We start from the raw sequence: 144179 nt of genomic DNA on the forward strand, positions 1-144179 counted from the left end.
GCTCATAAACACCCAAAATACTTGTTTTTGGTAATGTTACTCTGAGTCTCAATGAAGAGGGTTTTACATCCGTTTTAGCGTTTTGTAGGTAAGTACCTCAAAAACATTGAAAAGGAACGTTTTTGATAATGTTTTGTTTTGCAATATAACGTGGTTTCCATACTTTTTCGCGTTTTGTTGTCTAACATGCACAAAAATAATTATAAGATACGTTTCTTGTAATGTCGTTTTATTTCAACATAGAGGGTGCTATGCTTGCATTTTGGCGTTTTTTTTTTTTTTCTAGCTATGTGAAAAACACTAAAAATATATATTTTTCGTAATGTTGTTCTGTTTCTCCACATAGTGCTATTTACACGTTTTAGCGTTTTGGTGCCTAAGAAGCTCAAAAACACTCAAAATATACGTCACTCGTAGTGTTCTTTTATAGCGGTTTCGTACGTAACAAGCTCATAAACACTGAAAATTCACGTTTTTGGTAAAGTTATTGTGTCCCTCTATAGAGGGTGTTTTGCAAAGCATCCTATAAAGGGTAATGATACATGATATCCAAAAAAAAAACAAAAAAACGTATCTTTTGAGTGATTATGAGCGTGTTGAAATGCTGAAATGCTGAAAAAAACATGAAAAATACCAAGAAAGTGTCTTTTTAGTTTTTTTTTTTTTTTTTTTTTTACGCCTTACATACCAAAAATGCTTAAATGCGTGTAAAACGCCCTTTATGAAAAAAAAAAGAATATTATTTCTGTTGAGATTGTTACATAGATAAACGCCAAAATGCATAGAAAGTACCTTAGATAGGGCAACGAAAACACATCACGAGAAACGTGTATTAAAAGTGTTTTAGAGCTTCTTAGGTATCAAAAGGTTAAAACGCATGAACAACACTCTATAAAAAGAAACAGAACATGACCAAAAAACGTGTTCCTAGCATGCATTTTTGCATTTTGATATCTAACAAAGTGAAATACACTTACATTACACGGTTCTGGTAATGTTCTGTTTTCCTTTTTATTATTTTTTTTACATATAGACTGTTACTCATGCGTTTTCGTGTTTTAGTACCTAAGAAGCTCAAAAACACTCATAATGGACGTTTCTTGTAATGTCTTTTCGGTTCCTCATATAGAAGTACGTTTTTGACGTTTTTGTACATAACAAGCTAAAAAAAAAAAAAAAAACATACAAAATACCTGTTTTTGGTAATGTTATTGTCTTACTCTATATAGAGTGATCGGCATGCGTTTTAGCTGTTTGGTACATAAGCAGTTCAAAAACACTGAAAATACACTATTTTGATAATTTTCTTTTTCTTTCCATATAGGGTGTTTTAGATGCTTTTTAGCGTTTTGGTGCCTTACACGCTTACACTCAAAAGACTCGTTTCTTGAAATCTAATTTCCTTTCCCCATAGAGGGTACTTTACATGCATTTTTTGCTTTTTAGTACCTAACAATGTTAAATACACTCAAAATACACGTGTTTGGTAAAGGTGTTCTGTTTCTCAATATAACATACTAACAAAAACTCTCATAGGAGTAATACGTGTTTCTCGTAATGTCTTTTTGTTTCCACATGTGGTACTTTGCATGCATTTTAGCGTTTCATAAAGTGTGTTTTGTATGCCATTTACGTTTTGGTACATAAGAAGTTAAAAAACTGAAAAATAAACACATTTTTTTCGCAATATTTTTTTTTTTTTTTTATGCAGGAAGGACACTGGCCAAGGGCAACAAAAATCTAAAAAAAAAACTTCCCACTGAAATGCCAGTCCCATAAAAGGGTCAAAGCAGTGGTCAAAAATTGATGAATAAGTGTCTTGAAACCTCCCTTTTGAACGAATTCAAGTCATAGGAAGGTGGAAATACAGAAGAAGGCAGGGAGTTCCAGAGTTTACAAGAGAAAGGAATGAATGATTGAGAATACTGGTTGGTGAGAATACTGGGGATGCATGCAGTTAGCAAGATCAGAAGAGCAGTTAGCATGAAAATAGCGGTAGAAGACAGCTAGAGATGCAACATTGCGGCGGTGAGAGAGAGGCTGAAGACAGTCAGTTAAAGGAGAGGAGTTGATGAGACGAAAAGCTTTTGATTCCACCCTGTCTAGAAAAGCAGTATGAATGGATCCCCCCCAGACATGTGAAGCATACTCCATACATGGATGGATAAGGCCCTTTTACAGAGTTAGCAGCTGGGAGGGGTGAGAAAAACTGGCGGAGACATCTCAGAGCACCTAACTTCATAAAAGCTGTTTTAGCTAGAGATGGGATGTGAAGTTTCCAGTTCAGATTATAAGTAAAGGACAGACCGAGGATGTTCAGTGTAGAAGAGGGGGACAGTTGAGTGTCATTGAAGAAGAGGGGATAGTTGTCTGGAGGGTTGTGTCGAATTGACAGATGGAGGAATTGAGTTTTTGAATCATTGAACAATACCAAGTTTGCTCTGCCCCAATCAGAAATTCTTGAAAGATCAGAAGTCAGGCGTTCTGTGGCTTCTCTGCGTGATATGTTTACCTCCTGAAGGGTTGGACGTCTATGAAAAGACGTGAAAAAGTGCAGGGTGGTATCATCAGCGTAGGAGTGGATAGGACAAGAAGTTTGGTATAGAAGATCATTAACGAATAATGAGAAGAGAGTGGGTGACAGGACAGAACCCTGAGGAACACCACTGTTAATAGATCTAGGAGAAGAACAGTGACCGTCTACCACAGCAGCAATAGAACAGTCAGAAAGGAAACTTGAAATGAAGTTACAGAGAGAAGGATAGAAACCGTAGGAGGGTAGTTTGGAAATCAAAGCTTTGTGCCAGACTCTATCAAAAGCTTTTGATATGTCCAATGCAACAGTAAAAGTTTCACCAAAATCTCTAAAAGAGGATGACCAATACTCAGTAAGGAAAGCCAGAAGATTACCAGTATGGGTTCCTTGACGGAACCCATACTGGCGATCAGATAGAAGGTTGTGAAGTGATAGATGTTTAAGAATCTTCCTGTTGAGGATAGATTCAAAAACTTTAGATAGGGAGGAAATTAAAGCAATAGGACGGTAGTTTGAGGGATTAGAACGGTCACCCTTTTTAGTAACAGGTTGAATGTAGTCAAACTTCCAGCAAAAAGGAAAGGTAGATGTTGACAGACAGAGCTGAAAGAGTTTGACTAAGCAAGGTGCAAGCACGCAGGTACAGTTTCGGAGAACAATAGGAGGGACCCCATCAGGTCCATAAGCCTTCCGAGGCTTTAGGCCAGCGAGGACATGGAAAACATCATTGCAAAGAATTTTAATAGGTGGAATGAAGTAGTCAGAGGGTGGAGGAGAGGGAGGAACAAGCCCAGAATCGTCCAAGATAAAGTTTTTAGCATAGGTTTGAGCAAAGAGTTCAGCTTTAGAAATAGATGTGATAGCAGTGGTGCCATCTGGTTGAAATAGAGTAGGGAAAGAAGAAGAAGCAAAGTTATTGGAGATATTTTTGGCTAGATGCCAGAAATCACGAGGGGAGTTAGATCTTGAAAGGGTTTGACATTTTCTGTTAATGAAGTAGTTCTTGGCTAGTTGGAGAACAGACTTGGCATGGTTCCGGGCAGAAATATAAAGTGCATGAGATTCTGGTGATGGAAGACTTAAGTACCTTTTGTGGGCCACCTCTCTATCATGTATAGCACGAGAACAGGCTGTGTTAAACCAAGGTTTAGAAGGTTTAGGATAAAAAAAAAAGAGTGAGGAATGTATGCCCCCATTCCAGACACTATCACCTCTGTACACAAACCTCAGCACACAAAAACGGGTCTCTGACACGGAACCAGTAGTCATTCCAATGAAAATCAGCAAAATACCTCCACACGTCCCCCCAACTAGCAGAGGCAAAACGCCAGAGGCACCTTCGCTTAGGGGGGATCATGTGGAGGGATTGGAGTGATAGCTCAATATAAAGATATGAGATTGTGTTCGGAGGAGCCCAACGGAGAAGAAAGGGTGACAGCATAAGCAGAAGGATCAGGAAGGGTGACAGCATAAGCATAAGGTCAGGAAAAGGTCAAGAATGTTGGGCGTATCTCCAAAACGGTCAGGAATACGAGTAGGGTGTTGCACCAATTGCTCTAGGTCATGGAGGATAGCAAAGTTGTAGGCTAGTTCACAAGGATGGTCAGTGAAGGGAGAGGAAAGCCAAAGATGGTGGTGAACATTGAAGTGTCCAAGAATGGATATCTCTGCAAGAGGGAAGAGGGTCAGAATGTGCTCCACTTTGGAAGTTATGTAGTCAAAGAATTTCTTATAGTCAGAGGAGTTAGGTGAGAGGTATTCAGCACAGATAAATTTAGTAAGAGAGTGACTCTGTAGTCGTAGCCAGATGGTGGAAAACTCGGAAGATTCAAGAGCGTGGGCACGAGAGCAGGTTAAGTCATTGCGCACAAAAACGCAACATCCAGCTTTGGATTGAAAATGAGGATAGAGAAAGTAGGAGGGAACAGAAAAGGGGCTACTCTCAGTTACCTCAGACACCTGAATTTCAGTGAGGAAAAGAAGATGAGGTTTTAGAAGAGGAGAGGTGGTGTTCTACAGATTGAAAATTAGATCTTAGACCGCGAATGTTGCAGAAGTTAATGAAGAAAAAGTTGAGAGGGGTGTCAAGACACTTAGGGTCGTCGACAGAAAGGCAGTCCGACCTAGGGACATTTATGGTCCCCAGATGGGGACTCCGAGGCTGGTGTAGGAGTCGCCATGATGATTTTAAAATTTTTGAGTGAAGGGTGTGTGTGTTATTAGGTGCTTATAGTTTTGTTTGGAGGAAGAGAGTTGTATTTAGAGGGCAGGCTGTGACTGCCCCCTTGTGTTGTGAGACACAAAGGGAAACGTTCAGTGAGGTCAAAGCTGGGTTTAATGATAAGTTCACAACACCCCCTGAACAGTGCTTTAGACCTCACTGGGAGTAATTATCGGCAGGTGTCTACTGCCCCCTCCTATACCCATATAGGATGAATTTCATGCTTTAAAGCTTTTTTTATGCCTAAAACTGAAAAAGACTCAAAAGACTTGTTTTTTGCATTGTCGCATCGTTTTCCCATAGAGGGGGTTTTACAAGCATTTTGGCGTTTTTTTGCTTAATAATGTGAAAAACATTTAAAATTCACGTTTTTGGTAATGCTCTGTTTCTCCATATAGAGAGCTATTCATACGTTTTAGCGTTTTGATTCCTAAGTTCAAAAACACTCACAGTACATGTTTCTCGTAATGTCTTTTCGTTTCTCCCTACAGCGTACCTTCCATGCATTTCGACGTTTTTCCACGTACGAAAATCTGAAACACTCAAAATATTTGTTTTGAGTAATATTTTTTTAAGTGTTTTCCATAAAAGGTGTTTTGCATGAATTTTAGCGTTCTGGTACATAAACAGCTTAAAAACACTGAAAAGGGACGTTTTTGGTAATGTTGTTTTGTTTTCCCACATAGGATGCTTTTCATGCTTTTTAGTGTTTTGGTGCCTAGTACGCTCATAAACACGAAAAAACACGTTCCTGGAAATCTCGTTTCCTCTGCACACATAAGGTGTTTTGGCATCTATCATTGCGAATTCACACAAAACACAAGTTTCTGGTAATGTTGTTTTTCTTTTATCGATATAGAGAGCTATTCATGAGTTTTAGGGGTTTGGTAATAAAAAAGCTCAAAAACACTTATAATATACTTTTCTTGTAATATGTTTTCGTTTATTCATATAGGGTATTTTGCATGCATTTTCGCGTTATTTTATTTATTTTTTTTTTTGCGTTTTGGTGGCTAACATGCATAAAAACACGCAAAAGATATGTTTCTTGGAATATCGTTTCGTTTCCCCCTATAAGTAGCTTCCATACATTATTCTAGGTAACATGCTCAAAAACTCTAGAAATACACGTTTTTTGTAAAGTTATGCTGTTTCTTCATGAATTTTTTTACATGGTTTACAGCGTTTTCGTACATATCTAGTTTAAAAACATTAAAAAGAGACGTTTTCGGTAATATTATTTTCTTTTACCATATACGATGCTTTCCATGATTTTTTTTTTTATCGTTTTGGTGCCTAGAAAGCTCATAAAACCCTCTAAAGACACGTTTCTGAAAATCTCGTTTGCTTTTCCCATACATGATCCTTTGTATACATTTTAGGGTCTTGATACCCGTGAAATATACTCAAAATGCACGTATTTGGTCATGGTATTGTGTTTCTCCATATAGAATGCTATAGGTTTCATTGTTTAGATACCTATGTAGCTCAAAAACACTTATAATACACGTTTCTCGTAATGTCTTTTCGTTTCCTCTTACAAGGTATTTTGGATGCATTTTGGAGTTTTTGTACGTAACAAGCCGAAACACACGCAAAAATACTTGTTTTTGGTATTGTTACTATGTTTCTCCATAAGGTGTGTTTTTGCATTCAAAAGACACTTTTTTGTAAAGTTGTTTGTTACTTCATTTCGTCGGCTTTGCAAGCATTTTTTCGTTTTGGTACGTAATAATGGGAAAACACTCAAAATACACGTTTTTGGTAATGTTATTGTTTCTCGATAGAAAATGCTATTCAAGCGTTTTACCATTTTGATAACTAAGAAGCTCAAAACTCTCAGAATACACGTTTCTCGTTCTCGTTTCACCATATAGAGTGGTTTTCATGCATTTTGTAATTTTTGCACGTAGCAAGCTCAAAAACATTGAAAATATATGTATTAGGTAAAGTTATAATGTTTCTCCATAAAAAGTTTTGCATGCTTTTCAGCGTTTTGGTACATAAGTAGGTTAGAATATTGTTTTGTTTTCCCATATGTGGTGTTTTCCATTTATTTATTTATTTGTTTATTTATTTTTACATCGCTTAGATGCCTAGCATGCTTATTAAAACTCAAAATACACGTTTCTGGAAATTCCGTTCCCTTTCCTCATATGGGGTGCTTTGCATGCATTTTAGTTTTTTGATACTTGACAATGTGAAATACACTCAAAGTTTACGTTTTTTGGTAATGCTCTTTTGTTTCTCTATATAGAGATTCATGCGTTTTAGTGTTTTAGTAACTAAAATCAAAAAAACGTTTTTGGTAATGTTATTCTGCTTCTCCATATAGAATTTTCATCGTTATCGTTTTGGTACCTATGAAGCTCAAAAACAATTATAATACATATTTCAACTAATGTCTTTTCGTTTCCCCATAGTTGGTAATTTCCGTGCATTTTGTCTTTTTTTTTTTTTTTTACGTAACAAGCACAAAAACCCTCGAAACCTTGTTTTTCGTTATTTTATTTCATTTTTGCATTAAGGGTGTTTTGCACGCATTTTTACGTTTTTCCGTAAGTAGCTCAAAAACATTAAAAAAACGAAACAATTTTGAAAAATGTTTTCTTTTTTCATGCACATTGCTTTCATGTTTTTCAGCGTTTTGGTGCCAGCACGCTCATAAACACACAAAAGAAGTTTTTTTTTTTTGTAAACCTTGTTTCCTTACTCTATATAGGGTGCTTTTTACTGATTTTGGCTTTTTGTTTCCTAACAATGTGAGATACACTAAAAAACACACGTTTTTGGTAATGTTGTTCTGATTCTCCATACAGAGTTTTCGAGTTTTAGTTTCTACAAAGGTTAAAAAGTCTCAAAATGTTTATTTTTTGTAATGTTATTGTGTTTCTCCATAAAAGTTTTTTTTTTTTTGCTTGCGTTTTAGTGTTTTGGTACGTAAGTAGCTGAAAAATACTTAAAAGACACGTTTTTAGTAATATTGTTTTCTTTTCCCATATAGGATGGTCTTCATGCTTTTTAGCGTTTTTGCTGCCCAACACACTCATAATCACTCAAAAAAAAAAACGTTTCTGGAAATATATATTTTTTTTCCCCATATAGGTTGCTTTTCATGCATTTTTGCGTTATATTACCAAACAATATGAAACAATTTCAAAATACACGTTATTGGTGATGTTTTTTTGCTCCATATAAGAGTGCTATTTATACGTTTTAGGGTTTCGGTTCCTAAGAAGCCCAAAAATAATCATAATACATGTTTCTTGTAATGTTTTCTCATTTCCCCATTTAGGGTACTTTGCAGGCATTTTGGCGTTCTTGTACGTAGAAAGCTGAAAAAACACTAAATATGTTTGTTTTTTGGTAATGTTATTCTATTTTCTCTACAAAGGGTGTTTTGCATCAGTTTTAGCGTTTTGGTAAGTAATAAGTTCAAAAACACTCAAAAGACATTTTTCTCGTAATGTTTTGTATTCCCATATGCGGCGATTTCTGTTTTTTTTTTCTTTTTTTTTTTAGGGTTTTGATGGCTACAACGCTGTAAAACAGTCAGAAGACACGTTTCTGGTAATGTTATTTCCTTTATCCATATAGGGAACTTTGCATGCTTTTTTTGTGAATTGATACATAAAAATGTGAAAAACACTCAAAATACACGTTTTTGTTAATGTTCTTCTGTTTCTCACTATGAAGTACATTAATATGTTTTAGCAATATAGCACCTAAGGAGCTAAAAAAAAAAAAAAACTCATAATACACGTTTCTAGTGTTTTTTTTTCGTTTTCCATATAGGGTTACTTGCATTCATTTTGGCGTTTTTTGTACGTAACTAGCTCAAAAATACTCAAAATACACGCTTCTTCTGAAGTTATACTGTTCTCCATAGAGTTTTTTTTTTTTTTTTACATTTTTGAAAACACTAAAAAGAGACGTTTTTTTGTAATACTGTTTTGTTTTCTCAAAGTGTGTACTCTCCATGCTTTTTATCGTGTTGTTGCCTAGCTCGCTCTTAAACACGTAAAAGACTCGTTTGTGGTAATGTCTTTTTATTTCCCCATATAGAAGGGTTTACAAGCATTTTGGCGTTTTGATTGTGAAGTTATACTGTTATATTTTATACTGTTATACTGAAATTTTTTATACTGTTATACTGTTATACTGAATTTTTTTTTTTTTTGCATACATTTTTGAAAACACTAAAAGGAGACGTTTTTGGTAATACTGTTATTTATTTATTTTTTTTTCAAAGAGTGTACCCTCCATGCTTTTTATCGTGTTGCCTAGCTCGCTCTTAAACACGTAAAAGACACGTTTGTGGTAATGTCTTTTCGTTTCCCCATATAGCAGGCCTTACAAGCATTTTGGTATTCTTTTTCTCGATATAGAGAGCTATTCATGTGTTGTAACTTTTTGGTACCTTAGAAGCTCAAAAAAAAAAAAAACACTCGTTATACACGTTTCTCATAATGTCCCTTCGTTTCTCCGTATAAGGTTGTTTGCGTGCAGTTTGTCGTTTTAGCATCTAATGTGCTATGGTTTGAATAATACGATGATTAAGTCTTGCACTTGTTATTTTAACGAACAGCTTGTGGAGTCATCCTCTTTGTTCAACTATCACGCCTTCATTAAAATATTTACAACAATCCCTCAGGATATAATTGACTCTATTGGTCGCGTCGCCTTCTACAATCGCGATTATGATGGATCAAAAGGCACAATCAATAAATTTGATGAAGACTATTTCACCGGGGAGAATAAAGTTGAGAAACAAATGATAAAAGATTGTAAAACGCACGGCCTTTCAATGACTTCGCCTTTGTTTTCGAATATATCAAGTCTGAACGCTTACCTGCTTGACTCTGTCGATGTGAGAATTCAATTAGAATTGGCTAACAAAACATGGATTCTTAATTCACACCAAGACGCCAACAGTTTCAAATTTAAGCTCGAGATGGCTAAGTTATGGGTTGACCACATCACGCTGCATCCACCCGCCTTAGAATCGTTAAATAACTCCTTGACTCTAAATCCAATGCAATACACTTTCAATAGGACACTCAGTAAGACGTATGTGTTAAACGCCAATCAAACATCTTTGATTGCCGAATTACCTTATGCGCAAATCATACCTCAAAATTTGACCATGGCAATAGTTGATATAAACAGCTTACAAGGCATAATTGATAAGAATGGTTTATATTTTTTATCACGCTGATCTGTCACATGTACATATCACTGTGAATGGGGAGACCATTTATAACGTTCGCAGCTCTTTCCCGCATCACGCGTCAAAATTATTTTACACGACCCTTGAGTCACTAGGATTGGACACGCGTAATTCCCTAGCATTTAATGCTTTTAATAAAGGTCGGACAGTATGTTTCCTTAACTTTGTGACAGAGGACGTGCACAATGCCATCCCTCTGGATAAATTAGGGAATCTAAGAATTAATCTGTCTTTTGCTAGGGCATGTAATCATAACCGCATCATCATGTTTTTCGCCGACACTACCGGTGTCATAGAAATTGATCATTATCGTCACGTTCACTGCATTGTCCACGCATAAGCTGTCATGAATGCACGTGAAATACAAGCCGGTCTAGCAGGCATCTTGGGCAATTGAGTTTATTTTTTAGGGTGTCACAACCAACACCATGTGAGAGAGCTGATAAATCTTGCCAGAAAACAGGAGAAGCCATGCGTTTTCATTCTAAATACATTGAGTGACTCGAAGACCATGGGCCACTGGATTACTGTTTATCTTAATTTTCAAAGTCAGACCATAGGCTATTACGATAGCTGTAACTTACATCCCAAATACAATTCCGCCGTCTTACATAATTTCATGCAAACTTGTCCACATATGAAAATTAGCACATTAAATTATCGACTTCAGGGGTTGAATTCCCTCGTGTGCGGCATTTATTGCATGTTCTTTTGCCTTATACTGAGTTGGCATACATTAAAACGTGCCATGTGCATTATTCACACCCGCTTCAAAAAGCATCAATATCTATATAATGACAAAAAAATTACTCGTATGGCTTACGTAATATTTCGTAAAATGCCACATTGCATGCCTACGTTTTGTCCGGCAGGCAACCGAGCGAGTTGTCATAATATCTGTAAAATGGTAATAAGGTAGATGAGGGAAAAGGGGCGGGGTGTGGGAAAGGGGTCAATATGGGGTAAATGCTGACGGATAAGTGTCACTTCGCCATCGCCTCTCAACCCAGTTGGACGTCGAGGACTCATCTCCAAGTATGGAGCAAGCTGACAAGCATTTCATCTTGAGAACCTTGGGTAAATATACCATTGCCTTGCATGCCATCACGCACCTTCGCCATTGTAAATTACATGAATAAGAAGAGGAGGGGAGAAAAACAAACTTTTCCATTGTCCTCATTTTTTTTTTTTCTGTTACAGAACGTATCTCTTTCCGCTTTGATATCTACCTGGGTGATGTTGGGGGTAAGCTAAGCCGCGCCAATCATGAGGATGTCAATGTGGAGAGAATGTCAGAGCCTGCAAAGAAGAAATTGATCTTTAGGTATAACGACATGTCACCGATGCCAGCAAGCCCACCTCCTGATGTCCCATCAGGACAGGAGTCGCAGCAGTCGCAGCAGCAGCCACAACCACAGTGGCAGCCGCTGCAGCAATCGTGACCGCTACCTCCGGAGTCGCTGATGGTGCTGCCTGTCGAAACACAGCCGCGGCAGTCAGATGAGTCAGCTGTAGGCGGCAATGAGGATCAGGAGGTGAAGAAGAAGTCGCAGGAAAACTGAAAAAAAATATATATATGCCCCCTAACATGCCAGAGGATGTCAGCACACCAAAACTCCTTAATGCCCCACCTGCCCCTTGTAAGAAGCTGATTCCTAGATTTATTAAAACTACGCCCCGTCATTGACAGCGATGATGATGATCTCTTTGCCTTCATTTTGCAACATGTTTTGAATGAATGAGATGTATTTGTCCTAATAAAAATAAAATGCCCCATCGATTCTGCATAACCTTTCTAATAATAATGATGATAGTAATAATAATAATGATAATAATAATAATAAGGTGACCATCCGTCATAAGTACTACGTCGGCGAAATCGCCCACACCATGGGCGGTCAGTGAAAGTGAAGGTGACAGCCGCCGTCCCCGCCGTCACAGATGCTTCGTCTAAGGTAAAGGGATCGTGGTAACGGAACCACGTGGGTAGTCACGACGACCTTGGCCATCTGGAAGGGGCAGGACATTGGAATGTACTGAGATGTCAGAGGGAACACTTGATGGCAAGACTCGCCACCCAGGCCGTCCAGGACCCGCGTGTGCGACTAGCGCATGGCAGCTGCGTGGTGGCGTTGCCACCCACTTTCCTGACGCATTCAGACCTCCCCCACCCTCTTCCCTTCCGTCAATCTTGACCATTGAGTGGTGGAGACATTGGAATGTACTGAGATATCGGAGGGAACATGTGATGGCAAGACTCAAACCACCCTAGCTGTCCAGGATCCACGCGAGTGAAAGGGAGGCCTCCATGGCAATGTCGTCAGAGTCTCCCAGATCACGCGTGTGATGGCGACCCTAACGTGTAGCTGTCAGTGATCCCAGCCGCATGCCATGCCTGATGAGTTCAGTCCCCCCACCCCCTTCCCATTCAATTATTTCCCACCCACCATCATTGATTGATTTAGTCATTCCATAGCCGCTGAAGGATAAGGACACACGCCCCCACCTCTCCCATCAACGCCGCAATCGCATTCCCGCCCCCCCCCCCTAAACATGGGCCCTGGTGACGTCGTCGTGAATGATCCGCTCCTTCCCCCCGCGTTAATTTACAGCCAGGGTCGCCATTCTGAAATGGATTGCCACTGAGGCCTCCGGAAAATTGTCATGGGAGTCACCCATCCTAATTTGGCATTGCCATGGGAGTCCCCATTCCATGGGGACTCCAATGGCATGCCAATTTAGGATGGGCAACTCCCATGGCAATTTCCCTACTACTTACTTTTTAGCGTTTTCATACATAATAAGCTCAAAAACACAAAACACCCAAAAATACACATTTTTTGTATTGTTCTTTTGTATCCCAGTATAGAGTGCTTTTTTATGTAATTTAGCGTTTTTGGTGCCTAAAACACTAAAAACAGATGAAGTACTATATACATATGAAGTGCTATTCACGCATTTTTAGCAATTTGTTACCTGAGAATGTCAAAAACACTTTTAATCCACGTTTCCGGTAATATTACTTTGTTTCACCACATCAAGTTCTTTAAATGCATTTTCCTGTTTTTGTACCTAACAAACTCAAAAACACTGGAAATGCATACTTTGGTAATATTATTTTGTTTCTACAGAAAGGTTGTTTTCCATGCGTTTAAGTGTTTTGGTACATACAAAACTGAAAAAAAAACACTCCAAAGACACGTTTTTCTTTATGTTTTTGTGGTCCAATATTGAGTGCTTTCCATGTATTTTAGCATTTTGGTCCCTAATAGGTTAAAAAAATTTCAAAAGACATGTTTCAGGTATTGTCATTTTGTTTCCCCATATAGAATTCTTTGCATACATATCGTTGCTTTGGTACATAACAATGTGAAAAAAAACACTCAAAATAAACGTTTTTCGTAATGTTGTTTTCTTCCTTCATATAAAGTGCTATTGACGCATTTTAGACTTTTGGTACTTAAGAAGCTCAAAAAACACTCACAATACATGTTCCTCGTCAGGTTCTTTCATTTCCCCATTTCATTTTGGCGGTTTGGTACATAACAATGTAAAAACCCTCAAAACAGACGTTTTTGGCAATGTTATTCTGTTTCTCCATATAAAGTGTTTTCAGATATTTTAACGCTTTGTTACCTAAGATGTTAAGAAACACACGTTTTTTGTACATGGTTTTCTTTTCAATATAGGATACTTTACATGCATTTTATCGTATTTTTTTCCGTAAGGAGCTCAAAACACTGAACATACACTTTTTTTTTTTTTTGTAAAGTTATTCTGTTTCTTCTTAATGGGTGTTTTGAAGCGTGTTAGCGTTTTGGTACATAATAACTCAAAAAATTAAAAAGGCAAGGTTTTTGGTAATGTTTTGTCTTCCAATATACAATTCTTTCCATCATTTTAGTGTTCTGATGCCTAAAACGCAGCAAATCAGTGAAAAAAGCACCTTTCAGGTAATCTTGTTTCCATTGTCTCTAAAAAGAGCTTAGCATGCATTATGGTATTTTGGTACCTAACACCAAAAAAACACTCAAAACACAAGTTTATATATATATATATATATATATATATATATATATATATATATATATATATATATATATATATATATATATATATATATATATATATATATATATATATATATATATATATATATATATATATATATATATATATATATATATATATATATATATATATATATATATATATATATATATATATATATATATATATATATATATATATATATTGATCAGTATCTACATATAGAGTGCTATTCACGCGTTTTTGCGTTTATTTACTTAAGGTCAATAACACTCATAAAACACGTTTCTGGCAATTAATATTTGTTTTACCAAATAGGGCACTCTGCATGCAGTTTGCCGTTATTGTACCTAACATGAGTGCTTTCATACATTTTGGCGTATTATCAAAATATACGTTTTTGGTGATGTTCTTTTTCTCCTTAAAGAGTGCTTCTCCACTTGTTTTTGCGATTTGGTAACGAAGAAGATGAAAAAAAAAATATTTATATATATATATATATATATATATATATATATATATATATATATATATATATATATATATATATATATATATATATATATATATATATATATATATATATATATATATATATATATATATATATATATATATATATATATATATATATACATATATCATGGCAACTCCTACACCAGCCTCGGAGTCCCCATCTGGGGAGGGGACCATAAATGTCCCCAGGTCGGACTGCCTTTCTGTCGACGACCCTAAGTGTTTTGACACCCCCCTCAACTTTTTCTTCATTAACTTCTGCAACATTCGCGATTTTAAGATCTAATTTTCAATCTGTAGAACACCACCTCTCCTCTTCTAAACCTTATCTTCTTTTCCTCACTGAAACTCAGGTGTCTGAAGCATCTGACAGTAGCCCCTTTTCTGTTCCCTCCTACTTTCTCTATCCTCATTTTCGATCCAAAGCTGGATGCTGCATTTATGTGCGCAATGACTTAACCTGTTCTCGTGCCCACGCTCTTGAATCTTCCGAGTTTTCCACCATCTGGCTACGACTACAGAATCATTCTCATACTAAATTTATCTGTGCTGTATACTTCTCTCCTAACTCCTCTGACTATAAGAAATTCTTTGACTACTTAACTTCCAAAGTGGAGCACATTCTGACCTTCTTCCCTTTTGCAGAGATCTCCATTCTTAGAGACTTCAATGTTCACCACCAGCTTTGGCTTTCCTCTCCCTTCACTGCCCATCCTGGTGAACAATTTACAACTTTGCTATCCTCCATGACCTAGAGCAATTGGTGCAACACCCTACTCATATTCCTGACCGTCTTGGAGATACGCCCAACATTCTTGACCTTTTCCTTACCTCTAATCCTTCTGTTTATGCTGTCACCCTTTTTTCTCCGTTGGGCTCCTCCGATCACAATCTCATATCTTTATCTTGTCCTATCACTCCAATCCCTCCTCAGGATCCCCCTAAGCGAAGGTGCCTTTGGCGTTTTGCCTCTGCTAGTTGGGGGGACCTGAGGAGGTATTTTGCTGATTTTCCTTGGAATGACTACTGCTTCCGTGTCAGAGACCCGTCTTTGTGTGTTGAGTGCATAAGAGAGGTGATAATGTCTGGCATGGAGTCGTACATTCCTCACTCTTTTTCTTGTCCTAAACCTTCTAAACCTTGGTTTAACACAGCTTGTTCTCGTGCTATACATGATAGAGAGGTGGCCCACAAGAGGTACTTAAGCCTTCCATCACCAGAATCTCATGCACTTTATATTTTTGCCCGTAACCATGCCAAGTCTGTTCTCCAACTAGCCAAAAACTCCTTCATTAACAGAAAATGTCAAAACCTTTCAAGATCTAACTCCCCTCGTGATTTCTGGCATCTAGCCAAAAATATCTCCAATAAATTTGCTTCTTCTTCTTTCCCTCCTCTACTTCAACCAGATGGCACAACTGCTATCACATCTATTTCTAAAGCTGAACTTTTTGCTCAAACCTTTGCTAAAAACTATACCTTGGACGATTCTGGGCTTGTTCCTCCCTCTCCTCCACCCTCTGACTACTTCATGGCACATATTAAAATTCTTCGCAATGATGTTTTCCATGCCCTCGCTGGCCTAAACCCTCGGAAGCCTTATGGACCTGATGGAGTCCCTCCTATTGTTCTCCGAAACTGTGCCTCCGTGCTTGCACCTTGCCTAGTCAAACTCTTTCAGCTCTGTCTGTCAACATCTACCTTTCCTTCTTGCTGGAAGTTTGCCTACATTCAACCTGTTCCTAAAAAGGGTGACCGCTCTAATCCCTCAAACTACCGTCCTATTGCTTTAATTTCCTGCTTATCTAAAATTTTTGAAACTATCCTCAACAGGAAGATTCTTAAACATCTATCACTTCACAACCTTCTATCTGATCGCCAGTATGGGTTCCGTCAAGGAACCCATACTGGTGATCTTCTGGCTTTCCTTACTGAGTCTTGGTCATCCTATTTTAGAGATTTTGGTGAAACTTTTCTGTTGCGTTGGACATATCAAAAGCCTTTGATAGAGTCTGGCACAAGGCTTTGACTTCCAAACTACCCTCTTACGGTTTCTATCCTTCTTTTTGTAACTTTATCTCAAGTTTCCTTTCTGACCGTTCTATTGCTGCTGTGGTAGACGGTCACTGTTCTTCTCCTAAATCTATTAACAGTGGTGTTCCTCAGGGTTCTGTCCTGTCACCCACTCTCTTCTTATTATTCATTAATGATCTTCTAAACCAAACTTCTTGTCCTATCCACTCCTACGCTGCTGATATCACCCTGAACTTTTTCACGTCTTTTCATAGACGTCCAACCCTTCAGGAGGTAAACATATCACACAGGGAAGCCAAAGAACGCCTGACTTCTGATCTTTCTAAAATTTCTGATTGGGGCAGAGCAAACTTGGTATTGTTCAACGCCTCAAAAACTCAATTCCTCCATCTATCAACTCGACATAACCTTCCAGACAACTATCCCCTCTTCTTCAATGACACTCAGCTGTACCCCTCTTCTACACTGAACATCCTCGGTCTGTTCTTTACTTATAATCTGAACTGGAAACTTCACATCTCATCTCTAGCTAAAACAGCTTCTTTGAAGTTAGGTGTTCTGAGACGTCTCCGCCTGTTTTTCTCACCCCCCCAGCTGCTAACTCTGTACAAGGGCCTTATCCCTCCATGTATGGAGTATGCTTCACATGTCTGGGGGTGTTCCACACATACTGCTCTTCTAGACAGGGTGGAATCAAAAGCTTTTCGTCTCATCAATTCCTCTCCTCTAACTGACTGTCTTCAGCCTCTCTCTCACCGCCGCAATGTTGCATATCTAGCTGTCTTCTACCGTTATTTTCATGCTAACTGCTCTTTTGATCTTGCTAACTGCATGGCTCCCCTTCTTCCACGGCGTCGCTGCGCAAGACTTTCTTCTTTCTCTCACCCCTATTCTGTCCACCTCTCTAACGCAAGAGTTAACCAGTATTCTCAATCATTCATCCCTATCTCTAGTAAACTCTGGAACTCCCTGCCTGCTTTTGTATTTCCACCTTCCTATGACTTGAATTCCTTCAAGAGGGAGGTTTCAAGACACTTATCCACCAATTTTTGACCACTACTTTGACCCCTTTATGGGACTGGCATTTCAGTGAGCATTTTTTTTTTATTAGATTTTTGTTGCCCTTGGCCAGTATCCTTCCTACATAATATATATATATATATATATATATATATATATATATATATATATATATATATATATATATATATATATATATATATATATATATATATATATATATATATATATATATATTATGTAGGAAGGATACTGGTCCCTGGCCAGTATCCTTCCTAGTATATAATATAAATAAATAAATAAATATATATATATATGTATATATATATATATATATATATATATATATATATATATATATATATATATATATATATATATATATATATATATATATATATATATATATATATATTTCCGTATAGTATGCTTTCCATGCTTTTTTTTTCAGCGTTTTGACGCCTAACACGCTTATAAATACTAAACAGACACTTTTCTGTAAATCTCGTTTCCTTTCCTCCATATAGGGTGCTTTGCCTGCATTTTGCCGTTTTGGTACCTAAGAAACTGAAATATATAATATAATATATAATATATATTATATAATATAGTAGATAATATAATATATAATATATAATGATGTTATATTTATCCATATAGAGTGCTATTCATGCGTTTTAGCGTTTTAATACCTAAGAATCTCAAAAATACTCAAAATACTAGTTTTTGGTAATTTTCTTTCTTCATAACGTGTGTTTTCCATTTATCTTAGCGTTTTAATACTTAAGTAGCTCAAAGGCATAGAAAAGACACGTTTTTTTGTAAAGTTCTTTTATTCTTATATAGGGTACTTTCCATGCGTTTTAGCGTTTTGGTACCTAACACGCTCATAAATACCCAAGACACTTATCTGGAAATGTCGTTTCTTTTCCTTATATAGGGTAATCTGCAGGGATTTTTTGCGTTTTCGTAGCTAGCAATGTGAAATAATCTGAAAATACACATTTTTTGTAATGTTATTATTTTTTTTTTTTTCTGTTTCTCCATATAGAGTGCTATTCATGCGTTTTAGGAATTTGGTACCTATGAACCTCAAAAAAAACTCATATTACACTTCTATTTACGTCTTTTTATTTCTGTATGGTGTATTTTCATGCATGCATTTTGGGATTTTTTCTACGTACCATGTAAAAAAAATAACTCTAAGTTTTTGTTTTTGGTAATATTACTTGTCTTCTTCATAAAAAAAAAAGGTGTTTTTGTTCATTTTCTCTCTGAAGTTTTTCTTTTTTTTTTAGCATCCGTTTACCGTTTTCGAACGTAGGAAGCTGAAAAAAAATACAAAAATACAAAAAACGAGTCTTTTACACGTTTTTTTTTTCTTTTTCGCATATAGAGTGCTTTTCATGTTTTTTTTTTTCTTTAGCGTTTTGGTGCCTGACACATCATAAACACTTAAAAGCTATGTTTCTGGAAATGTCGTTTGCATTTTAGGCGTTTTGATACCATTCAATACATTCAAGATACAAAATCTTGTATCTTAAAATACATTCAAGATACAAAGTTTTTGTATTTTTGTTATGTATCTCAATATAGAGTGCTCTTATTGGGTTTTAGCTGTTTCGGTAACTATGAAGCTCAAAAACACTCATGATACACGTTTCTCAATTTAATTTACTTTTCCCATGTAGGATATTTTCCATACATTTTGCTGTCTTTTTTTCATAGCAGGCTCAAAAACCCTCAAAATATTTGTTTTGATAATTTGATTCTGTTTCTCAATGTAGGGTGTTTTTTATGTTTTTTTTTTTTTTTTGGTACGGTAATTTTGTGTTCATTTCCCATATAAGGTGCTTTCCATGCACTGAAAACATATATTTTTTTGGAATGTCGTTTCGTTTCTCCATAAAGGAGGCTTTTTATGCAATTTGCCGTTTTGATACCTAACAATGTGAGGAAAACTCAAAGTACAAGTTTTTCCTTTTTTTTTTTTTTTCTCCATATAGAGTGGTATTGACCTGTTTTCGCGTTCAGTACCAAAAAAGATAAATAAAAAAAAAACACTTATAATTCACGTTTTTCTTAATGTGTTTTCGTTTCACCATATAGAGTTCTTTAATTGCATTTTGTCGTTTTCTACGTAACAATTAAAAACAAAAAACTAAAAGAGTTATCTTTAATAATGTTATTCTATATCACCATAAAGTTTGTTCTGGATACTTTTTAACGTTTTGGTACGTAAGAAATTGAAAAACACTCAAAACATACGGTTTTCGTAATATTTTTTTATTTATTTTTTTTTTCATATAAGGTGAATTCCATTCTTTTTAGCGTTTTAGTAGCTAACACGCTCAAAAACACTCAAAACAGATTTCTGGTAAAGTCGTTTTGTTTCCACATATAGGATGCTTTGTGTGAATTTTGGCATTTTTGTACCTAATAATGTGAAAACACTTAAAATACACGTTTATGGTAATGTTTTTATTTATTTTTTTTCCCATACCACGTGCTATTTATGCGTATAAACGTTTTGGTATCTAAGAAACTCAAAGATACTTAAAATACACACCTCTGGCAATGTCCTTTCTTTTGCATATATATATGGTAATTTTTTTTAATGCATTTTGGCGTTTTTGTATGTAACAAGCTCAAAAACACTTAAAAGACTTGTTTTTGATAATGTTAATCTGTTTTTCTACAAAGGGTGTTTTGCATGCGTTTTAGCGTTTTGGTAAGCAAGAAATTGAAAAACACTCAAAACACTCAAATGTAATGTTGTTTTGTTTTCCCATATAAGGAACTTTCCTTGCTTCTTATCGTTTTCGTGCCTTACACGCTCATAAACACTGAAAAGATTTTTTTTTTTTTTATCGTTTCCTTAACCCATATAAAGTGGTTCGCATGGATTTTGCGTTTTGGAATTTAATAATGTGAAAAACAGTCAAAATACAGGTTTTCGGTAATGTTCTGTCTTTCCACATAGAGTGCTATTCATGCGTTTTTAAGTTTTTGTACCTAATATATGGTGCTTCCTATGTATTTTAGCCTTTTAGGGAGTAAAAAAAAAAAAAAAATTTATTAATTAATTAAATTAAAAGACACTTTTTTGGTAAAGTAGTTTTGCTTCGCCATATGCTTTTTGGCGTTTTGGTACCTAACATTGTGAAAATACTCGAAATACAAAATTTTTGGTAATGTTCTTCACTACATATAGAACGCTATTCATACCCTTTAAAGTTTTGGTACCTAAGAAGCTCAAATACACGTAAAATGCTCATTTCTCGTAATGTCTTTTCGTTTCTCCATATTGGGTACCTTCCATGTATTTTTTTCGTTTTTTGTACGAAAGAAGCTGAAAACACTCATAATACTTGTTTTTGGTAAAGTTATTCTCTTTCTCCTTAAAGTATGTTTTTTTGCAAGAATGTTAGTGTTTTAGTACGGAAATAGGTCAAAAAACGTGTTTTGTAAATTTCTTTGTTTCCCCATATAGAGAGATTTCCATGCGTTTTGGTGCCTAACACGTTTATAAACACTCAAAAGACACATTTCTGGAACTGTCGTTTCTCTTCGCCATATAAGGTACTTTGCATGCAATTTGGCGTTTTGGTATCAAAAGATGTGAAATACGCTGAAAATAAACGTTTTTAATAATATTATTTTAGTGTTTTGGTACCTAAGAAACTTAAAAACACTCATAATACACGTCTCTGGTAATGTCCTTTCATTTTCCCATATTGCCTGCATTTTGCGTTTTTCTACGTTACATGCCAAAAAAAAATAAAAAAATAAAATAAATAAATAAATAAATAAATAAACAAATAAATAAACATTAAAAACACTTGTTTTCGTAATGTTTTTATTTTGTTTTTCGCCACAGAGTGGATGCACGCGTTTCAGCGTTTGGTTTATTCTAAGTTGAATAACGCTGAAATGAAAAGTAATGTTTCGTTTCCTCATATAGTGAGCTTTACATGGACTAATAATAATAATAATAATGTGAAAAAAATACACGTTTTTGGCAATGTTGTTCTGTTTCTCGATATAGATATGCTAGCCATGCGTTTTAGCATTTAGTATCTAGAGGCTCAAGACTGCCATAATACACTATTCTCGTAATGTCTTTTAGTTTCCATATATATTACTGTTTTGTTTTCCTTTATAGGGGGTTTTCCATGCGTTTTGCCTAACACGCTCATAACCAGTCAAAAAGACTCGTTTCTGGATATGTCGTTTTTTTTCCATATTTTTTTTTGTTATGTGGTTCTTTTTCTCCATATAGAGACATGTTAATGCGTTTTAGCGTCTGGGAACCTATAAAGTTGATAAACATTTATAGTAAAAGTGTCTCGTAATGACCTTTCCTTTCCTCATAGGATACTTTACATGAATATAGTTTTTTTTTCTTAACAAGTACTAAAACACTGATAATACTTATTTTTGGTAATGTTATTTTTTATTCATAAAGGTTTTTTTTTTCATGCGTTTTAGAGTTTTGGTACCAAAGCAGCTGAAAAACACTCAAAAGACACGTTTTTGGTAATGCTGTTTTCTATTCCCATAGAAGGTGCTTTTAATACTTTTTAGCGCTTTGGTGCCTAGCAAGCTCATAAACGCTCGAGATACGTTTCTGGAAATTTCATTCTCTTTTCCCATGGAAGGTGCATTGCATGCAAATACACATTTTTGGCAATATTATTTTGTTTCTCTATATAGAGTGCTATTCATGTGTTTTAACGTTTTGAAACCTAAAAAAAACACGAAAACACTCATAATACACGATTCATGTAATGTCTTTTCTTTTCCGCATTAAGTGTACTTTGCATGCTTTTTGACATTTTTCTACGTAAGAAGCTGAAAAATTATTATCTTGATTTTGGTAATATTATTTTGTTTCTCCATAACATATATTTTTGCATGCACTTTAGCATTTTGGAACATAAGAATTTCTAAAATACTCGATAGACACGTTTTGCGTAATGCCGTTTTATATTCCCATGAAGGGTGATTTCCATGCTTTTTACCGCTTTGGTGCCTAACAATATCGAGTATTTTGTATAATTTATAGTGTGTTGATGCCTATTACACTCATAAACACTCAAAAGACACATTTATTCTTTGGAAATCTTGTCTCCTTACCCCACATATGATGCTTTCACTGCATTTTGGCGTTTTGATAATGTTATTATATTTCTCCATATAGAGTGCTATTGATGAGTTTTAGGGTTTTGGTAGTTAAGAAGCTGAAATAAACTCATAATACACGTTTTTCGTTTTTTTTTTTTTTATTGATCATATAGGGTAGTTTGTAGTATTTGGGCGTATCTGTTCATAACAAGCTCAAAAGGCCTCAAAATACTTGTTTTTGCTAGTTATTCTCTTTCCCACATAGTTTACATGTGCTTTAGCGTTTTGTTAAGAAAGTAGCTCAAAACACCTGAAAAAAAGTTTTTGGTAATGTTTTTTTTTCCAGTATAGAGTGCTTTCCATGCTTTTTAGTGTTTTTGTGTCTAACAAGCTCATAAATACTCAAAAGAAACGTTTCTGTAAATTTCGTTTTGTTTCCCCATATTTTGGGCTCTACATGCATTTTGCCAATTTGGTACCTAACAATGTGAAAGACTCTCAAAATATTAATTTTTGGTAATGTTCATTCGTTTTCCAATATAGGTTGATTTCCATGCTTTTAAGCGTTTTGATAGCTAGAATGCTCATAAATTCCCAAAAAAATCAAGTTTCTGGAAATTTTGTTTCGTTTGCTCATATAGGGGATTTTACATGCGTTTTTAGCTTTTTGTTATCTAAGAATGTGAAAAAAACACTCAAAATACACGTTTTTGGTAATGTTCTTCTGTTCCTTAATATAGAGGGATATTTAGGCGTTTTCGCGTTTTTTTATATAAGAAGTTTAAAAGCACTCATAGAACACGTTTCTCGTAATGTTCTTTCGTTACCCCATACAGGTTATTTTGCATGCATTTTGTCGTTTTCCTACGTTACAAACTCAGAACACTAAAAATACTTTTTTTTTTTATAAGGGTATTTTGCATGCGTTTTATCGTTTTGGTACTGAAGAAGCTAAAAAAAAAAAAAACACACACACAAAAGACAAGTTTCTCGTAATGTAGTTTTGTATTCCATATAGGGTGATTTCCATGCTCTTTAGCGTTTTTGTGCCTAGCACTCATACAAACACTGAAAAGACACGTTTCTGGGAATCTCGTTTCCTTTTCAAATATATCGTTTCGATACATAAATCGCTTATAAACACTCAAAAGAAAGGTTTCTGGAAATTTCCTTTGGTTTCCCATTATGAAGGGCTTTTGCATGCATTTTGACATTTTGGTACCTAAGAATGGGAAATATACTGAAAAACACATTTTTGCTAATGTTCGTTTCTTCATACTGTATGGTATTTATGCGTTTTAACGTTTTTTGTGCCTAAGAAGCTTAAAAGCACTCATAATGTTTCTTGTAATGCTCTTTCGTTACCCCATATAGAGTATTTTCAATGCTTTTTGGCGTTTTGTGCATGAAAAGCTAAAAAAACAATGAAAATACTTGATTTTGGTAATGTTATTCTATATCTCCTTAAAGTGCGTTTTGTTTGCGTTTTAGAGTTTTGGTAGGTAAGGATATCAAAAACACTGAAAAGAGATGTTTTGTTTTCTTTTCCCATATAGAGTGTTTTCTTTTTCTCTTTTTGCATTTTCGTGCCTAACACGCTCATAAACGTTATGAGACACTTTTTTTTGTGGGTGGGGAAACCTCGTTTCCTTATCCCAGATAGAGTGCTTTGCATGCATTTTGTCGTTTTGGTACCTAACAATGTGAAATATACTCAATATATACGTTTTTGTTAATGTTGTTCTGTTTCTTCATATAGAGTGATATTTATGCGTTTTAGCATTTTGACACTAATGAAGCTCAAAAACGCTCATAATACAAGATTCTCGTAATGTCTTTTTATTTCCCCATACAGGGCACTTTCCAAGCATTTTGAGGTTTTTGTACGTAACAAGTATGGAAACACTCAATATACTTTTTTTTTGTAATGTTATTGTTTCTCTATTTGTGTGTTTTGCTTATGTGTTAGCGTTTTGATACGTAAATAGCTCCAAAAAACACTCAAATGACACATTTTTGGTAATATTGTGTTTTTTTTTCCAATATAGAATATTTTTCATGTGTTTTAGATTTTTTGTGCCTAACAACCTTACAAACAATCAAAAGGCACGCTACTGTAAATGCCGTTTTCTTTCATCTTATAGAGTGGTTTGCATGTATATTGGGTTATGGCAACTATGAATGTGAAATGCACTCAAAATGCACGTTTTCTGTTTTTTTTTTTTTTTTCGTAAGGAATTCTATTCATGTATTTTAGTGCTTTCGTACCTAATAATAAATATTTCTCGTAATATTTTTTTTTTTTCCGACATGTAAAGTTGTTCACATCATTTTACCTTTTTTTACATAACATGCTCAAAAACTCTCAAAATGCTTGTTTTATTGGTAGCTATTCTGCTTTCTATACAGGGTTGCATGCCTTTTACCATTTTGTTACGTAAGTAGCTCAAAACACTGAAAAGAGACGTTTTGAGTAATGTTTTTTTTTTCTTTTCCTCCATTTCCCATATAAGGTACTTTCCATGCTTTTTATCGTTTTCATGCCTAGCACGCTCACAAACATTCAAAAGACACATTTTTTGAAATCTCCTTTCGTTTCCTCATATAGAGAGCTTTGCATGCAGTTTCGTGTTATGGGAGCTAACAATGTGAAATACACCCAAAATACACATTTTTGGTAATATTGTTCTGTTTCTTCATGAAGAGTTTTAGCAACTTTGTACCTACGAAACTCCAAAGCACTCATACGACAAGTTTCTTATAATGGCGTTTTGTTTAGCAATATAGGGTATTTTGAATACTTTTTGGCGATTTTGTACATGATTTATTACCTAAGAAACAAAAAAAAAAGAAAAAAAAAACATTCATAATACACATTTCTCTTAATATGGTATCGCTTCCCTATATAGGGAACTTTGCATGCATTTTGGCTAATTTTTTTAAGTAACAAGCTCAAAAATACTCAAAATAATTGTTCGTGGTAATGTTATTCTGCTTCTCCATATAGAATGTTTTGCCTGCGTTTTAGCGTTTTGGTACGTAGGTAACCCAAAAACATATACGGTGCTTTCCATGTTTTTTTTTAGTGTTTTGATGCCTATCACTCTTATAAACACTAAAAAGACAAGTCTCTGGAAATTTCGTTTCCTTTCCCATATAGTGTGCTTTGCTTTGAATTTGGCGTTTTGGTACCTAACAATGTGAAATACACTCTAAATACATCCTCTTGGTAATATTGTTCTGTTTCTCCATATAGAGTGCTATTTATGCGTTTTAGCGTTTTAGAATTTAAGGAGCTCAAGACCACTGATAATACACATTTTTCGAAATTTTTTTTTTTTTTTCGTCTCCACATACAGGGTACTTTTTATGTATTTTTTGCGTTTATGTACGCAATGAGCATAAAAAAATATTCAAAATACTTGTTTTTTGGTAATGTTTTTCTGTTTCTCTATTATAGATGTTTTTGCATGTGATTTTGCGTTTTGGTGCGTAAGTAACTCAAAAACACTGAAAGGGGTATTGTAGAATCGTGTTAAATTGCTTATGTTTATGTCCCCCTTTTAGCGTTTTAGAACCTAGCACGCTCATAAAAACTAAAAAAACACGTTTATGGAAATCTCGCTTCCTTTCCCCCATAAAGGGTGCTTTGCGTTCAGTTTGGCGTTTTGGTACCTACCAAAGTGAAATACACTCAAAATACACATTCTTGTTAAAGTTGTACTGTTTCTTCATATTGAGTGGTATTTATGCGTGTTAGCGTTTTGGTATCCAAGAAGCTCAAAACCATTGCTAATACACGTTTCTGGTAACTTTTTTTTTTTTTTTCTCGTTTCTCCATAGAGGGTACTTTGCATGCATTTTGGCGTTTGTCTACGTAACAAGCTCAAGAAAAAAAAATCAAAACTCTTGTTTTTGATAATGTTATTTTGTTTTTACAAAAAAAAAAAAAAGGTGTTTTGCATGTGTTATAGCGTTTTGTTATGTAAGTAGGTCAAAAACACTCGAAAGAAACTAACAATGTGAAATACACGTAAAATACATGTTTTGGTAATATTTTTCTGTTTCTCCAAATGGAGAAACATGCATGCATATGAATGTTTGGTACCTAATAAGCTCAAAAACACTCGTAATGCGCGTTTTTCGTTTTTTTTTTTTTTTTCGTTTCCCCATTTAAAGTAGTTTGAAATATTTTGGCCTTTTGTAAGTAACATGCTCAAAAAAACTCAAAATAATTGTTTTTGGTATTTATTTTGTTTTCCATAGAGATACTCGTACATGCGTTTTAGCGTTTTCTTACGTAAATAACTAAAAATAACTCAAAAATAACTCAAAATAACTAAAAAAAAATGTTCTTTTGTTTTCCCATATAGGGTGCTTTCCATGCTTTTTAGCGTTTCAATGCCTAGCACGCTTGCTAACACTCAAAAGACACGTTTCTGGAAATCTCGTTTTCTTTCTCCATATGGGATGTTTTCTATGCATTTTGGCGTTTTGGTATCTAACAATGTGAAGCACATTCAAAACATACCTTTCTTTTTTTGTTGTTGCTCCTCCATGAAGAGTGCTATTCATGCTTTTTAGCGTTTTGGTACCTGAGAAGCTCAAAAGCTCTCTTAACACAAGTTTCTCGTAATGTCTTCTCCTTTCCCCATATAAAGTACTTTCCACGCATTTTTGGCATTTTTCTACATAACAAGCTCAAAAACACTCCAAATACACGTTTTTAGTAGAAATATACTGTTTTTCCATGAAGGGCGTTTTACATACGTTTTAGCGTTTTGATAAGTTGCCCAAAACACTTAAAAGAGACATTTTTGTTGAAGTTATTTTGTTTTTACTTATAAGGTGTTTTCCATGCTTTTTAGTATTTTAATTCCTAGCGCGTTCATAAACTCTCAAAAGAAATGTTTCTGGAAATCTCATTTAGTATCCCAATATAAGCTGTTTTGTATGCTTTTTGACGTTTTGGTACCTAACTAACAAAGTGAAAAACACTCAAAATACTTATTTTTGGGTTACGTTATAAAAGGTGTTTTGCATGCGTTTTAGCGTTTTCGTACATAAGTGATTCAAAAACACTCAAAAGACACGTTTTTCCTAATATTGCTTTATTTTTTTCCATACAGGGTAGTATCTATGCTTTTTAACATTTATCGTGTCTAACACACTTAATAAAATCACAAAAGACACGTTTCTGTTAATGCCGTTTCCTTTCCCCATGTAGGTGACTTTGCATGCATTTTTGAGTTTGGTAACTAACAATGGGAAAAACATTCAAAATACACGTGTTTGGTAATTAAGTTTTATTTCGCTATACAGAATGCTATTGATGCCTTTTAACGTTTTGGTACCTAAGAAGCTTAATAACTCTCATTACACACTTTTCTCTTAATATTTTTTTTTTTTCCCCATATAGAGTACTTTCCATGCATTTTAGAATTTTTGTATGTAACAAGCTCAAAACCTCTGAAAATACCGTTTTTTTTTTTGGTAAACTTATACTGTTTTTCCATAAAGGGTGTATTGCCTGCGTTTTAGCTTTTTGGTACGTAAGTAGCTTAAAAACATCGAAAAGAGAAGAATTTGTTAATGATGTAGTGTTCTTCCACATAGGATACTTTCAATGCTATCTAGCTTTTTGGTATCTAAACATACCATAATCACTCAACAAACACGTTTCTTAAAATGTCGTTTCCTTTCCCCATATTAGGTGCTTTACATACATTTTGTATACATGTTTTTTTTGGTAGTTTTACTCTATTTGTCCATGTAGAGAGCTATTCATACTTTTTAGCGTTTTGGTACTTGAGAAGCTCAAAAATATTCTTAATATACTTTTCTCGTAATGTCATTTTTGTCTCCCCATATAGGTTGTTTGCATGCATTTTGACGTTTATGTACGCAACAAGCTCAAAAACATTAAAAACACTTGTAATTTTTTCTTAAATAAAAATACTTGGTAATGTTATTTTGTGTCTCCACAAAGGGTGTTTTCCGTGCGTTTTAGTATTTTGGTACATATGCAGCTCCCCCCCCAAAAAAAAAAATCAAAAGACTTTTTTTTTGTTTTCCATATAGGATGCTTTCCAAGATTTTTAGAGTTTTGCTGTGTAACATACAAAAAATACTCAAAAGATACGTTTCACTTAATGTCGTTTCTTTTTCTCATATAGGGCACATTGCATGCATTTTGGCGTTTTGGTACTTAACAGTGTAAAAAAAAAAAAAAAAACACTCAAAAAAAAAAAACGTTTTTTTGGTAATATTGTTGTTTCTCTATATGAAAAATTATTCAATGCTGTTTTGCTTTTTTTTTTTTGTACTAAGAAGCTAAAAAACACTCAAACAAAAAACACTAAAACAAATTATTCGTAGGGTCCTCTTGTTTCCCCATTCTTCCCCTGTTTAATTTTTGTATTGTTATTCTGTTTCTCCGTATAGAGTGTTATTCGTGCGTTTCAGTGTTTTGGTACCTAAGAAGCTCAAAAATATTAAGAATACACGTTTCTCGTAATGTTCTTTAGTTTCGCGATGTAGTGTACTTTGCAAGCTGAAAACACTTAAAATACTTGTTTTTGGTAATGTTACTCTGTATCTCAATAAAGGGGTTTTGCATGCGTTTTAGGGTTTTGTTAGTTAAGTAGCCCAAAAACACTCAAAAGGAACGTTTTTTGGTAATGTTATTTTGTTTTCCCATATCGGGTGCTTTCGATGCTTTTTAGCGTTTTATTGTCAAACATGCACAAAAACACTTATAGGATACGTTTCCTGTAAAGTCGTTTCATTTCACCATAGAGGTTGCCTTGCATGCTTTTTGGCGTTTTGTTATCTAATGATGTTAAAAACACACAAAATACACTTTTTTTTCTGTATTCTTAATCTGTTTCTCCATATTGAGTGTTATTCATGTGTTTCAGCGTTTTGGTACATAGCTCAAAAAGAAGCTCAAAAACACTAAAAATACACGTCTCTCGTAATGTTCTTTATTTTCTTTTAATATATATTTGCGTTTTTTTACGTAACAAGCAAAAACCAAAAAACAAAAAACAGAAAATGCACGTTTTCATTAAAGTTGTTATTGTTTCCCTATAAAAGGTGTTTTGCAAGTGTTTTAGCGTTTCGGTACGTACCTAAAAAACACTCAAAAGACACGTTTTAGTATTTTTTTTTCCCATATTGAGTTTTTTCCATGCTTTTTAGTGTTTTCGTGCCTTCAAAGGACATTCAAAAAGACATGTTTATGTAAACAAAATTTCAGTTCACAATTGAGGGTGCTTTGCATGCTTTTCGGCGTTTCGGTATTTAAGAATGTTAAAAAAACATTTGATAATGTTGTTCTCTATCCGAGATAGAGTGCTATTCATGCGTTTTAGTACCTGAGACGATCCAAAGCACTCATAATACATATCTCTAGCAATGATTTTTTCATTACCTCAAATAGGGTTCTTCCCATGCATTTTATCGTTTTTGTACGTAACAAGCTAAAAAGGTTCAAATCACTTGTTTTTGGTAATGCTATTCTTTCTCCATAAAGTGTGTTTTGCATGCGTTTTAGCATTTCGCTACGTAAGAAGCTAAAAACACTCAAGGGATACGTTTTTTGTAAAATTGTTTGGTATTCCCATTCAGAGTGATTTATATGCATTTTAGCGTTTTGGTGCTTAACATGCTCATATACACTCAAAAGAGATGTTTCTGGAAATATCGTTTATTTTCCCCATATGGGGTGCTTTGCATGCATTTTGGCACTTTGGTACCTAACAATGCAAAAAACACTCAAAATACACGTTTTTTGGTAATGTTCTGATTTTTTCATATATAATGCTATTAAAGTGTTTTTGCGTTTTGGAACCTAAAAAGCTCAAAAGCTCTCATAATACACATATATATATATATATATATATATATATATATATATATATATATATATATATATATATATATATATATATATATATATATATATATATATATATATATATATATATATATATATATATATATATATATATATATATATATATATATATATATATATATATATATATATATATATATATATATATATATATATATATATATATATATATATATATATATATATATATATATATATATATATATATATATATTTTTTTTTTTCGTAATGCATTTCGTTATTCCATATGAGACACTTTGCATGAATTTTCGCGTTTTTGTACATACCAATGCTACTAACACTCATAACACACGTTTTTAGTAATGTTGTTCTGTTTCTACATATAGAGTGTTGTTGAGAATTTTGTTAGCTAAGGTTTAATAATTCATAATACGTGTGTATTAATAATGCAATATTATCGTAATTAATATTGTTATCTTTCATCATATAAGGTCCATTGCATGCATTTTGCTGTTTCTGTACCTAACAATCTGAAAAATCATCGTAATACACATTTTTGGTAATGGTATTCTGTTTCTCCATAATGAGTGTTATGCATGAATTTTACCGTTTTGGTACGTAAGAAGCTCAAAAACACACAAAAGACACCTTTTTGTAATGTTGTTTTGTAGGATACTTTCCAAGCATTTTTATTGTTTTGGTGCATAAAACGCTAAAAAAAAAAAAAAACACGTTTCTGGTAATGTCGCTTCGTTTTCTTATATAGAGTGCTTTGCATGCGTTTTGTCAATTTGGTATCTAACAATGTAAAAAACACTCAAAATACACGTTTTTGGTAATGTTCTAATTCTCCACATAGAGGGTTATTCAACGCATTCTCGCATTTTGGTACCGAAGAACCTCAAAAACACTGCTTATACACGTTTCTCGTAATGTTTTTTCGTTTTCCCATACCGGGTACTTTGCATGCATTTTAGCGTTTATGTACGTAATAAGATCATAAACACCCAAAATACTTGTTTTTGGTAATGTTACTCTGTGTCTCAATGAAGAGGGTTTTACATCCGTTTTAGCGTTTTGGTAGGTAAGTACCTCAAAAACATTGAAAAGGAACGTTTTTGATAATGTTTTGTTTTGCAATATAACGTGTTTTCCATACTTTTTCGCGTTTTGTTGTCTAACATGCAAAAAATAATTATAAGATACGTTTCTTGTAATGTCGTTTTCTTTCAACATAGAGGGTGTTATGCTTGCATTTTGGCGTTTTTTTTTTTTTCTAGCTATGTGAAAAACACTAAAAATACATATTTTTCGTAATGTTGTTCTGTTTCTCCACATAGTGCTATTTACACGTTTTAGGGTTTTGGTGCCTAAGAAGCTCAAAAACACTCAAAATACACGTCACTCGTAGTGTTCTTTTGTAGCAGTTTCGTACGTAACAAGCTCATAAACACTGAAAATACACGTTTTTGGTAAAGTTATTGTATCCCTCTTTAAAGGGTGTTTTGCAAAGCTTCTTATAAGGGGTAAGGATAAATGATATCCAAAAAAAAAAACGTATCTTTTGAGTGTTTATGAGCGTGTTGAAATGCTGAAATGCTGAAAAAAACATGGAAAACACCCAATATAGGGGAAAAAATACCAAGAAAGTGTCTCTTTAGTTTTTTTTTTTTAACGCCTTACATACCAAAATGCTAAAATGCGTGTAAAACGCCCTTTATGAAAAAAAAAGAATATTATTTCTGTTGAGATTGTTACATAGATAAACGCCAAAATGCATAGAAAGTACCTTAGATAGGGCAACGAAAACACATCACGTGAAACGTGTATTAAAAGTGTTTTAGAGCTTCTTAGGTATCAAAAGGCTAAAACGCATGAAGAACACTCTATAAAAAGAAACAGAACATGACCAAAAAACGTGTTCTTTGCATGCATTTTGGCATTTTGGTATCTAACAAAGTGAAATACACTTACATTACACGGTTCTGGTAATGTTCTGTTTTCCTTTTATTATTTTTTTCACATATAGACTGTTACTCATGCGTTTTCGTGTTTTAGTACCTAAGAAGCTCAAAAACACTCATAATGGACGTTTCTTGTAATGTCCTTTCGGTTCCTCATATAGAAGTACGTTTTTGACGTTTTTGTACATAACAAGCTAAAAAACAAAAACAAACATACAAAATACCTGTTTTTGGTAATGTTATTGTCTTACTCTATATACTCGTAGAGTGATCTGCATGCGTTTTAGCGGTTTGGTACGTAAGTAGTTCAAAAACACTGAAAATACACTATTTTGGTAATTTTCTTTTTCTTTCCATATAGGGTGTTTTAGATGCTTTTTAGCGTTTTGGTGCCTTACACGCTTACACTCAAAAGACTCGTTTTTTTTTAAATCTAGTTTTCTTTCCCCATAGAGGGTGCTTTGCATGCATTTTTTGCTTTTTAGTACCTAACAATGTTAAATACACTCAAAATACAGGTGTTTGGTAAAGTGGTTCTGTTTCTCAATATAACATACTAACAAAAACTCTCATAAGAGTAATACGTGTTTCTCGTAATGTCTTTTTGTTTCCACATGTGGTACTTTGCATGCATTTCAGCGTTTCATAAAGTGTGTTTTGTATGCAATTTACGTTTTGGTACATAAGAAGTTCAAAAACTGAAAAAAATAAACACATTTTTTTCGCAATATTGTTTTTTTTTTTTTTTTATGCAGGAAGGGCACTGGCCAAGGGCAACAAAAATCTAATAAAAAAAAATTGCCCACTGAAATGCCAGTCCCATAAAAGGGTCAAAGCAGTGGTCAAAAATTGATGAATAAGTGTCTTGAAACCTCCCTTTTGAACGAATTCAAGTCATAGGAAGGTGGAAATACAGAAGCAGGCAGAGAGTTCCAGAGTTTACCAGAGAAAGGGATGAATGATTGAGAATACTGGTTAACTCTTGCGTTAGAGAGGTGGACAGAATAGGGGTGAAAGAAAGAAGAAAGTCTTGTGCAGCGAGGCCGCGGGAGCAGAATATGGATGCAGTTAGCAAGATCAGAAGAGCAGTTAGCATGAAAATAGCGGTAGAAGACAGCTAGAGATGCAACATTGCGGCGGTGAGAGAGAGGCTGAAGACAGTCAGTTAGAGGAGAGGAGTTGATGAGACGAAAAGCTTTTGATTCCACCCTGTCTAGAAAAGCAGTATGAGTGGAAACCCCCCAGACATGTGAAGCATACTCCATACATGGATGGATAAGGCCCTTGTACAAAGTTAGCAGCTGGGGGGGTGAGAAAAACTGGCTGAGACGTTTCAGAGCACCTAACTTCAGAGATGAGATGAGATGTGAAGTTTCCAGTTCAGATTATAAGTAAAGGACAGACCGAGGATGTTCAGTGTAGAAGAGAAGGACAGTTGAGTGTCATTGAAGAAGAGGGGCTAGTTGTCTGGAAGGTGGTGTCGAATTAACAGATGGAGGAATTGAGTTTTTGAGGCATTGAACAATACCAAGTTTGCTCTGCCCCAATCAGAAATTCTTGAAAGATCAGAAGTCAGGCGTTCTGTGGCTTCCCTGCGTGATATGTTTACCTCCTGAAGGGTTGGACGTCTATGAAAAGACGTGGAAAAGTGCAGGGTGGTATCATCAGCGTAGGAGTGGATAGGACAAGAAGTTTGTTTTAGAAGATCATTAACGAATAATGAGATGAGAGTGGGTGACAGGACAGAACCCTGAGGAACACCACTGTTAATAGATCTAGGAGAAGAACAGTGACCGTCTACCACAGCAGCAATAGAACAGTCAGAAAGGAAACTTAAGATGAAGTTACATAGAAAAGGATAGAAACCTTAGGAGGGTAGTTTGGAAATCAAAGCTTTGTGCCAGACTCTATCAAAAGCTTTTAATATGTCCAAGGCAACAGCAAAAGTTTCACCAAAATCTCTAAAAGAGGATGACCAAGACTCAGTAAGGAAAGCCAGAAGATTACCAGCATGGGTTCCTTGACGGAACCCATACTGGCGATCAGATAGAAGGTTATGAAATGATAGATGTTTAAGAATCTTCCTGTTGAGGATAGATTCAAAAACTTTAGATAGGGAGGAAATTAAAGCAATAGGACGGTAGTTTGATGGATTAAAACGGTCACCCTTTTTAGTAACAGGTTGAATGTAGTCAAACTTCCAGCAAGAAGGAAAGGTAGATGTTGACAGACAGAGCTGAAAGAGTTTGACTAGGCAAGGTGCAAGCACGGAGGTACAGTTTCGGAGAACAATAGGAGGGACCCCATCAGGTCCATAAGCCTTCCGAGGGTTTAGGCCAGCGAGGGCATGGAAAACATCATTGCGAAGAATTTTAATAGGTGGTATGAAGTAGTCAGAGGGTGGAGGAGAGGGAGGAACAAGCCCAGAATCGTCCAAGATGGAGTTTTTAGCAAAGGTTTGAGCAAAGAGTTCAGCTTTAGAAATAGATGTGATAGCAGTGGTGCCATCTGACTGAAATAGAGTAGGGAAAGAAGAAGAAGCAAAGTTATTAGAGATATTTTTGGCTAGATGCCAGAAATCACGAGGGGATTTAGATCTTGAAAGATTTTGACATTTTCTGTTAATGAAAGAGTTTTTGGCTAGTTGGAGAACAGACTTGGCATGGTTCCGGGCAGAAATATAAAGTGCATGAGATTCTGGTGATGGAAGGTTTAAGTACCTTTTGTGGGCCACCTCTCTATCATGTATAGCACGAGAACAGGCTGTGTTAAACCAAGGTTTAGAAGGTTTAGGATGAGAAAAAGAGTGAGGAATGTATGCTTCCATGCCAGACACTATCAACTCTGTACACAAACCTCAACACACAAAAACGGGTCTCTGACACGGAAGCAGTAGTCATTCCAAGGAAAATCAGCAAAATACCTCCTCAGGGCCCCCTAAATAGCAGAGGCAAAACGCCAGAGGCACCTTCGCTTAGGGGGGATCCTGTGGAGGGATTGGAGTGATAGGACAATATAAAGATATGAGATTGTGTTCGGAGGAGCCTAACAGAGAAGAAAGGGTGACAGCATAAGCAGAAGGATCAGGGAGGGTGACAGCATAAGCATAAGGTCAGGAAAAGGTCAAAATTTTTTTGCGTATCTCCAAGACGGTCTGGAATACGAGTAGGGTGCTGCACCAATTGCTCTAGGTCATGGAGGATAGCAAAGTTGTAGGCTAGTTCACCAGGATGGTCAGTGAAGGGAGAGGAAAGCCAAAGCTGGTGGTGAACATTGAAGTCTCCAAGAATGGATATCTCTGCAAGAGGGAAGAGGGTCAGAATGTGCTCCACTTTGGAAGTTAAGTAGTCAAAGAATTTCTTATAGTCAGAGGAGTTAGGTGAGAGGTATACAGCACAGATAAATTTAGTATGAGAGTGGCTCTGTAGTCGTAGCCAGATGGTGGAAAACTCGGAAGATTGAAGAGCGTGGGCACGAGAGCAGGTTAAGTCATTGCGCACATAAACGCAGCATCCAGCTTTGGATTGAAAATGAGGATAGAGAAAGTAGGAGGGAATAGAAAAGGAGCTACTGTCAGTTGCCTCAGACACCTGAAATTCAGTGAGGAAAAGAATATGAGGTTTAGAATAGGAGAGGTGGTGTTCTACAGATTGAAAATTAGATCTTAGACCGCGAATGTTGCAGAAGTTAATGAAGAAAAAGTTGAGGGGGGTGTCAAGACACTTAGGGTCGTCGAAAGAGAGGCAGTCCGACCTAGGGACATTTATGGTCCCCTCCCCAGATAGGGACTCCGAGGTTGGTGTAGGAGTCGCCATGATGATTTTAAAATTTTTGAGTGAAGGGTGTGTGTGTTATTAGGTGCTTATAGTTTTGTTTGGAGGAAGAGAGTTGTCTTTAGAGGGCAATCTGTGACTGCCCCCTTGTGTTGTGAGACACAAAGGGAAACGTTCAGTGAGGTCACTGCTGGGTTTAATGATAAGTTCACAGCACCCCCTGAACAGTGCTTTAGACCTCACTGGGAGTAATTATCGTTTCGGCAGGTGTCTACTGTCCCCTCCTATACCCATATAGGATGAATTCCATGCTTTAAAGCTTTTTTTTTATGCCTAAGACTGAAAAACACTCAAAAGACTTGTTTTTTTGCATTGTCGCATCGTTTTTATCATAGAGGGGGTTTTACATGCATTTTGGCGTTTTTGTGCCTAATAATGTGAAAAACATTTAAAATTCACTTTTTTGGTAATGCTCTGTTTCTCCATATAGAGAGCTATTCATACGTTTTAGCGTTTTGATTCCTAAGTTCAAAACACTCACAGTACATGTTTCTCGTAATGTCTTTTCGTTTCTCCCTACAGCGTACCTTCCATGCATTTTGACGTTTTTCTACGTACGAAAATCTGAAACACTCAAAATATTTGTTTTGAGTAATGTTTTATAAGTTTTTTCCATAAAAGGTGTTTTGCATGAATTTTAGTGTTCTGGTACATAAACAGCTCAAAAACACTGAAAAGGGACGTTTTTGGTAATGTTGTTTTGTTTTCCCACATAGGATGCTTTTCATGCTTTCTAGTGTTTTGGTGCCTAGTACGCTCATAAACACGAAAAAGACACGTTCCTGGAAATCTCGTTTCCTCTGCACACATAAGGTGTTTTGTCATCTATCATTGCGAATTCACACAAAATACAAGTTTCTGGTAATGCTGTTTTTTTTTCTCCATATAGAGAGCTATTCATGAGTTTTAGGGGTTTGGTAATAAAAAAGCTCGAAAACACTTATAATATATTTTTCTTGTAATATGTTTTCGTTTACTCATATAGGGTATTTTGCATGCATTTTCGCGTTATTTTCTTTTTTTTTTTTGCGTTTTGGTGTCTAACATGCATAAAAACACGCAAAAGATATGTTTCTTGGAATATCGTTTCGTTTCCCCTTATAAGTAAGTAGCTTCATGAATTTTTTTACATGGTTTACAGCGTTTTGGTACATATCTAGTTGAAAAACATTAAAAAAGAGACGTTTTCGGTAATATTGATTTCTTTTACCATATACGATGCTTTCCATGATTTTTTTTTATCGTTTTGGTGCCTAGAACGCTCATAAAACCCTCTAAAGACACGTTTCTGAAAATCTCGTTTCCTTTTCCCATACAGGATCCTTTGTATGCATTTTAGGGTCTTGATACCCGTGAAATATACTCAAAATGCACGTATTTGGTCATGGTATTGTGTTTCTCCATATAGAATGCTATCGGTTTCATTGTTTAGATACCTATGTAGCTCAAAAACACTTATAATACACGTTTCTCGTAATGTCTTTTCGTTTCCTCTTAAAAGGTATTTTGGATGCATTTCGGAGTTTTTGTACATAACAAGCTGAAACACACGCAAATATACTTGTTTTTGGTATTGTTACCCCGTTTCTCCATAAAGTGTGTTTTTGCATTCAAAAGACACTTTTTTGTAAAGTTGTTTGTTACTTCATTTCGTCGGCTTTGCAAGCACTTTGGCGTTTTGGTACCTAATAATAGGAAATCACCCAAAATACACGTTTTTGGTAATGTTATTGTTTCTCGATATAAAGTGCTATTCAAGCGTTTTACCATTTTGATAACTAAGAAGCTCAAAACTCTCAGAATACACGTTTCTTGTTCTCGTTTCACCATATAGAGTGGTTTTCATGCATTTTGTAATTTTTGCACGTAGCAAGCTCAAAAACATTGAAAATATATGTATTTCGTAAAGTTATAATGTTTCTCCATAAAAAGTTTTGCATGCTTTTCAGCGTTTTGGTACATAAGTAGGTTAGAATATTGTTTTGTTTTCCCATATGGGGTGTTTTCCATTTATTTATTTATTTGTTTATTTATTTTTACATCGTTTAGATGCCTAGCATGCTTATTAAAACTCAAAATACACGTTTCTGGAAATTCCGTTTCCTTTTCTCATATGGGGTGCTTTGCATGCATTTTAGTTTTTTGGTACTTGACAATGTGAAATACACTCAAAGTTTACGTTCTTTGGTAATGCTCTTTTGTTTCTCTATATAAAGATTCATGCGTTTTAGCGTTTTAGTAACTAAGATCAAAAAAACGTTTTTGGTAATGTTATTCTGATTCTCCATATAGAGTTTTGGTACCTATGAAGCTCAAAAACAATTATAATACATATTTCAACTAATGTCTTTTCGTTTCCCCATAGTTGGTAATTTCCGTGTATTTTCTCTTTTTTTTTTTTTTTACGTAACAAGCACAAAAACCCTCAAAACCTTGTTTTTCGTTATTTTATTCCATTTTTGCATTAAGGGTGTTTTGCACGCGTTTTTACGTTTTTCCGTAAGTAGCTCAAAAACATTAAAATAACGAAACAATTTTGAAAAAATGTTTTCTTTTTTCATGCACATTGCTTTCCATGTTTTTCAGCATTTTGGTGCCAGCACGCTCATAAACACACAAAAGAAGTTTTTTTTATTTTTTGTAAACCTCGTTTCCTTACTCCATATAGGGTGCTTTTCACTGATTTTGGCTTTTTGTTTCCTAACAATGTGAGATACACTAAAAACACACGTTTTTGGTAATGTTGTTCTGATTCTCCATACAGAGTTTTCGAGTTTTAGTTTCTAAAAAGCTTAAAACGTCTCAAAATGTTTATTTTTTGTAATGTTATTGTGTTTCTCCATAAAAGTTTTTTTTTTTTTTGGCTTGTGTTTTAGTGTTTTAGTACGTAAGTAGCTGAAAAATACTTAAAAGACACGTTTTTAGTAATATTGTTTACTTTTTCCATATAGGATGGTTTTCATGTTTCTTGTAATGTTTTCTCATTTCCCCATTAAGGGTACTTTGCAGGCATTTTGGCGTTCTTGTACGTAGAAAGCTGAAAAAAACACTAAATATGCTTGCTTTTGGTAATGTTATTCTATTTTTTCTACAAAGGGGTGTTTTGCATCAGTTTTAGCGTTTTCGTAAGTAATAAGTTCAAAAATACTCCATTTTTCTCGTAATGTTTTGTATTCCCATATGCGGCGATTTCCATGTATTTTTTTTTTTTTTTTTTTTTTTTAGGGTTTTGATGGCTACAACGCTGTAAAACAGTCAAAAGACACGTTTCTGATAATGTTATTTCCTTTATCCATATAGGAAGCTCTCATGCTTTTTTGTGTATTGATACATAAAAATGTGAAAAACATTCAAAATACACGTTTTTGTTAATGTTCTTCTGTTTCTCGATATGAAGTACATTAATATGTTTTAGCAATATAGCACCTAAGGAGCTAAAAAAAAAAAAAATCATAATACACGTTTCTAGTGTTTTTTTTTTTTCGTTTTCCCGTATAGGGTTACTTGCATTCATTTTGGCGTTTTTGTACGTAACTAGCTCAAAAATACTCAAAATACACGCTTCTTCTGAAGTTATACTGTTTATCCATAGAGTTTTTTTTTTTTTTATTTTGTATACATTTTTTAAAACACTAAAAAGAGACGTTTTTTTTTTTGTAATACTGTTTTGTTTTCTCAAAGTGTGTACTCTCCATGCTTTTTATCGTGTTGTTGCCTAGCTCGTTCTTAAACACGTAAAAGACACGTTTGTGGTAATGTCTTTTCGTTTCCCCATATAGAAGGGTTTACAAGCATTTTGGCGTTTTGATAGTGAAGTTATACTGTTTCTACATCGAGATTTTTGTTTTTTTGCATACATTTTTGAAAACACTAAAAGGAGACGTTTTTGGTAGTACTGTTTTTTTTTTTTTTTCCAAAGAATGTACCCTCCATGCTTTTTATCGTGTTGCCTAGCGGGCTCTTAAACACGTATAAGACACGTTTGTGGTAATATTGTGGTAATTTTCGTTTCCCCATATAGGAGGCCTTACAAGCATTTTGGCGTTTTGATACCACAAAAAAAAAAAAAAACACACACACACACACACAAAATGTTTTTGGTGGTATTCTTTTTCTCGATATAGAGAGCTATTCATGTATTGTAACTTTTTGGTACCTAAGAAGCTTAAAAAAAAAAAAAAACACTCGTTATACACGTTTCTCATAATGTCCCTTCGTTTCCCGTATAATGTTGTTTGCGTGCATTTTGTCGTTTTAGTACCTAATGTGCTCAAACACACTCACAAGAGAAGTTTTTGGTAACTTTGTTCATTTTATTCAAACCACATTCTTTGTATGCATTTTGATGTGTTGGTACCGAGCAATGTGAAAAACACTTAAAACACAAGTCTTTGGCAATGTTTTTCTCCATATGGAGTGGTTTACACGCATTTTATAGTTTTGGTATGTATGTTTAAATATTAAGTTCAAAAACGCCTATTATATGTGAGCGGTGTTTTACATGCTTTTTAGCATTTTGCTACGTAGGAAGTCCATAAACACATAACACTCAAATTTTAATTTTCGTAATGTTCTTTTGCATTAGAATATATACACGTGTCTGGTAATTACGTTCTTTTCACCATATAGGGTACTATGCATGCATTTTGTCGCGTCTGTACATAATAAGCTGAAAACACTAAAAATAAACATTTTTGGTAATGTTATTTTGTTTTTCCATAAAGTGTTTTTAACATGCGTTTTAGCATTTTGATACGTAAGAAGCTTCTCGTCAATGAAAAGAAACTTTTTTGGAAATATTGTTTTGTATTCCAATATAGGGTGCTTTCCATGGATTTTAGTGTTTGCTGCCTAACACGCTAAAAAAAAAAAAAAAAAAAAAAAAAGCACTAAAAAGACACGTCTCTGGTAATGTCGTTTCGTTTTAACGTTTTGATTCTTAAAATTGTCAAAACAATAAAAAAAAAAAACTCAAAATGCATGGTTTTGGTAAAAGTGTTCTGTTTCTCCATATATAATATTATTCACGCGTTTTTTACTCTCGGTGCCTAAGAATCTCAAAAACACGTTTCTGATAATATCATTTATTTCATCATATAGAGTAATATCCACATATTTTGATGTTTCCCTACCTAATAAGCTCAAATATACTGGAAACATGCATTTTTACTGATGTTAATGTGTTTCCTCATAAAGGCTCTTTTGCATGCGTTTAGTGTTGCGATACGGAAGAAGCTAAAAAAAAAAAAAACTCAAAAAAAACGTTTTTGGTTATGTTTTCCATTTTAATGCAGGGTGCTTTACATATTTTTATGCATTTTTGTACCTAACATACTCAGAGATACTCAAAAGACACTTTTTTTGGTAATGTCATTTCGTTTCCTCAATATAGTGCTTTGCATGGATTTTGGCGTTTTGGTATCTAACAATTTGAAAAAAAAAAAAAATAAGATAAATGTTTTTGATGATGATGTGTTTCTCCATATAAAGTGCTATTCACGCATTTTACAGTTTTAATACCTAAAAAGTTCAAAAGCACTCATAATACACTCTTCTTGTAATGTCTTTTCTTTCCGTTTATAGGGTACTTTGCATGCATTTGGTGTTTTGGTACCTGGTAATTTTGTTCTGTTTTAGCGTTTTGGAACCAAAGAAGCTAAGAAACACTTATAATACACGTTTCTTATAATATCGGTTTATTTTGTATATAGGGTTGTTTGCATGCATATTGGCGTTTTTATACGTAACAAACTCAAAAACACTGAAAAGACACGTTTTTTGGTAATGCCGCATTGTTTACCTGTATAGAATGCTTCGCATGCTTTTTAACGTTTTGGTACTTAACAATGAGTAAAAAAAACACTCAAATTATACCTTTTTTGTAATGTTGCTCTGCTTTTATATATAGAGTAATATTCAAGCGTTTTTGTGTTTGGGTACCAAAGAAGCTCAGAACTCATTATGCACGTCTCTCATAATGTCTTTTCGTTTACCCATATGGAGTGGTTTGCATGCATTTTGACGTCTTAGTACCTAACGAGCTCAAACACACTTCCAATACACGTTTTTTTGGAAACTTTTTTTTTTGTGCTTCTTCAGATCAGTTGCTTTGTATGTAGTTTGGCGTTTTGTTAATTAATAAAGTGAAAAACACCCAAAACGCACGATTTTGGTAATGTTCTGTATCTCCCTATAGTTTTTTTTTTTTTTTTTACACGTTTTAGTGTTTTGGTACCTAAGCTCAGAAATACTCATTATACATGTTTCTGCTAATATCATTTTGTTCCCCAATACAGGCGTTTTTCTGTGTAAGTAGTAAAAAAAAAATAAATAAATAAACTCAATTCACGATTTCGGTAATGTTATTCCATTTGATCATAAAGGGTGTTTTGCATGCGTTTGAGTATTTTGGTATGGAAGAAGCTTAAAAACATATAAGCTACGTTTTTGTTATTCTTGATTTCTATTCCCATATAGGGTGCTTTCCATGCTTTGTAACGTTTTTGTGCCTAATATTTTCAAAAACACTCAAAAGACACGTTTCTGGTTTTCATTACCTCATATAGAGAGCTTTTGATGCATTTTGGAGTTTTGATTATTGACAATGTGAAATACTCTCAAAATGCAAGTTTTTCGTAATCTTCTGTTTCTCTACATTAAATGATATTCACGCGTTTTAGCATTTTGGTATCTAAGAATCAAAAAAGAAGCACTCATAAAGCACGTTTCTGATAATATCGTTTTGTTTCATCATAGAGGGTATTTTTCATGCATTTGGACGTTTGTGTTCCTAAGAAGTTAAAAATACTCAAAGTAAACATTTTTGGAAATGTTATTCCGTTTCTCCATTAGAATGTTTAGCATGCGTTTTAGTATTTTGGTACGTAAGAGGGTCTAAATACTCCAAAGAAACGTTTTTGGTAATGTTTTGTTACCATATAGGGTGGTTTCCATGCTTTTTTAATGTTCTGGTGTCTAACACGCTCAAAAACATTCAAACGACACATGTCATCTCGTTTCATCATATACAGCATGCATTTTGGCGTTTTAGTACCTAACGTAGTAAAAAAAAAAAAAAAAAAACTCAAAATAAACTTTTTTTACTAAAGTTCTATTTCTTCAGATGGTGTGTTATTCATGCGTTTTAGAGTTTTGGTACCTAAAAAAAAAAAAAAAATATATATATATATATATATATATATATATATATATATATATATATATATATATATATATATATATATATATATATATATATATATATATATATATATATATATATATAAAATCATAATACACGTTTCTCGTAATATTTTTTTTCGTTTTCCCCTATAAGGTGCTTTGTATATACATTTGTGTTTTGGTATCTAACAATGTAAAATGCGCTCAAAACAAACGTTTTTGGTAATTTTCTGTTTCTCAATATCAAGTGCTATTTACGCGTTTTAGCCTTTTGGTACTTGAGAAGCTCAAGAACATTAATAATAAACATTTCTTTTAATATCATTTAATTTCCGAAATAGATTATTTTTCATGCAATTTAGCATTTTTGTATGTAACAAGCTGAGAACACTGAAAATATACGTTTTTTGGAACCACAAATGTCCCCAGGGCGGACTGCTCTTCTGATAATGACCCTAAGTGTCTTGACACCCCCCTAAACTTTTTCTTCATTAACTTCTGCAACATTCGCGGTCTAAGATCTAATTTTCAATCAGTAGAACACCACCTCTCCTCTTATAAACCTCATCTTCTTTTCCTCACTGAAAATCAGGTATCTGAGGCAAGTGACAGTAGGCCCTTTTTCTGTTCCCTACTACTTTCTCTATCCTCATTTTCAATTCAAAGCTGGATGTTGCGTTTATGTGCGAAACGTCATAACCTGCTCTCGTGCCCACGCTCTTGAATCTTCTGAGTTTTCCACCATCTGGCTACGACTTCAGAGTCACTCTCAAACTAAATTCAGCTGTGCTGTATAAATCTCATCTAACTCCTCTGACTACAAGAAATTCTTTGACTACTTAACTTCCAAAGTGAAGCATATTCTGACTCTCTTCCCTTTTGCAGAGATCTCCATTCTTGGAGATATCAATGTTCACCACCAGCTTTGGCTTTCCTCTCCCTTCACTGACCATTCTGGTGAACTAGCCTTCAATTTGCTATCCTCCACGACCGAGAGCAATTGGTGCAACATCCTACTCGTATTCCGGACCGTTTTGGAGATACGCCTAACATTCTTGACCTTTTCCTCACATCTAATCCTTCTCCATATGCTGTCACCCTTTCTCTCCGTTGGGCTCCTCCGATCACAATCTCATATCTGTATCTTGTCCTATCGCTCCAATCTCTCCTCAGGATCCCCCTAAGCGAAGGTGCCTCCGGCTTTTTGCCTCTGCTAGTTGGGGAACCTGAGGAGGTATTTTGCTGATTTTCCTTGGAATGACTACTGCTTCCGTGTCAGAGACCCATCTTTGTGTGCCGAGCGCATAACAGAGGTGATAGTGTCTGTTAAGGAGGCATACTTTCCTCACTCTTTTTCTCGACCTAAAATTTCCAAACCTTGGAAAATTTCCAAACCTTGGAAAAACACAGCTTGTTCTCGTGCTATACTTGATAGATAGGTGGCCCACAAAAGGTACTTAAGCCTTCCATCACCAGAATCTCATGCACTTTATATTTCTGCCCGGAACCATGCCAAGTCTGTTCTCCAACTACCCAAAAATACTCCTTCATTAACAGAAAGTGTCAAAATCTTTCAAAATCTAACTCCCCTCGAGACTTCTGCCATCTAGCTCAAAATATCTCCAATAACTTTGCTTCTTCTTCTTTCCCTCCTTTATTTCAACCGGATGGCACCACTGCTATGGCATCTATCTCTAAAGCTGAACTCTTCGCTCAAACCTTTGCTAAAAACTATACCTTGGACGATTCATGGCTAGTTCCTCCCTTTCCTCCATCCTCTGACTACTTCATGTTTCACATTGAAAATCTTCGCAATGATGTTTTCCATGCTGGCCTAAACCTTTAGAAGCCCTATGGACCTGATGGGGTCCCTCCTATTGTTCTCCGAAACTGTGCCTCCGTGCTTTCCCCTTACCTAGTCAAACTCTATCAGCTCTGTCTGTCAACATCTACCCTTCCTTCTTGCTGGAAATTTGCCGACATTCAGCCTGTTCTTAAAAAGGGTGACCGTTCTAATCCCTCAAACTGCCGTCCTATTGTTTTAATTCCCTGCCTATCTAAAGTTTTTGAACAGGAAGATTCTTAAACAACCTTCTATCTGATCGCCAACATGGGTTCAGTCAAGACCGCTCTACTGGTGATCTAGCTTTCTTTACTGAGTCTTGGTTATCTTCTTTTAGAGATTTTGGTGAAACTCTTGCTGTTGCCTTGGATATATGAAAAGCTTTTGATAGAATTTGGCACAAAGCTTTTATTTCCAAACTATCCTTTTACGGCTTCTATCCTTCTCTCTGTAACTTCATCTCAAGTTTCCTTTCTGACCGTTCTATTGCTGCTGTGGTAGACGGTGACTGTTCTTCTCCTAAATCTATTAACAGTGGTGTTCCTCAGGGTTCTGTCCTATCACCCATTCTCTCCTTATTATTCATCAATGACCTTCTAAACCAAACTTCTTGTCCTATCCTCTCCTACGCTGATGATACCACCCTGCACTTTTCCACGTCTTTTCATAGACGTCCAACACTTCAGGACGTAAACATTTCACGCAGGGAAGCCACAGAACGCCTGGCTACTGATCTTTTTTAAAATTTCTGATTCGGACAGAACAAACTTGGTATTGCTCAATGCCTCTAAAACTAAATTCCTCCAATCAACTCAACACATCGTTTCAGACAACTATCCTCTCTTCTTCAGTGACACTTAACTGTCTCCCCTTCTACACTGAACATTCTCGGTCTGTCCTTTACTTATAATCTGAAGTGGAAACTTCACATCTCATATCTAGGTAAAACAGCTTCTATGAAGTTAGGTGTTCTGAAACGTCTCTGCCAGTTTTTTTTTTTTTTTCTTCCCCCCCAGCTGCTAGGGTGCTTTCTAAGCATTTTAGCGTTTTGTTGCCTAAAACATTTAAAGACACTTTTCTGGTAACGTTTCCTTTCCCCATATAAAGTGAAATCACTTTATATGGGGTATATAGGTATTTTGGCGTTTTGGTACCTAACATTGTGAAAAATACCTAAATACACGCTTTTGGTAATGTTGATCAGTTTCTACATATGGATTGTTATTTACGCGTTTTAGGATATTAGTACCTGAGAAGCTCAAAAACAATAATACACGTTTCAGGTAATGTCGTTTTGTTTCACCATATAAACACACATTTTTGGTAATGTTATTCTGTTTCTCCACAATGGATGTTTAGTATGTATTTTAGCGATCTGATACATAAGAAGCTCAAAACCACTCAAAAGGCACGCTTTTCGTCATGTGCTTTTGTATTCCAATATAGAGTGCTTTCCATGCATTATAGTATTTTGATGCCTAACGAGCTCATAAACACTCTAAAGAAATGTTTCTTGTAATGTCATTTCATTTCCCCATACAGAGGGCTTTAAATGCACTTTGTCCCTTTGGTACCTAACAATGTGAAAAAAAGAATAATTCAAAATAAGGGTTTTTGATAATGTAGTTTTGTTTCACCATATAGGGTACTATTAACACATTTTAGAGTTTTGGTAGTTAAATAGCTCAAAACACACGTTTCTCGTAATGCACTTTTGTTTTTCCATAAGGAGTGTTTTGCATCCATTTTGTCGTTTTGATACAAAACAACGTAAAGAATAAATAAATAAATAAAAAAGATATATTTGTCAATGTTGTTCTTTTCTAGTAAATAGAAAGTGCTATTCACGCGTTTTACCATTTTGGTACCTAAGAAATTCAGAAACACTTGTAATACATGTTTCTTGTAATATCGTATCGTTTCCCATACAGTGTATTTTTCATGCATTTTGCCGTTTTTGTTGTAGGTAAGAATCTCAAAAAGTCGTTTTTGGTAATGTTATTCTGCTTCGCAATATTTTTTTTTTTTTTTTGGCATTCGATTTAGCGTTTCAGTACGCAAAAAGCTCACAAACACTGAAAAGACACGTTTTTGGCAGTATTGTTTTGTATTCCAATATAAAATAGATTCCATCCTTTTTTAATAACAATAATAATAATAATAATAATAATAATAATAATAATAGTAAAAATAATAATAATAATAATAATAATAATAATAATAATAATAATAATAATAATAATAATAATAATAATAATAATAATAATAATAATAATAATAATAATAATAATAATAATAATAATATTAATAATAACAACAATAATAATAATAATAATAAACAATAATAATAATAATAATAATAATAATAATAATAATAAGAAGAAGAAGAAGAAGAAGAAGAAGAAGAAGAAGAAGAAGAAGAAGAAGAAGAAGAAGAAGAAGAGGAAAAAAAAAGAAGAAAAGAAAAGAAGAAAAAACTATATTAAGAATAATACCAATCATAATCATGATAAGATGTGGATGAAAAATATTAAAAATAATAATAGCCATGTTCTCTCTTTTTCACTGGAAGGAATTCAAACTACCTGAATTTCCATTTACTGTTAACGGAATAACATAATTACAATTACTATGTATGTATTTTCCTTACACAAGTCATCTCTACTTGCTGGAAACGTGTAAGACGATAAGTTGTGCCAGTGCGAAGCTAACTTAAAAAAAATAATAAATAATAAATAAATAAATAAAGTAAATAAATAAAGCTCTAGTAAGTAAGTCAAATGCGGAAAACACTTTCATGCCTATCTAATTCTCTCTCTCTCTCTCTCTCTCTCTCTCTCTCTCTCTCTCTCTCTCTCTCTCTCTCTCTCTCTCTCTCTCTCTCTCTCTCTCTCTCTCTCTCTCTCTCTCTCTCTCTCTCACTGTCTCTGTCTCTGTCTCTCTCTCTCTCTCTCTCTCTCTCTCTCTCTCTCTCTCTCTCTCTCTCTCTCTCTCTCTCTCTCTCTCTCTCTCTCTCTCTCTCTCTCTCTCTCTCTCTCGTCAAAACTCACCCTCATTATTGATTATGGGACCTCGAGACACACAGAGTACGGCACACTTCCTGCCGAGCAGTGCTCGCCACGGGGGCACGAAGAAGGGTCATTCAAGCCACATTCCCTGAAATAACGGGCGCAATACATGTCACGATTCAGTAGGGGACAGTTCCTCCTGCAACCAGTTATAAGAAACAGTCGTTTGTCGTTATAATTAATTTTCATGTTCTTTCATGCTTGTTATGTTATTACTATTATTATTATTATTATCATCATTATTATTATTATTATTATTATCATTATTATTATTATTATAATTATTATTATTATTATTATTATTATTATTATTATTATTATTATTATTATTATTATTATTATTATTATCATTATTAGTAGTAGTAGTAGTAGTAGTATTGTTGTTGTTCCTCTTGTTATTATTGTTATTATTATTATTATTATTATAGTTGTAATAACGATAATAATAATTTTAAATTACAATTTTAGTATAGTACATTATCGGCATTATTATTGTCATTATCATCATTAATATGTGTGTGTGTGTGTGTGTGCTATTTGATACGGATGATTTGATAATCGTTTCATTGCAAGAATTGTGTTGTGTTTCCAGTTTTTTTTTTCTTTTTACTCATGTTGTTATTGTCATTTTAAGTTTGTTGTTGTTTTCTTCGTTAACTAAGTTTTATCATTGATGATGAAAATGTAGTTGCTAATGATGACGTTCTTTGTTGATACTATTATTGTTGTTGTTGTTGTCGTTGTTGTTGTTATTGTTGTTGTTGTTGTCGTTGTTGTTGTTGTTGTCGTCGTCGTTGTTGTTGTTTTTGTTGTTGATGTCGTTGATGTTGTTTTTTTGTTTTATTTTGTTTTCTTTTTTTTTAAGTAAGAGTGACACTGGTCAAGGGCAATCAAAAATTCGAAAAAGGCCCACTTGAGTGCCAGTTCCCAAACCGAGGTCAAAAAGAATCATCCAAAATTGGAGGAGAGTGTCTTAAAGCCTACTTTGAAAGAGTTCAAGTCATAGGAGGAAGGAAATACATAAGCAGGCAGAAAGTCTCAGTGATGAATGACTGAGAATACTGGTAATCTTGCATTAGAGAGATGGACAGAATAGGGGTGAGAGAAAGTATAAAGTTTTGAACAGCAAGGACGCGGGAGGAGAGGAGGCATGCAGTCAGTAAGATCTTAATAGCATTTAGCGTGAAAATAGCATTAGAAGATATCAAGATATGCAACATTGCAGCGATAAGAGAAGGGCTGAAGACAATCAGTTAGAGAAATTGATAGGACGAAAAACTTTTTATTTCACCCTGTCTAATAGAGCGGTATGAGTGGAACCTATACATGGTTGGAACTTCTTACATGGATTGATAATGGCCCTCTATATGTACATGGTCAGCAGCTTATGATAGTATATATATATATATATATATATATATATATATATATATATATATATATATATATATATATATATATATATATATATATATATATATATATATATATATATATATATATATATATATATATATATATATATATATATATATATATATATATAAAGTTCTTTTTCTCTTCTTACATTATAACTATTGTAATTATTACATGTATTATTATTCATCACTTATTCATTTATTTATTTAGTTATTTATTTATTTGCTTACGGGACGTTACTCGTTTTTATTTTATTTGTGGGTCTCAGTTGGCGTCTTCCCTTGCGCGCCCACTCAGTCACAGCTTGACACCTGCCCACATCCCCTCCCCGCGGCCCAGTTGGTTACGTGGCTCTCTACTCTTCTGTACCATTATTAATATATATACAGTAGCTGTTCTACTTGTGTTTTCGTTCACTCCTGGGAACACATGGACAATACTACGCCCAAAAACAAGTTGTGGGAGGGGGGTGAGAAAAACTGGCGGGGACGACTCTGAATGCCTAACTTCATATAAGCTGTTTTAGCTAGAGAAGAGATGTGAAGTTTCCAGCTTAGATTATTAATGAAAGACAGACAGAGGAAGTTAAATGTAGCAGCAGGGGACAGCTGAGTGTCAATAAAAAAGAGGGGATAGTTATCTGGAACGCTCTGTTAAGTTGATATATGAAGGAATTGAGTTTTTCAGGCATTACTCTACCCCAAACAGAAATTTTAAAGAAATTAGAAGTCTGGCGTAGTGTGGCTTCCCGACGTGAGCTGTTTAGCTTCTAAAGGGTTTAACATCTACGAAAATACGTAGGAAAGTGCATAGTGGTATCAGCGTAGAAGTGGATAGGACAAGAATTTTGTCTTAGATCATTAATGAATAATAGGAACACCACTGTTAATACGTAGACTTAGGAGAAGAATAGTCTCCGCCTACAACAGCAACAATAAAACGGACAGAAAGGATATTTGAGGTGAAATTATAGAGAAAAGAATAGAAGGTAAGTAGGTAGGAAGGTAGTTTGGAAATTAAAGATCGTGCCATATTCTGTCAAAACCTTTTTGATATTTCTTAGGCAACAGCAAAAGTTTCACAAAATCCTTAAAAGAAGATGACCAAGACACAGTAAGGATGGCCAGTAGAGCGGCCATGACTGAACCCATACTGGCGATCACATGTATGGTCGTGAAATGATAGATGTTTAAGAATCTTCCTATTCAGGATATATTAAAAACTTCAGAGGGGCAGGAAATTAAAGCAATAGTGCAGTAGTTTAAGAGGTTAGAGCAGACACCCTTTTTACACTCTATTCTCGAACGTTAAAGACAACAGCCTCGCATGCAAAACACCGCTAAATAGAAACAGAAAAACATCCAAAATATGTATTTGAGTGTTTTTGAGCGTGTTAGATACCAAAACATCAAAATGCATTCTTAGCACCCTATATTGGGTAATGAAACAACATACCAGAAACGTGTCATTTGCGTGTTATTAGGCATATTACGCACAAAACTATATAAATATATAAATAAATAAATAAACATGGGAAAAAAAACCTATTTAAGAAAGTTAAACAATATTACAAAAATTGTGTCACTTTAATGTTTCTGAGCTTCTAACAAACCAAATCTATAAAATGCATATGAAACACCCTTTATGAAGCAACAGATCAACAATACCAAAAACGTGTGTTTTGAGCATTTTGCAGTTTACTAGGTAATAAAACAAAGTGGTTATTATTTGGAAATTAAATGATATTATGACAAACGTGTCTTATGAGTGTTTTTGGATTCTTAAGTGCTTAACGCAAAAACAGATTAATATAACTTTATATTGAAAAACAGAACATCATTAACAAAAACGTGTATTTTGAGTCTTATTCACCATATTAGGTGCCAAAACGCTAAAATATATAAAATGACAATATATGAAGAAACAACTACATTACTAAAATCCTGTATTATGACTTTTTAAACTTGTGAGGAAGCAAAACGTGAAACTGCATACAAAGTACACTATATTGGAAAATTAAACAACATTAACAAAAAACGGAGCTTTTGACTGTTTTCAATTTACGTAATAAAACAATAAAACGCATGCAAATCACCTTTTATGTAGAAACATAAATTATTTGAAAATAGTGTCTTTTGAGTATTTTTTAGCTTTTTAGGTTCCAAAATGTCAAAATGCATACAAAGCACCTTATATGGGACAATGCTATAACATTATCAGAAATGTGTCATTTGCGCGTTTTTTTAGTATATTAGGAACCAAAACGTTGGAAAGCATGTAAAAAAATCCTATAAAGGAAAAAAAATGGTATTACCAAAATCGTGTCTTATTAGTGTTTTTCAGCTTCTAATCTACCCAAACTCAAAAAAAGTATACAAAACACCTTTTCTTGAGCAAGAGAACAACATTACCAAAAAAGTGTGTTTTGAGCACTATTTTTTTTCAGTTTATTAGGTACCAAAACTCTAAAACACATCAAAAGTAGCCAATATAGGGAAAATGAAATATATCACCACAAACATGCCTTATGAGTGTTTAAAGATTCTGAGGGGCTGAAGCGCCAAAACATATTAATATTATTATTTTTATTTAATATTAATTGTTAGTAATATTAAACATCATCACCAAAAACGTGTATTATAAGTGTGATTCACCATATTAGGTACCAAAATATCAAAATACATACAAAGAACCCTATCTAAAGAAATAGAAAAACTTCAAAAACATTTTTTTTTTTTTTTTTGCAGTATGCTAGGTACCAAAATGCCAAAACACATGGAAATTAGCCAATATAGGAAAACGAAACGATAAAAATCACAAACATGTATTATGAGAGCTTAAAATGTTCTTAGGTATCAAAATGCTGAAACACGTGAATAGTACTCTATATTCAGAAACAACAATTTTACAGAAAAAAAAAAAAAAATGTGTATTGTGAGTCTTTCTCACCCCATTAGACATCAAAACGCTAAAATGCATAAAAAAAAAAAAAAAAACTTGTTTGGAAGAAAATAACTCTTTTACCAAAATCCTGTTTTTGAACTTGTTAAGTACCAAAACGTCAAAGTGCATGCAAAGCAAACTATATATGGAAAAAAAAAAAAACATCCCCATAAACGCAGCTTTTGAGTGCTTTTACGTACCAAAACGTTAAAACATATTCAAAACACCCGTTACTAAGAATGAAAAAGAACATCATCATAAAATGTATTTTGAGTATTTTTTAGGTTGTTACATACCAAAACGCCAAAATGCATGCAAAACACCCTATATAGGGTAATGAAACGACAATACAAGAAACGTTTCTTTTGCGTGTTTTTCATCATATTAGTCACTCAAACGGTAAAAAGCATAGAAAACTACCTCTATGAGAAATCTAAAAAAAAATCGTGTCGTTTGAGTGTTTTCATCATCTTACATAACATCTTATCTTACATAACAAAACTTTGAAAAGCTCTAAAACTCGTTCTGTAGAAGCAGAAAAGAATTATTAAAACGTGCGTTTTAGGTGCAAAGCAGCCTATACGGGGAAACTAATCGATATTACCACAAACATGTCTTATGAGTATTTAAGGTTCTTATAAGGTGAAACGCTAAAGCATATGAATATTACTGTATATTGAGGCAACATAACTTCATTATCAAAAAACGTGTATTGTGAGTGTCATTACCCATGTTAAATACCAAAACGTCATATAACAGTTTCTGGAGAAACAGAGCATTTAAAAAAAACGTGTTTTAGGTATTTTTTAGTTTGTTAGGTACCAAATTACCAAACACATGCAACGTAGCCTGTATAGTGAAACGTAACGATATAATCACAAACGTGTATTATAAGTGTTTTTTTTTTTTTTTTATGTTCTAAGGTATCAAAACACTAAAACACGTGAATTGCCCTCTATAGTGAGAAACAGTACAACTTTAACAAAAACGTGTATTGAGTTCTATTCACCATATTAGGTACCAAAAACGACAAAATATATGCAATGAAATATATATGAAGAAACACTTTTACATTACCAAAAATCTATATTAAGACTGAAATTGTTACATATCAAAACGCATCAGAGCATTTAAAGCACACTATAATAGAAAAGAATACATTACCAAAAACCTAACTCATGGTTTTTTTTTTTTCAGCTTCTTAAGAACCAAAACGGTAAAAAGCATGCAAAACACCCATTATACAGAAACAAAACAAATTCTTGAAAAAAGTGTATTTTGAGTGTTTTTTGAGCTTGTTAGGTACCAGAACGCCAAAATGTAAGCAAAGCATCCTATGTAGGGTAATAAAACGCTTTTACCAAAAACGTGTCATTTGCGTGTTTTTGAGCATATAGAACACAAAATTGCTAAAAATCATGGAAAACATCCAATATAGGAACCCTGTAAACAATATTACTAAAATCATGACTTTTGTGTTTTTGAGCTTCTTCCGTACCAAAATTCTAAAAATGCATACAAAACGCTCTTTGAAGAGGAAAATAACATTACCAGAAACGTGTGTTTTAGTGTTTTTTTTTTTTTCAGTTCATTAGGTGACAAAACGCCTAAACATATGCTAGTATGGGGAAACTAAAAAATATTACCGGAAACGTGTCTTATGAGTGCTTTTTTTAAGGTTCATAGGTGCTGAATCCCTAAAACATATGAATGTTTCTCTATCTTAAAAAGACGTGTATTATGAGAGTGTTCCATCATGTTAAGTATCAAAACACAAAAATACATAAAAAGAACCTTTTCTAGAGATAGAGAACAACATTTCTAAAAACGTGTGTTTAAAGTGTTATTTATTTGCTACCAAACCCCAAAACACATGTAAAGTACCCGAAAGAGGGAAACGAAACGATATAATCAAAAACGTAAATTATGAGTGTTTTTGATGTTCTTACCATCAGAATGCTAAAACACTTGAATAGTAACCTATATAAAAAAAAAATACAAAAAACATGTATTGTCTTATTTGCCATGTTAGGTACCAAAAGGCCAATACACATACAAAGAACCGTTTATTAAAAAAAAAATATATATATTTTCAAAAACCTGTATCATGCAAACCACACTATTTCGGAAAATAAAATCACTAAAAACATGGCTCTTTTTTTCACCTTCCTAAGTACCAAAACGGTAAAACGCATGTAAAACACCTATTATGGAAAAAAAGAACATCAAAAAAGTTTATTTTGAATTCTTTTTTCTTTATCTTGCTAGATACAAAAACTCCAAACAACATTTAAAGCACATTATTTCGGAAAAGAAAACATTACCAAAAAACGCGGCTTTTAAACTATTTTTTTGCTTATAACGTACGAAAACGCTAAAATGCACGTAAAACACCCTTTATGGAAAAAAAGAATTTCATCAAAAATGTGTGTTTTTTTTTTTAGGTAATAAAACGCCAAAATGCATGCAAAGCATGCATTATGGGTAATTAAATGACATTACCAGAAACGTGTCGTCTCCGTGTTTTTCAGAATAGTAGGCAGCAAACCGCTAAGAATCATGAACACCATATATTAGAAAACTAAACAACAATATCAGAATCTTGTCTTTTGAGTGTTATTGGACTTCTTACGTACCAAAACTCTAAGATACATGAAAACATCCTTACTGAAGGAACAAAAGGACATTATCAAAAACGTGTATTTTGAGTGTTTTTTTGAGTTTATTAGGTAGCAAAGCGCCATGGAAATATTGTAACATGGCAATTAGCCAATCTGGGGATCTTATGAATGTTTTTAAAGTTCTTTGGTGCTGAAATACTAAAAGATATGAATAATACTCAGTATTGGAAAAAAAAATAAATAAATAAATGAAAAATATGTCTATTATAAATGTGATTCACCGTGTTACGCATCGAAACGCCAAAATGCATACAATGAACACCTAATGGAGAGAAACATGAGAATATTTCCAAAAACGTTTTTTTTTTTTTCACTTTGTTGGGTACAAAAACGCCAAAACACAGGCAAAGTAGCCAATATAAAGAAAAGAAACGACATAGTCACCAACCTGTATAATTTATTTATTTTTTTACATTTTTTTTATTTTATTTATTTATTTTTATTTATTTATTTATTTACTTTTATTAATTTATTTATTTTTGTTAAATATCAAAACGCTAAAACACGAAAATAGTCCTCTATATTGAGGAACAAAACAAAATCAAGAAAAACATTCATTATGAATATTATTCACCTTGTTAGTTACGAAATCTGCAAAATGCATACAAAGAATCCTTTATTAAGAAACACATCCACATTACTAAACACCAGCATTATGACTGTTTTTTTTTTACTTGTTAGATAACAAAGCGCCAAAGCGCTTGCAAAGCATATTATATTGGAAAAGAAGACAACATTGTAAAAAACGTGGTTTCTGAATTTTCTTCAGCTTTTACGTAGCAAAATGCTAAAAGGCATGAAGAATACCCCTCATGGAGAAACAGAATAGCTTCACAAATAAACTGTTTATTGAGTGTTTTTGGGCTTCTTATGTACCAAAACATATTACTAAAAGCGTGCATTATGAGTCTCATTGACTATTTTAGGTACAAAAACGCCAAAATTTATACAAAAAACGTTTTCTGGAGAAACAGATAATTTTCATTAATTTATGTTTTAAGTGTTTTATAGTTTGTTAGGTCCAAGAACGCAAAAACTCATGTAAAGTAACCAACATAATAAAACGAAACGATACATTTAAAGCACTTTATATGGGGCGATGAAACGCCATTATCAGAAGTGTGTCATTTGCCTGTTTTGAGCATATTGGGCTTCAAAACGCTAAAAAAAAGCATGGAAAACACCTGATATGGTAAAACTAACATCATTATGATAATCGTATCTTTTGAGTGCTTTTGAGCTTCTTACATACTAAAACTCTAAAATGCATGAAAACTCCCTTTCCGGAGGGACAGAACAATATTGTTAAAAAATGAGTGTTTTAAATATTTTTCAATTCATTATATACCAAAACGCCTCAACATTTGTAAATTAAGCCGTTATGAGGAAACTAAACGGTATTTCCACAAGCATGTTTTATGAGGGTTCTTTATGAGGTTCTTAGGTGCTGAGACGCTAAAACAAATAAGTATTACTCTATATTGAAAAGCAAATCATTATTACTAAAAGCGTGTGTTATGAGTCCCATTGACTATTTTGGGTACAAAAACGCCAAAATGTATACAAAAAACATTTTCTGGGGAAACAGATTATTTCCAATAATGTATGTTTTAAATGTTTTATAGTTTGTTAGGTCCAAGAACGCAAAAACTCATGTAAAGTAACCAACATAATAAAACGAAACGATATAATCATAAACGGGCGTTATGAGTGTTTTTGTTTTTCTTAGGTATCAGGTAAACACGTAAATATTGAGGAAAAGTGCAAGATTACCAAAAACGTGTATTATGAGACTTATTCACCATTTTAAATATCAAAACGCCAAAAGGCATATAAAAATACTTATATGAAAAAACACAACTATATTACCAAAAATCTGTATTATAAATGATATTGATCTTCTTAAGTATCAAAATGCTAAATACCATGCAAAGCACACCATACTGGAAAAGAAAACAACATTACCCAAAAACTTTTCTTGTGAGTGTTTTTCAATACGCTAAAACAGATGGAAAGTATTCTTTATAGAGAAAGAGAAGAACTTCATCAAAAAAGAGTATTTTTGAGACACATGAAAAGTAGCCAGCATAGGAAAACGAAAACATAATCATAAACGTGAATTATGAGTGTTTTTAATGTTCTAAGCTATCAGAACGCTAAAACACGTAAATAGTACTCTATATTGAGGAAGAGAACATAACCAAAAACGTGTATTATGAGCCTTATACACCATGTTAGGTACCAAAACGCCAAAATGCTTACCAAGAAAATCCATATGAAAAACCACAACCACAATATCAAACACCTGTATTATATATATATATATATATATATATATATATATATATATATATATATATATATATATATATATATATATATATATATATATATATATATATATATATATATATATATATATATATATATATATATATATATATATATATATATATATATATATTTTTTTTTTTTTTTTTTTTTTCCTTACTTTTGAGGTACCAATATGGCAAAGTGCATAGAAAGCACACTATATTAGGAAGAAAAAAAAACTTTAAAAAGTGGCTTTTGTGTGTTTTTATCTTCTTACGTTCCAAAACGGTAAAAAGCATGCAAAACACAATTTATGGAGAAACAATAATTTCATAAAAAAGTTGATTTTGAGTGTTTTTGAGCATGTCATTAACCAGAACGCTTAGATGAATACAGAGAAACCTATATGAAGAAACAGAACAACATTACCAAAATATTTTTTTTTTAACCTGTTGGATAGCAAAAGACCAAACTGCATTCATAGCACACTATATTGGAAAAGAAAACTGCATTACCAAATATGTTTCCTTTCAGAGTTTTCCAGCTTCTTACGTACCAAAACGCTAAAATGCATGCAAAACACCCTTAAAGAAGATTTTTTTTTTTTTTTAGTTTGTTAGGTAGCAAAACGCCTAAATGCATGCATGCAAAGCTCCTTATATAGGATAATGAAACGACATTACCAAAAACGGGTGATTTGCGTTTTTTTTTTTTTTTTTCAGGATATCAGACACCAAAGCACACACACACACAAAAAAAAAAGAATAAATAAATAAATAAAGATATAAAAATAATATATTGAAAAACAAAACAATATTATTAAAATTATGTCTTTTCAGTGTTTTTAAGCTTGTTACGTACCAAAACTCTGAAATGCATTCAAATTAATCTTTCTGTAGGAGCCTAACAACATTATCAAAAACGTGCGTTTTTAGTAATTCTGAGTTCATTATATACAAAAATTCCTATACAAATGCAATGATGGGAAACGAAAAGATATTACCACAAACCTGTCTTATGAGTGATTTTAAGGTTCTTAGATGCTAAAACGTTGAAACAAATTAATAGATATTACACAATATTAAGAAATAGAACATAGTCATCAAAAACGTTTATTATGAGTGTGATTCAACATTTATGATATCAGAATGATAAAAATGGATACAAACAACCCTTCCTAGAGAAACAGAACAACATTTCCAAAAACCTGTGTTTTAATCCAAATCTTGATGTTGTTTTTATGTGCGCAGTGACTTAACCTGCTCTCGCGCCCACGCTATCGAATCTTCAGAGTTTTCTACTGTCTGGCTACGACTACAGAGTCACTCTCAAACTAAATTTATCTGTGCTGAATTCCTCTCACTTATCTCCTCTGGCAATAAGAAAATTTTTTGCCTGCTTTATTTTCAAAGTGGAACACATTATTTCTTCCCTTTTACAGAGATCACCATTATTTGAGACTTCAGTGTTAACTCCAGCTTTGGCTTTCTTCTCACTTGACTGACCATCCTGGTGAAGTAGCCTTCAATTATGCTCCATGACCTAGTGTAATTGGTGCAACATCCTACCTGTATTCCTCGCCGTCCTCGAGATACGCCAGGTATTCTTGACATTTTCATTACCTCTAATCCTTCTGCTTATGCTGTTACCACCTCTTCTCAATTGGGCTTCTCCGATCACAATCTCATATCTGTATCTTGTCCTCTCGCTCCAATCCTTCTTTTGGATCATCCTAAGCGGAGGTGCCTCTGGCGTTTTGCCTCTGTTAGTTGGAAGGACCTGAGGAGGTATTTTGCTGATTTTTCTTGGAAGGATTACTGCATCCGTGTCAGAGACCCGTATCTGTGTGCCGAGTGCATAACAGAGGAGATAGTGTCTGACATAGAGGCAGGCAAACATTCCTCACTCTTTTTCTCGACCTAAACCCTCCAAACCTTTGTTTAACACAGCCTGTTCTTATGCTGTATATAATTGAGAAGTGGCCCACAAAAAAGCACTTAAGCCTTCCAACACCATAATCTCATGAACTTTATATGTCTGCCCGGAACCATTCCAAGTCTGTTCTCTAAGTAGCCAAAACTTCCTTCATTAAAAGAAAGTGTCAAAATCTTTCAAGATCTAAGTCCCCTCGTGACTTCTGGCATCTATCCAAAAACATCTCAATAACTTTGCTTCTTTTTTTTATCTCCTTTATTTCAAACAGATGGCACCATTGCTATCACATCTATTTCTAAAACTGAACTCTTCGCTCAAACCTTTGCTATCCTGTCTCTCCTCCACCCTCTAACTACTTCTTTTAACCTATTAAAATTCTTCGTAATAAAGTTTCCCATGCCCTCGTTGGCCTAAAACCTCGGAAGGCTTATGAACATGATGGGGTCCCCCTTCTTCTACGAAACCGTGTCTCTCTGCTGGCACCTTGCCTAGTGAAACTCTTTCAACTCTGCCTCTCAATATCTACCTTTCCTTCTTGCTGGAAGTTTACTTACATTCAGCCTTTTCCTAAAAATGGTGGGCATTCTAATCCCTCAAACTACCGTCCTATTGCTTTAATTTCCTACCTATCTAAAGTTTTTGAATCTACCTTCAACAGGAAGATTATTAAACATATATCACTTGACAAACTTCTATCTAATCGCCAGTTTGGGTTCTGTCAAGGCCGCTCTACTGGTGATGTGGCTTTCCTTATTGAATCTCGGACATCCTCTTTGAAAGATTTTGGTAAAACTTTTGCTGTTGCCTTATATATATTATTTTCTTTTTTAATAGAGTCTGGCCTAAAACTTTGATTTCCAAACTACCCACCTACAGCTTCTATTCTTCTCTCTGTATCTTCATCACAAGTTTCCTTTCTGACCTTTCTATTGCTCCTGTGGTAGACGGTCACTGTTCTTCTAAATCTATTAACAGAGGTGTTCCTAAGTGTACTGTCCTGTCACCCACTGTCATCCCATTACTCATTAACGATCTTCTAAACCAAACATATTATCCTATCCAATCCAACGCTGATGATACCACCCTGTATTTTTCCACTTCTTTCTATAGACGTTCAACCCTTCCGGAAGTAAACAGTTCACGCAAGGATGCCTAACTTTCGATCTCTCTAAAATTTCTGATTAATTGTTTGCATTAATTGTTTAATGCCTTAAAAACTCAATTCCTCCACCAATCAACTCAACACAACCTTCCAGACAACTATCCTCTCTTGTATAAAGACAATCAATTGTTCATCCCTTCTACACTGAACATCTGTTTTTTTTTATTTATTTATTTTTTTTTTAACCTAAACTAGAAACTTCAAAACTCATCTCCAGCTAAAAACGCTTCATTGAAGTTAGGTGTTCTGAGACTTCTACGACAATATTTCTCATCCCCCCAGCTGCTAAGCCTATACAAGGTCCTTATCCGTCCATGCATGGAATATGCTTCACATGTTTGGGGGATTCCACTAATACGGCTATTTTAGACAGAGTGGAATCAAAAGATTTTCGTATCATCAACTCTCATCTAACTGACTGGCATCAGCTTCTTTCTCACCGACGCAATGTTAAATCTTTAGCTACGCTCTACCGCTATTTTAATGCTAACTGCTCTTCTGATCTTGCTAACTACATGCCTCCTCTCTGTCTGCGGCCTCTCTGCACAAGACTTTCTTCTTTCTCTCACCCCTATTCTGTCCACCTCTCTAATGCAAGAGTTAACCAGTATTCTCAATCATTAACTCCTTTCTCTGGTAAAGTTTGGAACTCCATGCCTGATTATGTGTTTCCACCTTCCTATAAATTGAATTCCTTCAAGACACTTATCATTTAAGACACTTATGCATTTTTGACTGCCGCTTCGGAACCTGTTCAGGGACCATTGTCTCAGCGGGTTATTTATTTATTTTTTTATTTATTTTGTATATATTTTTTTGTTGGTGGGTGATTTTTATTGCCCTTGGCCTGTGTCCCTAAATAAAAACGTGTTTTTAAGTTTATTAGCTACCAAAATGCAAAAAAAAAAAAAAAAAAACGTACAATGTAGAAAGAAACGAAAAGGCATCCATCACAAACTTGTAATATGAGTATTTTTGATGTCCTAAGGTATCAGAAAGCTAAAACACGATAATAGTACATTATACTGAGAAACAGACCAACATTACCAAAAACATTTACTATGAGTCTTATTCACCATTTTAAGTACCAAAACGCTAAAATGCATATAAAGAGACCTATGTTAAAGAACAAAACTACATTATCAAAGTGCATGCAAAACACACTATATTGGAAATGAAAACAACTTTACCAAAAACGAGGTTTTTGAGGTATCAAAACGCTAAAACGCAAGCACAACACCCTTTATGGAGAAACGGAAACAGTTTATAAAAAAAAATGTATTTTTGAGTGTTTTTGAGCTTTTTACGTACCCAAACACCCTTTCTGAAGAAACAAAACGACATTACCTAAAACATGTGTTTTGAGTTATTTTTATTTTATTTTATTAGGTAACAACACGTCAAAATAAATGCAAAGTAGACAGTATAAGGAAACTAAACGTTATTACCACAAATGTCTCCGATGTGTGTTTTTAAGGTTCTTAGTTGCTGAAACACTAAAACACATAAATATTACTCTGTATTTTAGAAACAATATCTTTATCAAAAATGTGTATTATGAGTGTGATTCACCATGTTAAATACCAAAATGCCAAAATGCATACAAGTAACCCTTTTTTGAAGAAACAGAGAAATATTTCCAAAAACGTGTGCTTTAAGTATTTTTCAGTTTCTCAGGTACCAAAATGCGGAAACACATGCAAAGTAGCCAATGTATGGAAATTAAATTATATAATCACAAAAGTGTCTTATCAGTGTTTTTAATGTTCTTATGTATCAGAACGCTAAAACACGTGAATAGTACTCTATATTGGGAGAGAGATTAATATTACCAAAAAAATCTGTATTATGAGTCTTATATTCACCATGTTAGATACCAAAACGCCAAAATGCATGAAAAAGAAATCTATATGAAGAACCTGAACTACTTTACCAAAAATATGTATTATAAGTGTTTTTGAATTTGCTAGGTACTAAAACGTCAAAATGCATGCAAAGCACACTATATTTGAAATTAAAATAACATTACCGAAAAACGTGGGTTTTGATGGTTTTCAACTGTTTACGTGCCGAAACGCTAAAACGCATTCAAAACATAAGACTCATTTATGGAGAAATCGAACAACTTCATTTTAAATGTATTTTTAGTGATTTTTAAGCTTGTTAGGTAACAAAACTCCAAAATGCAAGCAAAACACTCTATATACAATAATGAGATGACAGGTCCAGAAACATGTCATTTGCGTGTTTTTGAGCATATCAGCCACGAAAACACTAAAAAAAACATGGAAAATACCCGATATAAGAAAATTAAAGAATATTACCAAAATCGTGTATTTTGACGGTTATTAAGCTTGTAACATACCAAAACTCTAAAATGGAAGCAAAAATACACTTCCTGGTGAAAAAGAACATTACAAAAAACGGATGTTTTGAGTCTGTTTGAGTTTATCAAAACGCCAAAACACATGGAAATATGCTAATATGTGGATACAATGACAGTATTACAAACGTATTTTACAAATGTTTTTGAGGTTCACTGGTGCTGAAACGCTAAAACATGTTAATATTACTTTATGTTTAGTAACAGAATGTAATTAAGAAAAATGTGCATTATGAGTCTTATTTACCGTGTTAGGCACCAAAACGACAAAATGCATAAAAAGAAATCTATATGAAGAAACATAACTACAATATCAATAACCTGTATTATGAATGTTAGGTATCAAAACGCCAAAGTGCATAAAAAGCACACGGTTACAAAAAAAAATTTCACCAAAAAAGTGTCTTTTTATTGTTTACAAACTAGTTACGTACCAAAACACTAAAACGCACGCAAAAAAATAAATAAATAAAATAAATAAATAAATAAATAAAAAAATAAAATGGATAAAACAGAACAACTTCATCAAAAGAGTGTATTTTAAGTGTTTTTTTTTCGTCTTGTTAGATACCAAACCTACAAAATGCATAAAAAGCATCCTATAACGGGTAATGAAACAACATTACCAGAAACCAGAAACCAGAAAACATTTTCTTGTTTTGAGCATACAAGGCACCAAAAAGCTAAAAGCATGGAAAACATCTCATTTGGGAAAACTAAACATTACTAACAAATCATATATTTTAAATGTTTTTGAGCCTCTTACGTACCAAAACTCTAAAATACATGTAAAACATAATTTCTGGAGGAGCAGAACAACATTACCAAAAAACTTGTGTTTAGTGTGTTTTATTTATTTATTAGGTACCAAAACCGCAAATCAAATGCAAATTAGCTGATATGGGAAAATAAAACAATGTTACCACAAATATGTCTTATGAGTGTTTTTAAGGTTCTTAGGTGTTGAAATGCTAAAATTTATGAATATTTCCATATTGAGAAACATAACATCATTTCCAAAAAATGTACATTTTACATGTTTTTCAGTTTATTAGGTACAAAATCGCAAACTAGCCAATATAAAGAAAAGATAGTAATTGTATAATCAGAAACATTTGTTATGATTGTCTTTGATGTTCTTAGGTATCAGAACGCTAAAGCACATCAGTAGCTCTATACTAAAGAACAAAACAACAATAATTACTATCTTAGGTACGAAAAAGCTAAAATGCATAAAAACATATATATATATATATATATATATATATATATATATATATATATATATATATATATATATATATATATATATATATATATATATATATATATATATATATATATATATATATATATATATATATATATATATATATATATATATATATATATATATATATATATATATATATATATATATATATATATATATATATATATATATATATATATATATATATATATATATATATATATATATATATATATATATATATATATATATATATATATATATATATATATATATATATATATATATATATATATATATATATATATATATATATATATATATATATATATATATATATATATATATATATATATATATATATATATATATATATATATATATATATATATATATATATATATATATATATATATATATATATATATATATATATATATATATATATATATATATATATATATATATATATATATATATATATATAAGCTCTATGAAGAAACAAAACTACATTACTAAAATACCTGTATTATGAATGATTTTTTTTTTTTTGTTAGGTGCCAAAACGGCAAAGTGCATTCAAAGCACACTATATTGAAAAAGAACACATTACCAAAAAGTTTTTTTTGAGTATTTTCATCTTCCTACGTACCGAAAACTCTAAAACGCATGCTAAACGTCCTTTTAGGAGAAACTGAACAACTTCACCAAAAAAGTGTATTTTTAGTTTATTTGCGCCTGTTAATTACCAAAATGACGAAATGCATGGAAAGCACCCAATATGGGGATATGAAATGACATTATCAGAAACGTGTCATTTGCGTTTTTTTTAAGCATATTAGGCATAAAAACGCTAAAAACAAAGGAAAAAAAACCTTTATTGGAAAACTAAAACAATGTTATCAAAATTGTGTCTTTTACTTTTTTTAAGCTTTTTATGTACCAAAACTCTAAAATACATGGAACATTACCCAAAACGTGTCTTCGATGTTTGTCAGTTTCTTAGGTACTAAAACGGCAAAACACACGTTACAGAAGATCATTAATGAATAATAAGTAGAGAGTGGGTGACAGGACAGAACCCTGAGGAACACCACTGTTAATAGATTTAGGAGAACAGTGACCGTCTACCACAGCAGCAATAGAACGGTCAGAAAGGAAACTTAAGATGAAGTTACAGAGAGAAGGATAGAAGCTGTAGGAGGGTAGTTTGGAAATCAAAGTGCCAGACTCTATCAAAAAGCTTTTAATATGTCCAATGCAACAACAAAAGTTTCACCAAAATATCTAAAAGAGACTCAGTAAGGAAAGCCAGAAGATCACCAGTAGAGCGGCCTTGACGGAACCCATACTGGTGATTAGATGGAAGTTTGTGAAGTGATAGATGTTTAAGAATCTTTCTGTTGAGGATAGATTTAGAATCTTTAGATAGGCAGGAAATTAAAGCAATAGGACAGTAGTTTGAGGGATTAGAACGGTCACCCTTTTTAGGAACAGGTTAAATGTAGGCAAACTTCCAGCAAGAAGGAAAGGTAGATTTTGACAGACAGAGCTGAAAGAGTCTGACTAGGCAAAGTGCAAGCACAGAGGCACAGTTTCAGAGAACAATAGGAGGGACCCCATCAGGTCCATAAGCCTTCCGAAGGTTTAGGCCAGCAAGGGCATGGAAAACAACATTGCGAAGAATTTTAATAGGTAACATGAAGTAGTCAGAGGGTGGAGGAGAGGGAGGAACAAGCCCTGAATCGTCCAAGGTAGAGTTTTTAGCAAAAGTTTGAGCGAAGAGTTCAGCTTTAGAAATAGATGTGATAGCAGTGGTGCCATCTAGTTGAAATAAAGGAGGGAAAGAAGAAGAAGCAAAGTTATTGGAGATATTTTTGGATAGATGCCAGAAGTTACGAGAGGAGTTAGATCTTCTGATGGAAGGCTTAAGTACCTTATGTGGGCCACCTCTCTACCATGTATAGCACGAAAACAAGCTGTGTTAAACCAAGGTTTGGAAGGTTTAGGTCGAGAAAAAGAGTTAGGAATGTACGCCTCCATGCCAGACACTATAACCCCTGTTATGTGCTCAGCACACAAAGACGGGTCTCTGACACGGAAGCAGTAGTCATTCCAAGGAAAGTCAGAAAAGTACCTCCTTAGGTCCCCCCAACTAGCAGAGGCAAAACGCTAGAGGCACCTTCGCTTAAGGGGATCAATAGGACAAGATACAGATATGAGACTGTGATCGGAGGAGCCCAACGGAGAAGAAAGGGTGACAGCATAAGCAGAAGGATTAGAGGTCAGGAAAAGTTCAAGAATGTTGGGCGTATCTCCAAGACGGTCAGGAATACGAGTAGGATGTTGCACCAATTGCTCTAGGTCATGGAGTATAGCAAAGTTGAAGGCTAGTTCACCAGGATGGTCAGTGAAGGGAGAGGAAAGCCAAAGCTGGTGGTGAACATTGAAGTCTCCAAGAATGGAGATCTCTGCAAAAGGGAAGAGAGTCAGAATGTGCTCCACTTTGAAAGTTAAATGGTCAAAGAATTTTTTTATAGTTAGAGGAGTTAGGTGAGAAGTATACAGCACAGATAAATTTAGTTTGAGAGTGACTCTGTAGTCGTAGCCAGATGGTGGAAAACTCGGAAGATTCAAGAGTGTGGGCACGAGAGTAGGTTAAGTCACTGCGCACATAAACACAGCATCCAGCTTTGGATCGAAAATGAGGATAGAGAAAGTAGGAGGGAATAGAAAACGGGCTACTGTCAGTTGCCTCAGACACCTGAGTTTCAGTGAGGAAAAGAAGATGAGGTTAGAAGAGAGGTGGTGTTCTACAGACTGAAAATTAGATCTTAGACCGCGAATGTTGCAGAAGTTAATGAAGAAAAAGTTGAGGGGGGTGTCAAGACACTTAGGGTCGTCGACAGAAAGGCAGTCCGACCTAGGGACATTCATGGTCCCCTCCCCAGATGAGGACTCCGAGGATGGTGTAGGAGTCGCCATGATGATCTTAAAATTTTTGAGAAGGGTGTGTGTGTTATTAGGTGCTTGTAGTTTTGTGTGGATGAAGAGAGTTGTCTTTAGAGGGCAGGCTGTGACTGCCCCCTTGTGTTGTGAGACACAAAGGGAAACGTTCAGTGAGGTCACTGCTGGGTTTAATGATAAGTTCACAGCACCCCCTGAACTGTGCTTTAGACTTCACTGGGAGTAATTATCGTTTCGGCAGGTGCCTACTGCCTCCTCCTTTATTTTAGGTAATGTTTTTCCGTTTCTCCTTAAAGGGTGTTTTGCATGCGTTTTAGCTTTTTGCTATGTAAGTAGCTAAAAAAAAAAAAAAACACTAAAAAGAAAACTTTTTGGTAAAGTTGTTTTGTTTTCTCATATAAGGTGTTTCCATGCTTTTTAGGGTTATGGTGACTACCACGTACTCATAAATATTTAAAAGACATTTTTTTCTTTTTTTTAAAGTCGTTTCCTTTCCCCATATAGTTTGCTTTCCGTATATGCTGGCGGTTTGGTACCTAATAATGTGAAATACACTCAAAACACATATTTTTTTCGTAATTTTGTTCTCTTTCTCCATATTGAGTGCTATTCATGCTGATTCAAGTTTTAATACCAAGAAGATCAAAAACACTCATCACAAACGTTTCTCATAGTGTCCTTTTGTTTCCCTATGTAAGGTACTTTCCATGCATTTTTGCGTTTTTTGTCCATAACAAGGTTAAAAACACTCAAATAACTTGTTGTTGTTAATGTTATTGTGTTTTTTCAATAAAATATTTTTTTTTTTTTGCATTTTGGGCAAATGCAAAAAGTAAAAAAAATTCTAAGTAAAAATGCAAAAAGATTTTGGATTTTTACTTAGAAAAATGCATTTTGCATTATTCTAAGTAAAAAGTAAAAAAAAAACACTCGAAATACTTGTTTTTTGTAATGTTATTTTCATTCATAGAGATTTTTTTTTACATGGGCTCTAACATTTTGACTTGTAAGTAGATCATAGAAACGTGTTTCGTAATGTTTTGTTTTCCAATATTAGGTTCTTCCCATGCTTTTTTTTTTTTTTTAGCGTTATAGAAACTAGCACGTTCATAAATACGCAAAAGGCAGGTTTTTTTTAAATCTCGTTTCTTTTTCTCATAAAGGGTGTTTTGCGTGCATTTTGGCGTTTTGGTACATAAAAATGTGAATTACAGTCAAAATACGTGTTTTTGGTAATGTTATATTTCTCCATATAGAATGCCATTCATGCGTTTTCGAGTTATGCTACCTAAAAAGCTCAAAAAACATTCATACGACACGGTTTTTGTAAGGTCCTTTCCTTTCCCCATATAGTGTACTTCCATATATTTTGGCATTTATGTACGTAACAAGCTCAAAACACTTAAAAATACCCGTTTTTGGTAATGCTGTTGAGACGTCTCTGACACGTTTCTGGAAATGTCGTTTCTTTTCCTCATATATTGTGATTTGCATACATTTTAGCGTTATGGCATCTAAAAATGTGAAATACACTTTGTATATTCATATTTTGTAATATTGTTCTTTTCACCAGAGTGCTATCTCATAATGTCTTTTCGTTTCCCCATATTCTAAATTTTTCAACGTAACAACCTTAAAAAGCTAAAAATACTTGTTTTTTGGGTAATGTAATTCTCCTTAGCCATGCCTTTCAGCGTTTTGGTATGTAAGAAGTTAAAAAAAATTGTCCGAAGACATACTTTATGTTTTGTATTTGAGTTTTCCATGATTTTTAGCGTTTTTTGGTACCTAACACTAAAAAAAAAAAAAAAAAAAAACACTGAAAAGACACGTTTCTCGTAATGTCTCTTGGTTTCTCCATATAGGGGGCATTTAATGCTTTTTCCGTTTTGGTATCTATCAATGTGAAAAACTCTGAAAAAAAACACGTTTTTGGAAATGTCCTTTTTCTCCAAAATAGAGTGCTAATCGTGCGTTTTAACATTTTGGTACCTAAGAAGCTTAAAACTCTCATAATAAAAGTTTCTTGTAATGTGTTTTCGTTATTCCGTTTAGTGTATTTTACATGCATCTTGGCTTTTTACGTAATAAGCTAAAAAAAAAACCTTAAAATACACTTTTTTAGTAAAGTTATTGTGTTCCCCCCATAAAGGGTGTTTTGCATGAGTATTATTAGCTCAGTATGCACCTCAAAAACACTCAAAAGACAAGTTTTCGGTAATGTTGTTTTCCTTTCCCTTATAAGGTGTTTTCTATGCTTTTTAGCGTTTTAGTGTCTAGCACGCTCATAACCACTCAAAAGACACGTTTCTGAAAATTTTGTTTCCTTTCCCCATATAAGGTGCTATTTATGCATTTTCGCATTTTGGTACCTATCAATGTTAAAAACACTTAAAAATGCACGTTTTTGGTAATATTGTTTTGTTTCTACATATGGAATGCTATTCATCCGTTTAAAAGCTTTGATACCTAAAATATAGAGTGCTTTTCATACATTTTAGTGTTTAGATATCTAAGAAAAAAAATTATAATACATGTTTCTCGTAATGTCATTTCGTTTCCTTATACAGGATACTTTGGACGCATTTTGGGATTTTTCTACGTAACAAGCTCAAAAACTCAGATTACTAATATTTTTGTAATAGTTTGTTTTTCCTTATAAAGGGTGCTTTACAAACGTCTTAGCGTTTTGGCTCAAAAACTACTGACTTTTTTGGTAATGTTGGTTTGTTTTCCCATATAGTTTGCTTTCCATACTTTTTAGCGTTATGGTTCGTAGCACGCTCATAAATACTCAAAAGACATGTTTTTTTTTTTTCAAATCTCGTTGCCTTTCTCCATATAGTGCGTTTTGCGTGCATTTTGGCGTTTTCGTACCTAAGAATGAGAAACACGCTCAAAATAGACGTTTGCTGGAAATGTTCTCTTTCTCCTTATAGAGTGCTATTCAGGCATTTTAGCGTTTTTGGTGCCTAAGAAGCTCAAAACACTCAAAATACACGGTTCTCGTAATGTCCTTTCCTTTATGTTTTGGTGTTTTTGTACGTAAGTAGTTAAAAACGCACAAAATACTTGTTTTAAGTTAGGTTGTTTTCTGATTCCATATATGGTGCTTTCCATGCTGTTTAGCGTTTTGGTGCCTAATATCCAAGAAAACACTAAACAGATATGTTTCTTGTAATGTCTTTTCTTTTCCCCATGTAAGGGGATGCATTTCTACATACATTTCTGCATACATTTCTACGTTTTGGTACCTAACAATGTAAAACACAATAAAAATACACGTTTTTCGTAATGTTTTTTCCTTTTCTCCATATAGAATGCTATTAACAGTTTTTGCGTTTTCTTACCTATAATAATAATAATAATAATAATAATAATAATAATAATAATAATAATAATAATAATAATAATAATGCATAATTCTGATAATGTCTTTTCATTGCCCTATATGCAGTAGTTTGCATGCTTTTTGGTATTTCTCTACGTAACAAGCTGAAAAACACTCAAAATACACGATTTTGGTAAATTAATTCTATTATTGCACATAAGAGGTGTTTTCATTTGTTTCCTACGAAAGTAGCTGAAAAAAAATGAAAAGAATCGTTTTTGGTAATGATATTTTGCTTTCCCATATAGGGTGTTTTCCATGTTTTTATCATTTTGGTGCCTAGCACGCTCATAAACAGTCAAAAGACACGTTTGTGGAAATTTCTTTTCCTTTTCTTATATAAAGTGCTTTACATGCATTTTGGCGTTTTGATACCTAACAATGTGAAATGCCCTCAAAATACTCTTTTTTGTAGCGTTGTTCTTTTTTCTCCGTATAAAGTCCTACTCATACGTTTTAGCATTTTGTTACCTAAAAAGCCCAAAATTTCATAATACACTTTTCTCGAAATGTCTTTTCGTTTCCCCAAGTAGAGTATTTTGCATGCATTATGGCTTTTTCTACGTAACAAGCTAAAAAAATACACAAGGTATTGATTTTTAGTAATGTTATTCTGTTTCGCCATAAAAGGTTGTTTTCCATCCGTTTTAGCGTTCTGGTACATAAGTACCTCAAAAGACTGAAAAAAAAAAGTCGTTATTTGTAATGTTGTTTTCTTTTCCCATAGAGGTTCCTTTCCATGCTTTTTAGCGATATGGTGCTTAGCACACTCGTCAAAGATATATATATTTTTTTAAATCTCGTTTCCTTTCTCCAGTTAATGTGCTTTGTATGCATTTTGGTTGTATGATACCTAAAGATGTGATATACATTTAAAATACACGTTTTTGTTAATGTTCTATTTCTCCATATAGAGTGTCATGTGCTCTTGAGTTTTGGTATCTTAAAAAAAAACACTAATAATAAACGGTTCTCATAATGTCCTTTCGTTTCCCCATATAGGATACTTTCTACACATTTTTCGCGTTTTTTGTACGTAACATGAGGAAAAACACTCAAAATACTCTTTTTTTTTGGTAACGTTATTGTGTTTTCCCATAAGGGATGTTTTCTCTGCGTTTTATCGTTTTGGTACATTAATAGTTCAAAACATTCAAAAGACATGATTTTAGTAATTTTGTTTTATTTTCCCATATAAAATGTTTTCCATTTTTTTTTTTTTTTTTAGCGTTTTGCTGCCTAACACGCTCATGAACACTCGAAAGGCACTTTTCTGGAAATGTTGTTTCTTTTCGCCATATAGAGTGCTTTGTATGCATTTTGGCGTTTTGGTACCTAAATCATGTGAAATAAACTAAAATAAAAGTTTTAGTAATGTTCAGTTTATCCATTAAGAGTGCTATTCATGTTTTATCACGTTTTGTTACATAAGAAGGTAAAAAAACTCTCATAATAAACGTTTCTCATAATATTATTTCGTTTCCTCATATAGTGTACTTTCCATGTATTTTGCCGTTTTTGTACGTAACAAGCTCAAAACACTCAATTTTTTTTTATTTTGGTATTATTATTCTGTTTCTTCTTACAGGGTGTTTTGCATGCGTTTTAGCGTTTTGGTACGTAAGTAGCCGAGAAAGATAAGTTTTTGGTAAAGTTCTTTTCTATTCCCATATTGGGTGCTTTCCATACTTTTTGTCTTTTCTTAGGGTTTTGGAGCTTAACATGCACAAAAATACTCAAAATATGTTTCTAGTAATGTCATTTCATTTCTTAATATAATTGTCTTTGCAAGCATGTTTGCGTTTTTTGGTACCTAAAAAGAAAAAAACTTGAAATTCAAGTTTTTGGTTATGTTCTTTTTCTCGATATAGGGTGTTACTGATGCGATTTCGCGTTTTGGTACCTAAGAAGCTCAAAACTCTCATATCTGAAATGTCTCTTATCTGAATGTCTTTTGTTTCTCCATAAAGGGTTATTTTAGTTTTAGCGTTTTGATACTTAAATAGTTCAAAAACACACACAAAAAAAAAGTTTTTTGTCAATGGTGTTTCGTTTCTCCATATAGAGTGCTATTAACGTCTTTTCGCCTTTTTGTACCTAAGAAGTAAAAAAAATAAATAAATGCGCAAAATTCGCTTCTCTTAATGTCTTTTACTTTCCCATATAGGGTACTTTCTATGGATTTTGGGCTTGTACTTGGGGAAACAGAACAACATTTTTGAAAAATGTGTGCTTTAAGTATTTTCAGTTTGTTAGATACAACAAAAAAAAAATAAATAAATAGATAAATAAATAAATTTCCAAAAGCATGAGTTTTAATTGTTTCTCAACTTGTTAGGTACGAAATTGCCAAATACATGCAATACATATATATATATATATATATATATATATATATATATATATATATATATATATATATATATATATATATATATATATATATATATATATATATATATATATATATATATATATATATATATATTTTTTTAATGTTCTAAGGTATCAAAAAAGTTATGTTCCGGAGGAACATAACTTTATCAAAATCGTGTGTACTTAGTGTTTTTAAGTTCATTAGGTGCAAAAACGCCTAAACATATGCAATGTAGCACATATGAGGAACCTAACGATATTACCACAAACGTATCTTATGAGTGTTTTTTTTTAAGATTCTTCGGTGCTGAAACGCTAAAATTTATGAATATTCCTCTATATTGGGGGAAGAAAAATAGCATCATTACAAAAATGTGTATTATGAGTGTGATTCACCATGTTACGTACCAAAACGCCAAAATACAGAGAAAGAACCCTTTCTGGAGAAAAAAAAAAAATAAAAAAATCAGCATATAATATTAAAAAAGTGTGTTTTAAGTGTTTTTGTTAGATATCAAAATGCCAAAACCTATGCAAAGGTTCCAGTATACGGAAACAAAACGAAATAATCACAAACAAAAGCTATCAGGACGCTAAAACACAAAAATAGTACTCTATATTCAGAAACAGAACAACATTAAGACAAGCGTTATGAATTATGAACCTTATTCACTATGATAGGTGCGGAAACTTCAAAATGCTTATCTGTATGCATATATACCTATATACCTATATTAAGAAACACATCTATATTATTAAAAACTTGCATTATGACTGTTTTTTTTATTTAGTTAGATATCTTAAGATATCTTAAGATATCTTATTAGAAAATAAAACAACTGCTAAAAACATGTTTTTTTCAGGTTTTGCGTATCAAAACGCTAAAATTCATGAAAAACATCCCTTAAGTAGAAACAAAACAAGCTCAGAAATAAAATGTTTTTTGAGTGTTTTTTTTTTTTTTTGAGCTTCTTACGTACCAAAACTCTAAAATGCATGCAAAATTCTCTGTCCGGAGGAATATAACAACATTACCAATAATGTGTGTTTTAAGATTTTTTTTTTTTTCAGTTCATTATATACCAAAACGCCTAGACATTTACAAATCGGCCATTATGGGGAAACTAAGCGATATTTCCACACACGTGTCTTATGAGATTTTTTTTACGGTTTTTAGGTGATGAGACGCTAACACAAATAAATATTAATCTATATTCAGAAAGAAAACGTTATTACTAAAAGTGTGTGTTATGAGGCTCATTCACCATATTAAGTACAAAAACGCCAAAAATGTATACAAAGAACTTTTCTGGAGAAACAGAACATTTCCAAAAAAGTAAGTTTCTTTTTATGCATTTCATCGTTTTTGTACCTAACGTACAATAATAAGGCTCATAATACGTTTTTTTTTTTTTTATAAAGTTGTTTTGTTTGTCAGTATAGAGTATTATTCACGTGTTTTAGAGTTCTGATATCTAACAAAATCGAAAATAGTCATAATACACGGTTGTGATTATATCTTTTGGTATCCCTATATTGGCTACTTTGCATGTTTTTTTTGGCCTTTTAGTACTTATAAACTTGAAAAAATAAATAAATAAAACAAACGTTTTTTTTTTCTCCAAAAATTTAATATTTTGTACCTAATATGGTGTACCACTTTCATAATACACATTTTTATTAATGATATTCTGTTACTCAACTTTGAGTATTATTCATATGTTGTAGTGTTTTAACACCTAAGAACCTCAAAAACACTCATAAGATACGTCTTTGACAATATCATTTAGTTTCCCAATATTGGCTAATTTGCATGTGTTTTGGCGTACCTAATAAACTCAAAAGCACACCTTTTTGGTAATGTTTTTCTGTTTCTCGAGAATGGGTGTTTTGGATGCATATTAGAGTTTTGGTACCTAAAAAGCTCATAAACACTGGAAAGACACAATTTTGATAACATTGTTTAGTTGTCCATTTTAGGGTGTTTTCCATGCTTTTTAGCGTTTAGGTGACTAATATGTTTAGAAACAGGCAAATGACACGTTTCTGGTAATATTGTTACGTTATCCCATATAGGATGCTTTAGATGCATTTGGGGCTTTAATAACTAACTAGCTCAAAACGCTCAAAATATACCTTTTGATAAAGTTGTTCTGATTCTCCAAAAAGGGTGTTTAGCATGCGTTTTAGAGTTTTGGTTTGTAAGAATCCGAAAACACTTAAAAGAAACGTTTTTGGTAAAGTTGTTTTCTTTTCCAATATATTATACTTTTCATGCACTTTGGCGTTTTGGTATCTAACAACATAAAAAAAAAAAAATACATTGATCATACAGTTTTTTGGTAATGTAGTTCTGTTTTTTTTTTTTTTTTGCATGCATTTTGACGTTTTACTACCTAACATGGTGAAAAAATACTGTTCTGTTTCTTAATATAGGGTACTATTCACGTGTTTTAGCTTTCTGATACATTAGAACATCAAAAACACACGTAACACATGTTTGTGATTATATAATTCATTTTTCCCATATTGATATTTTGCAAGTGTTTTGGTGTTTTGGTACTTAACAAACTGAAAAAACACTTAAAACACACATTTTTGGAAATACTTTTTTTTTCAGAAATGTTTTTTTTATGCATTTTGCCGATTTAGGACCTAACATGATGAATAACATTCAAAATACAAGTTTTTAGTAATGATGTTCTCTTCCTCAATTTTGAATAATATTCAAATGCTTTAGCGTTTCAACATCTAAGAGCCTTAAAAACCACTCATATGACACGTTTGAGATAATTTGCATGTGTTTTGGTACCTAATAAACTAAAAAAAAACACCCAAAACACGTGTTTTTAGTAATGCTCTTCTGTTCCTCCACACAAGGTGTTTTGTATGTATTTTTAAAGATTTCTTATGTAAGAAGCTAAAAAAAAGCTCAAAAGACACAATTTGTTAAAGTTGTTTAGTTTTCTAAATAGAGTTTTTTCCATACTTTTTAGTATTTTGGTGCCTAATTTGCTAAACAAATAAAATAAAATAAACAAGCAAATGACACGTTTATAGTAATGTCGTCTCATTACCCTTAAACGATGCTTTGCAACCATTTTGGAGATTTGATACCTAACAAGCTCAAAAACTCTCAAGATACACTATTTTGATGAGGTTAATCTCTATAAAGGGTGTTTTGCATGAGTTTTATCGTTTTGGTATATAAGTAGCTGAAAACACTCAAAAGCCACGTTTTTGATAATGTATTCTTTTCCAAAATAGTGTGCTTTGCATGAATTTTGGCGGTTTGGTACCTAACAAGTTCAAGACATTCATAATACAGGTTTTTGGTAATGTAGTTAGGTTTCATACTAATCTAATTTTCAATCTGTAAAACACAAGCTTTTCTCTTTTAAACCTCATCTTCTTTTCCTCACTGAACTCAGGTGTCTGAGGCAACTGACAGTAGCCCCTTTTCTGTTCCCTCCTACTTTACCTACCCTCATTTTCAATCCAAAGCTGGATGTTGCGTGTATGTGCGCAACGACTCTCTTACCCACGCTCTTGAATCTTCCGAGTTTTCCACTATCTGGCTACGATAACAGAGTCACTCTCAAACTGAATTTATCTGTGCTGTATACCTCTCACCTAACTCCTCTGACAATAAGAAATTCTTTGACTAAACTTCCAAAGTGAGTGCATTCTGACTCTCTTCCCTTTTGCAGCGATCTCTATTCTTGGAGACTTCAATGTTCACCACCAGCTTGGGCTTTCCTCTCCTTTCACTGACCATCCTGGTGAACTAGCCTTCAACTTTGCTATCCTTCATGACCTAGAGCAATTGGTGCAACACCCTACTCGTATTTCTGACCGTCTTGGAGATACGCCTAACATTCTTGACCTTTACCTGACCTCTCATATCTGTATCTTGTCCTCTCGCTCCAATCCCTTCCCAGGATCCACCTAAGCGTAGATGCCTCTGTCGTTTTGCCTCTGATAGTTGGGGGACCTGACTATTTAGCTGATTTTCCTTGGAATGACTACTGCTTCCGTGCCAGAAACCCGTCTTAGTGTGCCGAGCCCATAGCAGAGATGATAGTGTCTGGCATAGAGGCGTACACTCTTCCCTCTTTTTCTCGACCTAAACCTTGCAAACCTTGGTTTAACACAGCTTGTTCTCGTGTTGTATATATGCTATATACGATAGAGAGGTGGCCCACCAAAGGTACTTAAGCCTTCCATCACCAGAATCTCATGCACTTTATATTTCTTCCCAGAACCATGCAAAGTCTGTTCTCCAACTAGCCAAAAACTCCTTCATTAACAGAAAGTGTCAAAATTTTTTTTTAAGATCTAACTCCCCTTGTGACTTCTGGCACCTAACCAAAAATATCTCCAATAACTTTGCTTCTTCTTCTTTCCCTCCTTTATTTCAACCAGATGGCACAACTGCTATCACATCTATCTCTAAAGCTCAACTCTTCGCTTAAACCTTTGCTAAAAACTCTACCTTGGACGATTCAAGGCTTGTTCCTCCCTCTCCTCCACCCTCTGACTACTTCATGCTACCTATTAAAATTCTTCGAAATGGTGCTTTCCATGCTGGCCTAAATGCTCTGAAGGCTTATGGACCTGATGGGGCCCCTCCTATTGTTCTCCAAAACTGTCCCTCCGTGCTTGCAGCCTGCTTATTCAAACTCTTTTAGCTCGGTCTATCAACATCTACCTTTCCTTCTTGCTGGAAGTTTGCCTACATTCAACCTGTTCCTAAAAAGGGTGACCGTTCTAATCCCTCAGACTACCGTCGTGCCTATCGAAAGATTTTGAATGTATCCTCAACAGGAAGAAACTTTTGCTGTTGCCTTGGATATATCAAAAGCTTTTGATAGAGTCTGGCACAAAGCTGTTCTTTTAAATCTATTAACAGTGGTGTTCTTCAGGATACTTTCCTGTCACCCACTCTTTTCTTATTATTCATCAATGACCTTCTAGACCAAACTTCTTGTCCTATTCACTTCTACGCTGATGATAACACCCTGCACTTTTTCACGTCTTTTCATAGACTTCAGAAGTAAACATTTCATGCAGGGAAGCCACAGAACGCCTGACTTCTGATTTTTCTAAAATCTCTGATTGGGGCAGAGCAAATTTGGTATTGTTTCGTGCCTCAAAAACCCAGTTCCTCCATTTATGAACTTGACACAACCTTCCAGACAACTATCCCCTCTTCCTCAATGACACTCAACTGTTCCCCTTTTCTACACTGACCATCCTCGGTCTGTCCTTTACTTATAATCTGAAGTGGAAACCTCACACCTCATCTCTAGCTAAAACAGCTTCTATAAAGTTAGGTGTTCTGAGACGTCTTCGCCAGTTTTTCTAACACCCCCACCCTGCTGTTAACTCTGTACAAGGGCCTTATCCGTCCATGTATGAAGTATGCTTCACATGTCTGGGAGGGTTCCACTCATACTGCTCTTCTAGACAGGGTGGAATCAAAAGCTTTTCGTCTCATTACCTCCCCTTCTCTAGCTGATTGTCTTTAGCCTCTCTCTCATCGCTGCAATGTTGCATCTCTAACTATCTTCTACCGGTATTTTTATGCTAACTGCTCTTCTGATCTTGCTAACGGCGTGCCTCCCCTCCTCCCGCGGCCTCACTGCACAAGACTTTCTTCTTTCTCCCACCCCAATTCTGTCCATCTTTCTAATGCAAGAGTTAATCAGCAATCTCAGTCATTCATCCCTTTTTCTGGTAAATTCTGGAACTCCCTGCCTGCTTCTACATTTCCATCTTCCTATGACGAATTCCTTCAAGGGTGAGGTTGAAGACACTTATCCTTTAGTTTTTGACTAATGCTCTAGACCCTTTTCTGGGACTAGCATCTCAGTTGGCTTTTTTTTTTATTATTATTTTTTTTTATTGGATTTTTGTTGCCCTCGGCCAGTGTCTCTCCTACATGAAAAAATAAATAAATAAATAAAATTAAAAATAAAAATACAGGTTTCTTTGTATGCATTTTGGCGTTTTGGTACTTAACATTGTGAAAGTCTCATAATACCCGTTTTTTGGTAATGGTGTTCTGTTTCTCAATTTAGAGTACTATTCACGTGTTTTAGCGTTTTCATACCTAGGAACTTCAAAAACACTCATAATACACTTTTGTGATTATATCGTTTCGTTTTTCTGTATTGGCAAATTTCCACGTCTTTTGTCGTTTTGGTACCAGACAAACTGAAAAAAAAAAAAAACTTAAAACACAAATTTTTGGAAATATTCTCTTATTCCAGAATGTGTTCTTTGTATGTATTTTGCATTTTGGTAACTAATATGGTGAATCATACTCATAATACACGTTTTTTGTTAATGATATTCTGTTACCTAACATAGATTAATATTCATATGTTTTAGCGTGTCTGCACCTAAGAATCTTAAAAAGACTCATAAGACACGTTTTTGGATTAGTTTCGTTATATTTTCTAATTTGTATGTGTTTTGCCGTTTTAGTACCTAAGAAACTGAAAAACATCGAAGACACGTTTTGGGTAATGTTCCATGTATTTTAGAGTTTTGGTACATAAAAAGCTTAAAAAAGTAAAAGACACAATTTTGATAACATTGTTTTAGTTTTCCAATACAAGTTTTTTTTTCCTTTGTTTTTAGCGTTTTTAAGCTTAATATGCTTAAAAAAAACGCAAATGACACGTTTCTGATAATGTCATTTCATATCCCCATATTGGGTGCTTTCCATGCATTTCGTCATTTTGGTAATTAACAGGCGCAAATAAACTAAAAATACACTTTTTTGGTGAAGTTGTTCAGTTTCTCCTAAAAGGACGTTTAGCATGCGTTTTAGAGTTTTTGGTACTTAGAAAGATGAAAACACTAAAAAATAACTTTTTGGTAATGTGTTATTTTTCAATATAGTGTGCTTTGAATGCACTTTGCCGTTTTGGCACCTAACAAATAAAAACAAAAAAATCATTCATAATACAGGTATTTTAGTAATGTAGTTCTGTTTCTTCATAGAGTTTATATATATATATATATATATATATATATATATATATATATATATATATATATATATATATATATATATATATATATATATATATATATATATATATATATATATATATATATATATATATATATATATATATATTTTTTTTTTATGCATTTTAGCTTTTTGGTACCTAAGATAGTAATTATTGTTGTTTTGTTCCTCAGTATAGAGCTATTTATGTGCTTTAGCGTTCTGATACCTAAGAACATCAAAAACAATCATAACAAATGTTTCTGATTATACAATTTCTTTCTTTTCTTTATATTGGCTAGTTTGCGATTTTGTACCTAATAAACTGAAAAAAAACATGTAAAATATACATTTTTTGGAAATGATGTTATGTTTCTCATTATGGAAATATTCATAAGTTTTAGCATTTCATCACCTAAGAACCTTAAAAACACTCATAAGACACATTTGTGGTAATATTGTTTTATTTTCCCATATCAGCTAATTTGCATTTGATTTGCGGTTTTAGTACGATTTTTTTTTTTTTTGGTAATAAACTCGAAAACACCCTAAACACAAGTTTTTTGGTAATATTGTTTTGTTCCTCCAGAAATGGTGTTTTACATGTATTTTAGAGTTTTGGTACGTAAGAGGCTCAACAACATTTAAAATACATGATTTGTTAGTAATGTTTAGTTTTCCCAAATGAGATGTTTTCCATGCTTTTAGCTTTTTGGTGCCTTGTATGCTCAAAACAAGAAATGGACAGGTATCTGGTAATGTTGTTTCATTACCCGATATAGGATGCTTTCCATGCATTTTGTAGGTTTGGTATCTAACAAGACGAAAAAAAAAAAAAACTTCTTTTGATGAAGTTGTTCTGTTTTATCCATTTTATTTATTTATTTATTCATTTATTTATTTATTTATATATATATTTTTTTTTTTGCGTGCGTTTTAGTGTTTTGGTACGTAACTAGTTTGAAAACACTAAAAAGACACTTTTTTGGTGATGTTTTCTTTTCTAACTTCGTGTGCTTTGTATGCACTTTGGCGTTTTGGTACCTAACATTCATAATACAGGTTATTGGTATTGTAGTTCTGTTTCTTCATATAGATTTTTTTTATGCATTTTGTCGTTTTGGTGCCTAACACGGTAAATAAGACTCATAATGCACATTTTTGTTAATTACATTCTGTTACTAAACATAAAGTAATATTAACATGTTTTAGCGTTTCAGCACCAGTGAACCTTAAAAACACTTGTCAAATACGTTTGTAATACTATCATTCTATCCACATATTAGCATATTTCCATGTGTTTTGGCGTTTTGATAAACTCAAACAGACTCAAAACATCCGTTTTTTGTAATGTTCTTTTTCACCAGGAAGTGTATTTTTGCTTCCATTTTAGAGTTTTGGTATGTTACAAGCTTAATAACCGTCAAAATACACGATTTTGGTAATATTCTTTAATTTTCTTATATCGGGTGTTTTCCATGCTTTTTAGTGTTTTCGTGGCTGATAAGCTCAAAAACACGCAAATGACACGTTTCTGGACCTGTCATCTCATTATTGTATATAGAGTGTTTTGCTTGCATTTTGGGGTTTTGTTACCTAACAAGCTCAAAAATCGCTAAAAATACATTTAAAATGAAGTTGTTCGATTTCTCCATAAAATGAGTCTTATGTTTTGAATGCATTTTAGCGTTTCGGCACGTAAACAGTTGAAAACCATCAAAACCCCCGTTTTTCGGTAATGTTATTTTATTTTCAAATATAGTGTGCTTTGCATGCATTTTGCCGTTTTTGTACCTAGCAAATTCAAAAACATTTATAATACATATTTTTGGTAAAGTAGTTCAGGTTCTTCATATAGATTTCTTTTTCATGCATTTTGGCGTTTTGGTATCTAACATGGTGAATAAGACTCATAATACACTTTTTTTTGGTAATATTAATCTCTCTCTCCCAATATAGAGTACTATTCACGTGTTTTAGCGTTCTGATACATAACAACATCAACAACACTGATAACACACTTTTGTGATTATATAATTTAATTTCCATACATTGGCTACTTTGCATGTGTATCCGCATTTTGGTACCTGAGAAACTGAAAAATACTTAAAGTACACGTTTTTGGAAATATTTCTCTGTTTCTTCAAAAAGGGTTACTTGTATGCATTTTGGCATTTTGGTATTTAACTTGGTGAATCACACTCATAATACACATTTTTGATATAGATATTGTTTCTAAAATACAGAGTAATATTTATGTGTTTTAGTGTTTCAGCAACTAAGAACCTTAAAAACACACATCGGAGACATTTGTGGTAATAACGTTTAGTTTCCTTATACTGTCTACTTTGCATTTATTTTAACGTGTTGTTACCTAATAAAATAAAAATAATATAAATAACTCAAAAAACATGTTTTAGGTAATGTCGTTTTGTTTCTTCAGAAAGTGTTTTTGGGTATGTAAAAAGCTGAAAAACACTCAAAAATACATTTTTTTTTTATAAACTGTTTCCGTTTCTCCATAAAGGGTGCTGTGCTTGCGTTTTAGCGTTTTGATACCTCAAAAACCTCGTTTTTGGTAAAGTTGTTTTCATTTCCAATATAATGTGCTTTGCATGCACTTTGATAATGTAGTTTTTTTCTTTCACATAGGTCTCTTTATATGCATTTTAGCGTTTTGGTACTTAAAATGGTGAATAAGAGTCATAGTAAACGTTTTTGGTAATGTTAGTCTGTTTCTCAGTATAATGTACTATTAACGTGTTTCAGCTTTCTGATACCTTAGGACATCAAAAACACAATCATATTACAATTTTATGATGGATGTCTTTTCGTTTCTTTATATAGGCTATTTTTTTTTTTTTTTTTTTTTTTTTTTGCTTTTTGGTAGCTAAGAAACTAAGAAACACGTTTTTATGTAGGGACACAGGCCAAGGGCAACAAAAATCCCCCACTAACAAAAAAAAATATATAAAATAAATAAACAAAATAAATAAATAACCCGCTGAGACAATGGTCCCTGAACAGGTTCCGAAGCGGCAGTCAAAAATGCATAAGTGTCTTAAATGATAAGTGTCTTGAAGGATTTCAATTTATAGGAAGGTGGAAACACATAATCAGGCATGGAGTTCCAAACTTTACCAGAGAAAGGAATTAATGATTGAGAATACTGGTTAACTCTTGCATTAGAGAGGTGGACAGAATAGGGGTGAGAGAAAGAAGAAAGTCTTGTGCAGAGAGGCCGCAGGCGGAGGGGAGGGATGTAGTTAGCAAGATCAGAAGAGCAGTTAGCATGAAAATAGCGGTAGAGGGTAGCTTCCTGTTGAAGGTAGATTAAAAAACTTTAGATAGGTAGGAAATTAAAGCAATAGGACGGTAGTTTGAGGGATTAGAATGTCCACCATTTTTAGGAAAAGGCTGAATGTAGATAAACTTCGAGCAAGAAGGAAAGGTAGATATTGAGAGGCAGAGTTGAAAGAGTTTCACTAGGCAAGGTGCCAGCACAGAGGCACGGTTTCGTAGAAGAAGAGGGACCCCATGATGTTCATAAGCCTTCCGAGGTTTTAGGCCAACGAGGGCATGGAAAACTTCATTACGAAGAATTTTAATAGGTTGAAAGAAGTAGTCAGAGGGTGGAGGAGAGGCAGGATAGCAAAGGTCTGAGCGAAGAGTTCAGTTTTAGAAATAGATGTGATAGCAATGGTGCCATCTGTTTGAAATAAAGGAGATAAAAAAAAGAAGCAAAGTTATTGGAGATGTTTTTGGATGGATGCCAGAATTCACGAGGGGAGTTATATCTTGAAAGATTTTGACACTTTCTTTTAATGAAGGAAGTTTTGGCTACTTAGAGAACAGACTTGGCATGGTTTCGGGCAAACATATAAAGTTCATGAGATGATGGTGTTGGAAGGCTTAAGTACTTTTTTGTGGACCACCTGAGAACATGAGAACAGGCTGTGTTAAACAAAGGTTTGGAGGGTTTAGGTCGAGAAAAAGAGTGAGGAATATATGCCTGCCTCTATGCCAGACACTATCTCCTCTGTTATGCACTCGGCACACAGATACGGGTCTCTGACACGGATGCAGTAGTCCTTCCAAGAAAAATCAGCAAAATACCTCCACAGGTCCCTCCAACTAACAGAGGCAAAACGCCAGAGGCACCTCCGCTTAGGGTGATCCAAAAGAAGGATTGGAGCGACAGGACAAGATACAAATATGAGATTGTGATCGGAGGAGCCCAATTGAGAAGAGATGGTAACAGCATAAGCAGAAGGATTAGAGGTAATGAAAATGTCAAGAATACCTGGCGTATCTCGAGGACGGCGAGGAATACAGGTAGGATGTTGAACCAATTACACTAGGTCATGGAGCATAATTGAAGGATACTTCACCAGGATGGTCAGTGAAGTGGGAGGAAAGTCAAAGCTGCAGGTAACACTGAAGTCTCAAATAATGGTGATCTCTGTAAAATGGAAGAAATAATGTGCTCCACTTTGAAAATAAAGCAGGCAAAGAATTTTCTTATTGTCAGAGGAGATAGGTGAGAGGAATACAGCACATATAAATTTAGTTTGAGAGTGACTCTGTAGTCGTAGCCAAACAGTATAAAACTCTGAAGATTCGATAGCGTGGGCGCAAGAGCAGGTTAAGTCACTGCGCACATAAAAATAACATCAAGATTTTGATTAAAACACAGGTTTTTATAAATGTTGTTCTGTTTCTCTAGAAAGGGTTGTTTGTATCCATTTTTATCATTCTGGTACCATAAATGGTGAATCACACTCATAACAAACGTTTTTGATGACTATGTTCTATTTCTTATTATTGTGTAATATCTATTAATTTGTTTCAACGTTTTAGCATCTAAGAACCTTAAAATCACTCATAAGACAGGTTTGTGGTAATATCTTTTCGTTTCCCATCATTGCATTTGTATAGGAATTTTAGTATATAATGAACTCAGATATACTCAAAACACACGTTTTTGATAATGTTGTTATGCTCCTCCAGAAAAATTAATTTGAATGCATTTCAGAGTTTTGGTACGTAACAAGCTTAAAAACACTGAAAAGACATAATTTTAATAATATTGTTTTGTTTTTCAATATATTTTTTTTATATCTTTATTTATTTATTAATTCATTTTTTTTTTGTGTGTGCTTTGGTGTCTGATATACTGAAAAAAAAAAAAAAACGCAAATCACCCGTTTTTGGTAATGTCGTTTCATTATCCTATATAAGGTGCTTTGCATGCATTTAGGTGTTTTGCTACATAACAAATAAAAAAAAAAAACTTTCTTCTTTAAGGGTGTTTTGCATGCATTTTACCGTTTTGGTACGTAAGAAGCTGGAAAATTCTGAAAAGAAACATTTTTGGTAATGCTGTTTTCTTTTTCAATATAGTGTGCTATAAATGCAGTTTGGTCTTTTGCTATCGAATAGGTTAAAAAAAAAAAATTTGGTAATGTTGTTCTGTTTCTTCATATAGGTTTCTCTGTATTCATCTAGGCGTTTTGGTTAATAACATGCTCAAAAACACTCAAAATCAACTTTTTAATGAAATTGTTGTTTCTCCATAAATTGTGTTTTGCATGCTTTTTGCCATTTTGGAACGTAAGAATATAAAAACACTCAAAAGCCACTTTTTTTTACCGTTTTGGTACTTTGGAAGCTGAAAAAAGAGCCATGTTTTTAGTGATTTTATTTTCCGAAATAGTGTGCTTTGAATGATACAGGTTTTTGAAAATATAGTTTTTTTTTTTTATTAAACGGGTCTTGGTATGTTTATTGGCGTTTTGGTACCTAACATGGTAAATAAGACAATACATGTTTTTTGTATTTTTTTTTTTTTAATATAGGGTACTATTCAAGTGTTGTAGCATTCTAATGGTAAGAACATCAAAAACACTCATAATTTACGTTTTTGATTATATCGTTGCGTTTCCCTCTTTCGGGTACTTTACATGTGTTTTGGGGTTTGGTAGCTAATAAATAACACTTTAAACACACGTTTTTAGAAATGTTGTTCTCTATGTCTAGAAAAGGTTCTTTTTATGTATTTTGGTGTTTTGATACTTAACATGATAGAACACACTCATAATACACGTCTATGGTAATGATATTTTTTTTCTTTTTAAGATAGGGAAATATTCATATATTTTAGAGATTCAGCACCTATGAACCTTAAAAAAAGCACTCATAAGACACGTTTCCGGTAATATTTTTTAGTTTTCCCATACTAGCATATGTTTAGGCGTTTTGTCACCTAATGAACTGAAAAAAAAAAAAACACTAAAACACACGTTTCTGGTAATGTTATTTTCCTCTTGAAAGAGTGTTTTGTATGCATTTTTAGAATTTTGGTACGTAAGAAGCTCAAAAAAACAAATGTCATGTTTTTAATAATATTGTTTACAGGGTTCCTATATTGGATGTTTTCCATGATTTTTAGCAATTTTGTGCTCTATATGCTCAAAAACACGCAAATGACACGTTTTTGGTAAAAGCGTTTAATTACCCTACATAGGATGGTTTGCTTACATTTTGGCGTTTTGGTACCTAACAAGCTCAAAAAACACTCAAAATACACTTTTTTTCAAGAATTTGTTTTGTTTCTCTATAATGGTGTTTTGGTTCTTAAAAAAAAAAAAAACACTCATAATACACGTTTGTGATTATATCGTTTCGTTTCACTATACAGGCTACGTTGCATGTGTTTGGTAATTTGGTACCTGACAAACTCAAAAATACTTAAAACACACGTTTCTTTTAAATGTTCTGTTTCTCCAGAAACTGTTTTATGGCGTTTTGGTATTTAACATGGCTAATAACACTCACAATACACGTTTTTTGGTAATGAAGCTATGTTGCCTCATTATAGAGTAATATTCATATGCTTTTGCGTTTCACCTCATAAGAACCTTAAACACTCATAAGACATGTTTGTGGTAATATCGATTAGTTTCCCCGTATAGGCTACTTTGCACCTAAAACGCACGTTTTAATAATGCTTTTCTGCTTCTACAGAACGAGTTTTAGAGCTTTTCAGAATTTTGTTATGTAAGATAAGATGTTATGTAAGATGATGAAAACACTCAAACGACACAATTTTTGTAATGTTGTTTAGATTTCTTCTCATAAAGGTAGTTTTCCATGCTTTTTATCGCTTGAGTGACTAATATGATGAAAAACACGCAAAAGAAACGTTTCTTTTATTGTCGTTTCATTACCCGATATAGGGTGTTTTGCATGCATTTTGGCGTTTTGGTATCTAACAAGCTAAAAAATACTCAAAAATTTTTTTTTGATGATGTTCTTTTTCATTCTTAGTAACGGGTGTTTTGAATATGTTTTAACGTTTTGGTACGTAAAAGCACTCAAACGCCGCGTTTTTGGAAATGTTTTTTTTTTTTCCATATATAGTATGCTTTGCATGCACTTTGACATTTTGGTACCTAACAAGTTCAAAAACAGGATTTTGGTAATAGAGTTATTTTTTTCCAAACAATTTATTTATTTTTATTTTTTTTTGTATGCATTTAGGTGTTTTGATGTCTAACGGGGTGAGAAAGACTCACAATACACATTTTTTTTTTCTGTAATATTGTTGTTTCTGAATATAGAGTACTATTCACGTTTTTCACCATTCTGATACCTAAGAACATCTAAAACTCTTATAATACATGTTTGTGATTTTTATCGTTTCGTTTTCCTATATTGGCTAATTTCCATGTGTTTTGGCATTTTGGTACCTAGCATACTGCAAAAAAAAATAAAATGTTTTTGAAGTTTTTCTGTTTCTTTAGATAGGGTTATTTGTATGTATTTTGATATTTTGGTACTTTATATGGTGAATCACACTTATAATACACGTTTTTGGTGATGATGTTCTTTTCTCAATATTACTAATAATTAATATTAATTAAAATTAATAATATTAATATGTTTTGGCGCTTCCGCCCCTCAGAATCTTTAAACACTCATAAGGCATGTTTGTGGTGATATATTTTATTTTCCCTATATTGGCTACTTTTGATGTGTTTTAGAGTTTTGGTACCTAATAACCTAAAAAAAAAAAAAAGTGCTCAAAACACACTTTTTGGTAATGTTCTCTTGCTCCAGAAAAGGTGTTTTGTATACTTTTTAGAGTTTGGGTAGTTTAGAAGCTGAAAAACACTAATAAGAGACGATTTTGGTAATACCACTTTTTTTTTCCTTTTTAGGATTTTCTTCCATGCTTTCCAACGTTTAGGTTCCTAATATACTAAAAAACGCACAAATGCCACATTTCTGATAATGTTATAGCATTGTCCTATATAAGGTGCTTTGTATGCATTTTGACATTTTGGAATCTAAAAAGCTAAAAAAATACTCAAAAGACACTATTTTCAAATAATTTATGTTTCTACATGAAAGGTGATTTGCATGCGTTTTTGTGTTTTAGTACGTAAATTGAAAACAGTCAAAAGCTCCGTTTTTGGTAATGTTGTTTTATTTTCCAATATAGTGTACTTTGTATGCAGTTTCACGTTTTGGTACCTTACAAGTTTAAAAAGTCATAATACAGGATTTTAGTAATGTAGTTGTTTCTTCATATATTATCATTTTATATATTTTAGCGTTTTGGCACCTAATATGGTGAATAAGACTCAAAATACACGTTTTTGTTAATGATGTTCTGTTTTTCAATATAAAGTTATATTAATTTGTTTTAGCGTTAAGCACTTAAGAATCTTAAAACACTCATAAGACACGTTTGTCATAATATCATTTAATTTCCAAATAATGACCACTTTGTTTTATTACGTAATAAACTGCAAAATGCTCAAAACACACGTTTTTGGTATTGTTGATCTGTTGCTTCATAAAGGGTGTTTCATATGCATTTTAGAGATTTGGTTTGTTAGAAGCTCAGAAACATTAAAGTGACATGATTTTTGTAATATTGTTTAACTTTCTTAAATAGTTTTTTTTCTCAAGTTTATTTATTTATTTATTTATTTTTATAGTTTTGTGCGTAATATGCTCAATAACACGCAAATGACACGTTTCTGGTATGTTGTTTCAGTACCCAATATAGGGTGCTAAGAATGCATTTTGATGTTTTGATATCTAACACGCTCAAAAACACTCAAAATACATATTTTTAGTGTTGCTCTGTTTTTTTCTATTAAGCGGTGTTTTGCATGCGAGGCTGTTGTCTTTAATGTTCGAGAATAGAGTGTAAAAAAGGTGTCTGCTCTAACCTCTTAAACTACTGCACTATTGCCTTAATTTCCTGCCCCTCTGAAGTTTTGAACATATCCTGAATAGGAAGATTCTTAAACATCTATCATTTCACGACCATTCATGTGATCGCCGGTATGGGTTCAGTCATGGCCTTTCTACTGGCCATCCTTACTGAGTCTTGGTCATCTTCTTTTAAGGATTTTGTGAAATTTTCGCTGTAGCCTAAGAAATATCAAAAAGGTTTTGACAGAATATGGCATGATCTTTAATTTCCAAACTACCTTCCTACCTACTTACCTTCTATCCTTTTCTTTGTAATTTCACCTCAAATGTCCTTTCTGTCCGTTTTGTTGTTGCTGTTGTAGGCGGAGACCATTCTTCTCCTAGGTCTACGTATTAACAGTGGTGTTCCTATTATTCATTAATGATCCAACTGGCCCGCGAGGTGATGTGGGCAGGTGTCAAGCTGTGACTGAGTGGGCGCGCAAGGGAAGACGCCAACTGCGACCCACAAACAAAATAAAAACGAGTAACGTCCCGTAAGCAAATAAATAAATAACTAAATAAATAAATGGATAAGTGATGAACAATAATACATGTAATAATTACAATAGTTATAATGTAAGAAAAGAAAATGAACTTTATATACATATATATATATATATATATATATATATATATATATATATATATATATATATATATATATATATATATATATATATATATATATATATATATATATATATATATATATATATATATATATATATATATATATATATACTCTCTTATAGGCTGCTGACCATGTACATATAGAGGGCCATTATCAATCCAAAAGAAATTTCCAACCGCTCTTTTAGACAGGGTGAAATAAAAAGTTTTTCGTCCTATCAATTTCTCTAACTGATTGTCTTCAGCCTCATCTCATCGCTGCAATGTTGCATCTCTTGATATCTTCGAATGCTATTTTCAAGCTAACTGCTATTAAGATCTTACTGACTGCATGCCTCCTCTCCTCCCGCAGCCTTGCTGTACAAAACTTTATACTTTCTTTCACCCCTATTCTGTCCATCTCTCTAATGCAAGATTACCAGTATTCTCAGTCATTCATCACTGAGACTCTCTGCCTGCTTATGTATTTCCTTCCTGCTATGACTTGAACTCTTTCAAAGTAGGCTTTAAGACACTCTCCTCCAATTTTGGATGATTCTTTTTGACCTCGGTTTGGGAACTGGCACTCAAGTGGGCCTTTTTCGAACTTTTGATTGCCCTTGACCAGTGTCACTCTTACTTTAAAAAAAATAAATAAATAAATAAAAAAACAACATCAATGACAACATCAACAACAAAAAACAACAACAACGACGACGACAACAACAACAACAACAACAACAACAACAATACCAACAACAACAACAACAACAACAATAATAGTATCAACAAAGAACGTCATCATTAACAACTACATTGTCATCATCAATGATAAAACATAGTTAACGGAGAAAACAACAACAAACTTAAAATGACAATAACAACATGAGTAAAAAGAAAAAAACTGCAAACACAACACAATTCTTGTAATGAAACGATTATTAAATCTTCCGTACCAAATAGCACACACACACACACACACACACACACACACACACACACACACACACACACACACACACACACACACACACATATTAATGATGATAATGACAATAATAATGCCGATAAGGTACTTTACTAAAATTGTTATTTAAAATTATCATTATCGGTATTACAACTATAATAATAATAATAATAATAATAATAATAACAAGAGGAACAACAACAACAATACTACTACTACTAATAATAATAATAACGATAATAATAATAATAATAATAATAATAATAATAATAATAATAATAATAATAATAATAATAATAATAACAATAATAATAACATAACAAGCATGCAAAAACATGACAATTAATTATAACGACAAACGACTGTTTCTTATAACTGGTTGCAGGAGGAACTGTCCCCCACTGAATCGTGACATGTATTGCGCCCGTTATTTCATGGAATGTGGCTTGAATGACCCTTCTTCCTGCCCCCGTGGCGAGCAGTAGTTTCCCGAAGTGTGCGGTACTCTGTGCGTCTCGAGGTCCCATAATCAGTAATGAGGGTGAGTTTTGACAAGAGAGAGAGAGAGAGAGAGAGAGAGAGAGAGAGAGAGAGAGAGAGAGAGAGAGAGAGAGAGAGAGAGAGAGAGAGAGAGAACATAAGAACATAAGAACATAAGAAATAAGGGAAGCTGCAAGAAGCGACCAGGCTTACACGTGACAGTCCCTGTATGAAACACTCCTACCTATTTCCATCTGTTATCCCCCTCCATAAACTTGTCTAATCTTCTCTTAAAGCTCTCTAGTGTCCTGGCACTAACTACATGATTACTGAGTCCGTTCCACTCATCTACCACTCTATTTGAGAACCAATTTTTTCCTATCTCCTTCCTAAACCTAAATTTTTCAAGCTTGAACCCGTTATTTCTTGTTCTACCTTGGTTGCTGATCCTAAGAATTTTGCTTACATCTCCCTTGTTATAACCCCTATACCACTTAAAGACTTCTATCAGGTCCCCTCTTAACCTACGTCTCTCTAGAGAATGTAAATTTAACCGCTTCAACCTCGCTTCGTAAGGAATACTCCTCATCCCCTGAATCCTTTTAGTCATTCTCCTCTGTACTGATTCTAATAGACCTATATCTTTCCTGTAATGTGGGGACCAGAACTGCACAGCGTAGTCTAGATGAGGTCTGACCAGCGCCAAGTATAACTTTAATATTACTTCCGGCCTTCTACTTTTAACACTCCTAAAAATGAATCCTAGTACCCTATTTGCCTTGTTTCTGGCTTCTATGCATTGTTTCCCTAGACGGAGTTCAGAGCTAACTATAACTCCTAAATCTTTCTCGTACCCTGTACCTACCAGAGTTTGGGTGTTTAATGTGTACCTATTGTGTGGGTTTCCTCTACCTACGCTAAGCACTTTGCATTTATTGATATTAAATTGCATTTGCCATCTATCCGTCCATTCATTCATTCTATCTAAGTCTGTCTGCAAGGCGATGGCATCCGCTTCTGACCTAATTAATCTACCTATCTTTGTGTCATCCGCAAATTTACTAACATCGCTACTAATTCCACTATCCAAGTCATTGATATATATTAGAAATAATAATGGCCCTAATACTGATCCCTGTGGCACCCCACTAATGACATGACCCCACTCGGATTTCGAGCCGTTTATTAGCACTCTCTGTCGCCTGTTACCAAGCCATGACCCTATCCAACCTAACACCTTCCCATCTATCCCGTGCGCCCTAACCTTTCTCAGGAGCCTTTGATGGGGCACCTTGTCGAATGCTTTACTAAAGTCCAGATATAAGATATCATAACTATCACCATTATCTACTGCCTCGTACACCTTACTGTAAAAACTTAACAAGTTTGTCAGGCAAGACTTCCCCTTCGTGAAGCCATGCTGTGACTGATTTATCAAGTTATGTTTGTCTAAATGTTCCCTAATGTTCCTGGCTATTATTGACTCTAACATTTTACCTACAACTGAAGTTAAGCTGACAGGTCTATAATTAGACGCTAAAGTTTTATCTCCTTTCTTAAAGATGGGTACTACATTAGCCTGCCTCCACATTACTGGTACCTCACCCGACTCCAGTGATTTCCTAAAGACAGAAACTAACGGCTCACTAATAATCTTTTTACATTCCTTCAGTACTCTGGGATATATTTCATCAGGTCCTGGTGACTTGAACTTTTTTAGCCTATCTATCTCCTGCTCCACTATCTCCCTAGTTATGGAAATATCCGTCAGCTTCTCATACTCATCTGCTCTAAACACCTGTTCACTATCTGGCATATCCTGCATGTTTTCCTGAGTGAAGACAGTTAAAAAATAATCATTCAGAAGTTTACTAATCTCCTCCCCAGAACTAACCAGCTCCCCATCTGCTGCCTTTAATGGACCTACAGTATCCTTATTTTTCGTCCTGTATACCTGATAAAATCCCTTGGGGTCCGTCTTCGCCTGGCTGGCTACCTTTAATTCATAATGTTGAGAGAGAGAGAGAGAGAGAGAGAGAGAGAGAAAGAGAGAGAATTAGGTAGGCATGAAAGTGTTTTCTGTATCTGACTTATGTACTAGAGCTTTATTTATTTACTTTATTTATTTATTTATTATTTATTATTTTTGTAAGTTAGCTTCGCATTGGCACAAATTATCGTCTTACACGTTTCCAGCAAGTAGAGATGACTTGTGTAAGGAAAATACATACATAGTAATTGTAATTATGTTATTCCGTTAACAGTAATTGGAAATTCAGGTAGTTTGAATTCCTTCCAGTGAAAAAGAGAGAACATGGCTATTATTATTTTTATTATTCTTCATCCACATCTTATAATGATTATGATTGGTACTATTCTTGATATTGTTTTTCTTCTTTTCTTTTCTTCTTATTTTTCTTCTTCTTCTTTTTCTTCTTCTTCTTCTTCTTCTTCTTCTTCTTCTTCTTCTTCTTCTTCTTCTTCTTCTTCTTCTTCTTCTTCTTCTTCTTCTACTTCTTATTATTATTACTGTTTTATTATTATTATTATTGTTGTTGTTATTAATATTATTATTATTATTATTATTATTATTATTATTATTATTATTATTAAAAAAGCTTGGAATCTACAAAACAATACTGCCAAAAACGTGTCTTTTCAGTGTTTGTGAGCCTTTTGCGTACTGAAACGCTAAATCGAATGCCAAAAAAAAAAAAAATTATTGCGAAATAAAATAACATTACCAAAAACGTCTTTTTGAGATTCTTACCTACAACAAAAACGGCAAAATGCATGAAAAATACACTGTATGGGAAACGATACGATATTACAAGAAACATGTATTACAAGTGTTTCTGAATTTCTTAGGTACCAAAACGGTAAAACGCGTGAATATTTACTAGAAAAGAACAGCTTTGACAAATATATCTTTGTTATTTATTTATCTATTCTTTACGTTGTTTTGTATCAAAACGACAAAATGGATGCAAAACACTCCTTATGGAAAAACAAAAGGGCATTACGAGAAACGTGTGTTTTTGAGCTATTTAACTACCAAAACTCTAAAATGTGTTAATAGTACCCTATATGGTGAAACAAAACTACATTATCAAAAACGCTTACTTTGAATGATTCTTTTTTTTTTTCACATTCTTAGGTACCAAAGGGACAAAATGCATTCAAAGCACTCTGTATGGGGAAATTAAATGACATTACAAGAAACATTTCTTTAAAGTGTTTATGAGCTCGTTAGCCATAAAAATGCTATAATGCATGGAAAGCACTCTATATTGGAATACAAAAGCACATTACGAAAAGCGTGCCTTTTGAGTGGTTTTGAGCTTCTTATGTATCAAATCGCTAAAATACATACTAAACATCCATTGTGGAGAAACAGAATAGCATTACCAAAAATGTGTGTTTATATGGTGAAACAAAACGACATTACCTGAAACGTGTATTATTGTTTTTGACCTTCTCAGGTACTAATATCCTAAAACGCGTAAATAACAATCCATATGTAGAAACTGATCAACATTACCAAAAGCGTGTATTTAGGTATTTTTCACAATGTTAGGTACCAAAACTCCAAAATACCTATATACCCCATATAAAGTGATTTCACTTTATATGGGGAAAGGAAACGTTACCAGAAAAGTGTCTTTTTAGTGTTTTAGGCAACAAAACGCTAAAATAGTTAGAAAGCACCCTAGCAGCTGGGGGGGGGGAAGAAAAAAAAAAAAAACTGGCAGAGACGTCTCAGGACACCTAACTTCATAGAAGCTGTTTTAGCTAGATATGAGATGTGAAGTTTCCACTTCAGATTATAAGTAAAGGACAGACCGAGAATGTTCAGTGTAGAAGAGGGGACAGTTAAGTGTCACTGAAGAAGAGGGGATAGTTGTCTGCAAGGTTGTGTCGAGTTGATTGGAGGAATTTAGTTTTTGAGGCATTGAACAATACCAAGTTTGTTCTGCCCGAATCAGAAATTTTGAAAAAGATCAGTAGCCAGGCGTTCTGTGGCTTCCCTGCGTGAAACGTTTACGTCCTGAAGTGTTGGACGTCTATGAAAAGACGTGTAGAAGTGCAGGGTGGTATCATCAGCGTAGGAGAGGATAGGACAAGAAGTTTGGTTTAGAAGTTCATTGATGAATAATAAGGAGAGAGTGGGTGATAGGACAGAAACCTGAGGAACACCACTGTTAATAGATTTAGGAGAAGAACAGTCACCATCTACCACAGCAGCAATAGAACGGTCAGAAAGGAAACTTGAGATGAAGTTACTGAGAGAAGTATAGAAGCCGTAGAAGGATAGTTTGAAATAAAAGCTTTGTGCCAAATTCTATAAAAAGCTTTTCATATATCCAAGGCAACAGCAAGAGTTTCACCAAAATTTCTAAAAGAGGATGACCAAGACTCAGTAAAGAAAAACAGATCACCAGTAGAGCGGCCTTGACTGAACCCATACTGGCGAACAGATAGAAGGTTATTTAAGAATCTTCCTGTTCAAAAACTTTATATAGGCAGGGAATTAAAACAATACAATAAGACCGCAGTTTGAGGGATTAGAACAGTCACCCTTTTTAAGAACAGGCTGAATGTAGGCAAATTTCTAGCAAGAAGATGTTGTCAGACAGAGCTGATAGAGTTTGACTAGGCAAGGTGCAAGCACGGAGGCACAGTTTCGGAGAACAATAGGAGGGACCCCATCAGGTCCATAGGCCTTCTAAGGGTTTAGGCCAGCATGGAAAACATCATTGCGAAGAATTGCAATGTGAAGCATGACGTAGTCAGAGGATGGAAGAAAGGGAGGAACTAGCAATGAATCGTCCAAGGTATAGTTTTTAGTAAAGGTTTGAGCGAAGAGTTCAGCTTTAGAAATAGATGTGATAGCAGTGGTGCCATCCGGTTGAAATAAAGGAGGGAAAGAAGAAGAAGCAAAGTTATTTGAGATATTTTGGGCTAGATGGCAAAAGTCTCGAGAGGAGTTAGATTTTGAAAGATTTTGACACTTTCTGTTAATGAAGGAGTATTTTTGGGTAGTTGGAGAACAGACTTGGCATGGTTCCGGGCAGAAATATAAAGTGCATGAGATTCTGGTGATGGAAGGCTTAAGTACTTTTTGTGGGCCACCTATCTATCATGTATAGCACGAGAACAAGCTGTGTTAAACCAAGGTTTGGAAAGTTAGGTCGAGAATAAGATGGTTAAAAGTATGCCTCCATGACAGACACTATCACCTCTGTTATGCGCTCGGCACACAAAGATGGGTCTCTGACACGGAAGCAGTAGTCATTCCAAGGAAAATCAGCAAAATACCTCCTCAGGTTTCCTAACTAGCAGAGGCAAAACGTCAGAGGCACCTTCGTTTAGGGGGATCTTCAGGAGAGATTGGAGCGATAGGACAAGATACAGATATGAGATTGTGATCGGAGGAGCCCAACGGAGAAGAGAGGGTGACAGCATATGGAGAAGGATTAGAGGTGAGGAAAAGGTCAAGAATGTTAGACGTATCTCCAAAACGGTCAGGAATACGAGTAGGGTGTTGCACCAATTGCTCTAGGTCGTGGAGGATAGCAAACTGAAGGCTAGTTCACCAGGATGGTCAGTGAAGGGAGAGGAAAACCAAAGCTGGTGGTGAACATTGATGTCTCCAAGAATGGAGATCTCTGGAAAAGGGAAGAGAGTCAGAATATGCTTCACTTTGGAAGTTAAGTAGTCAAAGAATTTCTTGTAGTCAGAGGAGTTAGGTGAGATTTATACAGCACAGCTGAATTTAGTTTGAAAGTGAAGTCTCTGAAGTCGTAGCCAGATGGTGGAAAACTCAGAAGATTCAAGAGCGTGGGCACGAGAGCAGGTTATGTCGTTTCGCACATAAACGCAACATCCAGCTTTGAATTGAAAATGAGGATAGTGAAAGTAGGAGGGCACAAAAAAAGGTCCTACTGTCACTTGCCTCAGATACCTGATTTTCAGTGATGAAAAGAAGATGAGGTTTAGAAGAGGAGAGGTGGTGTTCTACTGATTGAAAATTAGATCTTAGACCGCGAATGTTGCAGAAGTTAATGAAGAAAAAGTTGAGGGGGGTGTCAAGACACATAAGGTCATTATCAGAAGAGCAGTTCGCCCTGGGGACATTTGTGGCTCCAAAAAACATATATTTTCAGTGTTCTCTGCTTGTTACATACAAAAATGCTAAGTTGCATGAAAAATAATGTATTTCGGAAATGAAATGATATTAAAAGAAATGTTTATTATTAATGTTCTTGACCTTCTTAAGTACCAAAAGGCTAAAACGCGTAAATAGCACTTTATATTGCGAAACAGAAAATTACCAAAAACGTTTGTTTTGAGCGCATTTTACTTTGTTAGATACCAAAACGCAAAAGAATATACAAAACACCTTATACGGGGAAACGAAAAAAAATATTACGAGAAACGTGTATTTTGATTATATATATATATATATATATATATATATATATATATATATATATATATATATATATATATATATATATATATATATATATATATATATATATATATATATATATATATATATATATATATATATATATATATATATATATATATATATATATATATATATATATATATATATATATATATATATATATATATATATATATATATATATATATATATATATATATATATATATATATATATATTTTATTTATTTTTTTTTAGGTACCAAAACTCTAAAACGCATGAATAACACACCAACTGAAAAAATAAAACTTTAGTAAAAAACGTTTATTTTGTGTTTTTTTTTTTTTTTTTTAATACGTTAGATACTAAAACGCCAAAATGCATGCTGTATATGGTGAACGAGATGACATGTGTCGTTTGAATGTTTTTGAGCGTGTTAGACACCAGAACATTAAAAAAGCATGGAAACCACCCTATATGGAAACAAAACATTACCAAAAACGTTTCATTGGAGTGTTTAGACCTTCTTACGTACCAAAATACTAAAACGCATGGAAAACATTCTAATGGAGAAACAGAATAACATTTCCAAAAATGTGTACTTTGAGTATTTTAACTTCTTAGGAACACAAACGTCCAAATGCATGAAAAATACCCTCTATGATGAAACAAAACGATATTATCAGAAACGTGCTTTATGAGTGCTTCTTTTTAGAGTCTTAGATACCAAAATGCTAAAACGCGTGAATATCATTTGATATAGAGAAACAGAACATTACGAAAAACGTGCATTTTGAGAGTATTTCACATTGTCAATAATCAAAACTCCAAAATGCATCAAAATCTCTCTATATGAGGTAATGAAAACCAGAAACGTGTCTTTTGAGTGTTTTTGAAAATATTAGGCACGAAAACGTTACAAAGCATAGAAAACACCCTATATGGGAAGAGAAATCAAGAATAACAAAAACGTAGCTGATATGTTTTTAAGCTTCTTCCATACCAAAATACTCAGACGCATGCAAAACACCCTTTATGGTCAAACGGAATAACATTACCGAAATCGTAAATTGAGTTTTTTTTTTTTTACTACTTACATAGAAAAACGCCTATATTGGGAAACGAAATGATATTAGCAGAAACGTGTATAATGAGTATTTCTGAGCTTAAGTACCAAAACACTAAAACGTGTGAAAAAAAAAAAATATATATATATATATAGGGAGACACAGAACATTACCAAAATCGTGCGTTTTGGGTGTTTTTCACTTTATTAATTAACAAAACGCGAAACTGCTTACGAAGCAACTGATCTGAAGAAGCACAAAAAAAAAAAAAAAATTCTAAAAACGTGTATTGTAAGTGTGTTTGAGCTCGTTAGATTCTAAAACGTCAAAATGAATTCAAACTACTCTATATGGGTAAACGAAAAGACATTATGAGAGACGTGCATAATGAGTTTTTCTGAGCTTCTTTGGTACCCAAACACAAAAACGCTTGAATATTACTCTATATATAAAAGCAGAGCAACATTACAAAAAAGGTATATTTTGATTGTTTTTTTTCTCATTGTTAAGTACCAAAACGTTAAAAAGCATGCGAAGCATTCTATACAGGTAAACAATGCGGCATTACCAAAAAACGTGTCTTTTCAGTGTTTTTGAGCTTGTTACGTATAAAAACGCCAATATGCATGCAAAAAACCCTAAATACAAAATAAACCGATATTATAAGAAACGTGTATTATAAGTGTTTCTTAGCTTCTTTGGTACCAAAACGCTTAAACAGAACAAAATTACCAGGTACCAAAACACCAAATGCATGCAAAGTACCCTAGAAACGGAATTAAAAGACATTACGAGAAGCGTGTATTACGAGTGCTTTTGAACTTTTTAGGTACCAAAACTGTAAAACGCGTGAATAGCACTTTATATGGAAAAACACATCATCATCAAAAACATATATTTTCATTTTTTTTTTTCAAATTGTTGGATACCAAAACGCCAAAATCCATGCAATGCACTATATTGAGGAAACGAAATGACATTACCAGAAAAGTGTCTTTTGAGTATCTTTGAGTGTGTTAGGTACGAAAATACTTAAAAATATGTAAAGCACCCTGCATTAAAATGGAAAACATAACCAAAAACGTATTTTTTTAATTTTTTTTTTAGCTTCTTCCGTATCGCAATACTAAACGCATGCAAAAGATCCTTTATGAGGAAACACAATAACATCAGTAAAAATGCATGTTTCCAGTATTTTTTAACTTATTAGGTAGGGAAACATCAAAATGCGTGGATATTACTCTATATGATGAAATAAATGATATTATCAGAAACGTGTATGTATGTTTTTGAGATTCTTTGGCACCAAGAGTAAAAAACGCGTAAATAATATTATATATGGAGAAACAGAACACCTTTACCAAAAACATGCATTTTGAGTTTTTTTTTTTATTGTTTTGACAATGTTAAGAATCAAAACGTCAAAATCCAGCACTGTATATGGGGAAGCGAAACGACATTACCAGAGACGTGTCTTTTTAGTGTTTTTTTTTTTTTCTTTTAGCGTGTTAGGCAGAAAACACTAAAATCCATGGAAAGCACCCTATATTGGAATACAAAACAATATTTTCAAAAAAGTTTATTTTCATTGATGAGAAGCTTCTTACGTAGTGGTATCAAAACGCCAAAATGCTTGTAAGGCCTCCTATATGGGGAAACGAAAAGACATTACCACAAACGTGTCTTTTACGTGTTTAAGAGCGAGCTAGGCAACACGATAAAAAGCATGGAGGGTACATCCTTTGGAAAAAAAAAAAAAAACAGTATTACCAAAAACGTCTCCTTTTAGTGTTTTCAAAAATGTATGCAAAAAAAAAAAAATCTCGATGGAGAAACAGTATAACTTCACTATCAAAACGCCAAAATACTTGTAAACCCTTCTATATGGGGAAACGAAAAGACATTACCACAAACGTGTCTTTTACGTGTTTAAGAGCGAGCTAGGCAACAACACAATAAAAAGCATGGAGAGTACACTCTTTGAGAATACAAAACAGCATTACAAAAAAACGTGTCTTTTTAGTGTTTTCAAAAATGTATACAAAATAAAAAAAAAAAAAACTCTATGGAGAAACGGTATAACTTCACAAGAAGCGTGTATTTTGAGTATTTTTGAGCTAGTTACGTACAAAAACGCCAAAATGAATGCAACTAACCCTATATGGGAAAACGAAAAAAAAATAAAACACTAGAAACGTGTATTATGAGTTTTTTTTTTAGCTCCTTAGGTGCTATATTGCTAAAACATATTAATATACTTCATATCGAGAAACAGAAGAACATTAACAAAAACGTGTATTTTTTTAGTGTTTTTCACATTTTTATGTATCAATACACAAAAAAGCATGCAAAGTTCCCTATATGGATAAAGGAAAGAACATTACCAGAAACGTCTCTTCTGACTGTTTTACAGTGTTGTAGTCATCAAAACCCTAAAAAAAAAAAAAAAAACATGGAAATCGCCGCATATGGGAATACAAAACATTACGAGAAAAGTGTCTTTTGAGTGTTTTTGAACTTATTACTTACCAAAACGCTAAAACTGATGCAAAACACACTTTGTAGAGAAAAATAGAATAATATTACCAAAAAAAGCATATTTAGTGTTTTTGAGCTTTCTACGTACAAGAACGCCAAAATGCCTGCAAAGTACCCTGAATGGGGAAATAAGAAAACATTACAAGAAACATGTATTATGAGTATTTTTGGGCTTCTTAGGAACCGAAACCCGAAAACGTATAAATAACACTCTTATATGGAGCAAAAAAACATTACCAATAACGTGTATTTTGAAATTGTTTCATATTGTTTGGTAATATAACGCAAAAATGCATGAAAAGCAACCTATATGGGGAAAAAAATATATATTTCCAGAAACGTTTTTTTTGAGTGATTATGAGTGTGTTGGGCAGCGAAAACGCTAAAAAGCATCAAAACCATCCTATATGGGAAAAGAAAACAATATTACTAAAAACGTGTCTTTTAAGTATTTTTCAGCTACTTACGTACCAAAACACTAAAACGCATGCAAAAAAAAAAAAAAAACTTTTATGGAGAAACAATAACATTACAAAAAATAAACATTTTGAGACGTTTTAAGCTTTTAAGAAACTAAAACTCGAAAACTCTGTATGGAGAATCAGAACAACATTACCAAAAACGTGTGTTTTTGATTGTATCTCACATTGTTAGGAAACAAAAAAGCCAAAATCAGTGAAAAGCACCCTATATGGAGTAAGGAAACCAGGTTTACAAAAAAAAAACTTCTGTTGTGTGTTGATGAGCGTGCTGGCACCAAAACACTGAAAAACATGAAAGCAATGTGCATGAAAAAAGAAAACATTTTTTTCAAAATTGTTTCGTTTTTTTAATGTTTTTGAGCTACTTACGGAAAAACGTAAAAACGCGTGCAAAACACCCTTAATGCAAAAATGGAATAAAATAACGAAAAACAAGGTTTCGAGGGTTTTTGTGCTTGTTACGTATAAAAAAAAAGACAAAATGCACAGAAATTACCAACTATGGGGAAAGGAAAAGACATTAGTTGAAATATGTATTATAATTGTTTTCGAGCTTCATAGGTAGCAAAACGATAACGATCAAAACTCTATATGGAGAAGCAGAATAACATTACGAAAAAAGTTTTTTTGATCTTAGTTACTAAAACGCTAAAACGCATGAATCTCTATATAGAGAAACAAAAGAGCATTACCAAAAAACGTAAACTTTGAGTGTATTTCACATTGTCAAGTACCAAAAAACTAAAATGCATGCAAAGCACCCCATATGAGGAAATGGAACGGAATTTCCAGAAACGTGTATTTTGAGTTTTAATAAGCGTGCTAGGCATCTAAACGATGTAAAAATAAATAAACAAATAAATAAATAAATGGAAAACACCCCATATGGGAAAACAAAACAATATTCTAACCTACTTATATACCAAAACGCTGAAAAGCATGCAAAACTTTTTATGGAGAAACATTATAACTTTACCAAATACATATATTTTCAATGTTTTTGAGCTTGCTACGTGCAAAAATTACAAAATGCATGAAAACCACTCTATATGGTGAAACGAGAACAAGAAACGTGTATTCTGAGAGTTTTGAGCTTCTTAGTTATCAAAATGGTAAAACGCTTGAATAGCACTTTATATCGAGAAACAATAACATTACCAAAAACGTGTATTTTGAGTGTTTTCCCATTATTAGGTACCAAAACGCCAAAATGCTTGCAAAGCCAACGAAATGAAATGACAAACAACTTTACAAAAAAGTGTCTTTTGAATGCACTTTATGGAGAAACGGAGTAACAATACCAAAAACAAGTATTTTTGCATGTGTTTCAGCTTGTTACGTACAAAAACTCCAAAATGCGTCCAAAATACCTTGTAAGAGGAAACGAAAAGACATTACCAGAAACGTGTATTATGGGTGTTTTTGAGCTACATAGGTATCTAAACAATGAAACCGATAGCATTCTATATGGAGAAACACAATACCATGACCAAATACGTGCATTTTGAGTATATTTCACGGGTATCAAGACCCTAAAATGCATACAAAGGATCCTGTATGGGAAAAGGAAACGAGATTTTCAGAAACGTGTCTTTAGAGGGTTTTATGAGCGTTGTAGGCACCAAAACGAAAAAAAAAATAATGGAAAGCATCGTATATGGTAAAAGAAAACAATATTACCGAAAACATCTCTTTTTAATGTTTTTAAACTAGATATGTATTAAAACGCTGTAAACCATGTAAAAAAATTCATGAAGAAACAGCATAACTTTATAAAAAACGTGTATTTCTAGTTTTTTTTGAGCATGTTACGTAGAAAAATGTATGGAAGCTACTTATAGGGGGAAACGAAACGATATTCCAAGAAACATATCTTTTGCGTGTTTTTATGCATGTTAGGCACCAAAACGCAAAAAATAAAAATAAAAAACAACTCAAAAATGCATGCAAAATACCCTATATGAGTAAACGAAAACACATTACAAGAAAAGTATATTATAAGTGTTTTCGAGCTTTTTTATTACCAAACCCCTAAAACACATGAATAGCTCTCTATATGGAGAGAAAAAAAAAAAAAACTTTACCAGAAACTTGTATTTTGTGTGAATTCGCAATGATAGATGCCAAAACACCTTATGTGTGCAGAGGAAACGAGATTTCCAGGAACGTGTCTTTTTCGTGTTTATGAGCGTACTAGGCACCACTGAAACACTAAAAAGCATGAAAAGCATCCTATGTGGGAAAACAAAATAACATTACCAAAAACGTCCCTTTTCAGTGTTTTTGAGCTGTTTATGTACCAGAACACTAAAATGCATGCAAAACACCTTTTATGGAAAAACTAAAAAAAAAAACATTACTCAAAACAAAACGTCGAAATGCATGGAAGGTACCCTGTATGGAGAAACGAAAAGACATTACAAGAAACATGTACTATGAGTGTTTTTGAACTTAGGAATCAAAACGCTAAAACGTATGAATAGCTCTCTATAAGGAGAAACAGAGCATTACCAAAAAGGTGAATTTTAAATGTTTTTCACATTAGTAGGCACAAAAACGCCAAAATGCATGTAAAACCCCCTCTATGGGAAAACGATGCGCCATTGAAAAAAACAAGTCTTTTTGAGTGTTTTTCAGTCTTAGGCATAAAAAAAAAGCTTTAAAGCATGGAATTCATCCTATATGGGTATAGGAGGGGGCAGTAGACACCTGCCGAAACGATAATTACTCCCAGTGAGGTCTAAAGCACTGTTCAGGGGGTGCTGTGAACTTATCATTAAACCCAGCTGTGACCTCACTGAACGTTTCCCTTTGTGTCTCACAACACAAGGGGGCAGTCACAGCCTGCCCTCTAGAGACAACTCTCTTCCTCCACACAAAGCTACAAGCACCTAATAACACACACACCCTTCACTCAAAAATTTTAAAATCATCATGGCGACTCCTACACCAGCCTCGGAGTCCCCATCTGCGAAGGGGACAATAAATGTCCCTAGGTCGGACTGCCGTTCTGTCGACGACCCTAAGTGTCTTGACACCCCCCTCAACTTTTTCTTCATTAACTTCTGCAACATTCGCGGTCTAAGATCTAATTTTTAATCTGTAGAACACCACCTCTCCTCTTCTAAACCTCATCTTCTTTTCCTCACTGAAACTCAGGTGTCTGAGGCAACTGACAGTAGCCCCTTTTCTGTTCCCTCCTACTTTCTCTATCCTCATTTTCGATCCAAAGCTGGATGCTGCGTTTATGTGCGCAATGACTTAACCTGCTCTCGTGCCCACGCTCTTGAATCTTCCGAGTTTTCCACCATCTAACTACGACTACAGAGTCACTCTCATACTAAATTTATCTGTGCTGTATACCTCTCACCTAACTCCTCTGACTATAAGAAATTCTTTGACTACTTAACTTTCAAAGTGGAGCACCCTCTTCCCTCTTGCGGAGATATCCATTCTTGGAGACTTCAGTGTTCACCACCAGCTTTGGCTTTCCTCTCCCTTCACTGACCATCCTGGTGAACTAGCCTACAACTTTGCTATCCTCCATGACCTAGAGCAATTGGTGCAACAGCCTACTCGTATTCCTGACCGTCTTGGAGATACGCCCAACATTCTTGACCTTTTCCTGACCTTATGCTTATGCTGTCACCCTTCCTGATCCTTCTGCTTATGCTGTTACCTTTTCTTCCTCGTTGGGCTCCTCCGATCACAATCTCATATCTCTATCTTGTCCTATCACTCCAATCGCTCCACAGGATCCCCCAAAGCGAAGGTGCCTCTAGCGTTTTGTCTCTGCTAGTTATTGGAACCTGAGGAGGTATTTTGCTGATTTTCCTTTGAATGACTACTGCTTCCGTGTCAGAGACCCGTTTTTGTGTGCTAAAGGTTTGTGTACAAAGGTGATAGTGTCTGGCATGGAGCCATACATTCCTCACTCTTTTTCTCATCCTAATTCTTCTAAACCTTGGTTTAACACAGCTTGTTCTCGTGCTATACATGATAGAGAGGTGGCCCACAAAAGGTACTTAAGCCTTCCATCACCAGAATCTCATGCACTTTATATTTCTGCCTTGAACTATGCCAAGTCTGTTCTCCAACTAGCCAAAAACTCCTTCATTAACAGAAAATGTCAAAACCTTTCAAGATCTAACTCCCCTCGTGATTTCTGGCATCTAGCCAAAAAATATCTCCAATAACTTTGCTTCTTCTTCTTTCCCTACTCTATTTCAACCAGATGGCACCACTGCTATCACATCTATTTCTAAAGCTGAACTCTTTGCTCAAACCTTTGCTAAAAACTCTACCTTGGACGATTATGGGCCTGTTGTTCCATCTCCTCCTCCCTCTGACTACTTCATGCCACCTATTAAAATTCTTCGCAATGATGTTTTCCATGCCCTCGCTGGCCTAAACCCTCGGAAGGATTATGGACCTGATGGGGTCCCTCCTATTGTTCTCCGAAACTGTGCCTCCGTGCTTGCACCTTGCCTAGTCAAACTCTTTCAGCTCTGTCTGTCAACATTTACCTTTCCTTCTTGCTGGAAGTTTGAATACATTCAACCTGTTCCAAAAAAGGGTGACCGTTCTAATCCCTCAAACTACCGTCCTATTGCTTTAATTTCCTCACTATCTAAACATTTTGAATCTATCCTCAACAGGAAGATTCTTAAACATCTATCACTTCACAACCTTCTATCTGATCGCCAGTATGGGTTCCGTCAAGGGCTCTCTACTGGTAATCATCTGGCTTTCAAAACTGAGTCTTGGTCATCCTCTTTTAGAGATTTTGGTGAAACTTTTGCTGTTGCCTTGGACATATCAAAAGCTTTTGATAGAGTCTGGCACAAAGCTTTGATTTCCAAACTACCCTCGTACGGTTTCTATCGTTCTCTCTGTAACTTCATCTCAAGTTTCCTTTCTGACCGTTCTACGAGTATTGCTGCTGTGTTACACGGTCACTGTTCTTCTCCTAGATCTATTAACAGTGGTGTTCCTCAAGGTTCTGTCCTGTCACCCACTCTCTTCTTATTATTCATTAATGATCTTTATTATTATCATATATTTTATTTTATTATTATATATATATTTTATTATATATATATTTTATTATTATATATTATTCATTAATGATCTTCTAAACCAAACTTCTTGTCCTATCCACTAGAACGCTGATGATACCACCCTGCACTTTTCCACGTCTTTTCATAAACGTCCAACCCTTCAGGAGGTAAACATATCACGCAGGGAAGCCACAGAACGCAAACTTGGTATTGTTCAATGCCTCAAAAACGTAAATGGCATACAAAACACACTTTATGAAACGCTAAAATGCATGCAAAATACCACATGTGGAAACAAAAAGACATTACGAGAAACACGTATTACTCCTATGAGAGTTTTTGAGCTTCTTAGGTAACAAAACGCTAAAAGGCACGAATAGTATGTTATATTGAGAAACAGAACCACTTTACCAAACACGTGTATTTTGAGTGTATTTAACATTGTAAGGTACTAAAAAGCAAAAAATGCATGCAAAGCACCCTCTAATGTGAAAGGAAACTAGATTTCAAGAAACGAGTCTTTTCAGTGTAAGCGTGTAAGGCACCAAAACGCTAAAAAGCATCTAAAACACCCTATATGGAAAGAAAAAGAAAATTACCAAAATAGTGTATTTTCAGTGTTTTTGAACTACTTACGTACCAAACCGCTAAAACGCATGCAGATCACTCTATATGAAGTAAGACTATAACATTACCAAAAACAGGTATTTTGTATGTTTTTTTTTGTTTTTTTAAGCTAGTTATGTACAAAAACGTCAAAAACGTACTTTTATATGAGGAACCGAAAAGACATTACAAGAAACGTCCATTTTGAGTGTTTTTGAGCTTCTTAGGTAATAAAACACGAAAACGCATGAGTAACATTCTATATGTAAAAAAAATAATAAAAGGAAAACAGAACATTTCCAGAACCGTTTAATTTAAGTGTATTTCTCTTTGTTAGATACCAAAATGCCAAAATGCATGCAAAGAACACGTTTTTTGGTCATGTTCTGTTTCATTTTATGGAGTGTTGTTCATGCGTTTTAGCCTTTTGATACCTAAGAGACTGTAAAACACTTTTAATACACGTTTCTCGTGATGTGTTTTCGTTGCCCTATCTAAGGTACTTTCTATGCATTTTGGCGTTTATCTATGTAACAATCTGAACAGAAATAATATTTTTTTTTTTTCATAAAGGGTGTTTTACACGCATTTTAGCATTTTGGTATGTAAGCCGTAAAAAAAAAAAAAACTAAAAAGACACTTTCTTGGTATTTTTTCCCCTATATTGGATGATTTCCATGTTTTTTTTTCAGCATTTCAGCATTTCAACACGCTCATAAACACTCAAAAGATACGTTTTTTTTTGGAGGGGGGATATCTTGCATCCTTACCCCTTATAAGATGCTTTGCAAAACACCCTTTATAGAGGGACACAATAACTTTACCAAAAACGTGTATTTTCAGTGTTTATGAGCTTGTTACATACGAAACCGCTACAAAAGAACACTACGAGTGACGTGTATTTTGAGTGTTTTTGAGCTTCTTATGCACCAAAACGCTAAAACGTGTAAATAGGACTATGTGGAGAAACAGAACAACATTACAAAAAAAAACGGCAAAATGCAAGCATAACACCCTCTATGTTGAAATAAAACGACATTACAAGAAACGTATCTTATAATTATTTTTGTGTATGTTAGACAACAAAACGCGAAAAAAGTATGGAAAGCACGTTATATTGGAAAACAAAACATTATCAAAAACGTTTCTTTTCAATGTTTTTGAGGTACTTACCAAAACGCTAAAACGGATGTAAAACCCTTTTCATTGAGACACAGAGTAACATTACCAAAAACAAGTATTTTGGGTGTTTATGAGCTTATTACGTACATAAACGCTAAAATGCATGCAAAGTACCCGGTATGGGAAAACGAAAGAACATTACGAGAAACGTGTATAAGCAGTGTTTTTGAGGTTCTTAGGTACCAAAACACGAGAATGCGTTGAATAACCCTCTATGTGGAGAATTAGAACATTACAAAAAACGTGTATTTTGAGTGTTTTTTACATTGTTAGATACCAAACTGACAAAACGCATGCAAAGCACTCAATATAGGAAAACCAGAAACGTGTTTTTTTTTTTTTTTTGCGTTTTATGCACCAAAACAATAAAAATGCTTGGAAAGTATCCTACAAAACAACATTACAAAAAGGTGTCTTTTGTGTGTTTTTGAGCTTCTTACGTACCAAAACGGTAAAATTAATGCAAAACACTCATTATGGAGAAACAAAATACCATTACCAAAAATGTGTATTACGATGATTTTTCAGATCGTTAGGTACAGAAACAGCAAAATGCATGCAATGGACCTTATATGATGAAAGATAACAATATTAATTAAAATAATATTGCATTATTAATACACACGTATTATGAATTATTAAACCTTAGCTAACAAAATTCTCAACAACACTCTATATGTAGAAACAGAACAACATTACTAAAAACGTGTGTTATGAGTGTTAGTAGCATTGGTATATACAAAAACGCGAAAATTCATGCAAAGTGTCTAATATGGAATAACGAAAAGGCATTACGAAAAAAAATAAAAAAAAAAAAATATATATATATATATATATATATATATATATATATATATATATATATATATATATATATATATATATATATATATATATATATATATATATATATATATATATATATATATATATATATATATATATATATATATATATATATATATATATATATATATATATATATATATATATATATATATATATATATATATATATATATATATATATATATATATATATATATATATATATATATATATATATATATATATATATATATATATATATATATATATATATATATATATATATATATATATATATATATATATATATATATATATATATATATATATATATATATATATATATATATATATATATATATATATATTATGAGAGCTTTTGAGCTTTTTAGGTTCCAAAACGCAAAAACACTTTAATACCATTATATATGAAAAAAAAACAGAACATTACCAAAAAACGTATTTTGAGTGTTTTTTGCATTGTTAGGTACCAAAGTGCCAAAATGCATGCAAAGCACCCCATATGGGGAAAATAAACGATATTTCCAGAAAACATCTCTTTTGAGTGTATATGAGCATGTTAAGCACCAAAACGCTAAAATGCATATAAATCACTCTGAATGGGAATACCAAACAATTTTACAAAAAACGTATCCTTTGAGTGTTTTTAGCTTCTTACGTAGCGAAATGCTAAAACGCATGCAAAACACACTTTATGGAGAAAGAATAGCATTACCAAAAATAAGTGTTTTGAACCTTTTTATCTTGTTACGTACAAAAACGATAAAATGCATGGAAAGAACCCTATTTGAGGTAATGAAAAAATCATTGCTAGAAATATGTATTATGAGTGCTTTGGATCGTCTCAGGTACTAAAACGCTAAAACGCAAGAATAGCACTCTATCTCGGATAGAGAACAACATCATAAAATGTTTATTTAACATTCTTAAATACCGAAACGTCGAAAAGCATGCAAAGCACCCTCAATTGTGAAATGAAATTTCGTTTACATAAACATGTCTTTTTGAATGTCCTTTGAAGGCACGAAAACACTAAAAAGCATGGAAAAAACTCAATATGGGGAAAAAAAATACTAAAACGTGTCTTTTGAGTGTTTTTTAGGTACTTACGTACCGAAACGCTAAAACACTTACAAAACACCTTTTATAGGGAAACAATAACAACTTTAATAAAAACGTGCATTTTCTGTTTTTTTTTTTTTTTTGCTTGTTACGTAAAAAACCGCAAATATATATTAAAAGTGCACTTCATCGCGAAAATAAAGAACATTACGAGAGACGTGTATTTTTAGTGTTTTTGAGCTTCTTTTTGAGCTATGTACCAAAACGCTGAAACACATGAAAAACACTCAATATGGAGAAACAGATTAAGAATACAAAAAAAAAAAAGGTGTATTTTGTGTGTTTTTAACATCATTAGATAACAAAACGCCAAAAAGCATGCAAGGCAACCTCTACGGTGAAATGAAACGACTTTACAGGAAACGTATCCTATAAGTGTTTTTGTGCATGTTTGACAATAAAACGCTAAAAAGCATCGAAAGCACCCGATATGGGAAAACAAAATAACATTACCAAAAAACGTTCCTTTTGAGTGTTTTTGGGCTACTTAACTAACTAAACCCTAAAACGCATGCAAAACCCCTTTATTGAGATACAGAGTAATATTACCAAAAACAAGTATTTTAAGTGTTTTCAGCTTGCAAAGTACACTACATCGCGAAACTAAAGAACATTACGAGAAACGTGTATTTTTAATATTTTTGAGCTTCTTAGGTACCAAAACACTGAAACGCACGAATAACACTCTATACGGAGAAACAGAATAACAATACAAAAATGAAACAGGGGAAGAATGGGGAAACAAGAGGACCCTACGAATAACTTGTTTTAGGAGTGTTTTTGAGCTTCTTAGTACCAAAAAAAAAAAAAGCAAAAAAGCATTGCAGAACTCTTCATATAGAGAAACAACAATATTACCAAAAAAAAGTGTATTTTGAGTGTTTTTATTTTTTTACACTGTTAAGTACCAAAACGCCAAAATGCATGCAATGTGCCCTATATGAGAAAAAGAAACGACATTAAGTGAAACGTATCTTTTGAGTATTTTTTGTATGTTACACAGCAAAACTCTAAAAATCTTGGAAAGCATCCTATATGGGAAAACAAAAAAAAGTCTTTTGATTTTTTTTGGGGGGGAGCTGCATATGTACCAAAATACTAAAACGCACGGAAAACACCCTTTGTGGAGACAGAAAGTAACATTACCAAGTATTTTTACTTAAGAAAAAATTACAAGTGTTTTTAATGTTTTTGAGCTTGTTTCGTACATAAACGTCAAAATGCATGCAAACAACCTATATGGGGAGACAAAATGATATTACAAGAAACGTATATTAAGAATATTTTTGAGCTTCTCAAGTACCAAAACGCTAAAAAGCATGAAACGACATTTTAAGAAACGTGTTTGTCGAGTGATTATGGCATGTTTAGATACCAAAAATCTAGATAGCATTGAAAGTATCCTATGTGGAAGAACACTACATCATTATCAAATTCTTCTCTTTTCGATGTTTTTAAGCTACTTACGTACCAAAAAGCTAAAACGCAGGCAAAACACCCTTTATGGAAAACAGTATAAGTTTACCGAAAAAACAGTATTTTCAGAGGTTTTGAGCTTGTTACGTACAAAAAATCTAAAATGCCTGGAAAGTACTTTATATGGGGAAAGAAAATAATATTAAGAGAAACGTGTGTAATGAGAGTTATTAAGCTTCTTAGGTACCAAAACGTTAAAAGGCATCAATAGCATTCTGTATAGTGAAATAAAACTTCATTACCAAAGACGTGTATTTTGAATGTTAGTGTTTTGTTAGTTACCATCAATAGCATCAATAGCATTCTGTATAGCGAAATAAAACTTCATTACCAAAGACGTGTATTTTGAATGTTAGTGTTTTGTTAGTTACCAAACTCCAAAATGCATGCAAAGTCACCTACATGGGGAAAGGAAACGGCATTGACAGAAACGTGTCTTTTGTGATTTTATTAAGTGTTAGACACGATAAACGTTAAAAAGCATAGATACCACCCTGTATGGAAAAATAAAACAATATTAAGAAAAACGTGTCTTTTGAGTGTTTTTGATCCACTTATGTACGAAAACGCTAAAACGCATGCAAAACACCTTTTATAGTGAAACAAAATAACTTAACCCAAAAAGAAGTATTTTGAGTGTTTTTCACTTTGTTAGTTAGGTACCAAAACGTCAAAAAACAATACAAAATAACTTATATTTGGATACTAAATGAGATTTCCAGAAACATTTCTTTTGAGAGTTTATGAACGCGCTAGGAACTAAAATACTAAAAAGCATGGAAAACACCTTATGAGTAAAAACAAAATAACTTCAACAAAAATGTCTCTTTTAAGTTTTTTGAGCTACTTATCAAAACGCTAAAACGTATGTAAAACGCCCTTCATGGAAAAACAGTATATTTCTACTAAAAACGTGTATTTGGAGTGTTTTTGAGCTTGTTACGTAGAAAAATGCCAAAAATGCGTGGAAAGTACTTTATATGGGGAAAGGAGAAGACATTACGAGAAACTTGTGTTAAGAGAGCTTTTGAGCTTCTCAGGTACCAATACGCTAAAAAGCATGAATAGCTTCATGGAGGAGCAACAACAACAAAAAAAAAGGTATATTTTGAATGTGTTTCACATTGTTAGATACCAAAACGCCAAAATGCATAGAAAAAATCCCATATGGAGAAAGAAAACGAGATTTCCAGTAACGTGTCTTTCAAGTGTTAGCAAGCGTGCTAGGCATCGAAACGCTAAAAAGCATGGAAAGCACCCTATATGGGAAAACAAAAGTACATTACTAAAAACGTCTCTTTCCAGTGTTTTGAGTTATTTACGTAAGATAACGCTAAAACACATGTATCTCTATGGAAAACAAAAATAAATACCAAAAACAATTATTTTGAATGTTTTTGAGCATGTTACTTACAAAAGGCCAAAATATTTCAAACTACTTTAAATGCGGAAAGGAAAAAAAAAAACGAAAAACGCGTATTACGAGTGTTTTTTGAGCTTATTAGGTACCAAAACATTCATATGCATGCATGTTTCTCCATTTGGAGAAACAGAAAAAAATATTACCAAAACATGTATTTTACGTGTATTTCACATTGTTAGTTTCTTTCGAGTGTTTTTGAATTACTTACATACCAAAACGCTATAACGCATGCAAAACACCTTTTATGTAGAAATATAACATTATCAAAAACAAGAGTTTTGATTTTTTTTTTTTTGAGCTTGTTACGTAGACAAACGCCAAAATGCATGCAAAGTACTCTCTATGGAGAAACAAGAAAAAAAAAAAAAGAAAAGATACGAGAAACGTTTATTAGCAATGGTTTTGAGCTTCTTGGACACCAAAACGCTAAAACGCATAAGTACCACTCAATATGGAGAAACAGTACAACTTTAACAAGAATGTGTATTTTGAGTATTTCACTTTGGTAGGTACCAAAACGCCAAACTGAATGCAAAGCACCCTTTATGGGGGAAAGGAAGCGAGATTTCCAGAAACGTGTCTTTTTAGTATTTATGAGCGTGCTAGGTTCTAAAACGCTAAAAGGCATGGACAAAACATAAGCAATTTAACACGGGATGAGCGATCCTACAATACCCCTTTCAGTGTTTTTGAGTTACTTACGCACCAAAACGCAAAATCGCATGCAAAAACATTTATAATGGAGAAACAGAATAACATTACCAAAAACAAGTATTTTGAATATTTTTTTTTATGCTCATTGCGTACATAAACGCAAAAAATACATAAAAAGTACCCTGTATGGAGAGACGAAAAAAAAAAAAAATTTTTCGAGAAATGTGTATTATCAGTGGTCTTGAGGTCCTTAGATACTAAAACGCTAAAACGCATAAATAGCACTCTATATGGAGAAACAGAACAATATTACCAAGAGGATGTATTTAGAGTGTATTTCACATTGTTAGGTACCAAACCGCCAAATTCAAAGCAAAGCACGCTATATGGGAAAGGAAACGAGATTTCCAGAGACTTCTCTTTTTAGTGTTTATAAGAGTGATAGGCATCAAAACACTAAAAAAAAAGCATGGAAAGCACCGTATATGAGAAAACAAAAACATTGCCAAAAATGTCTCTTTTTCAATGTTTTTGGGTTACCTATGTACCAAAACGCTAAAACGCAGGCAAAACATTCTATATGGAGAAGGAGAATAATATTACCACGAACAATTATTTTGAGTATTTTTGAGCTTGTTACTTAAAAATAAAACTCCAAAATGCATGCAAAGTTCCTTATTTAGGGAAGCGATACTATATTACGAGGAATGTGTATTATGAGTGTTTTTTTTTCTTTTTTTTGTTTCTTAGGTAATAAATCATGCACAAAATCGCCAAAATGTATTCAAAATACCCTATATTGCTAAACAAAACGCCATTATAAGGAACTTGTCGTATGAGTGTTTTTGAGCTTCGTAGGTACAAAGATGCTAAAACTCTTTATGAAGAAACAGAACAATATTACCCAAAATGTGTATTTTGGGTGTATTTCACATTGTTAGCTCCCATAACGCGAAACTACATGCAAAGTTCTCTTTATGAGAAAACGAAAGGAGATTTCAAAAAAAATGTGTCTTTTGAATGTTTGTGAGCGTGCTAGGCATGAAAACGATAAAAAGCATGGAAAGTACCTTATATGGGAAATGGAGAAAAAGAAAAAAAAAACATTACTAAAAACGTCTCTTATCAGTGTTTTGAGCTACTTACGTAACAAAATGTTAAAAGTCATGCAACCCTGTATAGAAAGCAGAATAACTACTAATAAAACAAGCATTTTGAGAGTTTTTGAGCATGTTACGTAAAAAAAAGGCAAAATGATGTGAACAACTTTACATGTCGGAAAAAAAAATATTACGAGAAATATTTATTATTAGGTACGAAAGCACTAAAATACATGAACAGAATTCCTTACGAAAAAAAAAAAAAACAGAAAACGTGCATTTTGAGTGCATTTCACATTCTTAGTTGCCATAACCCAATATGCATGCAAACCACTGTATAAGATGAAAGAAAACGGCATTTACAGTAGTGTACCTTTTGAGTGTTTGTAAGGTTGTTAGGCACAAAAAAACCTAAAACCCATGAAAAATATGCTATATTGGAAAAGAACACAATATTACCAAAAATGTGTCATTTGAGTGTTTTTTGGAGCTATTTACGTATCAAAACGCTAACACGTAAGCAAAACACACAAATAGAGAAACAATAACATTACAAAAAAAAAAGTATATTGAGTGTTTTCATACTTGTTACGTACAAAAACCTCAAAATGCTTGGAAAGTGCCCTGTATGGTGAAATAAAAAGACATTACGAGAATCTTGTATTATGAGCGTTTTTGAGCTTCATTGGTGTCAAAATGCTAAAACGCATAAATAGCACTCTATATGAAGAAACAGAACAACATTAACAAAAACGTATATATTGAGTATATTTCACATTCTTAGGTACCAAAACGACAAAATGTATGCAAAGTACCCTATCTGGGATAAGGAAACGAGGTTTCCCCCCCAAAAAAAAGTGTCTCTTAGCGTTTATGAGCGTGTTAGGCACGAAAATGCAAAAAGAGAAAAAGAAAACACTCTATATGGGAAAAGAAAACAAAACGTCTCTTTTCAGTGTTTTTGATATCCTTACCTACCAAAACTAAAACGCAAACAAAACGCGCTTTATGGAGAAACAGAATAACATTACCAAAATCAAGTATTTTCATTGTTTTTGAGCTTTTCACGCACAAAACGCCAAAATGCATTGAAAATACTCCATATGGGGTAACGAAAGAACATTACGAGAAACATTATGAGTGCTTTTAAGCTTCTTAGGCACAAAAAACGTTAAAACGCATAAATACCATACAGTATGAAGAAACGAACATTAGCAAAAATGTTTTTCAGTATATTTCACATTCTTATGTACCAAAATGTCAAAATGCATGCAAAAGCCCTTCATAATGGGAAATAATGGGTCTTTTCAGTGTTTCTATGAGTGCTAGGCACAAAAACGGTAAAGAGCATGGAAATCACCCTATATGGAATACAAAACTACATTACGAGAAACTTGTCTTTTGTGTGTTTTTTTTTTTTTTTTAGCTTCTTCCGTACCAAAACGATAAAACGCATGCAAAATACCCTTATAAAAAAAAAAAAAGTATTTTGAGTGTTCTGAGTTTGTAACGTAGGAAAACGACAAAATGCATGCAAAATAACCTGTATGGGGTAACGAAAGAACATTACGAGAAACGTGTTCTATGAGTGCTTTTCAACTTCTTAGATAAAAAAAACGCAAAAACGCCTAAATATCCCTCTATATTAAGGAACAGAACAACATTACCAAAAACGTTTATTTTGAGTTTTTTTCACATTCTTAGGTACCAAAAAGCTAAAAACGCATGCAAAATCCCCTATATGAGCAAACGAAACGAAATTTCCAGAAACTTGATTTTTGGGGAATTTATGAGCGTTCTAGCTATCAAAACGCTTAAAAGCATGGAAATCAAGCTATATTGGAATACGAATGAACATTACCAAAAATATATATTTTGAGAGTCTTTCACATTGTTAGGTACCAAATTGGCAAAATGCATGTAGAGCCCAAAATATCGGAAAACAAAACGAAATTTACAGAAACGTTTCTTTTGAGTATTTATGAGCTTGTTAGACTCAAAAACACTAAAAAGCATGGAAAGCACTCTATACTGGAAAAAAAAAATTTACCAAAAACTTTTTTTTCAGGTGTTTTGAGCTACTTTCTTAACAAAACGCTAAAACACATGTAAAATATGTGGGAAAGAGAATAACTAACAAAAACAAGTATTTTGAGGGCTTTTGAGCTTGTTATGAACAGATACGCCAAAATACTGCAAACTACCCTATATGAGAAATAGAAAAAAAAAAAAACGAAAAACGTGTATTATGAGTTTATTTCAGCTTCTTAACTACCAAAACCCTAAAACTCATGAATAGCACTCTATATGGAGAAATAGAATAACATTACCAAAACGCCAAAATGCAGTCAAAGCATCATATATGGGGTAAGGAAACAAGATTTCCAAAGAATAAATGTGTCTTTTGAGTGTTTATGAGTGTAATAGGCATCAAAACACTATAAATTATACAAAATACTCGATATTGTTAGGCACCAAAGCGGTAAAAAGCATGGAAATCACCCTTCATGGGAATATAAAACGGCATTACGCAAAACGTGTCTATCGAGTGTTTTAGAAATTCTTATGTTCCAAAATGCTAAAGCAAATGCAAAAATATATGTTATGGAGAAACAAAATAATATTACCAAAATCAAGATTTTTTTTTTCTAGTTTTTTCAGCTTGTTACGTAGAAAAATGTCAAAAAGCATGCAAAGTACACTTAATGTGGAAAAGAAATGACATTACATGAATCGTGTATTATGAGTGTTTTTGTGTTTTTTTTTAGGTTTCAAAACGTTAAAACACATGAATAGCACTCTATATAGAGAAACAGAATAATATTGCCAAAAATGTGTATTTGCATGCAATGCACCTTCCATGGGAAAAGAGAATGAGATTTCCAGAAACGTGTCTCGAGTGTTTATGAGCGTGCTAGGCACCAAAGCGCTAAAAAGTATTAAAAGCACTTTCTATGGGAATAGAAAACAGCATTACCAAAAACGTGTCTTTTGAGTGTTTTTCAGCTGCTTTGGTACCAAAACTCTAAAACGCATGAAAAAAAAAAAAACTTTATGAATAAAAAATGACATTACCAAAAAGAAGTATTTTCAGTGTTTTAGGACTTGTTACGAAAAAAAAAACCTATATTCATGTAAAGTATCCTATGAGGAAAGGAAAGGTCATTACCAGACACTTTTATTATAAATGTTTATCAACTTTATAGGTTCCCAGACGCTAAAACGCATTAACATGTCTCTATATGGAAAAAACAGAAACACATAACAAAAAAAATATGAAAAAAAAAAGACATATCCAGAAACGAGTCTTTTTGACTGGTTATGAGCGTGTTAGGCAAAACGCATGGAAAACCTCCTATAAAGGAAAACAAAACAGTAATATATGGGGAAACTAAAAGACATTACGAGAATAGTGTATTATGGGAGTCTTGAGCCTCTAGATACTAAATACTAAAACGCATGGTTAGCATATCTATATCGAGAAATAGAACAACATTGCCAAAAACGTGTATTTTGACTCTTTTTTCACATTATTATTATTATTATTATTAGTCCATATAAAGCTCACTATATGAGGAAACGAAACATTACTTTTCTTTTCAGCGTTATTCAACTTATAATTAACCAAACGCTGAAACGCGTGCATCCACTCTGTGGCGAAAAACAAAATAAAAACATTACGAAAACAAGTGTTTTTAATGTTTATTTATTTGTTTATTTATTTATTTATCTATTTATTTATTCTTTTTTTTTGGCATGTAACGTAGAAAAACGCAAAATGCAGGCAATATGGGGAAATGAAAGGACATTACCAGAGACGTGTATTATGAGTGTTTTTAAGTTTCTTAGGTACCAAAACACTAAAATAATATTATTAAAAACGTTTATTTTCAGCGTATTTCACATGTTTTGATACCAAAACGCCAAAATGCATGCAAAGTACCTTATATGGCGAAGAGAAACGACAGTTCCAGAAATGTGTCTTTTGAGTGTTTATCAACGTGTTAGGCACCAAAACGCTCTAAGGCATGGAAAACTCTCTATATGGGGAAAAAAAGAAATTTACAAAACACGTTTTTTGACCTACTTCCATACTAAAACGCTAACATTGTTGCAAAAAACATACTTTAAGGAGAAAGAGAATAACTTTACCAAAAACAAGTATTATGAGTGTTTTCAGCTTCTTTCGTACAAAAACGAAGAAATGCATGGAAGGTACCCAATATGGGGAAACGAAAAGACATTATGAGAATTGAGCATTTTAAGTATATTTGAGCTTCTTAGGTACCAAAACTTTAAAGGGTATGAATAGCATTCTATATGTAGTGAAGAACATTACCAAAAATTTGTATTTCGAGTATTTCACAATGTTAGGTACCAAAACGCCAAAAAGCATATGGCAAAGCGAAACTACTTTACCAGAAAAGTGTCTTTTAATTTAATTAATTAATTAATTTTTGTTTTTTTTTTTTACGCCCCAAAAGGCTAAAATACATAGGAAGCACCATATATTAGGTACTAAAACTTAAAAACGCATGAATAGCACTCTATGTGGAAAGACAGAACATTACCGAAAACCTGTATTTTGACTGTTTTTCACATTATTAAATTCCAAAACGCAAAATCCATGCGAACCACCTTATATGGGGTAAGGAAACGAAATAAAAAAAAAAATCTTTTCAGTGTTTATGAGCGTGTAAGGCACGAAAACGATAAGAAGCAAGGAAAGCTCCTTATATGGGAAAACAAAACAACATTACATTTGAGTGTTTTGAGTGTTTTCAATTTCTTGCTTACCAAAATGGTAAAACGCATGCAAAACAACCTTTGTGGAAAAACAGATTAACATTATCAAAAACAAGTCTTTTAAGTGTTTTTGAGCTTGTTACATACAAAAACGCCAAAATGCATAAAAAAAAAAAAAAATACCACATATATATATGCAAAAGAAAGGACATTGCCAGAGGTGTGTATTTTAAGTATCTTTGAGTTTCTTAGATACTAAAACGTTCATACGCATGAATAGCACGTGGTATGGAAAAAAAAAAAAACATTACCAAAAACGTGTATTTTAAGTGTTTTTACATTATTAGGTACAAAAATGCCAAAATTCACACAAAGCATCCTATATGTGGAAACAAAACGACTTTACCAGAAATCTGTTTTGTGTTTTTGAGCGTGTTAGCTACTAAAACGCTAAAAAGAATGGAATTCACCTTATATGAAATAAAAAAGAAAAAATATTACGATAAACGTATGTTTTGAGTGTTTTTCAACTTCTTACGTACCAAAACGGTAAAAAGTATCCAGAACAAACTTTATGGTGATATAGATTAACATTATTAAAGATAACTCTTTTAGATTTTTGTTTTTAACTGTTACGTAGAAAACGACAAAATGCAATTAAAGAACTCTATATGGTGAAACGAAAAGATATTACGAAAAACGTGAATTATAAGTGGTTTTTTTTTTTTGTACCACTCTATATGGAGAAAAAAAAAAAAGGAAAAACTTGTACTTTGAGTTTTCCCCACATTGTTAGGTATCAAAACGACAAATTGCATAAAAAGCCTCCTTTATGGAGAAACGAAACGACATTCCAAAAAACATGTTTTCAGTGTTTTTGTGCATGTTAGGCACCAAAACGCAAAATAAGCATGGAAAGCACCCTATATGGGAAATGAACACAAAATTACCAAAAATGAGTGTCTTTGATTATTTTTAGCATCAAAAACACCCTACATTGAGAAACAGAATCAAATTATCAAAACAAATATTTTGGGGGTTTTTGAGCTTGCTATGAAAAAAGACTCCAAAATGTATAGAAAATATCCTACATGAAAAAAGTAAATTAAATTGAGAAACGTGTATTATGAGTGTTTTTGAACTTAGTTACCGAAACAGCTAAAACCCAATAAGAGCACTCTATATTGAGATACATAACAAAAATACAAAAACTTTGTACTTTGAATGTATTTTAAGATACAAGATTTTGTATCTTGAATGTATTGAATGGTATCAAAACGCCTAAAATGCAAACGACATTTCCAGAAGCATAGCTTTTAAGTGTTTATGATGTGTTAGGCACCAAAACGCTAAAAAAAAAAAAAATGTATGGAAAGCACCCTATATGGGAAAAAGAAAAAAAAATGTGTAGAAGACACGTTTTTGTATTTTTGTATTCTTTTCAGCTTCCTACGTTCAAAAACGGTAAACGGATGCAAAAAAAAAAAAAAACTTCAGAGAGAAACTGAACAAAAAACTCTTTTTTTTTTTATGGAGAAGACAAGTAATATTACCAGAAACAAAAATTTAGAGTTTTTTTTTTACTTGGTACGTAGAAAAAATCCCAAAATGCATGCATGAAAATACCCTATACGGAAATAAAAAGACGTAAATAGAAGTGTAATATGAGTTTTTTTTGAGGTTCTTAGGTACCAAATTCCTAAAACGCATGAATAGCACTCTATATGGAGAAACAGAAAAAAAAAAAAAAAACATTACCAAAAATGTATATTTTCAGATTATTTCACATTGCTAGGTACGAAAACGCAAAAAAATCATGCAGAGTACCCTATATAGGGAAAAGAAACGACGTTTTCAGATAAGTGTCTTGGGTATTTATGAGCGTGTTAGGTACCGAAACGCTAAAACGCATGGAAAGTACCCTATATAGGAATAAAAGAACTTTACAAAAAAACGTATCTTTTCTATGTTTTTGAGCTACTTAAGTATTAAAACGCTAGGATAAATGCAAAACACACGTTATGAAGAAAGAAAATAACATTATCAAAAACAAATATTTTGAGTGTTTTTGAGATTATTAGGTATTAAAACGCTAAAACGCATGAATAGCACTCTATATGGATAAATATAGCATCATTATATATTATATATTATATTATCTACTATATTATATAATATATATTATATATTATATTATATATTTCAGTTTCTTAGGTACCAAAAGAGCAAAATGCACGCAAAGCACCCTATATGGGGGAAAGGAAACGAGATTTACAGAAAAGTGTCTTTTTAGTATTTATGAGCGTGCTAGGCATCAAAACACTGAAAAAAAAGCATGGAAAGCATACTATACGGAAATATATATATATATATATATATATATATATATATATATATATATATATATATATATATATATATATATATATATATATATATATATATATATATATATATATATATATATATATATATATATATATATATATATATATATATATATATATATATATATATATATATATATATATATATATATATATATATATATATATATATATATATATATATATATATATATATATATATATATATATATATATATATATAAACTTGTGTTTTGAGTGTTTTTTTTAGTGTTAGGTACCAAAATCCCATAATGCATGCAAAGCTCTTTTTATAGACAATGGAAACAAGATTACCTGAAAGGTGCTTTTTTCACTGATTTACTGCGTTTTAGGCATCAGAACACTAAAATGATGGAAAGCATTGTATACTGGAAGACAAAACATTACCAAAAACCGTGCCTTTTTAATTTTTTGAGTTATTATGTACCAAAACGCTAACACGCATACAAAACACCCATTAAGAAGAAACAGAATAACTTTACAAAAAAAAAAAAAAAGTGTATGTTCAGTGTTTTGAGCTCCTTACGTAAAAAAATACGATGAAATGCATGTAAAGTATCTTATATTGAAAAGGAAACGATGTAGCAAGAAACGTGTGTTTTTAAACATCTTAGGTAACAAAGCGTTAAAACACGTGAAAACACTTTATATGGAGAAACAGAACAACATTGCCAAAAACGTCTGTTTTGAGGGTTTTTTACATTGTTATGTACCAAAACGCCAAAATGAATGCAAAACACTTTATATGGGGAAATGAAAGAACATGACGAGGAACATGTATTGTGAGTGTTTTTTGAGCTTCATAAGTACCAAAAGTCTAAAATGCGTCAATAGCACTTTATATGAAGGAAGAAAACAACATTACGAAAAACGTTTATTTTGAGTGTTTTTCACATTGTTATGTACCAAAGCAACGAAATGTATGCAAAGCATTCTATATGGGGAAACAAAATGACAAAACCTGAAACATGTCTTTTGAGTCTTTTTTAACCTATTAGGCACCAAAATGCTAAAATACATGGAAAGCACTCAATATTGGACCACAAAAACATAAAGAAAAGCGTATCTTTTTAGTGTTTTTTTTTCAGTTTTGTATGTACCAAAACACTTAAACACATGGAAATCACCCTTTCTGTAGAAACAAAATAACATTACCAAAAGTATGCATTTCCAGTGTTTTTGAGTTTGTTAGGTACAAAAACAGGAAAATGCATTTAAAGAACCTGATGTGGTGAAACAAAGTAATATTACCGGAAACGTGGATTAAAAGTGTTTTTGACATTCTTAGGTAACAAAATGCTAAAAATGCGTGAATAGCACTTCATATGTATATAGCACTTCATCTGTTTTTAGTGTTTTAGGCACCAAAAAACGCTAAATTACATAGAAAGCACCCTATACTGGGATACAAAAGAACAATACAAAAAATGTGTATTTTTGGGTGTTTTGTGTTTTTAAGCTTCTTATGTATTAAAACGCTAAAAAGTAAGAAGTAGGGAAATTGCCATGGGAGTTGCCTATCCTAAATTGGCATGCCATGGGAGTTCCCATGGAATGAGGACTACCATGGCAATGCCAAATTAGGATGGGCGACTCCCATGACAATTTTCCGGAGGCTTCAGTGGCAATCCATTTCAGAATGGCGAATCTGGCTGTAAATTAACGCGGGGGGGAGGAGCGGATCATTCACGACGACGTCACCAGGGCCCATGTTAAGGGGCGGGGGGGCGGGAAGGCGATGGCGGCGCTGACATGAGAGGTGGGGGTGTGTGTCCTTATCCTTCAGCGGCTATGGAATGACTAAATCAATCAATGATGGTGGGTGGGAAATAATTGAATGAGAAGGGGGTGGGGGGACTGAACGCATCAGGCATGGCAGGCGGCTGGGATCACTGACAGATACACGTTACGGTCGCCATCACACGCATGGTCTGGGAGACTCTGATGACATTGCCATGGAGGACTCCCTTTCACTCGCATGGATCCTGGACAGCCATGGTGGTTTGAGTCTTGCCATCACATGTTCCCTCCGATATCTCAGTACATTCCAATGTCTCTACCACTCAATGGTCAGGGTTGACAGAAGGGAAGAGGGTGGGGGAGGTCTGAATGCGTCAGGAAAATGGGTGGCAACGCCACCACGCAGCTGCCATGAGCTAGTCGCACACGCGGGTCCTGGACGGCCCGGGTGGCAATTCTTGGCATCACGTGTTCCCTCTGACATCTCAGTACATTCCAATGTCCTGCCTCTTCCAGATGGCCAAGGTCGTCGTGACTACCCACGTGGTTCCGTTACCTGCGATCCCTTTACCTTGGACGAAGAATCTGTGACGGCGGGGACGGCGGCTGTCACCTTCACTTTCACTGACCGCCCGTGGTGTGGGCGATTTCGCCAACGTAGTACTTATGACAGATGGTCACCTTATTATTATTATTATCATTATTATTATTATTATTATTATCATTATTATTAGAAAGGTTATACAGAGTTGATGGGGCATTTTATTTTTATTTGGGCAAATATAGCTCATTGATTTATTAGGACAAATACATCTCATTCATTCAAAACATTTGCAAAATGAAGGCAAAGAGATCATCATCATCGCTGTCAATGATGGGGCGTAGTTTTAATAAATCTAGGAATCAACTTCTTACGAGGGGCAGGTGGGGCATTAAGGAGTTTAGGTGTACAGACATCCTCTGGCGTCTTAGGGGCCATATATATATATTTTTTTTTTCAGTTTTCCTGCGACTTCTTCTTCACCTCCTGACCCTCATTGCCGCCTACAGCTGACTCATCTGACTGCCGCGGCTGTGTTTCGGCAGGCAGCAGCATCAGCGACTCCGGAGGTAGCGGTCACGATTGCTGCAGCGGCTGCCACTGTGACTAAGGCTGCTGCTGCGACTGCTGCGACTCCTGTCCTGATGGGACATCAGGAGGTGGGCTTGCTGGCAGCGGTGACATGTCGTTATACCTAAAGATCAATTTCTTTTTTGCAGGCTCTGACATTCTCTCCACATTGACATCCTCATGGTTGGCGCAGCTCAGCTTACCCCCAACATCACCCAGGTAGATATCAAAGCGGAAAGAGATACGTTCTGTAACAGAAAAAAAAAAAAAAAGATGAGAACAATGGAAAAGTTTGTTTTTCTCCCCTCCTCTTCTTATTCATGTAATTTACAATGGCGAAGGTGCGTGATGGCATGCAAGGTAATGGTATACTTACCCAAGGTTCTCAAGATGAAATGCTTGTCAGCTTGCTCCATACTTGGAGATGAGTCCTCGACGTCCAACTGGGTTGAGAGGCGATGGCGAAGTGACACTTATCCGTCAGCATTTACCCCATATTGACCCCTTTCCCACACCCCGCCCCTTTTTTCCCTCATCTACCTTATTACCATTTTACAGATATTATGACATCTCGCTCGGTTACCGGCCGGGCAAAACGTAGGCATGCAATGTGGCATTTTACGAAATATTACGTAAGCCATACGAGTAATATTTTTTTTGTCATTATATAGATGTTGATGCTTTTTGAAGCTGGTGTGAATAATGCACATTGCACGTTTTAATGTATGCCAACTCAGTATAAGGCAAAAGAACATGCAATAAATGCCGCACACGAGGGAATTCAACCCCTGAAGTCGATAATTTAATGTGCTAATTTTCATGTGTGGACAAGTTTGCATGAAATGATGTAAGACGGCGGAATTGTATTTGGGATGTAAGTTACAGCTATCGTAATAGCCTATGGTCTGACTTTGAAAATTAAGATAAACAGTAATCCAGTGGCCCATGGTCTTCGAGTCACTCAATGTATTTAGAATGAAAACGCATGGCTTCTCCTGTTTTCTGGCAAGATTTATCAGCTCTGTCACACGGTGTTGGTTGTGACAGCCTACAAAATAAACTCAACTGCCCAAGATGCCTGCTAGACCGGCTTGTATTTCACGTGCATTCATGACAGCTTATGCGTGGACAATGCAGTGAACTTGACGATAATGATGAATTTCTATGACACTGGTTGTGTCGGCGAAAAACATGATGATGCGGTTATGATTACGTTCCTTAGCAAAAGACAGATTAATTCTTAGAATCCCTAATTTATCCAGAGGGATGGCATTGTGCACGTCCTCTGTCACAAGGTTAAGGAAACATACTGTCCGACTTTTATTAAAAGCATCAAATGTTAGGGAATTACGCGTGTCCAATCCTAGTGACTCAAAGGTCGTGTAAAGTAATTTTGACGCGTGATGCGGGAAAGAGCTGCGAACGTTATAAATAGTCTCCCCATTCACAGTGATATGTATATGTGACAGATCAGCGTGATGAAAATATAAACCGTTCTAATCAATTATGCCTTGTAAGCTGTCCATATCAACTATTGCCATGGTCAAATTTTGAGGTATGATTTGCGCATAAGGTAATTCGGCAATCAAAGATGTTTGATTGGCGTTTAACACATACGTCTTACTGAGTGTCCTATTGAAAGTGTATTGCATTGGATTTAGAGTCAAGGAGTTATTTAACGATTCTAAGGCGGGTGGATGCAGCGTGATGTGGTCAACCCATAACTTAGCCATCTCGAGCTTAAATTTGAAACTGCTGGCGTCTTGGTGTGAATTAAGAATCTATGTTTTGTTAGCCAATTCTAATTGAATTTTCACATCGACAGAGTCAAGCAGGTAAGCGTCCAGACTTGATATATTCGAAAACAATGGCAAACTCATTAAAAGGCCGTGCGTTTTACAATCTTTTATCATTTGTTTCTCATCTTTATTCCCCCCCGTGAAATAGTGTTCATCAAATTTATTGATTGTGCCTTTTGATTCATCATAATCGCGGTGGTAGAAGGCGACGCGACCAATAGAGTCAATTTTATCCTGAGGGATTGTTGTAATTATTTTATTGAAGGCGTGATAGTTGAACAAAGAGGATGACTCCACAAGCTGTTCGTTAAAATAACAAGTGCAAGACTTAAACATCGTATTATTCAAACCATTACTAAAAGCGATATGATCGTCGTCGTCTACTGGCGCGCCATCTGCCTTCGCTATGCTAACTCGCAATTCTAGAGACCGTGTTGATAGATCCAAAAATTGTCCTGGAATGCCAGGCAGTCTAAATTCAATGTAAGGGTCGTTAATCCCCGCATGATTATTAGCATTAGCGTCTAAATTAACGGGTAATGCGTCCAACTTTCGTCTCGCAGCGACTGACGATTCAATGGTATGCAGGCGATTCACCTGCGGGAATTTCTCACTCACAGTCGACAGATAATTGCTCAGGGGGTGGAGGTCGCTCCACCCTGCATATCCAGCCTGTAATGAGTCATCTTCGCGACTAAGCTAAATATTGAAGATATCTGCTTTATAGCATGTCTTTCTTTTCATTTGCCTGGTTGGCTGTTTTCTCTTTTTTTCTTTTCTCCGACTCCTACTTTCCTCTATTTCATTACTCATCCACCTCGAACTATCCTTTCACCCACACCCTCTACGGCGGCGACGCCTCTATTTCTTAATGATTTGCAGAGTTGTTTCCCCTCTAAAACATCTGTTAATAAACCTTTTCCCATTTGTAGTGCTTCGGGTGTCACAGTATGCATGAGAAAGGGAATTGGTCTTTTAGCAAAGCCGCTCAAAACGGAAAATATGCCACCACCTCTTCTTGAATGGGGTGGAATAAAAATTTGGATGTGGTCTAACCCCCTGCCATTGCTTTGCGTAAAAAGCAAGTCATATTCCACTCAAGTGGGAGGTGTGAACGCTCTCGTCATGATGACCGCCATGTCACGAATAAGACACCGAGCATAATCACCGGCTTTTTATTTCTGTCTGATATGCAGTAAGAGTGTAATTGATTTACCCCTCCCAAAGTGAATGGGCCGGCCAACATCATCCGCGAGTTGAATCGCAATCAAATCGATAATAGTTTTACTGAGCGATTTATATGCAGTCTGATGGAAATCTTTACCGCCAGCGGGTTTCGTACTAATGACTTCTAATAAGTTGATATTCTGACCACCATATATCGTCGGTGACACACAGTCCGTGTAAAATAATACGAAATCTATCCCCCCATCCATTCGAGGCGGGAAAGGGGCGGGAATGAAGGGGGAGTCGTTTTCGGCATATGGACTGTATAAATTATACTTGGCATACTAATCAAAGCCCAAGATGTGAGCCATCCTGGATCCAAATTTCGCAGTCAAGTAGCAGAAATGGCCATTGTTCTCCCACTGTGGGGCATTCTGAAGGACGTGCTCCACCCTTCACATTTTTTCATTATAGTTAAAAAAATTGATCACCCTCAAAATACCGGTCATACTCAGTCTTCATATTGCTTTTTAATTCTGCGGCCAATTCGATATTAATGATGTCAACCATATACCCAGTATCGCCCACCTCCATGCTCGTTCGAGGTGTGTATGTATGGAGTTTATACATGCGTGTTTCATCGGTGTGGGTTATGGCCCAAATATCAATCCTGCAAGTATAATCACCCGCCACTAGACCCAAGAACTGTTTTGGATAAAAACAGTTTATCAGACCTACTTCATATTCCTTATTTGGATCAAGATGGATGGGGGGAGTGATTCTATTTTCAAAGCGATGGAACTGGTTATGGGGGTAGAGCTCGGAATTGCCCAGACTCGTCAAATACAGATAATGCTCTGCTCCTGCCATGATCAAAATAAAGAATAACGATCATCCCAATTAAGGAATACATTTATACTCGATTTGTCAAACACACATCAAATTTATTTCAAAATTTTACAAGATATAGTTTATTCAGACTTTCTCACAAAAATAGTTTCAACTCCAAAAGGTTGAAATCGCTTCGATAGCCCTTCCACCATAGGCAGGTAATTATTCGTCCACTCATCCCGGCAGCGACCTCTGCACCCCATTCCTTCTGGGATGATAATCTGCGCCACTTCAGTGTTCGCCATGGCTATCAAGGCAATCTTTTTCAGGCAATTCTGGACGTGTTGACGTCAGTTCATGCTTGTATCCATCTTGAGTCCTTCCACGTAAAGCAAATCCTTCGATGTCGCAATTGCCTGTTGTACCTTCTCGTTACCCTCGACGGCCTCGCCCCAACCATACTAAGTCACGCAGGCCACCAGGTGAGGGAGATTTACGCTTCCTGTGGGAGGCAAGTGGATAATGATACATCTTTGTTCATCTCTCGTGTCCGTCGTGGCCCAATGAAGCGAGTAGAGTCTCTTTCTAGCCGCATGCGTATTCTCGTATGGATAAATCGTTTTGAGGTCCCGCGCAATCCCACACGGTACGGTGGAGACCGCATTTACTGTGTAAGCAATATAACAGCGACAATCATGGAACGCGCTGTCGGTCAGCCTACCCTCGACCACCTTCATCTTGACGACTAATTGGAGGGTAGATCCACACGTCAAACCCTCTGTGAGGGGAGTGAGGGGGAAATGTGGCATCATGGACCTTTATTTGCACGTATTGGTCGATATTACACTTCTTGCATAGTAGAATTACTCGTTCAAATTGACGCAGGTGTTATTTTTTTTCCTTTGTTGGTGGGAAGGGATGGAGGGTGGGGAACATATTATTTACTAGGGGATGTGGGTGATGGGACGAACCATTCTGACCATAACCCTTATCAATTATCCATCCGTAGGTCTGCACCCCTGATGCGCGTAACACGTGCACGTCAATTACTCATACGTTTTTTATTTACTTACTCGTTTACAGAGTAACACAGGGCCTTTCATTTTAATATGCTTCCCAGATGTAGCCGATCCCGCCGCCTATCAGTTTACTTCATTGAGCTGTATTTCTGATGGCGCCCGCGGGGAGTTGCGCCAAGTGAAGTAGCATTGATAATAATGGACGCTCATCGGCTGAAATTCTTTTCACGTCCCCCCTTTCTGTTGCCGAGTACTCGTATGAGATCAAACATGCTTATCCCCGAAAATGGCAGAAGTAAGTTACCATGATCATCCCTTGAAATTCCAGGTTTATCCTCCAATAATTTCAAGAGAGATAAACCGTATTCTCTAAAGGAAGGTGGAACAGCAACTCGAATTAAATCATCCAAGGGCGGATTGACAGGCGCGCGTGACGGCAGTGCCACAGTGGAGGCGACAGTGGTAGCGGTGGCCGGCGGCAGAAAGTGAAGTTTTTTTTTTTCTTGACTTGTTTTGTCGTGAATTGGTGCGGAGTTGCAACGTCGGCCAGTTTAAATTTACACCTCTCGGCAACTGAGATGGGAACTAAATAATATTCCTTCATCTCTGTAGTAAACTTGTTATTGCCGACACGGCTATCGGGAGTAACGCAGCCAATATGCTGCCACCTCGTTTGGAGATTAAAATGGCTTTTTTTCTTGTACACGAGCGTCTTCTTCAAGGCTACAGTGCAAATATCACTCTTGAATTTTTTCAGGCGGTTAATGATGGAATCATCGTCCGTCAGGTGTTTCTTCAAAAAGTTGGCGAATATTTCCAAGATGCAATTGACTTCGTGCTAATTCAAACTCTCCAAGACCTGCCTCCGCAATTTAGGTGAGACGTGAGAGAGGAGGAAAACAAAATCCTTGTACTTCTATATCAATGGTTTTTCCTCATTCATATCTTACTAAGTTGTCCGCATCTATCCAAATGTCAAATTTATCTGGATATCCACGCCAGTGGACGAAATACTTTCTTTTACCTCGCTCGACCTTTGATCGTAATATATCGACCTGGTAATGTGTCGGAAGAGAGGACTTGATTAATTCTTCCTTGTAGAATGCACCAGTCACGTCCTCACCTACCAAATCCCTTATGTAATAAATAGGGATTTTATGTGAGTAATCCACATGACTTCTCTTAAAAACCTCCTCAATATTGTTGACGGTATAACCCTTATTGAATTTAAATTGCATTCGGGAAGCACGTTGTAAGTGTACAATGTCTCCCACGTCTAATTTGTGACTGACAACTTTCTCTCCTCTTGGCCAATTTATATACATTTGTTTAAATTGCCTCCTGACTTGTGACAGGTGGTGGAGGTGGTGAACCTGGGCCGGTGTTTGGTTATCACTCAAACCGCGGTGTGGGGTGTGATTGTACGTGTTTATTAGGGTGGGCAAGACGTTAATTTACATCAGTGTATTGTTATGTGTGAGATATTTATTTATTTTCGCATTTATGGTTCGGATGACCCTTTCTGCCAAACTTGCCTTTGTTTAGCGCGAGTAATTAGAATACAAGGTAATACCTTTCAAAGTTAGATATTTTTTTCACTGCTTGATTATAATATTCGGATCCCTGATCGTTAAAAAAGACGCGACACGCCTGTAAAACTTCCCGACTCTAAAATTTTTTTCAGGGCTTGCAGGCTACTGCGTCCAGATTTACTTGTCAGCGTTGCTACTTTCAAGTACCTGCTGGAAACGTCCAGGCAAAACATAATGTATCGAACGCTGCCACTGTGTCTGTGCAGCTTTGTACAATCTGCCAAATCACAAGTTAAAATGACGGACGGTTTAGGAGCGAGAATTTTTCATTGCGGAAAACGTTTCAGTGTCGGCTTGTGAGGCGTATAAGTGCGGACACCCTGCAAAATGCCCTCACATCGCGGAGTGTTAGATTCTTATCGCTTTTCTTCCCCTCTCTGTAGAGTGCTTGCACACCTCCTAAAGCTGCAGGATTCGTCATATCCCGGTAAATTTCGTCCAAAACTGCGTTCATAGCAGATAAACTTTCTCACAGGGCGGCTCATCCACAATATTTGTGCGCAGTTGAATTTCTTTGGGTACGTTCGGGGATGAATCGCACCACAAATAACCGTGATCTCGTCTTAGCACGACATTTTTATAAATTTCCACAAAGTGTTTGGCGTGCTCCTTTCCATAAAGTTGCCTGCCCAGACATTCGATTTGATATATATCTCTGTTTTTCATAAGAATGTAATGCGAGGCATTTAAAGTTATCGTTCTAGCATACTTTCCAGGAAAAAAGACATTCTGTGCTATCATTATAACTGACAAATTTTTATGTCTCCCTTTGGTAAAGGCCTCTGCTATCGTTTGAAAATTGCCAGTCATGAGGAAATTGTCATCTAATATCAAAAGCGTGTGCGTTTCCGGATCGGCATATGGATTGTCATTATCCATCACGGGATCAATAATTTTCTCATGCACTTTGACCTTATCTTGAAAAGGAGAATTCTGCTGCAGCGAATGCAATGAGACGCCACAAATAATAATTCTGTTAAATCCATGCTGATATTTCTCTATAATTTTATTGCAGAGGTGTGTTTTGCCGGAATTTGTATAACCTGCGATAATTATGCGTGTAGGATATTTGAAGAGAATCAGCATCTGTTTGCTAAATGTCTTGTCCATGTTAAGTTCAGAGTGTCACTAAAAGACGCTTCGATATGTTTACAGTATTTATTGCTTAACCTTTATTTACATGGTCATGTAGGTAACAGCATAACTAGCCTCCCCAGCTGCATCCTCATCCCTGCACTCTAATTATGGCGTGGATCTCTCCCGTGTCATGCTTCTTCCTCAACCTCCTCTTCCCTCTCCTTAACCTAAGTACAAATGTTCTTACATTACCTCCTTCTCCTCCTCTTCCTCTTCTTCCTCTTCCTCCTCCTTATCCCACGTGGACAGTACAAATGTTCTTACATTACATGAACAATTCCCCTCATCCCCCTCCTTAACCACGTGGTCAATACAAATGTTCTTACATTACATGAATGGCAGCTGCTAGCCAACGCGGTCTCTCTCCACCCCTTAATTATGATGTGAATAATGTCGTGGAAAGTCTCTCCCGATCACATCACAGTCCATTCATTATCCCCTCCTCCCCCTCCCCTTCCTCCTCCTCCTCCTCCTCCTCCTCCTCCTCCTCCTCCTCCTCCACATCCTCTGCCACCTCTCCACATCCATTCTCCACATCTCTTTCCCGCTGATCATTGTCGGGGTGGTAATACGTGAAAGCGTTTGTCATCAAAATGTGACAATGTACGCTTTCGCATGTGAGTGGTACAAATTTACCCTTTCACATTCCTGATATTATAGCAATCAACCATCCCACCTGCGATATTATTAAGTGTTTCCCTATACTGCTGATGCAATATATTTTGCTGATGGTGAGTTGGAATGCCTTTACCTCGAGATACTTGCTTGTCATCTTCCAACAGCAGCGAATACATCTTTGGTTTTAATATGATTGCCTCTTTGATGAGCGTGGATCCGGTTTTAGATTTCAGCAAGCCTAGTTGACCCTTCCGCTCCCCATTAAAACACATGTGATCTGAAGCAAAGTTACTGGTGACGAGAAAATTTGCCATGGGTCCATGTTTCAGTTCATCATTTAAGTTTGTAGGTATGTGTAGACTGAATATGAAACTGTCAGTATCTTCACAAGCTAATTTAGCTCTCTCCCCATAATTAGCTTTGATGACACGATACCAAAAGTTGTACATGTACTTCTTTGCCACTTCTAAAATATAGTATCCCAAGTAATTTGGCTGACTGATTTTAATCGTATTCTTACTGTTGACGCATATAACTCGGTCCTCGCCTTATTGGTGTACCCTTTTAATGGATGGATTTCTTGCATACTTCAGGAGAGACTTTCTTTTTGTCACTAATTTCTGTTAGAGGCAATACTTCACTTCAGAAAACATGGATCTGCCATAAATTGCGTTTGACATCAGTTTGCAAATGCGATTTTTAATGGTGCACGTCTCATTTTTATGCTGAGTAACGTTCCTTTCTATGAAAGGTTTCAGGTATGGAGCCTGTCTAAAGCTATATATAGCATGGACACATTATATTTTGCAGTCCAAGTGAGAGTAAAAGTTGCAGCAATTCCAGACTGATGAGATGATCTTTCAGCCCCTTATGACTTGCCACGAGTTTACGATTTTTCCTCTCCAGCTTACGACCCTCAGCTTCTAACAGTCTTTTACTGTATGGCAAGATGTCATCTTCTGTAATAGTCATGTGTGCGAGGCACAGAGAGAACTCGTCCATGACCCGGGCCACGTTGGGGGAAACATCGCAGGCGTCCAAATGCAGCCAGTAACCGATGTCACCATCTGTCGCGTGATTCTGGATGCCATCTTAAAAAAAAATCATCCATCTCTGACTGAGAAAGTTTTTTGATGTTGCCCATAGGCAGGAGGGAACACATAACGGTTGCATATAATGATATATAGTCCAGATAGAATACATAGGTGCCGGGTCCACCGTTGGGTTAGTGGTTTGACTGCAGGTGTGGTCTGACACAAGTTACAAAGCCTCCTCGTACATTTCTTTTGATCAGGTGATACATGTTAGGATCGTAAGGCAGATCAAATTGAACGCCTGTCGACTTTAAAAAAAGCGTCATAAACATAAGAAGACACATAATGTGCCACTTCCAGTCCATAAAATTCATGCAGGTATGATCTATATTTGAGATATGTGTCGGCTAATAACCCCACATCAATCTCACAATACAGTTTTATGTAATCACCTAAAGTGTGACAGGATGCCATACTCCAAGCGCTTTAAGCGTGTTCATATTCTCCAGGTGACAGAGCCTTCTCCTTGAGCGTGTCATAAAATGCTTCGCGGGGTGGCAATTGCTGATCTTCTAAGCGGGCAAAGTCAGTGATGTACTCATAACAAAGAAACTGTTTTTGAGTCCAAATTACACGTCTTACATCCTCGGGGAGGTAATTCAGCATCTCCTGGGCGTAACGCGTGTCATAGCCCGCCTGCATGTAACTCTGAGCGAGATGACTGAGGCCGGCATTCATAATGAAAAGAATGTCCTGAAACTGCAATTCCTTAATCCTCACTTTCAATAAATGCGATTCTGACTTGGCAAGGATGTCCACGTGTGACTCAGGCAACTGAAGATCTTTTATGATTAAGGAGACGTCAAAGCTCATATTATGGGCCAGAGAAATGAGATATTTCCACATGTCACGACACTGGAGGTTGCATCGTGCGCACAATGCCCCCCTTGTAATTATTTTGTGGTAATGAGTGGTCGTGATTTTTATGAGGTGGGGTTTTCACATTAAAGGGTTGACGGCAAAATTCGCAGTGGCGCTGACGTTAGAAGTGGACTTCATCCTCTGCAGACATGCTAATTGGATAGCTAACTACACTTTCCTTGATGATTCGGCAAGCTTCGGATAGACTATCAATGAAATTATTCACGGGATCTTCGCCGAAATAACTTCTCTTTTCCACGGCATCTCCATGCCTATTGATGATGAGATACGAGTATCCAATTGGCTCATGTTCAGCTACCACACTCCTGTTCTCCTTAGATTTTATCATAGTTTCAAAATAAAAAAATGCTAAGTAGGCAGGCTGATAGGTGTAAACAAAATTTTTGAATTATACTTTTTCAGCATCACCTGGAAAAAGAAGAGTTTGAGTGAAGTCGCAATGGCATTCGTAATCGCTCAAACTGAGAGACTTGGGAACTGAGCTGAAACATATTTTACAAAACTGATGACCCTCTGGGGTGGGAGAGCTACTCGACAATTTCTGGTGCAGCTTCTCCGCATCTTTAATGAGCATCATATTTCTTCCGCCTAGTAAAAATGTGTATTATAAATGTTTTTGAATTTGCTAGGTACTAAAACGTCAAAATGCATGCAAAGCACACTATATTTGAAAATAAAATAATATTACCGAAAAACATGGGTTTTGATGGTTTTCAACTGTTTACGTGCCGAAACGCTAAAACGCATTCAAAACATAAGACTCATTTATGGAGAAATCGAGCAAAATCATTTTAAATGTATTTTTTTGTGATTTTTGAGCTTGTTAGGTAACAAAACTCCAAAATGCAAGCAAAACACTCTATATACAATAATGAGATGACAGGTCCAGAAACGTGTCATTTGAGTATTTTTGAGCATATCAACCACGAAAACACTAAAAAGCATGGAAAACACCCGATATAAGAAAAATTAAAGAATATTACCAAAATCGTGTATTTTGACGGTTATTAAGCTTGTAACATACCAAAACTCTAAAATGGAAGCAAAAATACACTTCTTGGTGAAAAAGAACATTACAAAAAACGGATGTTTTGAGTTTGTTTGAGTTTATCAAAACGCCAAAACACATGGAAATATGCTAATATGTGGATACAATGATAGTATTACAAACGTATTTGACAAGTGTTTTTAAGGTTCACTGGTGCTGAAACGCTAAAACATGTTAATATTACTTTATGTTTAGTAACAGAATGTAATTAATAAAAATGTGCATTATGAGTCTTATTTACCGTGTTAGGCTCTGAAACGACAAAATGCATAAAAAGAAATCTATATGAAGAAACTGAACTACAATACCAATAACCTGTATTATGAATAGTAGGTACCAAAACGCCAAAGTGCACACAAAGCACACGAAATTAGAAAAGAAAACATCACCAAAAAAGTGTCTTTTAAGTGTTTTCAAACTAGTTACGTACCAAAACACTAAAACGCTCGCAAAAAAAAAAAAAAAAACAGAATAAACAAATAAATTAAATAAATAAATAAATAAAATGGATTAAACAGAACAACTTCATCTAAAGAGGGTATTTTAAGAGTTTTTTTCGTCTTGTTAGATACCAAACCTACAAAATGCATGGAAAGCATCCTATACCGGGTAATGAAACAACATTACCAGAAACCTGTCATTTTCTTGTTTTGAGCATACAAGGCACCAAAAAGCTAAAAGCATGGAAAATATCTCATTTGGGAAAACTAAACATTACTAACAAATCATGTATTTTAAATGTTTTGAGCCTCTTACGTACCAAAACTCTAAAATACATGTAAAACACCTTTTCTGGAGGAACAGAATAATATTACCAAAAAACTTGTGTTTAGGGTGTTTTCGAGTTTATTAGGTACCCAAACCACTCCATATGGAGTGGTTTACCCGCATTTTATTGTTTTGTTATGTTTGTTTAAATATTAAGTTCAAAAACACCTATTATATGTGAGCGGTGTTTTACACGCTTTTTACCATTTTGCTACGTAGGAATTCCATAAACACATAACACTCAAATTTTAATTTTCGTAATGTTCTTTTGCATTAGAATATATGGTGTTTTCTATGTATTTTCGCATTTTTGTGGAATCTATATGTAGATTGCTCTTCATGCCTTTTAGAGTTTAGTTCCTTAAGGTCAATGACATTCATAATACACGCGTCTGGTAATTACGTTCTTTTCACCATATAGGGTACTATGCAGGCATTTTGTCGCTTCTGTACCTAATAAGCTCAAAAACACTAAAAATAAACATTTTGGGTAATGTTATTCTGTTTTTCCATAAAGTGTTTTTAACATGCGTTTTAGCATTTTGATACGTAAGAAGCCTCTCATCAATGAAAAGAAACTTTTTTGGAAATATTGTTTTGTGTTCCAATATAGGGTGCTTTCCATGGATTTTAGTGTTTGCTGCCTAACACGCTAAAAAAAAAAAAAAAAAAAATCACTAAAAAGACACGTCTCTGGTAATGTCTTTTCACTTCCCCATATACAGTGCTGGATTTTGACGTTTTGATTCTTAACATTGTCAAAACAATAAAAAAAAAAAAACTCAAAATGCATGTTTTTGGTAAAGGTGTTCTGTTTCTCCTTATATAATATTATTCACGCGTTTTTTACTCTTGGTGCCTAAGAATCTCAAAAACATACATACACGTTTCTGATAATATCATTTATTTCATCATATAGAGTAATATTCACGTATTTTGATGTTTCCCTACCTAATAAGCTCAAGAATACTGGAAACATGCATTTTTACTGATGGTATTGTGTTTCCTCATAAAGGCTCTTTTGCATGCGTTTAGTGTTGCGATATGGAAGAAGCTAAAAAAAAAACTTAAAAAACACGTTTTTTATGTTTTTCATTTTAATGCAGGGTGCTTTACATATTTTTTAAGCATTTTCGTATCTAACACACTCAAAGATACTCAAAAGACACTTTTCTAGTAATGTCATTTCGTTTTCTCAATATAGTGCTTTGCAAGGATTTTGACGTTTTGGTATCTAACAATTTGAGAAAAAAAAATGAAAATAAATATTTTTGATGATGATGTGTCTCTCCATATAAAGTGCTATTCACGTGTTTTATAGTTTTGGTACCTAAAAAGTTCAAAAGCACTCATAATACATGCTTCTCGTAAAGTCTTTTCTTTCCGTTTATAGGGTACTTTGCATGCATTTGGTGTTTTGGTACCTGGTAATTTTGTTCTGTTTTAGCGTTTTGGTACCAAAGAAGCTAAAAAACACTTATAATACACGTTTCTTATAATATCGGTTTATTTTGTATATATGGTTGTTTGCATGCATATTGGCGTTTTTATACGTAACAAGCTCAAAAACACTGAAAAGACACGTTTTTTTGGTAATGCCGCATTGTTTACCTGTATAGAATGCTTTGCACGCTTTATAACGTTTTGGTACTTAACAATGAGAAAAAAAAACAATCAAAATATACCTTTTTTGTAATGTTGCTCTGCTTATATATATAGAGTAATATTCAAGCGTTTTTGTGTTTGGGTACCAAAGAAGCTCAGAAAAACTCATTATGCACGTCTCTCATAATGTCTTTTCGTTTACCCATATAGAGTGGTTTGCATGCATTTTGACGTTTAATACCTAACGTGCTCAAACACACTTACAATACACGTTTTTGGAAACTTTTTTATTTTTTTTGCTTCTTCAGATCAGTTGCTTTATATGCATTTTGGCGTTTTGTTAATTAATAAAGTGAAAAACACCCAAAACGCACGATTTTGGTAATGTTCTGTATCTCCCTATAGTTTTTTTTTCACACGTTTTAGTGTTTTGGTACCTAAGCTCAGAAATACTCATTATACAAGTTTCTGCTAATATCATTTCGTTTCCCAATATAGGCGTTTTTCTATGTAAGTAGTAGAAAAAAAAAAAAACTCAATTCACGATTTCGGTAATGTTATTCCGTTTGACCATAAAGGGTGTTTTGCATGCGTTTGAGTATTTTGGTATGGAAGAAGCTTAAAAACATAAAAGCTACGTTTTTGTTATTCATGATTACTATTCCCATATAGGGTGCTTTCCATGCTTTGTAACGTTTTCGTGCCTAATATTTTCAAAAACACTCATGGGACACGTTTCTGGTTTTCATTACCTCATATAGAGAGCTTTTGATGCATTTTGGAGTTTTGATTATTGACAATGTGAAATACTCTCAAAATGCACGTTTTTCGTAATGTTCTGTTTCTCTATATTAAATTATATTCACGCGTTTTAGCTTTTTGGTATCTAAGAATCTAAAAAGAAGCACTCATAAAGCACGTTTCTGATAATATCGTTTTGTTTCATCATAGAGGGTATTTTTCATGCATTTGGACGTTTGTGTTCCTAAGAAGTTAAAAATACTCAAAGTACACATTTTTGGAAATGTTATTCTGTTTCTCCATTAGAATGTTTTGCATGCGTTTTAGTATTTTGGTACGTAAGAAAGTCTAAACATTCCAAAGAAACGTTTTTGGTAATGTTTTGTTACCATATAGGGTGGTTTCCATGCTTTTTTAATGTTCTGGTGTCTAACACGCTCAAAACATTCAAACGACACATGTCATCTCGTTTTACCATATACAGCATGCATTTTGGCGTTTTAGTACCTAACGTAGTAAAAAAAAAAAAAAAGAAATCTCAAAATAAACGTTTTTTACTAAAGTTCTATTTCTTCAGATGGTGTGTTATTCATGCATTTTAGAGTTTTGGTACCTAAAAAATTTATATATATATATATATATATATATATATATATATATATATATATATATATATATATATATATATATATATATATATATATATATATATATATATATATATATATATATATATATATATATATATATATATATATATATATATATATATATATATATATATATATATATATATATATATATATATATATATATATATATATATATATATATATATATATATATATATATATATATATATATATATATATCATAATACACGTTTCTCGTAATATTTTTTTTTCGTTTCCCCCTATAAGGTGCTTTGTATATACTTTTGCGTTTTGGTATCTAACAATGTAAAATGCGCTCAAAACAAACGTTTTAGGTAATTTTCTGTTTCTCAATATAAAGTGCTATTTACGCGTTTTAGCCTTTTGGTACTTTAGAAGCTCAAGAACACTAATAATAAACATTTCTTTTAATATCATTTAATTTCCGAAATAGATAATTTTTCATGCAATTTAGCATTTTTGTATGTAACAAGCTGAGAACACTGAAAATATACGTTTTTTGGAGCCACAAATGTCCCCAGGGCGGACTGCTCTTCTGATAATGACCCTGAGTATCTTGACACCCCCCTCAACTTTTTCTTCATTAACTTCTGCAAAATTTGCGGTCTTAGATCTAATTTTCAATCAGTACAACACCACCTCTCCTCTTCTAAAACTCATCTTCTTTTCCTCACTGAAAATCAGGTATCTGAGGCAAGTGACAGTAGGCCCTTTTTCTGTTCCCACTTACTTTCTCTATCCTCATTTTCAATTCAAAGATGGATGTTGCGTTTATGTGCGAAACGACATAACCTGCTCTCGTGCCCACGCTCTTGAATCTTATGAGTTTTCCACCATCTGGCTACGACTTCAGAGTCACTCTCAAACTAAATTCAGCTGTGCTGTATAAATCTCACCAAACTCCTCTGACTACAAGAAATTTTTCGACTACTTAACTTCCAAAGTGAAGAATATTCTGACTCTCTTCCCTTTCGCAGAGATCTCCATTCTTGGAGACATCAATGTTCACCACCAGCTTTGGCTTTCCTCTCCCTTCACTGACCATTCTGGTGAACTAGCCTTCAATTTGCTATCCTCCACGACCTAGAGCAATTGGTGCAACACCCTACTAGTATTCCTGCAGTTTTGGAGATACGCCTAACATTCTTGACCTTTTCCTCACCTCTAATCCTTCTCCATATGCTGTCACCCTCTCTTCTCCGTTGGGCTCATCCGATCACAATCTCATATCTGTATCTTGTCCTATCGCTCCAATCTCTCCTCAAGATCCCCCTAAGCGAAGGTGCCTCTGGCGTTTTGCCTCTGCTAGTTGGGGAACCTGAGGAGGTATTTTGCTGATTTTCCTTGGAATGACTACTGCTTCCGTGTCAGAGACCCATCTTTGTGTGCCGAGCGCATAACAGAGGTGATAGTGTCTGTCATGGAGGCATACTTTCCTCACTCTTTTTCTCGACCTAAACTTTCCAAACCTTGGTTTAACACAGCTTGTTCTCGTGCTATACATGATAGATAGGTAGCCCACAAAAGGTACTTAAGCCTTACATCACCAGAATCTCATGCACTTTATATTTCTGCCCGGAACCATGCCAAGTCTGTTCTCCAACTACCCAAAAATACTCCTTCATTAACAGAAAGTGTGAAAATCTTTCAAAATCTAACTCCCCTCGAGACTTCTGCCATCTAGCCCAAAATATCTCCAATAACTTTGCTTCTTCTTCTTTCCCTCCTTTATTTCAACCGGATGGCATCACTGCTATCACATCTATCTCTAAAGCTGAACTCTTCGCTCAAACCTTTGCTAAAAACTATACCTTGGACGATTCATGGCTAGTTCCTCCCTCTCCTCCATCCTCTGACTACTTCATGCTTCACATTGAAATTCTTCGCAAAGATGTTTTCCATGCTGGCCTAGACCCTTAGAAGGCCTATGGACCTGATGGGATCCCTCCTATTGTTCTCCGAAACTGTGCCTCCGTGCCTGCACCTTGCCTAGTCAAACTCTATCAGCTCTGTCTTTCAACATCTACCTTTCCTTCTTGCTGGAAATTTGCCTACATTCAGCCTGTTCTTAAAAAGGGTGACCGTTCTAATCCCTCAAAGTGCCGTCCTATTGTTTTAATTTCCTGCCTATCTAAAGTTTTTTTTAATCTATCCTCAACAGGAAGATTCTTAAACATCTATCACTTGACAACATTCTATCTGAACAGGAAGATTCTTAAACAACCTTCTATCTGATCGCCAGTATGGGTTCAGTCAAGGCCGCTCTACTGGTCATCTGGCTTTCTTTACTGAGTCTTGGTCATCCTCTTTTAGAGATTTTGGTGAAACTCTTGCTGTTGTCTTGGATATATGAAAAGCCTTTGATAGAATTTGACACAAAGCTTATATTTCCAAACTATCCTTCTACGGCTAAAACAGCTTCTATGAAGTTAGGTGTTCTGAGACATCTCTGCCAGTTTTTTTTTTTTTTTCCCAGCTGCTAGGGTGCTTTCTAAGCATTTTAGCTTTTTGTTGCCTAAAACACTAAAAAAGATACTTTTCTGGTAACGTTTCCTTTCCCCATATAAAGTGAAATCATTTTATATGGGGTATATATGTATTTTGGCGTTTTGGTACCTAACATTGTGAAAAATACCTAAATACACGCTTTTGGTAATGTTGATCAGTTTCTACATATGGATTGTTATTTACGTGTTTTAGGATATTAGTACCTGAGAAGGTCAAAAACAATAATACACGTTTCAGGTAATGTCGTTTTGTTTCACCATATAAACACACATTTTTGGTGATGTTATTCTGTTTCTCCACAATGGATGTTTAGTATGTATTTTAGCGATCTGATACATAAGAAGGTCAAAACCACTCAAAAGGCACTCTTTTCGTAATGTGCTTTTGTATTCCAATATAGAGTGCTTTCCATGCATTATAGCATTTTGATGCCTAACGAGCTCATAAACACTCTAAAGAAATGTTTATTGTAATGTCATTTCATTTCTCCATACAGAGTGCCTTAAATGCATTTTGTCCCTTTGGTACCTAACAATGTGAAAAAAGAATCATTCAAAATAAGCGTTTTTGATAATGTAGTTTTGTTTCACCATATAGGGTACTATTAACACACTTTAGAGTTTTGGTAGTTAAATAGCTCAAAAACACGTTTCTCGTAATGCCCTTTTGTTTTTCCATAAGGAGTGTTTTGCATCCATTTTGTCGTTTTCATACAAAACAACGTAAAGAATAAATAAATAAATAAAAAAGATATATTTGTCAATGCTGTTCTTTTCTAGTAAATAGAAAGTGCTATTCACGCGTTTTACCGTTTTGGTACCTAAAAAATTCAGAAACACTTGTAATACATGTTTCTTGTAATATCGTATCGTTTCCCATACAGTGTATTTTCCATGCATTTTGCCGTTTTTGTTGTAGGTAAGAATCTCAAAAAGACGTTTTTGGTAATGTTATTCTGTTTCGCAATAATTTTTATTTTTTTTTGGGGGGGCATTC

This window comes from Scylla paramamosain, chromosome 1 (genome assembly GCF_035594125.1).
Source record: "Scylla paramamosain isolate STU-SP2022 chromosome 1, ASM3559412v1, whole genome shotgun sequence".
NCBI classification, from domain to species: Eukaryota; Metazoa; Arthropoda; class Malacostraca; order Decapoda; family Portunidae; genus Scylla; species Scylla paramamosain.